Below are 144179 nucleotides of genomic sequence, written 5' to 3' on the forward strand. Positions count from 1 at the left end.
TTCATACTTGCTTGGGGTCAAGCATACATACATACATACGCTAGTGATAGCACTTTTGGATTCAAACTTTTGTTTACATACTTACGCAATTTATAGCAACTGTGTTTTTCAACTTATATTATGTCGCAAGTTATTTCATTTATACTTTATGGTTTTGTAAACTAAACTTGCAAGTCTTGTGCCTTTCAAATGAATGCGACATAATTTTGGTCAAACGAGTCTCATATAGGGACTACGACCACGCAACGGGACCTAAGTTAACGGCGCCGTCAATAACGGTTTTGGTCGGGTCGCTACAGATCCCAACTGTTTCCAAAATCAATAACACATGCTCGTAGCATGTCTTCAAGCGTTTGTATCGTCCTTTCGCTCTGTCCATCAGTTTGTGGATGATAGGCAGTACTCATGTCTAGACGAGTTCCTAATGCTTGCTGTAATGTCTGCCAGAATCTTAAAATAAATCTGCCATCCCTATCAGAGATAATAGAGATTGGTATTCCATGTCTGGAGACGACTTCCTTCAAATACAGTCGTGCTAACTTCTCCATCTTGTCATCTTCTCTTATTGGCAGGAAGTGTGCTGATTTGGTGAGACGATCAACTATTACCCAAATAGTATCAAAACCACTTGCAGTCCTTGGCAATTTAGTGATGAAATCCATGGTAATGTTTTCCCATTTCCATTCCGGGATTTCGGGTTGTTGAAGTAGACCTGATGGTTTCTGATGCTCAGCTTTGACCTTAGAACACGTCAAACATTCTCCTACGTATTTAGGAACATCGGCTTTCATACCCGGCCACCAAAAATGTTTCTTGAGATCCTTGTACATCTTCCCCTTTCCAGGATGTATTGAGTATCTGGTTTTATGAGCTTCTCTAAGTACCATTTCTCTCATATCTCTAAATTTTGGTACCCAAATCCTTTCAGCCCTATACCGGGTTCCGTCTTCCCGAATATTAAGATGCTTCTCCGATCCTTTGGGTATTTCATCCTTTAAATTTCCCTCTTTTAAAACTCCTTGTTGCGCCTCCTTTATTTGAGTAGTAAGGTTATTACGAATCATTATATTCATAGATTTTACTCGAATGGGTTCTCTGTCCTTCCTGCTTAAGGCATCAGCTACCACATTTGCCTTCCCCGGGTGGTAACGAATCTCAAAGTCGTAATCATTCAATAATTCAATCCACCTACGCTGCCTCATATTCAGTTGTTTCTGATTAAATATGTGTTGAAGACTTTTGTGGTCGGTATATATAATACTTTTGACCCCATATAAGTAGTGCCTCCAAGTCTTTAATGCAAAAACAACTGCGCCTAATTCCAAATCATGCGTCGTATAATTTTGTTCGTGAATCTTCAATTGTCTAGACGCATAAGCAATCACCTTCGTTCGTTGCATTAATACACAACCGAGACCTTGCTTTGATGCATCACAATAAATCACAAAATCATCATTCCCTTCAGGCAATGACAATATAGGTGCCGTAGTTAGCTTTTTCTTCAATAACTGAAACGCTTTCTCTTGTTCATCATTCCATTCAAATTTCTTCCCTTTATGCGTTAATGCAGTCAAGGGTTTTGCTATTCTGGAAAAGTCTTGGATGAACCTTCTGTAGTAACCAGCTAGTCCTAAAAACTGGCGTATGTGTTTCGGAGTTTTCGGGGTTTCCCACTTTTCAACAGTTTCTATCTTTTTCGAATCCACCTTAATACCTTCTTTGTTCACTATGTGTCCGAGGAATTGAACTTCTTCCAACCAAAATGCACACTTTGAAAACTTAGCGTACAATTCTTCCTTCCTCAATACTTCTAACACCTTTCTCAAATATTCATCGTGTTCTTGGTCATTCTTTGAGTAAATAAGTATGTCATCAATGAAAATAATGACAAACTTGTCAAGGTATGGTCCACACACTCGGTTCATAAGGTCCATGAACATAGCTGGTGCATTAGTTAAACCAAACGTCATGACCATAAACTCGTAATGACCGTAACGTGTTCTGAAAGCAGTCTTTGGAATATCATCTTCTTTCACCCGCATTTGATGATACCCGGAACGTAAGTCAATCTTTGAATAAACAGACGAGCCTTGTAGTTGATCAAATAAGTCGTCGATTCTCGGTAGTGGGTAGCGGTTCTTGATGGTAAGTTTGTTTAACTCTCGGTAGTCGATACACAACCTGAATGTACCATCTTTCTTCTTGACAAACAAAACAGGAGCTCCCCACGGTGATGTGCTTGGTCGAATGAAACCATGCTCTAAAAGTTCTTGTAATTGGCTTTGCAGTTCTTTCATCTCGCTGGGTGCGAGTCTGTAAGGAGCACGAGCTATTGGTACAGCTCCTGGTACAAGATCTATTTGAAATTCAACGGATCGATGTGGGGGTAATCCCGATAATTCTTTCGGAAATACACCGGGAAATTCTTTTGCAATGGGAACATCATTGATGCTCTTTTCTTCAGTTTGTACTTTCTCGACGTGTGCTAGAACAGCATAGCAACCTTTTCTTATTAGTTTTTGTGCCTTCAAATTACTAATAAGATGTAGCTTCGTGTTGCCCTTTTCTCCGTACACCATTAAGGGTTTTCCTTTTTCTCGTATAATGCGAATTGCAATTTTGTAACAAACGATCTCTGCTTTCACTTCTTTCAACCAGTCCATACCGATTATCACATCAAAACTCCCTAACTCTACTGGTATCAAATCAATCTTAAATGTTTCGCTAACCAGTTTAATTTCTCGATTCCGACATATATTATCTGCTGAAATTAATTTACCATTTGCTAATTCGAGTAAAAATTTACTATCCAAAGGCGTCAATGGACAACTTAATTTAGCACAAAAATCTCTACTCATATAGCTTCTATCCACACCCAAATCAAATAAAACGTAAGCAGATTTATTGTCAATAAGAAACGTACAAGCTCCGGGTCTTCATGTGCCTCTGCCGCATTAATATTGAAAACTCTTCCGCGGCTTTGACCATTTGTGTTCTCCTGGTTCGCACAATTTCTAATAATGTGGCCCAGTTTTCCACATTTATAACAAACTACATTGGCATAACTTGCTCCGACACTACTTGCTCTGCCATTACTCGTTCCGACACCATTTATTCCTTTCGTTCTATTAACCCCTGGTCCGTAGACCTCACACTTCGCCGCGCTATGACCATTTCTTTTACACTTGTTGCAAAATTTGGTGCAGAACCCCGAGTGATACTTTTCATACCTTTGGCATAGCTGCTTCTGATTGTTGTTGTTGTTGCGGTTATTATTGTTGTTGGGATGATTGTTGTAGTTGCTGTTGTTGTTGTTGTTGTTGTTGTTGTTGGGCCGTTTGTTGTAGTTGCGATTGTTGGGATAATTGTTGCGATTATTGTTGTAATTGCTGTTGTTGTTGTATTGGTGATTCTTATCACCGTTTTCCTCCCACTTTCTTTTGACTTGCTTCACATTTGCCTCTTCGGCAGTCTGTTCTTTAATTCTTTCTTCAATCTGGTTCACTAGTTTGTGAGCCATTCTACATGCCTGTTGTATGGAGGTGGGCTCGTGTGAACTTATATCTTCTTGGATTCTTTCCGGTAATCCTTTCACAAACGCGTCGATCTTCTCTTCCTCATCTTCGAATGCTCCCGGACACAATAGGCACAATTCTGTGAATCGTCTTTCGTACGTGGTAATATCAAATCCTTGGGTTCGTAACCCTCTAAGTTCTGTCTTGAGCTTATTGACCTCGGTTCTGGGACGGTACTTCTCGTTCATCAAGTGCTTGAATGCTGACCACGGTAGTGCGTACGCATCGTCTTGTCCCACTTGCTCTAGATAGGTATTCCACCATGTTAACGCAGAACCTGTGAAGGTATGCGTAGCGTACTTCACTTTGTCCTCTTCAGTACACTTACTTATGGCAAACACCGATTCGACCTTCTCGGTCCACCGTTTCAATCCAATCGGTCCTTCGGTTCCATCAAATTTCAAAGGTTTGCAGGCAGTGAATTCTTTGTAGGTGCATCCTACACGATTTCCTGTACTGCTAGATCCAAGGTTATTGTTGGTATGTAGCGCAGCCTGTACTGCGGCTATGTTTGAAGCTAGAAAAGTACGGAATTCCTCTTCATTCATATTCACGGTGTGTCGAGTAGTCGGTGCCATTTCCTTCAAAATAGTCAAATGGAACAAGTTAATCATACAGAATATTAAAAGCAGTTAATAGTATTTCGTAGCATAATATGAACTCATTTATAAAAACTTTTTCTTCATATTAGCGTTTTATAAGTTTAAATTCGGGTAGTACCTACCCATTAAGTTCATACTTAGTAGCTAATATACAATTCAACTACTACAATTCTATATGAAAAACTGATTATAATAATATTTCGCGTTCAAACTTTTACACACTATTTTACAAACTTACAATACCGCTTATTTTACATATAGCATGAAATATAGCACACAATAAATTTGATACAAGATGGTTGTGAAGATAATTCTAGCTAGTACACAAGTCGTTCAGCAAAGACAATAAAGACACGTAATTCATACGTCCAGAAACAAGTCATGCATTCTGGTTTTACTAGGATTACTTCCCATCCTTGGTCTTGTGGAACATAACCGTTATGGCCATTGATAAGACAGCGTGTTGTAACGTCGTCAAAGGGACGAGGGTTACGTAATGTCCAACAGTCCCGTAACAATCTAAAAACCTCATTTCTTACCCCAATTACCGACTCCGTCACTTGTGGGAACGTTTTGTTTAATAGTTGTAGCCCGATGTTCTTGTTCTCACTTTGGTGAGAAGCGAACATTACTAATCCATAAGCATAACATGCTTCTTTATGTTGCATGTTAGCCGCTTTTTCTAAATCACGAAGTCCAATATTCGGATATATTGAGTGAAAATAATTTCTTTACCCATTGCGTAAAATAGCATTTGGGTTCCCCGCAATATATGCGTTAAAGTAAACACATCGTAACTTATGGATTTCCCAATGTGATATCCCCCATCTTTCGAACGAAAGCCTTTTATAAACCAAGGCATTCTTGGAACGTTCTTCGAATGTCTTACAAACTGATCTCGCCTTAAATAGTTGTGCCGAAGAATTCTGACCGACTCTAGACAAGATTTCATCAATCATGTCTCCGGGTAGGTCTCTTAAAATATTGGGTTGTCTATCCATTTTGTGTTTTTATACTGTAAAATAGACAAGAGTTAGATTCATAAAAAAAAATACTTATTAATACAAGCAATTTTTACATATATCTTAAAGCATAAGCACACTATATTACATATATTACACTACACGAATACAACTATCTTATTCCGACTCGCTTGTTTCTTCTTCTTCGGTTTTGGTTCGTTTTGCCAAGTTTCTAGGGATATATGATGTTCCCCTAATACGAGCCGTCGTTTTCCACATTGGTTTAGAAAAACCTGGTGGTTTAGAGGTTCCCGGGTCATTGTTACAACTTAAGGACTTCGGGGGTTGACGATACATATAAAGTTCATCGGGGTTGGAATTAGATTTCTCTATTTTTATGCCCTTTCCCTTATTATTTTCTTTTGCCTTTTTAAATTCAGTTGGGGTAATTTCTATAACATCATCGGAATTCTCGTCGGAATCCGATTCATCGGAGAATTGGTAATCCTCCCAATATTTTGCTTCCTTGGCGGAAACACCATTGACCATAATTAACCTTGCTCGGTTGGTTGAGGATTTTCTTTTACTTAACTGTTTTATTATTTCCCCCACCAGTTCAATTTCTTCATCCGGTTCCGATTCTTCTTCCGGTTCCGATTCTTCTTCCGGTTCCGACTCTTCTTCCGGTTCCTCTTCGGGAACTTGTGAATCAGTCCACGAATCATTCCAATTTACATTTGACTCTTCATTATTATTAGGTGAGTCAATGGGACTTGTTCTAGAGGTAGACATCTATCACATAATATCAAACGCGTTAAGAGATTAATATATCACATAATATTCACATGTTAAAAATATATAGTTTCCAACAAAATTTGTTAAGCAATCATTTTTCAAGTAAACACGATCGAAGTCCAGACTCACTAATGCATCCTAACAAACTCGATAAGACACACTAATGCAAAATTCTGGTTCTCTAAGACCAACGCTCTGATACCAACTGAAATGTCCCGTTCTTATTGATTAAAAACGTTCCATATTAATTGATTTCGTTGCGAGGTTTTGACCTCTATATGAGACGTTTTTCAAAGACTGCATTCATTTTAAAACAAACCATAACCTTTATTTCATCAATAAAGGTTTAAAAAGCTTTACGTAGATTATCAAATAATGATAATCTAAAATATCCTGTTTACACACGACCATTACATAATGGTTTACAATACAAATATGTTACAACAAAATAAGTTTCTTGAATGCAGTTTTTACACAATATCATACAAGCATGGACTCCAAATCTCGTCCTTATTTAAGTATGCGACAGCAGAAGCTCTTAATAATCACCTGAGAATAAACATGCTTAAAACGTCAACAAAAATGTTGGTGAGTTATAGGTTTAACCTATATATATCAAATCATAATAATAGACCACAAGATTTCATATTTCAATACACATCCCATACATAGAGATAAAAATCATTCATATGGTGAATACCTGGTAACCGACATTAACAAGATGCATATATAAGAATATCCCCATAATTCCGGGACACCCTTCGGATATGATATAAATTTCGAAGTACTAAAGCATCCGGTACTTTGGATGGGGTTTGTTAGGCCCAATAGATCTATCTTTAGGATTCGCGTCAATTAGGGTGTCTGTTCCCTAATTCTTAGATTACCAGACTTAATAAAAAGGGGCATATTCGATTTCGATAATTCAACCATAGAATGTAGTTTCACGTACTTGTGTCTATTTTGTAAATCATTTATTAAACCTGCATGTATTCTCATCCCAAAAATATTAGATTTTAAAAGTGGGCCTATAACTCACTTTCACAGATTTTTACTTCGTCGGGAAGTAAGACTTGGCCACTGGTTGATTCACGAACCTATAACAATATATACATATATATCAAAGTATGTTCAAAATATATTTACAACACTTTTAATATATTTTGATGTTTTAAGTTTATTAAGTCAGCTGTCCTCGTTAGTAACCTACAACTAGTTGTCCACAGTTAGATGTACAGAAATAAATCAATAAATATTATCTTGAATCAATCCACGACCCAGTGTATACGTATCTCAGTATTGATCACAACTCAAACTATATATATTTTGGAATCAACCTCAACCCTGTATAGCTAACTCCAACATTCACATATAGAGTGTCTATGGTTGTTCCGAAATATATATAGATGTGTCGACATGATAGGTCGAAACATTGTATACGTGTCTATGGTATCTCAAGATTACATAATATACAATACAAGTTGATTAAGTTATGGTTGGAATAGATTTGTTACCAATTTTCACGTAGCTAAAATGAGAAAAATTATCCAATCTTGTTTTACCCATAACTTCTTCATTTTAAATCCGTTTTGAGTGAATCAAATTGCTATAGTTTCATATTGAACTCTATTTTATGAATCTAAACAGAAAAAGTATAGGTTTATAGTCGGAAAAATAAGTTACAAGTCATTTTTGTAAAGGTAGTCATTTCAGTCGAAAGAACGACGTCTAGATGACCATTTTAGAAAACATACTTCCACTTTGAGTTTAACCATAATTTTTGGATATAGTTTCATGTTCATAATAAAAATCATTTTCTCAGAATAACAACTTTTAAATCAAAGTTTATCATAGTTTTTAATTAACTAACCCAAAACAGCCCGCGGTGTTACTACGACGGCGTAAATCCGGTTTTACGGTGTTTTTCGTGTTTCCAGGTTTTAAATCATTAAGTTAGCATATCATATAGATATAGAACATGTGTTTAGTTGATTTTAAAATTCAAGTTAGAAGGATTAACTTTTGTTTGCGAACAAGTTTAGAATTAACTAAACTATGTTCTAGTGATTACAAGTTTAAACCTTCGAATAAGATAGCTTTATATATATGAATCGAATGATGTTATGAACATCATTACTACCTTAAGTTCCTTGGATAAACCTACTGGAAAAGAGAAAAATAGATCTAGCTTTAACGGATCCTTGGATGGCTCGAAGTTCTTGAAGCAGAATCATGACACGAAAACAAGTTCAAGTAAGATCATCACTTGAAATAAGATTGTTATAGTTATAGAAATTGAACCAAAGTTTGAATATGATTATTACATTGTATTAGAATGATAACCTACTATAAGAAACAAAGATTTCTTGAGGTTGGATGATCACCTTACAAGATTGGAAGTGAGCTAGCAAACTTGAAAGTATTCTTGATTTTATGTAACTAGAACTTGTAGAATATATGAAGAACACTTAGAACTTGAAGATAGAACTTGAGAGAGATCAATTAGATGAAGAAAATTGAAGAATGAAAGTGTTTGTAGGTGTTTTTGGTCGTTGGTGTATGGATTAGATATAAAGGATATGTAATTTTGTTTTCATGTAAATAAGTCATGAATGATTACTCATATTTTTGTAATTTTATGAGATATTTCATGCTAGTTGCCAAATGATGGTTCCCACATGTGTTAGGTGACTCACATGGGCTGCTAAGAGCTGATCATTGGAGTGTATATACCAATAGTACATACATCTAAAAGCTGTGTATTGTACGAGTACGAATACGGGTGCATACGAGTAGAATTGTTGATGAAACTGAACGAGGATGTAATTGTAAGCATTTTTGTTAAGTAGAAGTATTTTGATAAGTGTATTGAAGTCTTTCAAAAGTGTATAAATACATATTAAAACACTACATGTATATACATTTTAACTGAGTCGTTAAGTCATCGTTAGTCGTTACATGTAAGTGTTGTTTTGAAACCTTTAGGTTAACGATCTTGTTAAATGTTGTTAACCCAATGTTTATAATATCAAATGAGATTTTAAATTATTATATTATCATGATATTATCATGTATGAATATCTCTTAATATGATATATATACATTAAATGTCTTTACAACGATAATCGTTACATATATGTCTCGTTTAAAAATCATTAAGTTAGTAGTCTTGTTTTTACATATGTAGTTCATTATTAATATACTTAATGATATGTTTACTTATCATAGTATCATGTTAACTATATATATATCCATATATATGTCATCATATAGTTTTTACAAGTTTTAACGTTCGTGAATCACCGGTCAACTTGGGTGGTCAATTGTCTATATGAAACATATTTCAATTAATCAAGTCTTAACAAGTTTGATTGCTTAACATGTTGGAAACATTTAATCATGTAAATATCAATCTCAATTAATATATATAAACATGGAAAAGTTCGGGTCACTACACCTCAAGGCAAGGCCTCGGTTGTGTATTAATGCAACTAATGAAGGTAATTGCTTATGCATCTAGACAATTAAAGATTCACGAGCAAAATTATACGACACATGATTTGGAATTAGGCGCGGTTATTTTTGCATTAAAGACTTAGAGACACTACTTATATGGGGTAAAAAGTATCATATATACCGACCACAAAAGTCTCCAACATATATTTGATCAGAAACAGCTGAACATGAGGCAGCGTAGATGGATTGAACTCTTGAACGATTACGACTTTGAGATTCGATATCACCCGGGGAAGGCGAATGTGGTAGCTGACGCTTTGAGTAGAAAGGATAGAGAACCTATGCGGGTAAAAGCTATGAATATAATTATTCGTACTAATCTTACTACTCAAATAAAGGAGGCGCGGTAGGGAGTTTTAAAAGAAGGAAATTTGAAGAATGAAATACCCAAAGGATCAGAAAAACATCTTAATATTCGGGAAGACGGAACTAGATATAGGGCTGAAAGAATTTGGGTACCAAAGTTTGGAGATGTGAGAGAAATGGTACTTAAGGAAGCACATAAAACCAGATATTCAATACATCATGGAGCGGGGAAGATGTACAAAGACCTCAAGAAACACTTTTGGTGGTCGGGTATGAAAGCCGATATTGCTAAATATGTAGGAGAATGTTTGACGTGTTCTAAGGTCAAAGCTGAACATCAGAAACCATCAGATCTACTTCAACAACCTGAAATTCTGGAATGGAAATGGGAAAACATTACCATGGATTTAATTACTAAATTGCCAAGGACTGCAAGTGGTTATGATACTATTTGGGTAATAGTCGATCGTCTCACCAAATCAGCACACTTTTTGCCAATGAGAGAAGATGATAAAATGGAGAAGTTGGCACATTTATACTTGAAGAAAGTCATCTCCAGACATGGAATACCCGTCTCTATTATCTCTGATAGGGATGGCAGATTTGTTTCAAGATTCTGGCAGACGTTACAACAAGCATTGGGGACTCGTCTAGACATGAGTACTGCCTATCACCCACAAACTGATGGGCAAAGTGAAAGGACGATACAGACCCTTGAAGACATGCTACGAGCATGTGTCATTGATTTCGGACACAGTTGGGATCGACATCTACCGTTAGCAGAATTTTCCTACAATAACAGTTACCATTCGAGTATTGAGATGGCGCCGTTTGAGGCACTTTATGGTAGAAAGTGCAGGTCTCTGATTTGTTGGAGTGAATTGGGGGATAGACAGATTACGGGTCCAGAAATTCTCCAAGAAACTACAGAGAAAATCATTCCAATTCAACAACGGTTGAAAACCGCCCAAAGTCGACAAAAGAGCTACGCGGACATTAAGAGAAAAGATATAGAATTTGAGATTGGAGAAATGGTCATGCTTAAGGTTTCACCTTGGAAGGGCGTTGTTCGATTTGGTAAATGGGGGAAACTAAACCCAAGGTACATTGGGCCATTTAAGATTATCGATCGTGTCGGACCAGTAGCTTACCGACTTGACTTACCTCAACAACTCGTCGGGGTACATAATACTTTTCATGTCTTGAATCTGAAGAAATGTTTTGCTAAAGAAGATCTCACTATTCCGTTAGACAAAATCCAAATCAATGAAAAACTTCAATTCATTGAAGAACCCGTCGAAATAATGGATCGTGAGGTTAAAAGACTTAAGCAAAATAAGATACCAATTGTTAAGGTTTGATGGAATGCTCGTAGAGGACCCGAGTTCACCTGGGAGCATGAAGATCAGATGAAGAAGAAATACCCACACCTATTTCCAGAAGATGCGTCAACACCTTCAACAGCCTAAAATTTCGGGATGAAATTTATTTAACGGGTAGGTACTGACGTACTGTAGTGACCCGAACTTTTCCATGATTATATATTAAATGAAAACTATATTTACATGATTAAATGTTTCCAACATGTTAAGAAATCAAACTTGTTAAGACTTGATTAATTGAAACGGATTTTGTGTTAACATTTGACCACCCAGTTTGTCCGATGATTCACGAACGTTATAACTTGTATATGACATGATATTATATATATGAACATATATATATGTTTAACATGATGAAATGATAAGTAAGTATCTTATTATGTATATTAACAATGAACCTTATACATAAAACAAGACTACTAACCTAAGAAATTCAAAACGATATCTATACGTAACGATTATCGTTGTAATAACGTCTTAATATTTATATATCATATTAAGATATATTAGTACATCATGTTATCATAATAATGTAATAATTTAACATTTCATTAGATATAATAACAATGGGATTAATTACATCTAACAAAATCGTTAACTTATAGGTTCCGAAACAACATGTACATGTAACGACTAACGATGACTTAACGACTCAGTTAAAATGTATATACATTATTAAAATGTATATACATGTAATGTATTAAGATGTATTGTTACACTTTTGAAAGACTTCAAGACACATATCAATGTACTTCTACTTAACAAAAATGCTTACAATTGCATTCTCATTCATGTTCATCAACAATTCTACTCGTATGCACCCGTATTCGTACTCGTACAATGCACATCTTCTATATGTACTTACTGTTGGTATATACACTCTAATGATCAGATCTTAGTAGCCCTTGTGAGTCACCAAGACATGTGGGAACCATCATTTGGCAACTAGCATGAAATATCTCACAAAATTACAAAAGTATTATAAATCATTCATGAATTATTTACAAGAAAATAAACTTGCACATCCTTTATATCTAATCCATATACCAACGACCAAAAACACATATAAACACTTTCATTCTTCAATTTTATTCATCTAATTAATCTCTCTCAAGTTCTATCTTCAAGTTCTAAGTGTTCTTCATAAATTCTATAAGTTCTAGTTTCATAAAATCAAGAATACTTTCAAGTTAGCAAGTCTACCTCCAAGCTTTCAAATCCATTCCGAGTAATCATCTAAGATCAAGAAACCTTTGTTATTTACAGTAGGTTATCTTTATTATTCAAGGTAATACTCATATTCAAACTTTGATTCAATTTCTATAACTATAAACTATCTTAATTCGAGTAAAAATCTTACTTGAACTTGTTTTCGTGTCATGATTCTACTTCAAGAACTTTCAAGCCATCCAAGATCCTTTGAAGCTAGATCATTTCTTATCACTTTTAGTAGGTTTACCTACTAAACTTGAGGTAGTAATGCTGTTCATAACATCATTCGATTCATATATACATAACTATCTTATTCGATGATTTAAACTTGTAATCACTAGAACATAGTTTAGTTAATTCTAAACTTGTTCGCAAATAAAGTTAATCCTTCTAACTTGACTTTTAAAATTAGCTAAACACATGTTCTATATCTATATTATATACTAACTTAATGATTTAAAACTTGGAAACACGAAGAACACCGTAAAACCGGACATACGCCGTCGTAGTGAAACCGGGGGCTGTTTTGGGTTAGATAATTAAAAATTATGATAAACTTTGATTTAAAAGTTATTCTTCTGGGAAAATGATTTTTCTTATGAACATGAAACTATATCCAAAAATCATGGTTAAACTCAAAGTGGAAGTATGTTTTTCAAAATGGTCATCAAGATATCGTTCTTTCGACTGAAATGACTACCTCTTACAATATTGACTTGTAACCTGTATTTCCGACTATAAACTTATACTTTTTCTGTTTAGTTTCATAAATTTCAGTTCATTATGAAACCATAGCAACTTGAATCACTCAAAACAGATTTAAAACGAAGAAGTTATGGGTAAAACAAGATTGGATAATTTTACTTATTGTAGCTACGTGAAATTTGTAACAAATCTACACAAATCATAACCTAACTAACTTATATTGTATTATACATGTATTATAACATATATTATGTAATCTTGGGATACCATAGACACGTATACAATGTTTTGACATATCATATCGACCCATCTATATATATATTTCGGAACAACCATAGACACTCTATATGTAGTAATGCTTGAGTTAGCTATACAGGGTTGAAGTTGATTCCAAAATATTATATATAATTTGAGTTATGATCTAGCCTGAGACTTGTATACACTGGGTCGTGGATTGATTCGCGATAATTTGTATTGATTTATTTCTGTACATCTAACTGTGGACAACTAGTTGTAGATTACTAACGTTGGACTGCTAACTTAACAAACTTAAATCGTTAAAACGTAATAAAAATGTTGTGAATATATTTCGATCATACTTTGATATATATGTATATATTTGTTATAGGTTCGTGAATCGATCAGTGGCCAAGTCTTATTTTCCGACGAAGTGAAAATACGTGAAAGTGAGTTATGTCCCACTTTTAAAATCTAATATTTTTGGGATGAGAATACATGCAGCTTTATAAATGTTTTACAAAATAGACATAAGTATGCGAAACTACATTCTATGGTTGGATTATTAAACCGAATATTGCCCCTTCAAGTCTGGTAGCCTAAGAATTAGGGAAATGGCCCCTAATTGACGCGAATCCTAAAGATAGATCTATTGGGCCTAACAACCCCCATTCAAGTTATGAATGGCTTTAGTACTTCAATTTATATGGTGATTGTGATTGCCAATTTATGACATACTTGCGAGTATGCGGGAAATATTCTATATGCATTAAAGTTAATGTCAGTTACCAGGTGTTCATCATATGAATGATTTTTATACACTTGCGAGTGTAAGATTATTGAATAAATGAAATCTTGTGGTCTATTATTACGATTTGATAAATATATAGGTTAAACCTATAACTCACCAACATTTTGTTGACGTTTTAAGCATGTTTATTCTCAGGTGATTATTAAGAGCTTCTGATGTTGCATGCTAAATAAAGACAGGATTGGAGTCTGCATGCTTGTATAATATTATTTAAAAATTGCAATCGAAGACTTAAGTTGTTGTGTAATACTATTGTAAACCATTATGTAATGGTCGTGTGAGAGTGCTATAATTTAGATTATCATTATTTGATAATCTTCGTAATGTTTTTAAACCTTTATCGATAAAATAAAGGTTATGGTTTGTTTTTAAAAATCGAATGCAGTCTTTGAAAAACGTCTCATATAGAGGTCAAAACTTCGCAATGAAATCAATTAATATGAAACGTTTATAATCGATATGAACGGGACATTTCACAATTTCCTTCAAATACAAACGAGTAAGCTTCTCCATCGAATCTTTTTTCTTAATCGGCAAAAAGTGAGCTGACTTAGTGAGTCAATCTACAATCACCCAAATGGTATCATAGCCACCCACAACTCTAGATAACTTCGTAATAAAATCCATTGTAATACCTTCCTATTTCCACTCGGGAATCTCAGGTTGCACCAATAGTCCTGACAGTTTTTGATGTTCAGCTTTAACCTTAGCACAAGTCAAATACTTAGCCACATAAGTAGCCACATCAGCCTTCAAATTAGGCCACCAATACAGCTCCTTAAGATCATGATACATCTTTCCTGAACCAGGATGAATAGAGTACCTAGACTTATGAGCCTCATCTAGAACAAGTTGTCGCAGATCACCATACTTCGGAACCCAAAGATGTCCCGTAAAATATCTTGTACCATCTGCTCGTACCTCAAACTTCTTAGCCATGCCTCTGACATTCTCGTTCACAAAATTCTCCTCCTTTAAGGCTTCTTGTTGTGCCTCAAGAATCTGCCTTGCGAGGTTAGTTCGAATCGTCATATTCAAATCTCTAAATCTGCGGGGTTCAACCCTTTCTTTACGACTTAACGCATCAGCCACAACATTGGCCTTCCCAGGATGATATAAAAGTTCACAATCATAATCATTCAATGTCTCAACCCACCTACGTTATCTCATATTCATCTATTTCTGGTCGAGGATATGTTGAAGACTTTTGCGATCCGTGTACGCCGTACTTTTGGCCCCATAAAGATAATGTCTCCAAATCTTAAGCGCAAACACAACAGCTCCCAACTCTAAATCATGGGTTGTATAATTCTGTTCGTGGATCTTCAACTGACGTGACACGTACGCAATAACTTTCTTTCGCTGCATCAAAACACAACCAAAGCCCTGACGCGAAGCATCACAATAAAGGACAAAATCATCATTACCCTCAGGTAGTGACAATATCGGAGAGGTAGTCAACTTCTTCTTCAAGGTTTAAAAAGCAGTCTCTTGTTCATCCTTCCACTCATACTTTTTCCCCTTGTGCGTTAAAGCAGTGATTGGTTTCGCTATACGAGAGAAATCTTGAATGAACCTTCGATAATAACCTGCCAACCCTAGAAACTGACGAACCTGAGTAGGAGTCTTCGGGATTTCCCACTTCTCAATTGCCTCTATCTTGGCAGGATCAACTTGTATTCCCTGTTTACTAACAATGTGTCCAAGGAATTGAACTTCTCTTAACCAAGCACACTTAGAGAACTTAGCGTACAACTCTTCTTTCTTCAGTAAATCAAGCACCAACTTCAAATGTTCTTCGTGCTCTTCATCACTCTTGGAATAAATAAGGATGTAGTCGATGAATACAATAATGAATTTATCCAGATAGGGTCTGCACACACGGTTCATGAGGTCCATGAACACATCAGGTGCATTTGTCAATCCGAATGGCATAACAAGGAATTCGTAGTGACCACAACGGGTGCGAAAAGCGGTTTTCAGAACATCAGATTCTTTAACACGCAGTTGATGATAACCGGAACGAAGATCGATCTTAGAATAAACAGACGAACCTTGAAGCTGATCGAACAGATCATCAATTCTTGGAAGAGGGTAATGGTTTTTAATGGTAAGCTTGTTCAATTCACGATAATCAATGCACAAACGAAACGAAACATCTTTCTTCTTAACAAACAGGACAGGAGCTCCCCAAGGGGACGAACTAGGATGAATAAAACCTTTGTCTAACAACTCACGGAGTTGACTCGACAATTCTTGAAGTTCGGAAGGCGCAAGTCGGTAAGGAGCACGTGCTACAGGAGCAGCACCGGGAACAAGATCGATTTGAAATTCTACCGCGCGCTGCGGCAGAAGGCCAGGTAAATCTTCGGGAAATACCTCGGGAAAATCTCTAACAATATGAACATCACCAACGCTCTTCTCTTCTCTATCAGAATCAACAACATGGGCTAGAATAGCATGACAGCCTTTGCAAAGATGTTTATGAACTTTCAAATAGCTAATAAGATTTAACTGTCTGCATTTCTTATCCCCAAAAACCATCAGCGGCTCTCCAACCACATTAGTAACACGAACAGCTTTCTCATAACACACAATCTCAGCATAATTCGCAGACAATCAATCCATACCAATAACAATGTCGAAACTGCCTAGGTTAATCGGTATTAAATCTATCTCAAAATCTCTACCAGCCAAATTAATGTTACATTTATGATACACAGTCTTAGCAGTAAGCACTTTACAATTAGCTATCTCTACAACATAAGTATTGTCTAGAGGAGTTAACGGAGTTTTGATTTTTGGCCTCAATTTATTCGACACAAAACTCAAATCAGCCCCTGAATCATATAGTACATAAACTGATAAATCGTTGACCGAGAACGTACCCGTAACAAGTTTAGGATCTTCCTCAGCATCCTTGGCATTAATGTTGAATGCTCTTCCACGTGCATTCTCAGTAGTCTTCTTGTTAGGGCAGGCATCACGAAAATGCCCCGGCTTACCGTATTCATAACAAACTCTCTAATTACCACCATTTCTCAGCTTCCCATTACCATTACCATTACCACTACTATTACCAATATTATTACTACCACCTGCAGCAGGAGTAGAAGAACCCGGCATAAGCACCGTACAATCTTTAGCAATGTGTCCCTGCTTGGAACACCTCTTACAAGTAACCGTACGATAACCATCATGAGCCTTATAACATCGGGGACACACACGCTGATTACGATTATTAGCACCAGATGTATCTTGTTTCTTCTGCTGACCTTGGTTCTGGTTGCGGTTATTATCCCACTCCCTTTTCCCGTTATCAGCCTTTTTAACAACTTCATCACTGGCATCGGTCACAGCAGCCTTACTTCTCCTCAAAATCTTATCATTAAGCTTATGCGCCATAGACATAGTAGCTTCAATAGTCTGGGGCTCACTAGACTCAACCCCATGCTCAATTTTCTCAGATAACCCATCAATATAAGCTTCAATCTTAAGATTCTCATCAGCATAAATATTAGGACACAACAAGGTCAACTCAAAGAACCTTTGTTCATAGGCATCTAATTCGGTGCCCTTCATTTTTCAAGTTCTTAAGCTCAGCTTCTAACTTCTTAAGTTCACCCCTAGGACAATAAGGGTGATCATCCTCTCTTTAAAATTATTCCAAGTCAAACCATACGCCACATCATTACCCAAACTACTAACCAAGTTGTTCCACCAAGTTAATGCACTATCCTTAAGGGTGCAACTTGCAAAACTAACCTTATCCTCATCACGGACTCGGCTAACCCTGAAAATAGACTCAATCTTCTCAAACCAATGAGTAAGTCCAATGGGTCCTTCGATGCCACTAAATTCTTGTGGACGACTTGCCATGAACGTTTTGTGGGAGCATCCCACCTGGTTGTTGTTATTAGCATTCACATTAGCATTAGCTGCCATAGCAGCTGCTATTCCTTCGGAGATAAGTCGTTGCATACTGGCTTCGTTGGACTAGCAGGGAGGCATGATCTTCAAAACAGAATAACCCAACCGTTAGTACTAAGAATAATACCAGTGTTATACAAGAATAGATCGAACACGAAAAGATTAACCATTAAAATAATAGTCAATAAACATTATGGGTAATAACATGACAGTTATGATAGTTATAGAAATAGCCACCACATGCATACATACTTTATGATAGAAATCATACAACATAGATAGCACCTAACATACATGAACTATATTACGCATAATATAATATGCCAAGAGTCACAACATCAGAAATAAAATATGATAATGATAATAGATGTCATAAAGAAACAACCATCCATACATAATGAAAACTATCCCATAACAAAATCCTTAATAAAATCCTCGGCAAAACGTCATACATCACCGAAAAATGACTGTATAAAAGGACATTAAGTTTTGTGAAATAAATAATCAATCATGAATCATCATATCACATCTGCTTGGAGCGGGTGTGATAAGCTGGGCCGGTATGAGGCTCAGTAGGAGTCTCATACTTCCTCAACTTTCCTTTCACCTCCTCCAACTCTGACTTCAGACCACGAACTATGCTCTCAAGAGCCTAGAACTTAGCGTCCACCTCACGGTTATGCTTCCTATTCTCGAACCCAACATTATGCTTGAAACTGATAAACGAATCCATACTAGCTCTAATCTCGTCCATCACCTCGTTATGCGGCAAAATCCGCATACAGTCGCTGAGAGCATTAATACGCATCTCATTCGAGTATGCTCTAGTCATGTGAGTTATGGTAGCCATGTAGTGGTTAACAGGATCATCGATCAAAGGCTGATCAGCACAGTGTCTAGCAGCGGACGAAGGAGCAGGAACGGAATTGTTGCTCGAAGTCGACATCTGTAAATAGCAAAACCACATACCACATACAACATAGAAGTAACATAAGTAATAACTTATAATTATTCCTAATACGAAATGAAATGCATAATAATGCTATAACAAGAAAGGTAGGGCTGTAGACTAGACTCTAATGCACCCTAAAAACCACGGGTTGACCACATTATGACCGCCTAATTCCCTACAACCAGAGTTCTGATACCAACTGTCATGGCCCCATCAAAACACTTAACGGCTCCGTCACTTGGTCCCACAGCTTGATTGGACTTAAATGAATTTAATAAATAACGTTGCATTCTTTTATGCCAAAAGTTTTCCAAAAAGGAAACATACCAAAATATGTAGTTTAAACAACCCAACATATTAATACCCAAAGTTGACATTAAAACGTTGTCAACAATACCCACAAGTTTAAATTATTCAAAAATAGAATGCAAGTTCAAAGTTTCATAATTGTTTAACAAAATCTGCCCAAATGCATGCAGACGCTTCTAACATAGCGGAAGCATCAAACAAACTCAAGTACCTATGAAAACATGCGAGTAAACTGTCAACAAAAATGTTGAGTGAATTATAGGTTTAAATAAATGAATAAGCTTTAGACCACAAGATTTAAAATGTTAGAAAACATAAAACATTATTCCATTATCAATGAGCCACCTGGTAACTACTTAACCCTTTATTTACCCTTGCCAAACACAATAATAATATACACTGAACATGTGTATCTTCAACTAAATACGAAGTACTAAACATTTCGATTATAAATTGCTAGCTCGACTAGCTCGAAATGGGGTTGTCAAACCCGATAGATCTATCCGTAGGATTCGCGTTCACCAGTAGAAACCAGTGATTACAGTTACCAGACTAGAGATTATTTTTGTTCAACTCATAACGAATAATTTAAATTTAATTATCACTTGTGTCTAAACGTAAAATAAAAATTCACGTAATCACATCCCAAAAATATACTTTGAAAAGTATATAAACACGGGACTATAACTCACCTTAATAGTGAAATGTCCCGTTCTTATTGATTAAAAACGTTCCATATTAATTGATTTCGTTGCGAGGTTTTGACCTCTATATGAGACGTTTTTCAAAGACTGCATTCATTTTAAAACAAACCATAACCTTTATTTCATCAATAAAGGTTTAAAAAGCTTTACGTAGATTATCAAATAATGATAATCTAAAATATCCTGTTTACACACGACCATTACATAATGGTTTACAATACAAATATGTTACATCGAAATCAGTTTCTTGAATGCAGTTTTTAAACAATATCATACAAACATGGACTCCAAATCTTGTCCTTATTTTATTATGCAACAGCGGAAGCTCTTAGTATTCACCTGAGAATAAACATGCTTTAAACGTCAACAAAAATGTTGGTGAGTTATAGGTTTAACCTATATATATCAAATCGTAACAATAGACCACAAGATTTCATATTTCAATACACATCCCATACATAGAGATAAAAATCATTCATATGGTGAACACCTGGTAACCGACATTAACAAGATGCATATATAAGAATATCCCCATCATTCCGGGACACCCTTCGGATATGATATAAATTTCGAAGTACTAAAGCATCCGGTACTTTGGATGGGGTTTGTTAGGCCCAATAGATCTATCTTTAGGATTCGCGTCAATTAGTAGATCGGTTTACTAATTCTTAGGCTACCAAACAAAAAGAGGCATATTCGGCTTCTATCATTCAAACATATAATGTAGTTTTGATTACTTGTGTCTATTTCGTAAAACAGTTATAAAAGCGCATGTATTCTCAGTCCCAAAAATATATATTGCAAAAACATTTAAAAAGGGAGCAAATGAAACTCACTTTCACAGATTTTTACTTCGTCGGGAAGTAAGACTTGGCCACTGGTTGATTCACGAACCTATAACAATATATACATATATATCAAAGTATGTTCAAAATATATTTACAACACTTTTAATATATTTTGATGTTTTAAGTTTATTAAGTCAGCTGTCCTCGTTAGTAACCTACAACTAGTTGTCCACAGTTAGATGTACAGAAATAAATTGATAAATATTATCTTGAATCAATCCACGACCCAGTGTATACGTATCTCAGTATTGATCACAACTCAAACTATATATATTTTGGAATCAACCTCAACCCTGTATAGCTAACTCCAACATTCACATATAGAGTGTCTATGGTTGTTCCGAAATATATATAGATGTGTCGACATGATAGGTCGAAACATTGTATACGTGTCTATGGTATCTCAAGATTACATAATATACAATACAAGTTGATTAAGTTATGGTTGGAATAGATTTGTTACCAATTTTCACGTAGCTAAAATGAGAAAAATTATCCAATCTTGTTTTACCCATAACTTCTTCATTTTAAATCCGTTTTGAGTGAATCAAATTGCTATGGTTTCATATTGAACTCTATTTTATGAATCTAAACAGAAAAAGTATAGGTTTATAGTCAGAAACATAAGTTACAAGTCGTTTTTGTAAAGGTAGTCATTTCAGTCGAAAGAACGACGTCTAGATGACCATTTTAGAAAACATACTTCCACTTTGAGTTTAACCATAATTTTTGGATATAGTTTCATGTTCATAATAAAAATCATTTTCCCAGAATAACAACTTTTAAATCAAAGTTTATCATAGTTTTTAATTAACTAACCTAAAACAGCCCGCGGTGTTACTACGACGGCGTAAATCCGGTTTTACGGTGCTTTTTGTGTTTCCAGGTTTTAAATTATTAAGGTAGCATATCATATAGATATAGAACATGTGTTTAGTTGATTTTAAAAGTCAAGTTAGAAGGATTAACTTTTATTTGCGAACAAGTTTAGAATTAACTAAACTATGTTCTAGTGATTACAAGTTTAAACCTTCGAATAAGATAGCTTTATATGTATGAATAGAATGATGTTATGAACATCATTACTACCTCAAATTCCTTGGATAAACCTACTGGAAATGAAAAAAATAGATCTAGCTTCAAAGGATCCTTGGATGGCTTGAAAGTTCTTGAAGCAGAATCATGACACGAAAACAATTTCAAGTAAGATTTCCACTCGAAATAAGATTGTTATAGTTATAGAAATTGAATTAATGTTTGAATATGATTATTACCTTGTATTATAAAGATAACCTACTGTATGTAACAAAGGTTTCTTGATCTTGGATGATTACTTGGAATGGATTTAAAAAACTTGGAAGTAAACTTGCAATCTTGGAAGTATTCTTGATTTTATGAAACTAGAACTTTTGGAATTTATGAAGAACACTTAGAACTTGAAGATAGAACTTGAGAGAGATCAATTAGATGAAGAAAATTGAAGAATTAAAGTGTTTGTAGGTGTTTTTGGTCGTTGGTGTATGGATTAGATATAAAGGATATGTAATTTTGTTTTCATGTAAATAATTCATGAATGATTACTCATATTTTTGTAATTTTATGAGATATTTCATGCTAGTTGCCAAATGATGGTTTCCACATGTGTTAGGTGACTCACATGGGCTGCTAAGAGCTGATCATTGGAGTGTATATACCAATAGTACATACATCTAAAAGCTGTGTATTGTACGAGTACGAATACGGGTGCATACGAGTAGAATTGTTGATGAAACTGAACGAGGATGTAATTGTAAGCATTTTTGTTAAGTAGAAGTATTTTGATAAGTGTCTTGAAGTCTTTCAAAAGTTTATGAATACATATTAAAACACTACATGTATATACATTTTAACTTAGTCGTTAAGTCATCGTTAGTCGTTACATGTAAATGTTGTTTTGAAACCTTTAGGTTAACGATCTTGTTGAATGTTGTTAACCCATTGTTTATTATAACAAATGAGATGTTAAATTGTTATATTATCATGATATTATGATATATAATATATCTTAGTATGATATATATACAGTTAAATGTCGTTACAACGATAATCGTTACATATATGTCTCGTTTCGAAATCATTAAGTTAGTAGTCTTATATTTACATATGTATTTCATTGTTAATACACTTTATAATATATTTACTTATCATTTAACATAATTAACCAAGTGTATCAATATCTTAATATGATTCATATGTACCTAGTAAGACGTTGTTATAATGATAATCGTTATATATATCGTTTTCGAGTTTCTTAAATGAATAGTCTCATTTTTATGTATATAACTCATTGTTAAAATACCTAATGAGATACATACTTATAATAAAATCATGTTAACTATATATATAACCATATATATGTCATCGTATAGTTTTTACAAGTTTTAACGTTCGTGAATCACCGGTCAACTTGGGTGGTCAATTGTCTATATGAAACCTATTTCAATTAATCAAGTCTTAACAAGTTTGATTGCTTAACATGTTGGAAACACTTAATCATGTAAATAACAATTTCATTTAATATATATATAAACATGGAAAAGTTCGGGTCACTACAGTACCTACCCGTTAAATAAATTTCGTCCCGAAATTTTAAGTAGTTGGAGGTGTTGACGTATCTTCTGGAAATAAATGCGGGTATTTCTTCTTCATCTGATCTTCTCATTCCCAGGTGAACTCGAGTCCTCTACGAGCATTCCATCGAACCTTATGTGACGACCCGGAAATTTCCGACCAAATTTAAACTTGATCTTTATATGATTTTGACACGATAAGCAAAGAACTGTAATGTTGAGTCTCAAAAATTTTTGAACTGTTTATATGAATTCAGTTAACTTTCGACCATTCTCGACGATTCACGAACGATTACGTGTAGATAGATATGTATATATTTAAATATATATATATATATATATATATATATATATATATATATATATATATATATATATATATATATATATATATATATATATATATATATATATATAGATATAATAATTTAAAACATAAATTGAAATCTTTATATGATTTAATTGTAAAAACTAAAATCTAAAATAATAAACGATATAATAAAGTTGTTATTTAAAATAAATATATATACATACAAAAATATGTAAAGTATACTAAAAATAAATATTAAATGATTGTATTACTCATTTGATATTAGACTATAAATTCTATGTAGTACATTTTGGGTAGTACGTTTTCTTAAACCAAATGTATAAGTATTTTAGGCATGGGTACACTTTTTACCACACGTTTCTCCTAAGTCATAATTAAAATAAATATTTTAACCTTTTCCTTAAAATATGGAAAATTTTATATAAACAAGTAAAAATATGAGGCGCTAGTTCTTTCCGTTAATCTTCTTGTTTTATAAAGTCTTCTCTTTAAAATAAGCACCCGTTAAAGTTATTTGAAAGTATATTTTGTATCGATTTATTAGTTTAAATAAAATATAACATAGTGCCTTATTCTATTTGAGGGTATTGCTTTATTTTTAAATCGACACACAATAATTTGAAGTACTATTTGGATTATGTAATATTCCACTAAATATTGAATCTCCACAATTTGGCTGGTCAGATTCTTTCAATAATTAGTTAACATACAGTTAACTCTATATAATGGGATAATAATGTCGACATATAACCAAATCATTGGTGGTGGCTTTTCTGTACATAAGTTCAACATGTGATTAACTTTATATTAATTATAATTATAATATTATCAGTATATTATTTATATTTCTATATCTATATATATTATATGAATATAGAGTTCTTCCATTTTTCAAACAAAGACTAGCACCACACATGCAAAGTTTTTGAATAATTGCTACTGCTGTACAGCCACTGTTACTTCGAGAACCGCCACTAGAACCACCACTCGACCACCATCGTTGCCATATTCAAACATCCACATCACCACCATCTCGTTTCACTTCGGTTTTGCTCAATCAAAACGCCACATAAACACCATCACAAACCCAACATCCCTTTTGTGTTCTATTCGTTGAACCACACCCGACCACTACCATCATTTGAAACCGCCACTTTCCTCCACCATTCACAGCCACCATCGATCACCCCACAGTCGTGAATAATCCATCTCTCTCACTCCCTTTCTTCAATTCATTACAACCGCCACTTCAACCACTCGTCACCATCAGGGAGCCTTCACCATCGCCACCCTCCTTCACTCCTTTAGCCACCGACTTCCACAGCAACCACCACGCCATCCTAGAATAACCAACCACAGCCATCTTCATCACCTCTCTCTTTCTCTCTATCACTCTCTCTATATAAATAATATATATGACATATACATACATGATAAATGGAACCCAGATGTTTGTTTCATCCTCAACAACAAGACATCACCATGACACCATCCTCCACCCTGCATCATCGTACACCATCACCATACGAACTTTTCTCTTTATATATATCTTTTTCCCTCTCTTCATTGTTAAACCACTAGAACACCACCTTACAACCGTCATTAACGTCATAAAAACAGTTCTTCTGCAGCTTTTATTCGAATTCCTAACTGTTGCATCTGCTACGATCAACCAAACCACTTGGAAATGTCGCCATAAACCCACAACATGCAACTGATCGAGCTTTTGGTTGATTAATTTATAAGGGGCTGTTAAAGGAATTAATTAAATCAAGTGGACAATATAGTGGACAGCTTATTATTATTGGTTAGGTGAAAAGTGCCACATGGGGAAACAAATGGAAATTTTTGGCCGATAAAATGGGTTTGATTATGGAGTTATTATATATATTTTTATTTTTATTTTTTTTTAGCCGTGAACTTGTTTATTAACTTGGACCAACCACAATTTTTAATTAGACTTATATCATTTTGGGCTTCATCTTTTTATTTAATTAAAAGATTGATGGGTGATGATGTTTTAAATGATGTTTCAGAGATGATGAATGAAGAAAAAGAACGAATAGATAAAGTGGATATATAATTTCTAATTTCTAATCTGTATTAATACAGAAAAGTAAGGAGCAGAGGAATGGTTAGGGGTGTTATTAGGGGAACAAGAGATCGTGGGTTCGAGTCCTAACCGTACCGTGGCGCTTATTTTTTTTAAAAAAGGCTTATTACTATAAGGTAGCCATTCTATTATTTTATTTTTATTATTGATATTGTTATTATTATTATTATTATTATTATTATTATTATTATTATTATTATTATTATTATTATTATTATTATTATTATTATTTTCATTATTATTATGATTATTATTATTATTATCATTAAGAGTATCAGAAAAATTATCATATTATGAAAAGTATCTTATTATCAAAAATTATCTTTTTATTAAAATTATCACATTTATTAAAAATTATTGTTATTATTATTATCATTATTAGTATTATCATTATTTTTACTATTATAAGTATTATTATTTTTAATATTATTACTAATATCATTATTATCATAACGAATAAACATTTCTATGAATATATATATATTATAAGATATCAATAAAACTATGTATGAAAACATTAACACATTGTAGTATATAATATATAAAAATAAATATATTCAAATTAGTAATTAATATAACTTAAAATTTAGTTGTTCGATTATAAGTGTGTGTTAATATATATATACTTGATATAGGTTCGTGAATCTGAGGCCAACCCTATACTTGTTCAATGTCGTCATATGTATTTTTACTACAAAATACAGTATAGTGAGTTTCATTACTCCCTTTTTATATATTTTTGGGCTGAGAATACATGCGCTGTTTTATAAATGTTTTACGAAATAGGCACAAGTACTAAAACTAATTCTACGTGGGTTTAAAACAGAAATATACCCTTAGCTTGGTAACATTAAACTACTTGTCTATGTACGGTAGGCGCGAATCCTAAAGATAGATCTATTGGGTCTGACAAACCCCATTCTGACTATGGGATGCTTTAGTACTTCGAGGATATTTTAAACACACCTGATCTGGTGTACTTCAGAGGGTAAAACATGAATGTTAAGGCTTGTTACCGGGTGCCTACAACTTATAGAATACTTTTATACACTTGCGAGTGTACATATATTTATAAACGGAAATCTCGTGGTCTATTAATATATTGAAATGATTGTTATGATAAACCTATGAACTCACCAACCTTTTGGTTGACACTTTAAAGCATGTTTATTCTCAGGTACGAATTAAGTCTTCCGCTGTGCATTAGCTCATTTTAAGGACATTACTTGGAGTCGATCATCGCAATGGGACCAAATGTTGATGAATTCGTCCAGGTGGATAAGGACGGGTCCTCACAGGTGGTATCAGAGCGGTGGTCGTAGCGAACCAGGTCTTATATTAGTGTGTCTAACTAATAGTTGTTTAGATGCATTAGTAAGTCTGGACTTCGACCGTGTCTGCATGTCAAAAGTTTTGCTTATCATTTTGTGTCAAAAATTACCTGTTTATCATTCTTAGGGAATCACTTGCTTATCACTCTTACTCTAGACACATCTTACTGCATTGATTGCATGAATAGTGTATAGACAAAAGTTCATATCTTAGCGTATCTGTTACTGTAGACTTTTCCTGAGAGTTTCTGTAGATTCCTCCGTAACTTATGGGATTTTAGTATTATATATACATATGTAAATTATGTATTGCAGGGTACTAATCTACATCCTATATTCTATTTCTTATCGAAAATCCTTCATCTGATCGTACGAGATGAATCCCTCAACCAGTTCGAGTCCCTCAGATTTCGATAGCTATTCCAACATGGATATTCACCTAAGCTCCGAAAGCGGTGTCACCAGAATGAATCAATCAATCAGCCATCCCCAATTCATCTGATGGGTTCGTAGACAACTTAACCAATGGAGACGTGAAGAAAGCGATCCTTTCCATCCACCACATTCCCCTCTTGGCGAAGAACCTGAAGCATTTACCGGCGAACATATTTGAAACACCATTTCCACACTCATTTTCAGAGTATCTCGCCACGATTATAATCTATCTAAAATTATAAACCTTATTCACTCGCTCGTTTCGATCGACAATCATCCCAAAATGATAGAAGAAGTCAACGAACTTCGCGCTTGAGTAATCAATTTGGAGAATATGGTGCAAAATTTACCAGCTTCAGCAACAACACCGGCACCAACAGTACCATCAATAACAGCACCAGTACCATCAACACTACACGCCACCATATAACAATCTATACCCCAAGCATGATCTTCGTTCTACGTATCGTTCTACATCATTTATCTTCGTTCTACATGGCGATTATGTAATTTATAATGTTTTAGAGATTATGTATTCTAGTTCTAATCGAAAATCAAATGAGTTTAATATCATGTTAACTCATTAAATCCATGATTACATCTGAATAAAATATATATGCAAGTATATTTTCATAAAGATTGTAATTAAAAATTCTTCTTATGCAAACTGTTAATGGTGAAAATATTTTAACGGGTAGGTAATACCCTAGGAATATTTAGATTTCACATTAATAAGTTACATTGTTCATTCTTTGAATCTGATTCAACAGTCATTTACTATCCTACTCACATCCACAGCTATACGAATCCGTTCACCATAGAATAACCATTTTCATTAAAATTTCATATTTGGATTTTGACCTATCAGAATCCGACAAGTGGCATAATGAAGAAAACATTGGACATGATAAAATTTGTTAGAAACAAACAAATTAATTATAAAGAATTTTGTTAAGAATCCACGCTAACTGTTTCTAGCTAACTGTTCCCAGCTAACTGTTAATTCCGTATTACATTTTATTTATCGCAATTTACATTCTCGCAATTTTATTTATCATCATTTAATTTCTGTTATTTACTTTTACGCACTTTAAATAACAGGACACGTATACAAGGTTTCGACCTATCATATCGACCCATCTATATATATATTTCGGAACAACCATAGACACTCTATATGTGAATGTTGGAGTTGGCTATACAGGGTTGAGGTTGATTCCAAAATATATATATGGTTTGAGTTGTGATCAATACTGAGACCGGTACACGGGTCACGATACGTATTAATTAATTCGAATATTATATATTAAATTATATATGAATATATTGGATTATTGGACAATTGGACTATTGGACTGCTAACTTTGGGCAATTAAAATCAATTAAAATACTGATTATAACATATGAAACTAAATAATTCTTCAAGTTTGCCACTTGATTTCATCTTAAACCTCATTCGTATCTTGACGATTACAATCTGCGTTCAAACCTTTCACGATTCTTGAAAACACCTCGATCGAGAGGATGAACCAGCCGCACTTCATCTATGGAAGAAAAGATTGATGCATATAGTTATACACCTGAAAAACCCTCGAAAACTGAGTAAACGTTTAACACGTAGCTGTACTAATTCCTTTAGTGTTATTATTACCCAAAATGATTTGGTAATCCCTTTCAAAGTAGCAAATTTTATCACAGCTCCAGCAAGTCAACTCTAACTTTTCATTCGAAATAACCTTATTATAACCTTGATATATATGTGTACTCTTTATTGTTACTGGAGAATCTTTTATATTCCACCATATTACCATCAGCGTTTAATCATCTAAAAATACAATTCTCCTGAAACCACCTCAGTTTGATAACCGATGACCCAGATCCGTTAACTTTGAAAATGCTGACGAAGTAGCATGTTGTAGATGGTCTTAATGGCCAATAGTTGATGATAAAGAAGGAAGTGTTAGGAACGCTCGATAGAAAATTTGGTACTGAAAATCGGATTGAGTACACCGTGAAGGAAACAAAGAACAAATACAAGTACCAAACCCTATATTCAAAGAATCCAGGTAATTCTGGATCCGATGAAATCTTTAGAGAATATCTTGCTCCAAAGTCATGTTAAAATGAAAATCTTTCTTCATTCACCTTCGAACTTAGAAATTTCAAAATATCATCATAAATATCTTCGATATTTCTGAGGATATTTACATAAATATTCTTGTCCGAAATTATCTACCTCTTCGTGTTTCCGTATTCCATTATATTGGAAACTTCTGTAAAGCCTAAGAATAAATTATGAATGAATTATGGAGAAGTGTTGGGAATTGAATCATGAGTTAGTATAATATAATGATGCCCGGCCAACGTGATTATATTACAGTAAGTCGTGCTGAGTTTCTAATGAAACGTGATGATGGTTCACAGTAGATCATACCATTATCATGTGCCATGTTACATAACTCTTTCATTCTACTTAACTTCTGAACATATCAAGAAAATGTATTCTTGATGGTTCTATCTTCCGTGATGATTGATAAATTTGAAAATCAAATCGTGCTATTACGTTCCTTCTTGCTTAGAACATTATAATCATTCGAAACTTAATATCTACGAAATTCTGGACCATTATTCGCTTGACTTGAAGTCGAGAAGAGAAAACAAAAGCACAGAGCTTCGAAATATAAGGGAGAATATAAAGTCCGATAACAACACATAAATTACAAACCGTGTATATCAATGTTTATCGCAGCATAAAGACACGGGAGGATTAAAAAACACTATAACCCCAAGGGCGAAGTAGAAGAAAGCAGATTCCTCCGGTGGAAGTTGGAAAAGGAGAATGATTATTGCAATAGTAAGGATAAGGACAAGGATTAGAACTGGATTAAGCATTTTCACAATGTTTTGGATGTATGAACTAATAAAGAAAGTATAGGAATGGTGAGAATAATAGGACGGAAGAGTTTAATTTATAATGGGAATATCAGACAGAGTAATCAAGGTAGATCACCGCATTTAACTAAAGAGATCATAATTTTCTTAAATCCCGAAGAATCAGATCTTTTAGATTTCGAAGATTTTATTCCTTGAATTCCGAAAATGCACCGTGACTACATCAAAGGTTAAATCTCTATCTCAATATTTGTGACAGCTTCACTTGAACGCTCCACATAATCGAATCATTTTATCTATATTTATCAATGATGATAAAACCCTATTTATCAACTCATATTCATCATAAAAACATTTTTTATTGTTAGCCATGACAACCTCACTCAAATTTCGGGACGAAATTTCTTTAACGGGTAGGTACTGTGACGACCCGGAAATTTCCGACCAAATTTAAACTTGATCTTTATATGATTTTGACACGATAAGCAAAGAACTGTAATGTTGAGTCTCAAAAATTTTTGAACTGTTTATATGAATTCAGTTAACTTTCGACCGTTCTCGACGATTCACGAACGATTACGTGTAGATAGATATGTATATATTTAAATATATATATATATATATATATATATATATATATATATATATATATATATATATATATATATATATATATATATATATATATATATATATATATATATATATAGATATAATAATTTAAAACATAAATTGAAATCTTTATATGATTTAATTGTAAAAACTAAAATCTAAAATAATAAACGATATAATAAAGTTGTTATTTAAAATAAATATATATACATACAAAAATATGTAAAGTATACTAAAAATAAATATTAAATGATTTTATTACTCATTTGATATTAGACTATAAATACTATGTAGTACATTTTGGGTAGTACGTTTTCTTAAAACAAATGTATAAGTATTTTAGGCATGGGTACACTTTTTACCACACGTTTCTCCTAAGTCATAATTAAAATAAATATTTTAACCTTTTCCTTAAAATGTGGAAAATTTTATATAAACAAGTAAAAATATGAGGCGCTAGTTCTTTCCGTTAATCTTCCTGTTTTATAAAGTCTTCTCTTTATAATAAGCACCCGTTAAAGTTATTTGAAAGTATATTTTGTATCGATTTATTAGTTTAAATAAAATATAACATAGTGCCTTATTCTATTTGAGGGTATTGCTTTATTTTTGAATCGACACACAATAATTTGAAGTACTATTTGGATTATGTAATATTCCACTAAATATTGAATCTCCACAATTTGGCTGGTCAGATTCTTTCAATAATTAGTTAACATACAGTTAACTCTATATAATGGGATAATAATGTCGACATATAACCAAATCATTGGTGGTGGCTTTTCTGTACATAAGTTCAACATGTGATTAACTTTATATTAATTATAATTATAATATTATCAGTATATTATTTATATTTCTATATCTATATATATATATATATATATATATATATATATATATATATATATATATATATATATTATGAATATAGAGTTCTTCCATTTTTCAAACAAAGACTAGCACCACACATGCAAAGTTTTTGAATAATTGCTACGGCTGTACAGCCACTGTTGCTGCGAGAACCGCCACTAGAACCACCACTCGACCACCATCGTTGCCATATTCAAACATCCACATCACCACCATCTCGTTTCACTTCGGTTTTGCTCAATCAAAACGCCACATAAACACCATCACAAACCCAACATCCCTTTTGTGTTCTATTCGTTGCACCACACCCGACCACTACCATCATTTGAAACCGCCACTTTCCTCCACCATTCACAGCCACCATCGATCACCCCACAGTCGTGAATAATCCATCTCTCTCACTCCCTTTCTTCAATTCATTACAACCGCCACTTCAACCACTCGTCACCATCAGGGAGCCTTCACCATCGCCACCCTCCTTCACTCCTTTAGCCACCGACTTCCACAGCAACCACCACGCCATCCTAGAATAACCAACCACAGCCATCTTCATCACCTCTCTCTTTCTCTCTATCACTCTCTCTATATAAATAATATATATGACATATACATACATGATAAACGGAACCCAGATGTTTGTTTCATCCTCAACAACAAGACATCACCATGACACCATCCTCCACCCTGCATCATCGTACACCATCACCATACGAACTTCTCTCTTTATATATATCTTTTTCCCTCTCTTCGTTGTTAAACCACTAGAACACCACCTTACAACCGTCATTAACGTCATAAAAACAGTTCTTCTGCAGCTTTTATTCGAATTCCTAACTGTTGCATCTGCTACGATCAACCAAACCACTTGGAAATGTCGCCATAAACCCACAACATGCAACTGATCGAGCTTTTGGTTGATTAATTTATAAGGGGCTGTTAAAGGAATTAATTAAATCAAGTGGACAATATAGTGGATAGCTTATTATTATTGGTTAGGTGAAAAGTGCCACATGGGGAAACAAGTGGAAATTTTTGGCCGATAAAATGGGTTTGATTATGGAGTAATTATATATATTTTTATTTTTATTTTTTTTTAGCCGTGAACTTGTTTATTAACTTGGACCAACCACAATTTTTAATTAGACTTATATCATTTTGGGCTTCATCTTTTTATTTAATTAAAAGATTGATGGGTGATGATGTTTTAAATGATGTTTCGGAGATGATGAATGAAGAAAAAGAACGAATAGATAAAGTGGATATATAATTTCTAATCTGTATTAATACAGAAAAGTAAGGAGCAGAGGAATGATTAGGGGTGTTATTAGGGGAACAAGAGATCGTGGGTTCGAGTCCTAACCGTACCGTGGCGCTTATTTTTTTTTAAAAAGGCTTATTACTATAAGGTAGCCATTCTATTATTTTATTTTTATTATTGATATTGTTATTATTATTATTATTATTATTATTATTATTATTATTATTATTATTATTATTATTATTATTATTATTATTATTATTATTATTATTATTATTATTATTATTATTTTCATTATTATTATGATTACTATTATTATTATCATTAAGAGTATCAGAAAAATTATCATATTATGAAAAGTATCTTATTATCAAAAATTATCTTTTTATTAAAATTATCACATTTATTAAAAATTATTGTTATTATTATTATCATTATTAGTATTATCATTATTTTTACTATTATAAGTATTATTATTTTTATTATTATTACTAATATCATTATTATCATAACGAATAAACATTTCTATGAATATATATATTATAAGATATCAATATAACTATGTATGAAAACATTAATACATTGTAGTATATAATATATAAAAATAAATATATTCAAATTAGTAATTAATATAACTTAAAATTTAGTTGTTCGATTATAAGTGTGTGTTAATATATATATACTTGATATAGGTTCGTGAATCCGAGGCCAACCCTATACTTGTTCAATGTCGTCATATGTATTTTTACTACAAAATACAGTATAGTGAGTTTCATTACTCCCTTTTTATATATTTTTGGGCTGAGAATACATGCGCTGTTTTATAAATGTTTTACGAAATAGGCACAAGTACTAAAACTAATTCTATGTGGGTTTAAACTAGAAATATACCCTTAGCTTGGTAACATTAAACTACTTGTCTATGTACGGTAGGCGCGAATCCTAAAGATAGATCTATTGGGCCTGATAAACCCCATCCTGACTATGGGATGCTTTAGTACTTCGAGGTTATTTTAAACACACCTGATCTGGTGTACTTCAGAGGGTAAAACATGAACGTTAAGGCTTGTTACCGGGTGCCTACAACTTATAGAATACTATATATTTATAAACGGAAATCTTGTGGTCTATTAATATATTGAAATGATTGTTATGATAAACCTATGAACTCACCAACCTTTTGGTTGACACTTTAAAGCATGTTTATTCTCAGGTACGAATTAAGTCTTTCGCTGTGCATTAGCTCATTTTAAGGACATTACTTGGAGTCGATCATCGCAATGGGACCAAATGTTGATGAATTCGTCCAGGTGGATAAGGACGGGTCCTCACACCTTAACAATCGGTATCTTGTTTTGTTTAAGTCTCTTAACCTCACGATCCATTATTTCAACGGGTTCTTCAATGAATTGAAGTTTTTCATTGATTTGGATTTCGTCCAATGGAATAGTGAGATCTTCTGTAGCAAAACATTTCTTCAAATTCGAGACGTGGAAAGTGTTATGTATAGCCGCGAGTTGTTGAGGTAACTCAAGTCGGTAAGCTACTGGTCCGACACGATCAATAATCTTGAATGGTCCAATATACCTTGGATTTAATTTCCCTCGTTTACCAAATCGAACAACACCTTTCCAAGGTGCAACCTTAAGCATGACCATCTCTCCAATTTCAAATTCTATATCTTTTCTTTTAATGTCGGCGTAGCTCTTTTGTCGACTTTAGGCGGTTTTCAACCGTTGTTGAATTTGGATGATCTTCTCAGTAGTTTCTTTTATTATCTCCGGACCCGTAATCTGTCTATCCCCCACTTCACTCCAACAAATCGGAGACCTGCACTTTCTACCATAAAGTGCTTCAAACGGAGCCATCTCAATGCTTGAGTGGTAGCTATTGTTGTAGGAAAATTCTGCTAACGGTAGATGTCGATCCCAACTGTTTCCGAAATCAATAACACATGCTCGTAGCATGTCTTCAAGCATTTGTATCGTCCTTTCACTCTGCCCATCAGTTTGTGGATGATAGGCAGTACTCATGTCTAGACGAGTTCCTAATGCTTGCTGTAATGTCTGCCAGAATCTTGAAATAAATCTGCCATCCCTATCAGAGATAATAGAGATTGGTATTCCATGTCTGGAGACGACTTCCTTCAAATACAGTCGTGCTAACTTCTCCATCTTGTCATCTTCTCTTATTGGCAGGAAGTGTGCTGACTTGGTGAGACGATCAACTATTACCCAAATAGTATCATAACCACTTGCAGTCCTTGGCAATTTAGTAATGAAATCCATGGTAATGTTTTCCCATTTCCATTCCGGGATTTCGGGTTGTTGTAGTAGACCTGATGGTTTCTGATGTTCAGCTTTGACCTTAGAACACGTCAAACATTCTCCTACATATTTAGCAATATCGACTTTCATACCTGGCCACCAAAAATGTTTCTTAAGATCCTTGTACATCTTCCCCGTTCCAGGATGTATTGAGTATCTGGTTTTATGAGCTTCTCTAAGTACCATTTCTCTCATATCTCCAAATTTTGGTACCCAAATTTTTTCAGCCCTATACCGGGTTCCGTCTTTCCGAATATTAAGATGCTTCTCCGATCCTTTGGGTATTTCATCCTTTAAATTTCCCTCTTTTAAAACTCCTTGTTGCGCCTCCTTTATTTGAGTAGTAAGGTTAGTGTGAATCATTATATTCATAGATTTTACTCGAATGGGTTCTCTGTCCTTTCTGCTCAAGGCGTCGGCTACCACATTTGCCTTCCCAGGGTGGTAACGAATCTCAAAGTCGTAATCATTCAACAATTCAATCCACCTACGCTGCCTCATATTCAGTTGTTTCTGATTAAATATGTGTTGAAGACTTTTGTGGTCGGTATATATAATACTTTTGACCCCATATAAGTAGTGCCTCCAAGTCTTTAATGCAAAAACAACCGCGCCTAATTCCAAAAATTGCGTCGTATAATTTTGCTCGTGAATCTTCAATTGTCTAGACGCATAAGCAATCACCTTCGTCCGTTGCATTAATACACAACCGAGACCTTGCTTTGATGCGTCACAATAAATCACAAAATCATCATTCCCTTCAGGCAATGACAATATAGGTGCCGTAGTTAGCTTTTTCTTCAATAATTAAAACGCCGTCTCTTGTTCATCCTTCCATTCAAATTTCTTCCCTTTATGCGTTAATGCAGTCAAGGGTTTTGCTATTTTGGAGAAATCTTGGATGAATCTTCTGTAGTAACCAGCCAATCCTAAAAATTGACGTATATGCTTCGGAGTTTTTGGGGTTTCCCACTTTTCAACGGTTTCGATCTTTACCGGGTCCACCTGGATACCTTCTTTGTTCACTATGTGACCGAGGAATTGAACTTCTTCCAACCAAAATGCACACTTTGAAAACTTAGCGTACAGTTTTTCTTTCCTCAATACTTCTTGCACTTTTCTCAAATGTTCTTCGTGCTCTTGATCATTCTTTGAGTAAATAAGTATGTCATCGATGAAAACAATGACAAACTTGTTAAGATATGGCCCACACACTCGGTTCATAAGGTCCATGAACACAGCTGTTGCGTTAGTCAATCCAAACGGCATAACCATAAACTCGTAATGACCATAACGCGTCCTAAAAGCAGTTTTTGGAATATCATCCTCATTTACTCACATTTGATGATATCCAGAACGTAAATTGATCTTCGAATAAACCGACGAGCCTTGTAGTTGATCAAATAAGTCTTCAATTTTCGGCAGTGGATAACGGTTTTTGATGGTAAGTTTGTTCAACTCTCTGTAGTCAATACACAACCTAAATGTACCATCCTTATAATTGACAAACAAAACAGGAGCTCCCCATGGTGATGTGCTTGGTCGAATGAAACCACGTTCTAATAGTTCTTGCAGTTGGCTTTACAGTTCTTTCATCTCGCTGGGTGCGAGTCTATAAGGAGCACGAGCTATTGGTGCAGCTCCTGGTACAAGATCTATTTGAAATTCAACAGATCGATGTGGAGGTAGTCCCGGTAATTCTTTCGAAAATACATCGGGAAATTCTTTTGCGACGGGAACATCATTGATGCTCTTTTCTTCAGTTTGTACTTTCTCGACGTGTGCTAGAACAGCATAGCAACCTTTTCTTATTAGTTTTTGTGCCTTCACATTACTAATAAGATGTAGCTTCATGTTGCCCTTTTCTCCGTACACCATTAAGGGTTCTCCTTCTTCTCGTACAATGCGAATTGCATTTTTATAACATACGATCTCTGCTTTCACCTTCTTCAGCCAGTCCATGCCAACTATTACATCAAAACTCCCTAACTCTACTGGTATCAAATCAATCTTAAATATTTCGCTACCCAGTTTAATTTCTCGATTCCGGCATATATTATCTGCTGAAATTAATTTACCGTTTGCTAATTCGAGTAAAAATTTACTATCCAACGGCGTCAATGGACAACTTAATTTAGCACAAAAATCTCTACTCATATAGCTTCTATCCGCACCCGAATCAAATAAAACGTAAGCAGATTTATTGTCAATAAGAAACATACCCGTAACAAGCTCCGGGTCTTCCTGTGCCTCTGCTGCATTAATATTGAAAACGCTTCCGCGGCCTTGTCCATTCGTGTTCTCCTGGTTCGGGCAATTTCTAATAATATGGCCCGGTTTTCCACATTTATAACAAACTACATTGGCATAACTTGCTCCGACACTACTTGCTCCGCCATTACTCGTTCCGACACCATTTGTTCCTTTTGTTCTGTTAACCCCTGGTCCGTAGACCTCACACTTCGCCGCGCTATGACCATTTCTTTTACACTTGTTGTAAAATTTGGCGCAGAACCCCGAGTGATACTTTTCACACCTTTGGTATAGCTGCTTCTGATTGTTGTTGTTGTTGCGGTTGTTATTATTGTTGGGATGATTGTTGTAGTTGCTGTTGTTGTTGTTATTGTTGTTGTTGTTGTTGTTGTTGTTGTTGTTGGGCCATTTGTTGTAGTTGCGATTGATATTGCGATTGTTGGGATAATTGTTGCGATTATTATTGTAATTGTTGTTGTTGTTGTATTGGTGATTCTTATCACCGTTTTCCTCCCACTTTCTTTTGACTTGCTTCACATTGGCCTCTTCAGCCGTCTGTTCTTTAATTCTTTCCTTAATCTGGTTCACTAGTTTGTGAGCCATTCTACATGCCTGTTGTATGGAGGCGGGCTCGTGTGAACTTATATCTTCTTGGATTCTTTCCGGTAATCTTTTCACAAACGCGTCGATCTTCTCTTCCTCATCTTCGAACGCTCTCGGACACAATAGGCACAATTCTGTGAATCGTCTTTCGTACGTGGTAATATCAAATCCTTGGGTTCGTAACCCTCTAAGTTCTGTCTTGAGCTTATTGACCTCGGTTCTGGGACGGTACTTCTCGTTCATCAAGTGCTTGAATGCTGACCACGGTAGTGCGTACGCATCATCTTGTCCCACTTGCTCTAGATAGGTATTCCACCATGTTAACGCAGAACCTGTGAAGGTATGCGTAGCGTACTTCACTTTGTCCTCTTCAGTACACTTACTTATGGCAAACACCGATTCGACCTTCTCGGTCCACCGTTTCAATCCGATCGGTCCTTCGGTTCCATCAAATTCCAAAGGTTTGCAGGCAGTGAATTCTTTGTAGGTGCATCCTACACGATTTCCTGTACTGCTAGATCCAAGGTTATTGTTGGTATGTAGCGCAGCCTGTACTGCGGCTATGTTTGAAGCTAGAAAAGTACGGAATTCCTCTTCATTCATATTCACGGTGTGTCGAGTAGTCGGTGCCATTTCCTTCAAAATAGTCAAATGAAACAAGTTAATCATACAGAATATTAAGAGTAGTTAATAGTATTTCGTAGCATAATATGAACTCATTTATAAAAGCTTTTTCTTCATATTAGCGTTTTATAAGTTTAAATTCGGGTAGTACCTACCCGTTAAGTTCATACTTAGTAGCTAATATACAATTCAACTACTACAATTATATATGAAAAACTGATTATAATAATATTTCGCGTTCAAACTTTTATACAATATTTTACAACTTACAATACCGCTTATTTTACATAAAGCATGAAATATAGCACACAATAACTTTGATACAACATAGTTGTGAAGATAATTCTAGCTAGTACACAAGTCGTTCAGCAAAGGCAATAAAGACACGTAATTCATACATCCAGAAACAAGTCATGCATTCTGGTTTTACTAGGACTACTTCCCATCCTTGGTCTTGTGGAACATAACCGTTATGGCCGTTGATAAGACAGCGTGTTGTAACGTCGTCAAAGGGACGAGGGTTACGTAATGACCAACAGTCTCGTAATAACCTAAAAACCTCATTTCTTACCCCAATTACCGACTCCGTCACTTGTGGGTACGTTTTGTTTAATAGTTGTAGCCCGATGTTCTTTTTCTCACTTTGGTGAGAAGCGAACATTACTAACCCGTAAGCATAGCATGCTTCTTTATGTTGCATGTTAGCCGCTTTTTCTAAATCATGAAGTCCTATATTCGGATACATTGAGTCAAAATAATTTCTTAACCCGTTGCGTAAAATAGCATTTGGGTTCCCCGCAATATATGCGTCAAAGTAAACACATCGTAACTTATGGGTTTCCCAATGTGATATCCCCCATCTTTCAAACGAAAGTCTCTTATAAACCAAGACATTCATGGAACGTTCTTCGAATGTCTTACAAACTAATTTCGCCGTAAATAGTTGTGCCGAAGAATTCTGACCGACTCTAGACAAGATTTCATCAATCATGTCTCCGGGTAGGTCTCTTAAAATATTGGGTTGTCTATCCATTTTGTGTTTTTATACTGTAAAATAGACAAGAGTTAGATTCATAAAAAAAAATACTTATTAATACAAGCAATTTTTACATATATCATAAAGCATAAGCACACTATATTACATATATTATACCACACGAATACAACTATCTTATTCCGACTCGCTCGTTTCTTCTTCTTCAATTTTGGTTCGTTTTGCCAAGTTTCTAGGGATATATGATGTTCCCCTAATACGAGCTGTCGTTTTCCACAACGGTTTAGAAAAACCTGGTGGTTTAGAGGTTCCCGGGTCATTGTTACAACTTAAGGGCTTCGGGGGTTGACGATACATATAAAGTTCATCGGGGTTGGAATTAGATTTCTCTATTTTTATGCCCTTTCCCTTATTATTTTCTTTTGCCTTTTTAAATTCAGTTGGGGTAATTTCTATAACATCATCGGAATTCTCATTGGAATCCGATTCATCGGAGAATTGGTAATCCTCCCAATATTTTGCTTCCTTGGCGGAAACACCATTGACCATAATTAACCTTGGCCGATTGGTTGAGGATTTTCTTTTACTTAACCGTTTTATTATTTCCCCCACCGGTTCTATTTCCTCCTCCGGTTCCTCCTCTTCCGGTTCTGATTCTTCTTCCGATTCTGATTCTTCTTCCGGTTCTTCTTCGGGAACTTGTGAATCAGTCCAATATATATTCGACTCTTCGTTATTATTAGGTGAGTCAATGGGATTTGTGCTAGAGGTAGACATATATCACACAATATCAAACATGTTAAGAGATTAATATATCACATAATATATACATGTTAATAATATATAGTTTCCAACAAAAATGTTAAGCAATCATTTTTAAAGAAAACACGGTCGAAGTCCAGACTCACTAATGCATCCTAACAAACTCGATAAGACACACTAATGCAAATTTCTGGTTCTCTAAGACCAATGCTCGGATACCAACTGAAATGTCCCGTTCTTATTGATTAAAAACGTTCCATATTAATTGATTTCGTTGCGAGGTTTTGACCTCTATATGAGACGTTTTCAAAGACTGCATTCATTTTTTAAAACAAACCATAACCTTTATTTCATAAATAAAGGTTTAAAAAGCTTTACGTAGATTATCAAATAATGATAATCTAAAATATCCTGTTTACACACGACCATTACATAACGGTTTACAATACAAATATGTTACATCGAAATCAGTTTCTTGAATGCAGTTTTTACACAATATCATACAAACATGGACTCCAAATCTTGTCCTTATTTTAGTATGCAACAGCGGAAGCTCTTAGTATTCACCTGAGAATAAACATGCTTTAAACGTCAACAAAAATGTTGGTGAGTTATATGTTTAACCTATATATATCAAATCGTAACAATAGACCACAAGATTTCATATTTCAATACACATCCCATACATAGAGATAAAAATCATTCATATGGTGAACACCTGGTAACCGACATTAACAAGATGCATATATAAAAATATCCCCATCATTCCGGGACACCCTTCGGATATGATATAAATTTCGAAGTACTAAAGCATCCGGTACTTTGGATGGGGTTTGTTAGGCCCAATAGATCTATCTTTAGGATTCAGGTCAATTAGTAGATCGGTTTACTAATTCTTAGGCTACCAAGCAAAAAGGGGCATATTCGGCTTCGATCATTCAACCATATAATGTAGTTTTGATTACTTGTGTCTATTTCGTAAAACAGTTATAAAAGCGCATGTATTCTCAGTCCCAAAAATATATATTGCAAAAACATTTAAAAAGGGAGCAAATGAAACTCACTTTCACAGATTTTTACTTCGTCGGGAAGTAAGACTTGGCCACTGGTTGATTCACGAACCTATAACAATATATACATATATATCAAAGTATGTTCAAAATATATTTACAACACTTTTAATATATTTTGATGTTTTAAGTTTATTAAGTCAGTTGTCCTCGTTAGTAACCTACAACTAGTTGTCCACAGTTAGATGTACAGAAATAAATCGATAAATATTATCTTGAATCAATCCACGATCCAGTGTATACGTATCTCAGTATTGATCACAACTCAAACTATATATATTTTGGAATCAACCTCAACCCTGTATAGCTAACTCCAACATTCACATATAGAATGTCTATGGTTGTTCCGAAATATATATAGATGTGTCGACATGATAGGTCGAAACATTGTATACGTGTCTATGGTATCTCAAGATTACATAATATACAATACAAGTTTATTAAGTTATGGTTGGAATAGATTTGTTACCAATTTTCACGTAGCTAAAATGAGAAAAATTATCCAATCTTGTTTTACCCATAACTTCTTCATTTTAAATCCGTTTTGAGTGAATCAAATTGCTATGGTTTCATATTGAACTCTATTTTATGAATATAAATAGAAAAAGTATAGGTTTATAGTCGGAAAAATAAGTTACAAGTCGTTTTTGTAAAGGTAGTCATTTCAGTCGAAAGAACGACGTCTAGATGACCATTTTAGAAAACATACTTCCACTTTGAGTTTAACCATAATTTTTGGATATAGTTTCATGTTCATAATAAAAATCATTTTCCCAGAATAACATCTTTTAAATCAAAGTTTATCATAGTTTTTAATTAACTAACCCAAAACAGCCCGCGGTGTTACTACGACGGCGTAAATCCGGTTTTACGGTGTTTTTCGTGTTTCCAGGTTTTAAATCATTAAGTTAGCATATCATATAGATATAGAACATGTGTTTAGTTGATTTTAAAAGTCAAGTTAGAAGGATTAACTTTTATTTGCGAACAAGTTTAGAATTAACTAAACTATGTTCTAGTGATTACAAGTTTAAACCTTCGAATAAGATAGCTTTATATGTATGAATAGAATGATGTTATGAACATCATTACTACCTCAAATTCCTTGGATAAACCTACTGGAAATGTGAAAATTAGATCTAGCTTTAAAGGATCCTTGGATGGCTTGAAAGTTCTTGAAGCAGAATCATGACACGAAAACAATTTCAAGTAAGATTTCCACTCGAAATAAGATTGTTATAGTTATAGAAATTGAATTAAAGTTTGAATATGATTATTACCTTGTATTAGAAAGATAACCTACTGTAAGTAACAAAGGTTTCTTGATCTTGGATGATTACTTGGAATGGATTTAGAAAACTTGGAAGTAAACTTGCAATCTTGGAAGTATTCTTGATTTTATGAAACTAGAACTTTTGGAATTTATGAAGAACACTTAGAACTTGAAGATAGAACTTAAAGATAGAACTTGAGAGAGATCAATTAGATGAAGAAAATTGAAGAATGAAAGTGTTTATAGGTGTTTTTGGTCGTTGGTGTATGGATTAGATATAAAGGATATGTAATTTTGTTTTCATGTAAATAATTCATGAATGATTACTCATATTTTTGTAATTTTATAAGAAATTTCATGATAGTTGCCAAATGATGGTTCCCACATGTGTTAGGTGACTCACATGGGCTGCTAAGAGCTGATCATTGGAGTGTATATACCAATAGTACATACATCTAAAAGCTGTGTATTGTACGAGTACGAATACAGGTGCATACGAGTAGAATTGTTGATGAAACTGAACGAGGATGTAATTGTAAGCATTTTTGTTAAGTAGAAGTATTTTAATAAGTGTCTTGAAGTCTTTCAAAAGTGTATGAATACATATTAAAACACTACATGTATATACATTTTAACTTAGTCGTTAAGTCATCGTTAGTCGTTACATGTAAATGTTGTTTTGAAACCTTTAGGTTAACGATCTTGTTGAATGTTGTTAACCCATTGTTTATTATAACAAATGAGATGTTAAATTGTTATATTATCATGATATTATGATATATAATATATCTTGGTATGATATATATACAGTTAAATGTCGTTACAACGATAATCGTTACATATATGTCTCGTTTCGAAATCATTAAGTTAGTAGTCTTATTTTTACATATGTATTTCATTGTTAATACACTTAATAATATATTTACTTATCATTTAACATAATTAACCAAGTGTATCAATATCTTAATATGATTCATATGTACCTAGTAAAACGTTGTTATAACGATAATCGTTATATATATCGTTTTCGAGTTTCTTAAATGAATAGTCTCATTTTTATGTATATAACTCATTGTTAAAATACCTAATGAGATACATACTTATAATAAAATCATGTTAACTATATATATAACCATATATATGTCATCGTATAGTTTTTACAAGTTTTAACGTTCGTGAATCACCGGTCAACTTGGGTGGTCAATTGTCTATATGAAACCTATTTCAATTAATCAAGTCTTAAAAAGTTTGATTGCTTAACATGTTGGAAACACTTAATCATGTAAATAAAAATTTCATTTAATATATATATAAACATGGAAAAGTTCGGGTCACTACAAATAGCAACCGAAGTAACCACACAAATATGTGAATAGCAAACGAAGTAAAGTGATGAAGAATGATCACAATGCTGACCTATAAATAAAGCAGGTTGATATAAATAACTAACTTAGGTCAAGTCTTAGTATGATAGCTATTGTACATGTTGCAAGTAGACATAAAACAACACTCAACATGCATCGGTTTGATCGGAACAGCGTACGGACACACACTTTCTATTTTTAGAAAGTTTCTATTTTTAGCGGGTTTCCATTTTTGGAAAGTTTCTATTTTAGAAAAGTTTCTATTTTTGGAAAGTTTATATTTTTGGAAAGTTCCCTTAATTAGAAAGTCAACAAAAGTCAACTGAAAGTCAAAGTCAACCGAAAATCAACTCAAAAGTCAACCTTGGTCAAACATAGTCAACATTGAATTTTAATGTGTAAGTTATATTAATAATGTAAGTTATAATGTTAACTAAAGTCAAATGTGTATAATTATGTCATAACATAAGTTTAATTAAATTAAAATGAATTATTAAAGTTAACATAAGTTTAAATGATATAATTAGTATAACATAAATATTTAATTAATTAATTAAATATTAATCATAATATAAGTATTATTAATTAATAATAAATTTTAATCATATCATAAGTATTATTAATTAATAATGAATTCTTAATCATGTCATAAGTTTCTAATTATAATCATTAAATCATAAGTATTTAATAATTAAATTATAATTAAATAATAACTAAGCCTTATAATAATTAAATGATTAATTAATCCATATTATAAGTCTTATTATAATAATCTCATAATATAAGTTTAATACTTACCATAAGTATTTTTCATTAGAAATAAAAGTATTATTAATCATAAGTTTAATTAAATGTTTAATTAAGTCATAAGTAATTAATAAATGATATAATATATATATATATATATATATATATATATATATATATATATATATATATATATATATATATATATATATATATATATATATATATATATATATATATATATATATATATATATATATCATAAGTCTTAAATTAAATTAATTACTTTTTATATCATAAGTAATTTATTAATAATGAAATTCATTATTTATATCATAAGTCATAATTAATAACCATAAGTTTTAATTAAAGTTCATCGGGTCATAACTTGAGCCCCGGAAATCAGTTTTCGGCGAGTCTTATATATATCTTCGCCTAACCAACCCACCCAACACCTTAGTGTGCTCAAGAACATCCCAAGAACAGCCACCAAGTCGTGACTTACAGCCATTAATCAGTTTGAATCTTTAATCCGCTCAAAAACGTGTTTTAGTCATAACGGGTGATCCGTGGCTCGGATTTCGATGACCCGAACATGAAAGTTGATCTCATCATCAATCCTAACACACTAGTACACCCTAAAGACTCTAAAAATGGTCACAAAGTTAGACCATACCTGTACCAATTCGTTTTCATATTTCAATTTCAATTAAACACCATTTTGATCATAACTTAGGTTTCGGAAATCGAAATAACATGAATCCGGAGTCTAAAATTAATGTTTTAATGAGAGGAACTCATCTAAATACTTTAATTCCATTTTTATAACAGTTATATTTACAGAAAGCAACAATCAAACCGCTGTCCCAAAACAATCAAACAGAAAACATGAATTAACGAGCATTCCTACGCATACTATCAACAATACAATAACATATAATCATCATAATATTAATACAACATATAAAATCAGTAAAATAAATGAAAAATTAAAAATCTAGGGTAAGGGTTTATACCCTAATCAAGAATTGATTAATATGAGCGCGTAGAGAACGGAATGAGGAATCTGATTGTGTAAACGATTTAATGATCCAAGTAATATTTTGTTGAAGGATGATGATGATGGTGTGATGGTTAGCGACGGCCAAGGGATAAGGGAGAGGGAGAAAGAGAGCAAAAATTAGAAATTAGGTTTTGGAAAATAAAGTGTAGTGTAAAAAAAATGAAAGGAGAAAAGGCACTCGCCCCCCCTAGGGGTTCGGCCGATTGGGATGGGGTGGGCCCCACTTGTGGGCCAATTTGATAATGTGATAAAATCCTTGTGGCCCGAACGCCCGATCGAAACCCGAAACGCGAAAACACGACTACGCGATTAAATAATCGGATTGGTATTAACTACGCGACGAAAAAATATATATAAACACTATAAATAAATATATGACATTAAAATATCATATTTAAAATAATTAGGATTTAAAAATCCCAAAAGCTCTACCGTTGGTTTGAAAACCGAAAAGATTCGCCGGATAGAAATCCACGACACGTAGAAACGTAGAACTTAAAATACGAATACAAATATTCATTTAACACATAATAATTAATATATTATTACTAAAATAATAATATAGGTCATAGAAATGGCGTGGCACGAATAACAGTTAACGGTCGTTAAATAATTAACGGTAAAAGATAACGGAAAAAGTAGGGTCGTTACACCCATCCACTTGAACATCTTTAAAACAATTTTAGATCGCAACCCCCTCCTCATCATCATTAAACTTATCCCGTAAACGGAATGGAACCCCCTTACCTTTGTTACCCTTACGTGTTTTGAAAATTTAGTACCTCCTTTTAAGGAAGAAATCTTAGCCACTGACACTTGATAATACTTGTTTCCAATCCTACAATCACCAATACAAACTGACTTTGAACAAACACAAGTATTGCATTCCGAACAACAAACCTAGCCGATGTAGCATCTCTCTCACCAGGAACACTAGAGTCCACACCTCGAAGTTGAGAAAGAACCGGCCCCGATTCTACAAACTCGATCTCGTTCAACTTTCTCTTTTTATTACCAAAGCCATGAGCCGCAAGAGCATCATCAATCTCCACTAAATGCGCACTGTAGGCAACAGATTTAACCCGAGGAACATCACCAATAACATCATCATCATCAGCTTTATCTGTGACAGACTCAATTGGATTTGAGGCATCCATGTCCGAAACAAACTTCTGCCCACAACCATTACCCCCAACCAACATCTCTTGATCGACCAAATCAGTTTTAGAAAGACCAACAGCAACATCTCCAAGAGCATCAACGGCAGCCACATTTGACTCTCCTAACACACAATCATTCGATTGAATCAAAAGTCCCGATTCAAAGAAGAAATCCACTCCAAAGAAAACCCATCGTTAAGCATCTGGTTCAACATCACAAGATCGTTCATCTCGTTAACCCAAACATTGGTTTTAAGGCAAATGTTCGATTCAACCAAAGCAACCTCAATTAACTCGTGGATATGCTTCACCGATCGTGATTCAATTAAAGCATAAAGAGACCCAACATTTCTGATATTTGCCGAACAGTTGTTGACAAATAACACCTCTCCAAAATGATTAGTTATAGTCGAAGTATTTTTCTCTGACATAAATGCGACCGGGACACCGCGAATTTCAATCCAGACGTACCTAAAAAATTCTCTAGCTTTGTCCGCAAGAGAGGCAGTCAAAACAAAGTCTAACCCACCAGCAGTATCAAGCAGTCTACCAAAACACACACTATCATGGCATTGAACTATTCAACCAAACATCCCTAATTTGCAAGCAGATGAAACTAAAATCTTATGTTTAAAGAGAAAACTCTTCAGCTTCGACTCCTCAAATGGTAATTTATCAACAAGAACCATACAACGATCAAGTCCATTAACTACTGAAAGATTGGGTTCTAGGTTAAAATAGATGCGTTTTTGAGTACCTGTTGACTTGTTAGGAGAAGCAAACCGAGATTTCGACCACCCAACGTATATTGCTTTACCGAAAAAAGCTGACCCATTCAGCTTAGAAACTGCATCACGAGCGCACTCAGGCTTGACATAGGTCACAAAATCATACCTCCTTGCACTCCAAAATTTAACTTCGCTAATCTCTCCCACGTTCCCGAACATGGTACAGAGCATATCACGAGTGCATTTTTCAAGCCTTCCAACGAACACCGTACACCCAAGAGCAGACGAATCGGTGGGTGTAGAAGAAAGCATAGCAGGATTAACGAAATTCTGCCCCGAAGGTTGGTTACCCGTAGGACCACCATGGATAGAGTCACAGGTGCTGACATCATCAGACAAAAAACCATCTCCTAAAATAGGAGGAAAAATAGTGAGAGAAGGGTTGTTGGAAACACCAAGTTTAAAAGTGGAATTAGGAGGGTTAGGAGGAATTGGGTTTATATTCGGAGAAAGAAAAGGAGAGTTAAAAGCCAATAAAAGAATTAAAAAGGAAAGAGATTGGGTAAAAAGGAAATAAAAGGAAATAAAAGGGTAATTGAAGGAGTAAAAAAACAGAAGAGGAACACAAATTGGGTGGTTGAGGGTGGTAAACGACGGTTGAGGGAGGAGAGTTAGGGTTTTCGGTGGAAAAGCACAAAGTGCCGTTGGGTGGCACTCCCTAGGCTGAGAGCATTTTGAAAAAACCCAATTCTGTAAAGGGTGTTGAAAAAAATTATTATTTTTTTTATTTTTTTCTGAATTTTAAATATATAAAATAATAAATGGGTATTTGGAGATAAGGATATGGGTTATGTCCTTTGACCAAACTTGTCCAAACTAATGTGGGCCCCTATAATTCACTCATTAAATAATCAAGTTATAGGATAGAGTGTGAATACCAAGGCTACTACTCTATTCTCCACCCATTTCAACTCATCGATGACAGTTCAAATAAACTTTTTCTCTCTCCACAAATATTAACCCATCTCCTCTATTCATCTCTGCTAAAATTCCAAAGCACCATAATATATGTACATACACCCATTTTTGATAAACACTTAGATGAAAAGGTAAGGATTTTAATGAGAATGAAATCGAAAAAAGAAAGTAATTAAAAAAAGAGGAGAACATTAGTCCGCCACCACTACGAACCACCATCAATCATCACCATACGCCACCACCTTCAGGCGCATCTTTAAAAACCCTCAAATATGGGTGAGAGAAAAAAGCATAAAAACCTTCTAATCTGGTTGACGACCAGTTATAAACGAACAAAAAAACATAAAAGTGGTCGGGATAACTTAAAGAGTTACCGGAAAATGCGAAAAATCCGACGATGTCCTCGGTGGCGCGTGACTTTTCCATTGACGAATATTTTTGTTGGAAAAGGATCATAGAGTAATTTCTGGTTGGACGGAAGCGAAGGTGTCTCAAAATAAACAAAGATTAGAGGAAGTATATTGAAAAATAAGTTTTAGGTTGTTTTTTAGGTTATGAAGATGGAGTTAGGAGAGAAATATGGATGAGAGAGAACATATTTATGGGAAAGTGGACTGTTACGTGTGGAGTGTTTTTTTAATTACTGTATAGTATGGTCTATCTCTTAATCCAAAAACTTAAAAAAAATCAATTATTATTTAATTATAACCTATAAAAATATTGATTTTGGTCCAAAGAAAAATAAAAATGGTCAAAATACATAAAGCCTAAGAATATATATATATATATATATATATATATATGATAGATGATAGGTGATGATGAAAGTGTATTTGTTTCACTGAAGTGAAGTACAGTATCATCAATATGATGAAATACTCGGTATATAGAATATAGATGATGATGAAAGTGAAGTGAAGAGTACAGAAAAAGACAAAAAAATCCCTCACGTGTTTTTCATGTGTAAACGCCCAGTTAAATCTGGGATCAACATGTATTATTCTTAGATTGTGGGACAAATCATGATCGATTTAAATTTTTGATCCCAATCTGATTTTTGATACAAAGTTTGTGGACCAATCATGAAATTTTTTCTTTCTTTTTTAGGTAAAAGTTGGTTTGTTTTGTTAGTACATATTTTTGGTGCCGTTAAATATAAGCCTTCTTTTTATTTGTATGGAAAAATGATTTTTTAACCTACAAAATCAACCTACAAAATTAACCTACCAAATCAAAAAATAAAAAGTGTACTAGTCTTTTGAATTAATTTAATCATCTTTAACTTTTTAATACATAGACTTGTCATTTTTTGATTTACAATAATATGTTTTTAATGCTAGTACACTTGTCATTTTTTGATTTAATAGGTTTTTAATGCTAGTACACTTTTCATTTTTTGATTTAATAGGTTGATTTTGTATGGTTTTTAATTTTAAAGTACTCAATCAATTTAATGTAATGCAGGGACTTGTAAACACTGTTGCAGGCTTTGTCGGAGGTCAAGCAGAAAACATTTACGTGTTTTTAAAAAGTGTTGTCGTCTGTGGTTTTTTATTCATCGCAGTAGCAGTAGTGGTTTTAAGCCTTGATGTCTCTAAAATCAAGCAAATCAAAATGGAAAATGAGACGGTGGATTATGAGATTCACAATGACAGCATATCTTTCGCAACAAGGTTCAAACTACACATAAGTTATCATCAAAATACGTGGTTTTTGACCCCATACCTCGAGGATGGTGTTCTGAAATTGATGGTAGATCCGTCAAAAGAAAGGCCCCTTTCTAATAGAGACATGTTTAATACCAAGTATGTAAATGGTACCACATTTAATACCGTGTATTATACAACGTATCACGGGGATGAATAGATAATCGATATCGAGTTAGTGAAACGGGAATTGAAACACAATATTACCGAAATCGATGATCGAGTGTGGTCGATCGGGGTGGAGGGATATATACCAATATACCTCAATCCTATAAAATCGTCCGGTTTCCCGCATATTCATTATCAACATCCAATTTTTGTGCAACTTCATCGACGATATCGGTCAGCATCGCACTATAAGTAAAACTTGTCAACCCTTATTTCAATAATAAGCCGTTCCTTTTTTTTATTATTAAATCTTGTATTTTTTTCGTTTATATATATATATATATATATATATATATATATATATATATATATATATATATATATATATATATATATATATATATATATATATATATATATATATATATATATATATATATATATATTTTTGTAAGTTGAATAAAATATATATTGTGTTATAAGTTGAATGAAATAATAAAATATATTGTATTTATGGTAATTATTGTTATTTGTGTATCTAAGTTCGTTAAATTCTGAATTGATTAGTTAACCACTGAATTCATTTATATATAGTGAAATATTTTTTTTTGTAATAATATAATATAATATTTATCTATCTTATATAACTTATATTAAAATTCTAAAATGCTGATGTTATCATTTCACTAATTATATAACTCTTTCATTCTTCTTAATCTTTAAACATATCAAGAGAATATTATCTTGATAGTTCAATCTTTTCCGTGAATTCTGGTAATTTAACAAATCAGATCGTGTTATTTCTTGCTTCGAACATTAGTTAGGTTCATTTGAAACTTCACACCTATGAATTATGGACCATTACTTGCTTTACATAAAGTCGAGAAGAGAAAAAAAAGCATAGAGCTCTGAAATATAAGAGAAAATATAAAGCCTGATAACAACACAGAAATTACAAACCGTGTATATCAATACGTATAGCAACATAAAGATACAGGAAAATTAAAAAACACTATAACCCCAAGGTAATAGTAGAAGTAAACAGATTTCTCCGGTGGTAGATGAAAAAGAAGAATGACAGAAGCGATAGTCAGAAAAATATCCAGGATAAGAACTGGATGGAGCATTTTCACAATCTTTGAAAGTATGAATTGAGGAATAAAGTATAGGAATGGTGAAAATAATGGAACAGAGGAGGTCAATTTATAGCGAAATATCAGACATAGAAATCGAGGCATATTACCGCATTAAATCAACGAGGATCGTAATTTCCTTAACTACCGAAGAATCAAATCTTATATAGATTACGAAGATTTCCTTTAAATTCCTTGAATATCAAAAATCAATCATGACTACGTCAAAAGTTAAGATGAATCTTTATTTTCTTTATTTCGCTCTTTTGCGATAGCTTCACTCTTATTCTTCACGTAATAGAGTTGTTTTATTCATGGTGATAAAACTCTAATTTTCAACTCATATTCATCAAGAAAATATTCTTGTTGTCAACTATGACTATCTCTGTCAAATTTCAGGACGAAATTTCTTTAACGGGTAGGTACTGTAATGACCCGGAAAATTTCGACTTATTTTTAAGTCAAATATTTAAATAAGTTAATAATTCTGACACGATAAGCAAAGCCTGTTATCCTGAGTCTCAAATGAACTATTTTCATGAGTTCAGTTAACCTTTGACCATTTCCGATGATTCACGAACATTCTATTGTAAATAAATGTGTGTGTGTGTGTGTGTGTGTATATATATATATATATATATATAATAACTTGAAATAATAATATACGATTTAATCGTTAGAATTAAATATGTAAAATAATTTACGACATAATAAACCCTATTATTATATTAGAATAAGGATTTTTTTTTCTAATTTTTGAACGGTGTAAATCCGACTACCATAGAGACCGTTAGCGTTTCTTGTTTTTGTATCCATTAATCGTTAGGCTAAATATTGTTATCTTGATTTTATGTACGAAGTTATTTTAGGAGGATGTTGTAATATTCCAATATAATAATCTATCATACTTATCGATAATAATAAGATTATGATTTTATTTCACGTTCAAGTTGCAAAAAAATAATTTATGTTTGAAATTCGTTAACGATAAAGACATTAACTTGTGCCAACTTTTTGTGAGTCATTATAAACTAGTCAAACACTATTAGTGGATTTGTATGAAAAAGATATTTTAATAAATAGATATGATCAACTACAATTGTGATATGCTGACAAGATACTGATTCAGATTATTAAATTATGTGATGGAAAGTCTTACAAATCATGCTCTGTGAATTTTAATTTAATATAAACTTAAAAGGAGACAGCTTGCTTTTGAAAATAAAACGTGTGCTTTTAATTTAATCATAGAAGGTGATTGTTTTTGTCTTATTTTATATGTACATATTCAAATCCCTGAATACTATTACGTGACATATAATATATATACATATACATATATATATACATATATATATATATATACATATACATATATATATACATATATATATATATATATACATATACATATATATATACATATACATATATACATATACATATATATATACATATATATATATATATATATATATATATATATATATATATATATATATATATATATATATATATATATATATATCCACTTGAAACTATCATGCTTGACTCACCTATTTCTATTTCAATTCTTTACCAAACACCCATGAGCTACTGCATGCTATTGATTTTTGGTTAATAATCGATCACTTTTTACTTGCTGCTATTTTGGGCCGAAGCAACCCACCATCATAGATAAACTCACTATATCACCATAACCTCACAACTCTACAAATCAATCACCACCACACTTTAAGCTGTTGTTTCGCTATTGCTTTTAACCTGCTAAAGAACCGACATCAAACCACCATTTAACCATCATCACCTGCTGCTATGAACCCTTCTTGTTTTTGTTGTCAACAAAAGCCAAATCCACACAAAACCACCACCATCATCGACTTTTAGTCGAATCCAACACCACCATCGACAACCACACTATCATCACCACCTAAACCCATCAAAAAGCTGCTCGAACTTACTTACTGTTTCTGTTTCAAACCGTAACACACCACACACAACTGCTGCACCTGCTGTTCCGATTTTCTAGTTCGAACCACCGCCACCACCATTCACTATCGCCTCGCTGCCATGTTTCTGACTAGTTCCCTGCTACGGCTTAAGTTATTTTCCTGGTTTAATTACGAGGAAGATGATGAACAGTGAATGATGATAATGATGATGATGGTGATGTACAGTTAGGAATGATGAAGATGACAGACAGAATTAAAGGTTAAAATGAATTAACCTGTGAGTAATTTCAGAAACAACGAAATATATTAGATGGTTAGGGGTGTGGTATGGGAACGAGAGGTCACGGGTTCGAGCCCGGGTAGTGCTATTTTCTTTAGGAAGCTTATTCTTTAAAGGTAGTTATTTTATTATTATTATTGTTGTTATTATTATTATTATTATTATTATTATTATTATTATTATTATTATTATTATTATTATTATTATTACAAGTATTTTAGTATTATGATTATTATTAAAAATTAACATTAGTAAAATTATTATTATTATAGTTATTATTATTATTATCATTAAAATTATTATTATTTTTATCATTAATATTATCATTATCATTATTACTAAAATTATCATTTTTATCAAAAATTATCATTATTATTAAAATTATTATTAATATTAAAATATTCATTTTTATTAAAATTATTTTTTTATAAACAAATATTATTATTATTACTAATTTATCATTATTGTTACTATTATTATGATTATTAAATCTAATTATTATTATTAACATTATTTTAGTATTATTATAATTATTACGTTAACAAAAGATATTTATATGAAAATATATTTAATACATATAACATCTATATTGATATTTTTATAATAAATATTAAGTATTTATTTAGAATATATAAAATAAATATAGTTAATTAATTAATGAAACATATAAATCATTAATATAATAATTATAATAAAATATGAAAATTTGCTCGATTACAATTATATGTGTTAATATATATATAAATGATATAGGTACGTGAATCCGATGCTAACACTGTATTGTTCAGTACCGTCGTATGCATATTTTACTACAAATATCGTATAGTGAGTTTTCATAGCTCCCTTTTTAATTGCTTTTGCGATCTATATTTTTGGACTGAGAATACATGCACTGTTTTATAAATGTTTTACAAAATGGACACAAGTACTACAACTAATTCTACGTGGGTTTGAATCAAAAATCCCCTCGCTTGGTAACTTTAACTATTGGTTTATGAACTGGTAGGCGCGAATCCTAAAGGTAGATCTATCGGGTTTAACATCCGCACCCAGGATGCTGCACTAGACATTAGAGCTAGTGGGCGGGTGTTTAGTACTTTGAAGTTATTATCGCACTTGATTCGGTGCACGTTATTTATATCAGGGGTGCTCATAATTATTGTTAAGGCTTGTTACCGGGTGCCCACCACTTATAGAATGCTTTTTATACACTGCGGAGTATGTATATTTATGGAAACTGAAATTTTGTGGTCTATTACTATTACTGAAATCATTATTTATGATAAACCTATGAACTCACCAACCTTTTGGTTGACCATTTTTAGCATGTTTATCCTCAGGTATTAAAAGTGCTTCCACTGTGTATTTGCTAATTGAAAAAGGACATTACATGGAGTCATTCATGGCATATTTTCAAAAGACGTTGCATTCAAAATCATTACCGTGTTTCATACAGATGTCAATACCTCGCAATGGGAATAGAGATAACGTATTGCGTCGATGGTGATTTTGGTAGGTCGTTATAGTTGGTATCAGAGCGTTGGTCTTAGCGAACCAGAACGTGCATTAGTGTGTCTAACTGGTCTTTGTTAGGATACATTAGTGAGTCTGGACTCTGACCGTGTCTGCATGTTAAAAGTTTTGCTTATAATTCCTTATCGGAAATTACTTGCTTAATATTTTTAGTCTCGACATGTCTTACTGCAATTATTGCATAGATGATGTACATACAAATTCATATCCTATCATATTTATCACATTAGACTTTGTCTGACACTTTTCCTAAATTTCCTCTGTAAATTACAGAATCTTTTTGCTATATATACGTATTCGAAGAGACGAAGATATCATTCAATATTCAACACCCATCTCATATCGAAAACCCTTTATCCGATCATATAATATGGATTTCTCACTTGATTCCTCGAGTTCCTCAAGCTTCACAGGCATCGTAACTGGAATGAACTAACCAATTAGTCATCATCAATTCTGGATGAATTGGGGATGGTTTCGTAGTCGACTTAATCAATGGAGACGAGAAGAATGAGATCTGTAACAACCCAAACCAACCCCTTAACAAACACGCGAAAAATATGAAATAAAAAAAAATTTGTTGTGACTGCCATCTGCGCGGCGCGCCAGGTGGGTGCGCGGCGCGCCAAACCACCTGGACAGCCCGCTGTCCGGTTTTGCCAAAAACACAAAAATGTTTGACCCTTTCCCGACGTTTTTAGATGAAATACTTTCAACCACATATTCATGTATGTAAAACTAACACGTTCCATTAATAAAATAAGTTTTATGAACCCGGGCCCACATACGCCCAAATTACCCTTCAAGTACAAAATACAAATTCGACCACAAAAGTTTAAGTTCCAACAAAACTACGAGCATGATGTTGGGGATAAACTACCCAATCCTAGGTCGAATACAAAAGTAATCCATGCAAGCATCAAAAGGGAAAATCATCTAAATCCCGAGCATACCCTTGCCAAAACCGCTTCCGTACCTAAAAATGAAAACAACGAGAGGGTAAGCTAATGCTTAGTGAATGAAATACTTATACATATACATATGTAATTTACCTACACGCATCCACTTACAATACCATGCATACAATATATAAACGAGATAGCAAACAAACACACGACTAGCAACAACGTTAGAATATAAATTATCGCAATTATAAACTAAACATAAAAGGCATAGACACGCTAACCGTTCACCGCTTTGCTACTACCGACTTGTAGCCGACCAAGATCATCGAGTCTCACTCGTACTATGTCACCGACTTGTGACTCGTCATTTGGTGTCACCGACTCGTGAATCACCACTAATACTTATGGGTCACTGACTTGTGAACGCCATGTGGCATCACCGACTTGTGAAGTACCACCAAGTGTCACCGACTTGTGAAGAACTATAAGGTGTCACCGACTTGTGAAACACCCGTCAATACATATGAGGTCACCGACTTGCGAACCTCCAAGAGGTGTCACCGACTTGTGAAACACCACTAAGTGCCACCGACTTGTGAACACTATGAAGTGTTACCGACTCGTAAATCACTTCTCCAACTTATGGTGCCACCGACTTGTGAAACACCAACCAACTACTAAGGGTCACCGCCTCGTAGACCACCGTGAGGTGTCACCGACTCGTGAGTCTCCTAACGAGACATTACCTACACGTAATCCTCTTCACCCATAACCCCGATAAGTCACCGTCTTGTGACACAACGCCCAATACTCACGATGTGGCACCAAAGGCCCACATCACGTACGAGTAAATAAACCACATACATACATGTATAAATATTCCACTCACCTCGATTACTTGAAGAAGTGCAACTCGCAAACTTGAACTCCTTCCACCGACTTCACGTATATCACCTACGCAAATCATACATGCAAATAAGCTACAACTTAAGCCTATTCGACTTAACACATCACAAGTGTAATTTCGACTATATACACTTGACCAACTTTGACTAAGTCAAATCTCACCCGAACCACTCATAATCACAATCGAATAGTAATTATGTCCCACTAATACATTTTGCACAAGGTTTGATCAACCAATCCCCCATTTGGACTCACGACCCGCCCAAATGGACATAAAGTGCAATCTACGCCTTTTTGCACTTTTAACGATACTCGAAAGTCCAAAACTAACGAGACCATTTCCCGCGTTCCCGAAATACCTAAATATACCTCTTTTAGGCTTTAAATGCATTTTAGACCAACAATTACACAAAAACCCATTTTGACCTAAAACTAGTCAAAACACCCAATTTGTGAACTTACACCCCAAATCACTAACAATCCAAGTTAGCTAATGATTTCATCAACAAAATTAGTTTACAAACTAACAATATCATCATCCAATCCTAAACCCACCAACCTCAACAATAACTAGTTACAATTACCCATTTCACCTCCTAAAAGAGTTTTATAACTAACTAGTTCAAAACCCTAAACTTGAATATCAAATTACAAAGATGAAGTTCGGAGTTTGAACTTACCAATACCGCCAAAATGATGCCGTTGACGAGTAGAACAACTTTAATACCCGAGGTTTGACCTAAAACACCCTTCTTCTTCTCCAATTGGAGCTCTCTCTCTCTAAAACTCTCCTCTCACTCTAGGGTTTGAAGATGAGAGTGTTTGATGAGTGAAAATGAGCTCCAATGGAGTTCTAGATCAGTTTTGGTGACCCTAAACCGACCCTAAATGAAAAGACCAAAGTACCCCTCATTTAAACCTTTTAAAAAGGCTGAAAATTGCATCAGATGGGTTCGGCGCGCCGCGCCGAAAGGTGGAGCGCCGCTCTAACCTACAGGTCAGTTTTCATAAACTTGTTTTGGCCATAACTTTTTGACCGTAGCTCCGTTTTCGATGAATCAAATATCATTGGAAACGTAATAAGATATTCTTTCCAATGGTAAGGCTTTGAAACATCAACTCAAAATTTATTTGGGGTTGAAAAGATACGTACCCACCTTGTACCTCAAACAACGTCCAGTTTTCTTCGACATTCGAGCAAGCAACACATACATGCTTCGTACACTTCATATACGCATCGTACACCATGAATACATTATGTTCAATAAATATTTGGGTCTTACAACTCTCCCCCACTTAAATTGGATCGCATCCTCGCGATCAAAACCTCATCGCGAACAAAAACAACACACTTTCCTCAAGTCTTTGAGTTCTCACACAATCTCGGACCCCTTTGATGCCGCCATTGCATCCTATCGATCATGCCTTACCACCATGCAACGTTCCAAATGCACAACTATCCTTCAGAAATTCCTTGGCGTACTCCAACTCACGACTTAGAGTTCTAACGCCCACCGCCAATACTCTAGAGAGTTCATTCCCGAACGCACTCTACACTAACACGCCCCTACATGAGACAGTCCAAACTAACACTCTACGTCCCTAGTTGGCTCCCCAAACGAGACAACTTTCGGCAACTGGCTCAAACACGCCTACCAAACTGAAGAAACATCGTACCCACCGGGTACATACTCCCCCACTTAGGGTTTTAACCCTACCTTATCACCGTCAAGACGATAATATCTTGTGAAATTTCAACATTCCACACACACATGACCGGCACCAACGTTGGTCATACTCAAAATTTTCCGCGAACTTACCACAAGATACTCGGACCTAGTCCTTTCGAATCGGTTAAACGTCACCGCCCGCTAATCACCACAATAAACCATCATTGTACCTTTGGGTTTCTCGTCGTTACCCAAGTACAAATAATCACACCACCGAAGTGAAGCATTCCACTTGCAGGTATACGGAGGGCACCTGACGTAGTGTTATGCAACTCCCATTATCACCATCGAGTCTCAAAAGCTCGACCCATATGGGGTCTATTCTCGGTGTCATATGTCACTTGACTACTCGAGGTAACACGATTTCAACAAACAATACGGCTCAACGCCCACAACCTTCTAGTGACACCCGCTCGTCACCATTCACCTAGGCCACACAACCAGCCTATTTACCTTTTAACCTAAGGAGATGCTTGAGACACCAAGACTTACACCCTAACATGCACCGTCTCAACCGTTAACACGGTCACTTAAACACACCCAAGATAGTCAACAATCGTGACTCTTCTCGCACGCATACATGGTCAACGTAAATGCCTCTCGAACGGCATACCATTTCTACGCTAACCCTTACGGAGAACAATACAAGTAACCCTCTAATCATCCCACGGTTACACCCGACTTGGTTAAGCTTCCAACACCAACCCAATTAACCCGACTCGGTCAAGTCAAATACACTATGTCGACCCGCCTCGGTCAAAACCTAACAATAATTGATTAACCCGACCTGATTAGTCAAACCGCAATGGACTAACTCGACCTAGCTAGTCACTACAACACATGGATAAACTCAATCATTACCCAAATCACCCGCACATAGATAGTACTAAAATCGAATAGTACCTGAATCAAGCGTCGCCATATTTTCGCGCCCCGTCACTATTCTACTCGGGACATTCTGACTTCTGGTGTCCCTCCTTCCGGCACTTAAAACATGTGACCTGGCCCGACGGACAATCACGAGACTTATGCCCCGTTTGTCCACAATTATAACACGCGAATTTAGAACCACCCGTGTCACTCATCTTTACGCTTCCGACACCTTCGGTAGCGCTTTTACTCTTCTTGTTCGAAAACGCTGTCGCTTCGAACTTCCGTTTACTAACATCGGACACACTTGGCTTCGACACCTCCGGTTCAAAACCCCGAGCCAACTCAAACAACTCTTCAAAAGACTTAGCCATTCCCCGACTAATCTTACCCTTAAATTCGTCATTCAGTGTACGGTAGAAATCTTTCATCAACTTGTGATCGTCACCAACGCACTCCGGACAAAAACGGGTCTTTGCTAAAAAGGTAGACTTGAGAGTAAGCAAGTCCATCGAACCTTGTCGCAAATTGTGTAACTCGTCCCGGATTCTATCAAGATCGGAAGAAGTTCGGTATTCACCAAAGAACTCCTTTTTGAACTCATCCCATGACAAGCTCATACATTGTTCCTCGCCATACAATTGAATCTTGTCATCCCACCACAACTTGGCCACTTCACGTAACATACTAGAACCGTACCTCATTTTCTTTTCGGGAGGACATTCACTAGTACGGTAAGCCCCCTCGATGTCGGAAACCCAACATGTACTCTTCAACGGATCCCTTACCCCATTAAACATAGGAGGTTGTGCATCCTTGAAGTTTTTGTAATGGAAGTCCCGCCTCCCATTTCCTTTACTCCCTTCGCCTCGGGGATAAATATTTCTAGCATCAAGCGCTTCCTCGATTGCGACCTTCACCCTTTCATCAATTAGATCGGTTATTTGCCCATTAACCGATTCCCGGAAAACCTTTCTAACATCCTCGAGAAACTCCGCTTTTTGACGTTTAAAGATGGCCTCAACCTTAGCCGTGAACTCAACGTCTTCGTCTTGATCTTCGTTGGCTTGTTTGCTCCTTGTCGTCATTCTAAGAAATGAAATCAGTTAGGAACACAACATGAATAACTTACACACACCACCACGATCAGTCGTTCACAAACATATAATATGCCACCGTTCGTACATCCCATCTAGTTCAACACTTGTTGTACATCACTTGCATGACTTGGCTTACAACCGTAATAATGGTCGCGAAGCATTATTACGCTCACACGCCATGCCGAACTCATGAATACAACAATCATCTTGCTAGATGTTCAACACAACACAACATGATTAGTAACACATAATCAACACGTAGTTAAAGCACCTCTTCTCAAAGGCACTAACTAGAAACCCGAATCGACCCGTAATCCTACAAGTCCCGCATAATAGTCCACACAAAAAGTCTAAGTCTAGGCGCCTATCTCAAGTCACCTAAATCCCTTAGACCATGCTCTGATATCACTTGTAACAACCCAACCCAACCCCCGAACAAACACGCGAAAAATATGAAATAAAAAAAAAATTTGTTGTGACTGCCAACTGCGCGGTGCGCCAGGTGGGTGCGCGGCGCGCCAAACCACCTAGACAGCCCATTGTCCGATTTTGCCAAAAACACGAAAATGTTTGACCCTTTCCTGACGTTTTTAGACGAAACGCTTTCAACCACATATTCATGTATGTAAAACTAACACGTTCCATTAATAAAATAAGTTTTACGAACCCGGGCCCACATACGCCCAAATTACCCTTCAAGTACAAAATACAAATTCGACCACAAAAGTTTAAGTTCCAACAAAACTACGAGCATGATGTTGGGGATAAACTACCCAATCCTAGGTCGAATACAAAAGTAATCCATGCAAGCATCAAAAGGGAAAATCATCTAAATCCCGAGCATACCCTTGCCAAAACCGCTTCCGTACCTAAAAATGAAAACAACAAGAGGGTAAGCTAATGCTTAGTGAATGCAATACTTATACATATACATATGTAATTTACCTACACGCATCCACTTACAATACCATGCATACAATATATAAACGAGCTAGCATCAACAAACACACGACTAGCAACAACGTTAGAATATAAATTACCGCAATTATAAACTAAACATAAAAGGCATAGACACGCTAACCGTTCACCGCTTTGCTACTACCGACTTGTAGCCGACCAAGATCATCGAGTCTCACTCGTACTATGTCACCAACTTGTGACTCGTCATTTGGTGTCACCGACTCGTGAATTACCACTAATACTTATGGGTCACCGACTTGTGAACGCCATGTGGCATCACCGACTTGTGAAGTACCACCAAGTGTCACCGACTTGTGAAGCACTATAAGGTGTCACCGACTTGTGAAACACCCGTCAATACATATAAGGTCACCAACTTGCGAACCTCCAAGAGGTGTCACCGACTTGTGAAACACCACTAAGTGCCACCGACTTGTGAACACTATGAAGTGTTACCGACTCGTAAATCACTTCTCCAACTTATGGTGCCACCGACTTGTGAAACACCAACCAACTACTAAGGGTCACCGCCTCGTGAACCACCGTGAGGTGTCATCGACTCGTGAGTCTCCTAACGAGACATTACCTACACGTAATCCTCTTCAACCATAACCCCGATAAGTCACCGTCTTGTGACACAACGCCCAATACTCACGATGTGGCACCAAAGGCCCACATCGCATACGAGTAAATAAACCACATACATACATGTATAAATATTCCACTCACCTCGATTACTTGAAGAAGTGCAACTCGCAAACTTGAACTCCTTCCACCGACTTCACGTATATCACCTACGCAAATCATACATGCAAATAAGCTACAACTTAAGCCTATTCGACTTAACACATCACAAGTGTAATTTCGACTATATACACTTGACCAACTTTGACTAAGTCAAATCTCACCCGAACCACTCATAATCACAATCGAATAGTGATTATGTCCCACTAATACATTTTGCACAAGGTTTGATCAACCAATCTCCCATTTGGACTCACGACCCGCCCAAATGGACATAAAGTGCAATCTACGCCTTTTTGCACTTTTAACGATACTCGAAAGTCCAAAACTAACGAGACCATTTCCCGCGTTCCCGAAATACCTAAATACACCTCTTTTAGGCTTTAAATGCATTTTAGACCAACATTTACACAAAAACTCATTTTGACCTAAAACTAGTCAAAACACCCAATTTGTGAACTTACACCCCAAATCACTAACAATCCAAGTTAGCTAATGATTTCATCAACAAAATTAGTTTACAAACTAACAATATCATCATCCAGTCCTAAACCCACCAACCTCAACAATAACTAGTTACAATTACCCATTTCACCTCCTAAAAGAGTTTTATAACTAACTAGTTCAAAACCCTAAACTTGAATATCAAATTACAAAGATGAAGTTCGGAGTTTCAACTTACCAATACCGCAAAAATGATGCCGTTGACGAGTAGAACAACTTTAATACCCGAGGTTTGACCCAAAACACCCTTCTTCTTCTCCAATTGGAGCTCTCTCTCTCTCTAAAACTCTCCTCTCACTCTAGGGTTTGAAGATGAGAGTGTTTGATGAGTGAAAATGAGCTCCAATGGAGTTCTAGATCAGTTTTGGTGACCAAAACCGACCCTAAATGAAAAGACCAAAGTACCCCTCATTTAAACCTTTTAAAAAGGCTGAAAATTGCATCAGACGGGTTCAGCGCGCCGCGCCAAAAGGTGGAGCGCCGCTCCAACCTACAGGTCAGTTTTCAGAAACTTGTTTTGGCCATAACTTTTTGACCGTAGCTCTGTTTTTGATGAATCAAATATCGTTGGAAACATAATAAGATATTCTTTCCAATGGTAAGGCTTTGAAACATCGACTAAAACTTTATTTGGGGTTGAAAAGATACGTACACACCTTGTACCTCAAACAACGTCCAGTTTTCTTCGACATTCGAGCAACCAACACGTACATGCTTCGTACACTTCATATACGCATCGTACACCATGAATACATTATGTACAATAAATATTTGGGTCTTACAAGATCCCTTCCACTAACCAAATTACCCTATTGGTGAAGAACCTGGAGCGCTTACCGGCGAACCAGTTCGAAACACCATTTTCTCTCTTCTTTCCAGGATATCTCGCCACGATTATATAATATCTAGAATTCTAGATCTTATTCATCCCCTTGTTCCAACCGCCAATCATCCCGGAATAATGAAAGAAGTCAACGAGCTTCGTGCTCGAGTAGTGGCTTTGGAGAATATGATGCAAAATTTATGAGCACCAGCAGCATCACCAGCACCGACAGCACCACCAGTATTAGCAACAGCAACACCACCAGCAGTACCGCCAACATCACCAACACCGCAAGCACTGTAAGCACCAGCAGCATCACAAGCTCCGCAAACTCTGCAACCACTGTAGATATCAACACCACAATCACCAATGAGTATATTGTAATAACGAGTTATGAAGTATTAACTCATTCTTTCGAAGAATTTATATGTATATTTTATATATATAAATTTTGTACCCATAATATATCTTTTCGTACTAAGCTATTATGTGTGAATTTTTAAAGGGTAAATACTACTTGGTTAATTCACATTACTAATATGCTATAATGTACATCCTTCGTTAACGACTTAACAGTCATTTAACTATAATCTCTTATTCACCAAAATTCCATTTCATAATAAACCAAGTGTATTATTCAAATACATGTTTGATTTTACACTTTCATTTTCGATGTACTCGAAACTTTCTAGAAAACATCATTCGTGCCTTGCAAAGTTCACAAGAATTCCACGAGCATCAACATCATTCACCGAGGAAATATCAATAAAAATGAATAATGAAGTATTAATTCATAACTTCATTAGAGAAATATTCCGCGACGATTATGTAATTTCTAAAGTTTTGGAGATTATTTATTCTCGTTCCAATCGTAAATCAAATGAGTTTAATTTAATATTAACTCATTAAATCTATATTACATCTGAAGAAAATATACATTCATATATTTTCATAAAGGTTGTAATAAAAATTCTTTTGTACAAACTGTTAATTGTGAAAATATTTTAACGGGTAGGTAATACCCGAAAAATATTTAAATTTCACATTAATATGTTACGCTGTACATTATTCAATTTTGATTCAATAATCATTAACTATACTCACTACTTTTACAACGATATACATTTTTTCATAAAAATCAATACAACTTTTCCATACAAATTCGATTACATATTCTGATTTTGACAAATCAGAATCCAGGTAAAGATTTAACATGTGTTATCCCTCTAAAATTTCTACATCCTTTGAAACTATAGTCTGTATCCGAACTTTACAGAAAACCACCTTGATTCATACAAAAATTGGAAAATGTTATTCATATCTTTCCGGATTCACGATGTTTCCACCTCAACCATCATATATATTGACGGTTACATCCTGCGTTCAACACTCAAATTCAAATTTTTTGAAAACACCTCAGATTGTTAATCAATGATTCGGATTCATTGACCTTGAAGATACTGTTGAACCAGCAAAAAATGTAGATGGTCTTAATTGTAATGACCCGACTTTTTCGACTTGCTTTTGTGCCTTCTATTTTAGCGAAACTGCGTATCTGTGCATACTGTGTTACTTTATACTCTGGAATCTTGATATACGTGGTTTACTTCCAATTATATGTTAAAACGTGCCTTAGAGTACGTAGGATACTTAACTTGATCATTGGAAGCCTTTATAACCGTTAGTGTTACTTAACGTTTCGAATAAACTGCGGACTGCGCACACGTTTAACTTTTGTCATAATCGGAATATTATGACTGCGAAATAATAATTATTATTTTATAATAATAATTACATGGGTTTTTAGATGTTTAATTTTAATTAATTATTTACTAGATCACAATAGTTAGTCTTGTTGGACTTTCTACCTTATTGGACCTTAGCCCACCCTACACTAGCTAGTGGCCCAATTAATTAGCCCAAGTATTATTTACTAGTGACCCATAATAAATAAAATAAATGCCCATTTAATTAGATGAGTCATACTAGCATTTGGATAAGGATTATCCATAATGTTACATGGGATCCTAGCATAAGTACATACTTTAGACAACTACTAACCAAAAAGAAAAATGATGTCTCCCCCCTCCCCCTTTGAAAATCACGGCCATGAGTCCATCCACCTCATCAATCCATGTCAAAATTTGCCTATAAATACTAGCCATATTCCTCTCATTTTACACATGCTCTCATTTGAATTTCACACACACTTACTCTCTTACTTCCTTTCTAGCATTTCTCACTTGTAAGTTTTTGATCTTTTTCTTCTTCTTTCCCTTTCTAATTCGTGTATCATCATCATTCTTAAAGATCAAGCTTTTTAGCTTTGATCTTGATTATATCTTGTTGATTCAAGCATGAATCCTTCAAGAACATGGAAGATTCAAGCTTTCTAGCTTTGAATCTTCACTAACTTTGTAGATCTAGATTATTTTAGCTTTAATCATGTTGTTTTGTTAAAAAAATTCAAACTTTTGTTTGTTATCTTCATATATTTTAAAGATCCAAGCTTTATGCTTCAAGATCAATCAAGATGCAAGCTCTCTAGCTTGAATTTCCCTATCTTCTTGTTAGATCTAAGTTTTTTAACTTATGATCTTGTTATTTTGTTAAAAAGATTCAAACTTGTGTTTGTTATCTTCATATATCTTAAAGATCCAAGATTTATGCTTCAAGATCTTCAAGAACATCAAAGGTTTAAGCTTTCTAGCTTTGTAACTTTGTAACTTGGGTGAAAAGGATCCAAGCTCTCTAGCTTAGGGTTCCATCACCTCATTTGACTTAGATTGTGTTTATACTTGGTTGATTGATGTAACGTTTGTAGCTTTAGTTGTAAATGTGACTTGTAATTGTGTTAAGACTAAGGATATGATGTAACCTTGGTTCATCATCCATCTAAGACTCTTAAATGAGTTATGTTCTTACTTGGTCTTAAGATATTGTGTGTTGATGGTAGAATCCTAGTCAAAGTGATGCTAACCCATCAACGAGTTGTACACTTGAAGCTACACGCATCAAGGATGAGAACCGTGATGAGCATCAAGCACTAAGAACCCCACCGGAGCACCTTGCTTACTGTTTTTCATATCTGATCAGACCACCTGTGTAGTGACCCGAACTTTTCCATGTTTTTATATATTAAATGAAATTGTTATTTACATGATTAAGTGTTTCCAACATGTTAAGCAATCAAACTTGTTAACACTTGATTAATTGAAATAGGTTTCATATAGACAATTGACCACCCAAGTTAACCGGTGATTCACGAACGTTAAAACTTGTAAAAACTATATGATGACATATATATGGTTATATATATAGTTAACATGATATTATGATAAGTAAACATATCATTAAGTATATTAACAATGAACTATATATGTAAAAACAAGACTACTAACTTAATGATTTTGAAAACGATTATCGTTGTAACGACATTTAATGTATATATATCATATTAAGAGATATTTGTACATCATAATATCATAATAATATAATAATTTAAAATCTCATTTGATATTATAAACATTGGGTTAACAACATTTAACAAGATCGTTAACCTAAAGGTTTCAAAACAACACTTACATGTAACGACTAACGATGACTTACGACTCAGTTAAAATGTATATACATGTAGTGTTTTAATATGTATTCATACACTTTTGAAAGACTTCAAGACACTTATCAAAATACTTCTACTTAACAAAAATTCTTACAATTACATCCTCGTTCAGTTTCATCAACAATTCTACTCGTATGCACCAGTATTCGTACTCGTACAATATACAGCTTTTAGATGTATGTACTATTGGTATATACACTCCAATGATCAGCTCTTAGCAGCCCATGTGAGTCACCTAACACATGTAGGAACCATCATTTGGCAACTAGCATGAAATATCTCATAAAATTACAAAAATATGAGTAATCATTCATGACTTATTTACATGAAAACAAAATTACATATCCATTATATCTAATCCATACACCAACGACCAAAAACACCTACAAACACTTTCATTCTTCAATTTTATTTATCTAATTGATCTCTTTCAAGTTCTATCTTCAAGTTCTAAGTGTTCTTCATAAATTCTACAAGTTCTAGTTTCATAAAATCAAGAATACTTCCAAGTTTGCTAGCTTACTTCCAATCTTGTAGATTGATCATCCAACCTCAAGAAATCTTTCTTATTTACAATAATATATCTTTCTAATACAAGGTAATACTCATATTCAAACTTTGATTCAATTTCTATAACTATAATAATCTTATTTCGAGTGGAAATCTTACTTGAACTTGTTTTCGTGTCATGATTCTGCTTCAAGAACTTTCAAGCCATCCAAGGATCCTTTGAAGCTAGATTCATTTTTCTCATTTCTAGTAGCTTTATCCATAAAACTTGAGGTAGTAATGATGTTCATAATATCATTCGATTCATACATATAAAGCTATCTTATTCGAAGGTTTAAACTTGTAATCACTAGAACATAGTTTAGTTAATTCTAAACTTGTTCGCAAACAAAAGTTAATCCTTCTAACTTGACTTTTAAAATCAATTAAACACATGTTCTATATCTATATGATATGCTAACTTAATGATTTAAAACCTGGAAACACGAAGAACACTGTAAAACCGGACATACGCCGTCGTAGTAACACCGCGGGCTGTTTTGGGTTAGTTAATTAAAAACTATGATAAACTTTGATTTAAAAGTTGTTCTTCTGGGAAAATGATTTTTCTTATGAAAATGAAACTATATCCAAAAATCATGGTTAAACTCAAAGTGAAAGTATGTTTTCTAAAATGGTCATCTAGACGTCGTTCTTTCGCCTGAAATGACTACCTTTACAAAAACGACTTGTAACTTATATTTCCGACTATAAACCTATAATTTTTCTATTTATATTCATAAAATAGAGTTCAATATGAAACCATAGCAATTTGATTCACTCAAAACGGATTTAAAATGAAGAAGTTATGGGTAAAACAAGATTGGATATTTTTTTGATTTTTGTAGCTATGGGAAATATTAACAATTCTATACAAATCATATCCTAGCTAACTTATATTGTATTATACATGTATTCTAATATATTATGTAATCTTGGGATACCATAGACACGTATGCAAATGTTTTGACATATCATATCGACCCATGTGTATATATTATTTAGAACAACCATAGACACTCTATATGCAGTAATGTGGGAGTTAGCTATACAGGGTTGAGGTTGATTCCAAAAATATATATACTTTGAGTTGTGATCTAGCCTGAGACGTGTATACACTGGGTCATGGATTGATTCAAGATAATATATATCAATTTTTTTTCTGTACATCTAACGTTGGACAACTAGTTGTAGGTTACTAACGAGGACAGCTGACTTAATAAACTTAAAACATCAAAATGTATTAAAAGTGTTGTAAATATACTTTGATATATATGTACATATTTGTTATAGGTTCGTGAATCGACCAGTGGCCAAGTCTTACTTCCCGACGAAGTAAAAATCTGTGAAAGTGAGTTATATTCCTACTTTTAAAATCTAATATTTTTGGGATGAGAATACATGCAGGTTTTATAAATGATTTACAAAATAGACACAAGTACGTGAAACTACATTCTATGGTTGAATTATCAAAATCGAATATGCCCCTTTTTATTAAGTCTGGTAATCTAAGAATTAGGGAACATACACCCTAATTGACGCGAATCCTAAAGATAGATCTATTGGGCCTAACAAACTCCATCCAAAGTACCGGATGCTTTAGTACTTCGAAATTTATATCATATCCGAAGGGTGTCCCAGAATGATGGGGATATTCTTATATATGCATCTTGTTAATGTCGGTTACCAGGTGTTCACCATATGAATGATTTTTATCTCTATGTATGGGATGTATATTGAAATATAAAATCTTGTGGTCTATTGTTACGATTTGATATATATAGGTTAAACCTATAACTCACCAATATTTTTGTTGACGTTTAAAGCATGTTTATTCTCAGGTAAATACTAAGAGCTTCCGCTGTTGCATACTAAAATAAGGACAAGATTTGGAGTCCATGTTTGTATGATATTGTGTAAAAACTGCATTCAAGAAACATATGTCGATGTAATATATTTCTATTGTAACCATTATGTAATGGTCGTGTGTAAACAGTATATTTTAGATTATCATTATTTGATAATCTACGTAATGTTTTTGAAACCTTTATTGATAAAATAAAGGTTATGGGTGTTTTAAAAATGAATGCAGTCTTTGAAAAACGTCTCATATAGAGGTCAAAACCTCGCAACGAAATCAATTAATATGGAACGTTTATAATCAATATGAACGGGACATTTCAGTTGGTATCAGAGTGTTGGTCTTAGAGAACCAAAATTTTGCATTAGTGTGTCTTATCGAATTTGTTAGGATGCATTAGTGAGTCTGGACTTCGACCGTGTTTACTTGAAAAATGATTGCTTAACAAATTTTGTTGGAAACTATATATTTTTAACATGTGAATATTATATGATATATTAATCTCTTAACGTGTTTGATATTATGTGATAGATATCTACCTCTAGAACAAGTCCCATTGACTCACCTAATAATAATGAAGAGTCAAATGTAAATTGGAATGATTCGTGGACTGATTCACAAGTTCTCGAAGAGGAACCGGAAGAAGAATCGGAACCGAAAGAAGAATCGGAACCGGAAGAAGAAATAAAACCAGTGGGGAAAATAATAAAACGGTTAAGTAGAAGAAAATCCTCAACCAACCGACCAAAGTTAATTATGGTCAATGGTGTTTTCGCCAAGAAAGCAAAGTATTGGGAGGATTACCAATTCTCCGATGAATCGGATCCCGACAAGGATTTCGATGATGTTATAGAAATTACCCGAACACAATTTAATAAGGCAAAAGAGAACAATAAGGGAAAGGGCATAAAAATAGAGAAATTATATTCCAAACCCGATGAACTTTATATGTATCGTCAACACCCGTATTTCTTAAGTTGTGACAATAACCCGGGAACCTCTAAACCACCAGGTTTTTCTAAACCCATGTAGAAAACGACGGATCGTATTAGGAGAACATCATATATCCCTAGAAACTTGGCAAAACGAACCAAAACCGAAGAAGAAGAAACGAGCGAGTCGAAATAAGATAGTTGTATTCGTATGGTGTAATATATGTAATATAGTGTGCTTATGCTTTATGATATATGTAAAAATTGCTTGTATTAATAAGTATTTTTTTATGAATCTAACTCTTGTCTATTTTACAGTATAAAAACACAAAATGGATAGACAACTCAATATTTTAAGAGACCTACCCGGAGACATGATTGATGAAATCTTGTCTAGAGTCGGTCAGAATTCCTCGGCACAACTAATTAAGGCGAGATCAGTTTGTAAGACATTCGAAGAACGTTCCAAGAATGCCTTGGTTTATAAAAGGCTTTCGTTCGAAAGATGGGGGATATCACATTGGGAAATCCATAAGTTACGATGTGTTTACTTTGACGCATATATTGCGGGGAACCCAAATGCTATTTTACGCAACGGGTTAAGAAATTATTTTGACTCAATATATCCGAATATAGGACTTCGTGATTTAGAAAAAGCAGCTAACATGCAACATAAAGAAGCATGTTATGCTTACGGGTTAGTAATGTTCGCTTCTCACCAAAGTGAGAATAAGAACATCGGGCTACAACTATTAAACAAAATGTTCCTACAAGTGACGAAGTCGGTAATTGGGGTAAGAAATGAGGTTTTTAGGTTATTACGAGACTGTTGGTCATTACGTAACCTTCATCCTTTTGACGACATTACAACACATTGTCTTACTATCAGTCACAACGGTTATGTTCCACAAAACCAAGGATGGGAAGTGGTATTAGTAAAATCAGAATGCATGACTTGTTTCTGGACGTATGAATTACGTGTCTTTATTGCCTTTGCTGAACGCCTTATTTATTAACTAGAATTATCTTCGCAACTACTTTGTATCAAAGTTTTATGTGCTATATTTCATGCTATATGTAAAAATAGCGGTATTGTAAGTTTGCAAGTTATTGTATAAAGGTTTGAATATGATATTTTTTATTTTTTGTTTAGTTTTTCATATAGAATTGTAGTAGTTGAAATGGTATGTTAGCTACTAAGTATGAACTTAACGGGTAGGTACTACCCGAATTAAAGAGTATAAAACGCTAATATGAAGAAAGAGCTTTTATAAATAAGTTCATATTACGCTACGAAATACTATTGACTACTCTTGATATTCTATATGATTAACTCGTTTCATTTGACTATTTTGAAGGAAATGGCACCGACTACTCGACACACCTTAAATATGAGCGAAGAGGAATTTCGTGCCTTTCTTGATTCAAACATAGCCGCAGTACAGGCCGCGCTACATACCAACAATAACTCTGAATCTAGCAATACAGCTAACGGCGCAAGAAATCGTGTAGGATGCTCCTACAAGGAATTCACTGCCCGCAAACCTTCAGAATTTGATGGGACCGAAGGACCAATCGGATTGAAACGGTGGACCGAGAAAGTTGAATCGGTCTTTGCCATAAGTAAGTGTGCTGAAGGAGACAAAGTGAAGTACGCTATGCATACCTTCACAGGTAATGCGTTAACATGGTGGAATACCTATCTAGAGCAAGTGGGACAAGATACTGCTTACGCGCTACCGTGGTCAGCATTCAAGCACTTGATGAACGAGAAGTACCGTCCTAGAACCGAGGTCAATAAGCTCAAGTCAGAACTTAGAGGTTTACGAACACAGGGATTCAATATTACTTCGTACGAAAGACGATTCACAGAATTATGCCTATTGTGTCCGAGAGCATTCGAAGATGAGGAAAAGAAGGTCGACGCGTTTGTGAAAGGGTTACCAGAGAGAATCCAAGAAGATATAAGTTCACACGAGCCTGCCTCCATACAAAAGGCATGTAGAATGGCTCACAAACTAGTGAACCAGATTGAGGGAAGAATTAAAGAACAGGCGGTCGAAGAGGCTAACGTGAAGCTAGTCAAAAGAAAGTGGGAGGAAAACGGTGATAAGAGTCACCAAAATAACAACAACTATCCCAACAATCGTAACATCAATCACAACTACAACAAACGGCAAAACAACAATAACAACTACAACAACTACAACAATCATTCCAACAACAATAACAACCGCAACAACAACAACAACAATCAGAAGCAGCTATGCCAAAGGTGTGAAAAGTATCACTCGAGGTTCTGCAACAAATTTTGCAACAAATGTAAAAGAAATGGTCATAGCGCGGTGAAGTGTGAGGTCTACGGACAAGGGGTTAACAGAACGAAAGGAACAAATGGTGTCGGAACGAGTAATGGCGGAGCAAGTAGTGTCAGAGCAAGTTATGCCAATGTAGTTTGTTATAAATGTGGAAAACCGGGCCACATTATTAGAAATTGCCCGAACCAGGAGAACACGAATGGACAAGGCCGCGGAAGAGTTTTCAATATTAATGCGGCAGAGGCACAGGAAGACCCGGAGCTTGTTACGGGTACGTTTCTTATTGACAATAAATCGGCTTATGTTTTATTTGATTCGGGTGCGTATAGAAGCTATATGAGTAGAGATTTTTGTGCTAAATTAAGTTATCCATTGACGCCTTTGGATAGTAAATTTTTACTCGAATTAGCAAATGGTAAATTAATTTCAGCAGATAATATATGTCGGAATCGAGAAATTAAACTGGTTAGCGAAACATTTAACATTGACTTGATACCAGTAGAGTTAGGGAGTTTTGATGTGATAATCGGTATAGACTGGTTGAAAGAAGTGAAAGCAGAGATCGTTTGTTACAAAAATGCAATTCGCATTATACGAGAAAAAGGAAAACCCTTAATGGTGTAAGGAGAAAAGGGCAACACGAAGCTACATCTTATTAGTAATTTGAAGGCACAAAAACTAATAAGAAAAGGTTGCTATGCTGTTCTAGCACACGTCGAGAAAGTACAAACTGAAGAAAAGAGCATCAATGATGTTCCCGTCGCAAAAGAATTTCCGATGTATTTCCGAAAGAATTACCAGGATTACCCTCACATCGATCTGTTGAATTTCAAATAGATCTTGTACCAGGAGCTGCACCAATAGCTCGTGCTCCTTACAGACTCGCACCCAGCGAGATGAAAGAATTGCAAAGCCAATTACAAGAACTTTTAGAGCGTGGTTTCATTCGACCAAGCACATCACCGTGGGGAGCTCCTGTTTTGTTTGTCAAGAAGAAAGATGGTACATTCAGGTTGTGTATCGACTACCGAGAGTTGAACAAACTTACCATCAAGAACCGCTACCCACTACCGAAAAATTGACGACTTATTTGATCAACTACAAGGCTCGTCTGTTTATTCAAAGATTGACTTACGTTCCGGGTATCATCAAATGCGGGTGAAAGAAGATGATATTCCAAAGACTGCTTTCAGAAAATGTTACGGTCATTACGAGTTTAATGTCATGCCGTTTGGTTTATCTAATGCACCAGCTGTGTTCATGGACCTTATGAACCGAGTGTGTGGACCATACCTTGACAAGTTTGTCATTGTTTTCATTGATGACATACTTATTTACTCAAAGAATGACCAAGAACACGGTGAACATTTGAGAAAGGTGTTAGAAGTATTGAGGAAGGAAGAATTGTATGCTAAGTTTTCAAAGTGTGCATTTTGGTTGGAAGAAGTTCAATTCCTCGGTCACATAGTGAACAAAGAAGGTATTAAGGTGGATCCGGCAAAGATAGAAACTGTTAAAAAGTGGGAAACCCCGAAAACTCCGAAACACATACGCCAGTTTTTAGGACTAGATGGTTACTACAGAAGGTTCATCCAAGACTTTTCCAGAATAGTAAAACCCTTGACTGCATTAACGCATAAAGGGAAGAAATTTGAATGGAAGGATGAACAAGAGAAAGCGTTTCAGTTATTGAAGAAAAAGATAACTACGGCACCTATATTGTCATTGCCTGAAGGGAATGATGATTTTGTGATTTATTGTGACGCATCAAAGCAAGGTCTCGGTTGTGTATTAATGCAACGAACGAAGGTGATTGCTTATGCGTCTAGACAATTGAAGATTCACGAACAAAATTATACTACGCACGATTTGGAATTAGGCGCAGTTGTTTTTGCATTAAAGACTTGGAGGCACTACTTATATGGGGTTAAAGTATTATATATACCGACCACAAAAGTCTTCAACACATATTTAATCAGAAACAACTGAATATGAGGCAGCGTAGGTGGATTGAATTGTTACATGATTACGACTTTGAGATTCGTTACCACCCGGGGAAGGCAAATGTGGTAGCCGACGCCTTGAGCAGGAAGGACAGAGAACCCATTCGAGTAAAATCTATGAATATAATGATTCACAATAACCTTACTACTCAAATAAAGGAGGCGCAACAAGGAGTTTTAAAAGAGGGAAATTTAAAGGATGAAATACCCAAAGGATCGGAGAAGCATCTTAATATTCGGGAAGACGGAACCCGGTATAGGGCTGAAAGGATTTGGGTACCAAAATTTGGAGATATGAGAGAAATGGTACTTAGAGAAGCTCATAAAACCAGATACTCAATACATCCTGGAACGGGGAAGATGTACAAGGATCTCAAGAAACATTTTTGGTGGCCGGGTATGAAAGCCGATGTTGCTAAATACGTAGGATAATGTTTGACGTGTTCTAAGGTCAAAGCTGAGCATCAGAAACCATCAGGTCTACTTCAACAACCCGAAATCCCGGAATGGAAATGGGAAAACATTATCATGGATTTCATTACTAAATTGCCAAGGACAACAAGTGGTTTTGATACTATTTGGGTAATAGTTGATCGTCTCACCAAATCAGCACACTTCCTGCCAATAAGAGAAGATGACAAGATGGAGAAGTTAGCACGACTGTATTTGAAGGAAGTCGTCTCCAAACATGGAATACCAATCTCTATTATCTCTGATAGGGATGGCAGATTTATTTCAAGATTCTGGCAGACATTACAGCAAGCATTAGAAACTCGTCTAGACATGAGTACTGCCTATCATCCACAAACTGATGGGCAGAGCAAAAGGACGATACAAACGCTTGAAGACATGCTACGAGCATGTGTTATTGATTTCAGAAATAGTTGAGATCGACATCTACCGTTAGCAGAATTTTCCTACAACAACAGCTACCATTCAAGCATTGAGATGGCGCCGTTTGAAGCACTTTATGGTAGAAAGTGCAGGTCTCTGATTTGTTGGAGTGAAGTGGGGGATAGACAGATTTCGGGTCCGAAGATAATACAAGAAACTACCGAGAAGATCATCCAAATTCAACAACGGTTGAAAACCGCCCAAAGTCGACAAAAGAGCTACGCTGACATTAAAAGAAAAGATATAGAATTTGAAATTAGAGAGATGGTCATGCTTAAGGTTGCACCTTGGAAAGGTGTTGTTTTATTTGGTAAACGAGGGAAATTAAAACCAAGGTATATTGGACCAATCAAGATTATTGATCGTGTCGGACCAGTAGCTTACCGACTTGAGTTACCTCAACAACTTGCGAATGTACATAACACTTTCCACGTCTCGAATTTGAAGAAATGTTTTGCTAAAGAAGATCTCACTATTCCGTTGGACGAAATCCAAATCAATGAAAAACTTTAATTCATTGAAGAACCCGTCGAAATAATGGATCGTGAGGTTAAGAGACTTAAACAAAATAAGATACCGATTGTTAAGGTTCGATGGAATGCTCGTAGAGGACCCGAGTTCACCTGGGAGCGTGAAGATCAGATGAAGAAGAAATACCCGCATCTATTTCCAGAAGATTCGTCAACACTTTCAACAGCTTAAAATTTCGGGACGAAATTTATTTAACGGGTAGGTACTGTAGTGACCCGAAATTTTCCATATTTTTATATATTAAATGAAATTTTTATTTACATGATTAAGTGTTTCCAACATGTTAAGCAATCAAACTTGTTAAGACTTGATTAATTGAAATAGGTTTCATATAGACAATTGACCACCCAAGTTGACCGGTAATTCACGAACGTTAAAACTTGTAAAAACTATATGATGAAATATATATGGTTATATATATAGTTAACATGATATTATGATAAGTAAACATATCATTAAGTATATTAATAATGAACTACATATGTAAAAACAAGACTACTAACTTAATGATTTTGAAACGAGACATATATGTAACGATTATCGTTGTAACGACATTTAATGTATATATATCATATTAAGAGATATTTTTTACATCATAATATCATAATAATATAATAATTTAAAATCTCATTTGATATTATAAACACTGGGTTAACAACATTTAACAAGATCGTTAACCTAAAGGTTTCAAAACAACACTTACATGTAACGACTAACGATGACTTAACGACTCAGTTAAAATGTATATACATGTAGTGTTTTAATATGTATTCATACACTTTTGAAAGACTTCAAGACACTTATCAAAATACTTCTACTTAACAAAAATGCTTACAATTACATCCTCGTTCAGTTTCATCAACAATTCTACTCGTATGCACCCGTATTCGTACTCGTACAATACACAGCTTTTAGATGTATGTACTATTGGTATATACACTCTAATGATCAGCTCTTAGCAGCCCACGTGAGTCACCTAACACATGTGGGAACCATCATTTGGCAACTAGCATGAAATATCTCATAAAATTACAAAAATATGAGTAATCATTCATGACTTATTTACATGAAAACAAAATTACATATCCTTTATATCTAATCCATACACCAACGACCAAAAACACCTACAAACACTATCATTCTTCAATTTTCTTCATCTAATTGATCTCTCTCAAGTTCTATCTTCAAGTTCTAAGTGTTCTTCATAAATTCTACAAGTTCTAGTTTCATAAAATCAAGAATACTTCCAAGTTTGCTAGCTTACTTCCAATCTTGTAGATTGATCATCCAACCTCAAGAAATCTTTCTTATTTATAGTAAGATATCTTTCTAATACAAGGTAATACTCATATTCAAACTTTGATTCAATTTCTATAACTATAACAATCTTATTTCGAGTGAAAATCTTACTTGAACTTGTTTTCGTGTCATGATTCTGCTTCAAGAACTTTCAAGCCATCCAAGGATCCTTTGAAGCTAGATCCATTTTTATCATTTCCAGTAGCTTTATCCAGAAAACTTGAGGTAGTAATGATGTTCATAACATCATTCAATTCATACATATAAAGCTATCTTATTCGAAGGTTTAAACTTGTAATCACTAGAACATAGTTTAGTTAATTCTAAACTTGTTCGCAAACAAAAGTTAATCCTTCTAACTTGACTTTTAAAATCAATTAAACACATGTTCTATATCTATATGATATGCTAACTTAATAATTTAAAACCTGGAAACATGAAGAACACTGTAAAACCGGACATACGCCGTCGTAGTAACACCGGGGGCTGTTTTGGGTTAGTTAATTAAAAACTATGATAAACTTTGATTTAAAAGTTGTTCTTCTGGTAAAATGATTTTTCTTATGAACATGAAACTATATCCAAAAATCATGGTTAAACTCAAAGTGGAAGTATATTTTCTAAAATGGTCATCTAGACGTCGTTCTTTCGACTGAAATGACTACCTTTACAAAAATGACTTGTAACTTATATTTACGATTATAAACCTATAATTTTTCTATTTAGATTCATAAAATATAGTTTAATATGAAACCATAACAATTTGATTCACTCAAAACGGATTTAAAATGAAGAAGTTATGGGTAAAACAAGATTGGATATTTTTTTGATTTTTGTAGCTACGGGAAATATTAACAATTCTATACAAATAATATCCTAGCTAACTTATATTGTATTATACATGTATTCTAATATATTATGTAATCTTGAGATACCATAGACACGTATGCAAATGTTTTGACATATCATATCGACCCATGTGTATATATTATTTGGAACAACCATAGACACTCTATATGCAGTAATGTGGGAGTTAGCTATACAGGGTTGAGGTTGATTCCAAAAATATATATACTTTGAGTTGTGATCTAGCCTGAGACGTGTATACACTGGGTCGTGGATTGATTCAAGATAATATATATCAATTTTTTTTCTGTACATCTAACGTTGGACAACTAGTTGTAGGTTACTAACGAGGACAGCTGACTTAATAAAATTAAAACATCAAAATGTATTAAAAGTGTTGTAAATATATTTTGAATATACTTTGATATATATGTACATATTTGTTATAGGTTCGTGAATCGACCAGTGGCCAAGTCTTACTTCCCGACGAATCTGTGAAAGTGAGTTATATTCCTACTTTTAAAATCTAATATTTTTGAGATGAGAATACATGCAGGTTTTATAAATAATTTACAAAATAGACACAAGTACGTGAAACTACATTCTATGGTTGAATTATCGAAATTAAATATGCCCCTTTTTATTAAGTCTGGTAATCTAAGAATTAGGGAACAGACACCATAATTGACGCAAATCCTAAAGATAGATCTATTGGGCCTAACAAACCCCATCCAAAGTACCGGATGCTTTAGTACTTCGAAATTTATATCATATTCGAAGGGTGTCCCGGAATGATGGGGATATTCTTATAAATGCATCTTGTTAATGTCCGTTACCAGGTGTTCACCATATGAATAATTTTTATCTCTATGTATGGGATGTATATTGAAATATAAAATCTTGTGGTCTATTGTTACGATTTGATATATATAGGTTAAACCTATAACTCACCAACATTTTTGTTGACGTTTAAAGCATGTTTATTCTCAGGTGAATACTAAGAGCTTCCGCTGTTGCATACTAAAATAAGGACAAGATTTGGAGTCCATGTTTGTATGATATTGTGTAAAAACTGCATTCCAGAAACATATGTCGATGTAATATATTTCTATTGTAAACCATTATGCAATGGTCGTGTGTAAACAGTATATTTTAGATTATCATTATTTGATAATCTACATAATGTTTTTGAAACCTTTATTGATAAAATAAAGGTTATGGTTGTTTTAAAAATGAATGCAGTCTTTGAAAAACGTCTCATATAGAGGTCAAAACCTCGCAACAAAATCAATTAATATGGAACGTTTATAATCAATATGAACGGGACATTTCAACCTGGGCTACTGGAAATTTGATTTTCAGTTAGTTCGGTTCGAGTAGATAATTTTCCGTTTAGGCCTCATCTTAATCCGAGTTACGGTTTAGGATTTATGGCCCTCCGAGAGTCACTACACCCTATTAACGTTGTGCAGAAATTTCTGACTTACTCGCACTTAAACCGTTGCCACGGTCAAACGAAGACGAGTTAGGTTCTGAAAATTGGTCAGCTGTTAGGGAACTCATATACGGAGCCATAGCAACTGGCTATGCATCTTTTCGATTTACGTAGGGGTCGTATTAGCTGACCGAAGTCAGCCTATTATTTCAATCTCTATTCTTGTCGAACTTACTTAGCTATTATGATGATGAATGATGATGATGATGATGATGATGACACTCAAACATATTTTATGCACTATTAGAACTTATAAGGACAACCTACTAACCTAGTAACCTTTGATTTAGGTTGACGACCTTTCGGACCGACTTACTACTTGCGTACTTTCATTACCGACTTTACCGCTTTTATCACTGTGAGTTATAGCATTCCTTTTTACTTTAATTATTTTGGGACTGAGAATACATGCGCTTTTTACGTTTTACATACTAGGCACGAGTACTTAAACTTTATATGTGTGTGGGTTATACAACGGCATAAACATTTCCTTTAGTATGGTAACGTTTAGTCATTGGTTTTTGAACTGGTGAACGCGAATCTTAGATATGGATCCATAGGGTTTGACATCTCCACTCGGGCTAGTTGCGCTAGCATTTAACAGGTGTTTAATTCTTCGTGAACATATGCACTCGCCAAGTGTACTTTCAGGGGGTTATAAACATTAAGTCTAATTACCGGGTGCCCACGGTTATACATATACTTTTCATACTGTTTTGTTACACTGAAATCTCTTGGCCTACCTTACGTTACTGTTACAACTTTAACTATAGCTCACCAACATTCGTGTTGACTTTTAAGCGTGTATTTTCTCAGGTGCTTAGAGGTTTGTTGCTTCCGCTGTTAGATTTGCTGTCTTGCTGTTAAGGACATGCCGTATTAGTTATCCACTGCATTACTAGAGATGTCTCATTCATGTAACTTTTCTTTTGCATTCGTAGTTTATGTTAATTTCAAACAATGGCTTTGTAACGACCTTAGGGTCAAATACTTATATTTATGCTCCATTTCGTAGGATGCACGTTATCTTTTGTAAAACGCTATCTTTTTATGAATGCAAACTGGTTTTCAAACAGCATATAGTGTTTGACCGTGTGAAGATCCTGTTGTTGACGAATCGTACACGATGGTTTTGTACGGGGCGTCACATTTGGTATCAGAGCGTTGGTTGTAGGGAATTAGGTTGTATTAGTGAGTCTAGACCGAACCTAAGTAGGATTCACTAATAGGACTAATCTACAACTTGCTAGTTTACTTGTTTCTGCGAAATTTACTGCATGCTATTGCTTATCTTTACTGCCATGCGAACTTGTTGTATGCTTATTTCCGCTAATGCATGATTACTATCTGTTTTCACATGTTATTTCTGTTTAGCACTGTTATTATTACTGCCATGCTAGGTTGCTGTAGTGCCTAATACGTGCTTGCTCTATGACTTACTGACACGGAAAAGTTATTTTTCCTTGTTCAGATGTCGGATATTCCACCTGTCATCATTTTGGGCAGCGATTCAGACTCGTCAGCCACCTCACCTACTGCTACTACCGACACACAGGTCCCGTTAACCAGTGACCCCGGCGCTTCATCCGCCAGAACCAGCAGCCATACGCCTGCCCCAGTGGTTACCTCAGACGAAGCCCAGGACCCCCTGGAGATTCCAGCTCTACTTGCCCCAGGACCCTCGGAGCCACAGCCCCGCTCCAGTGGTGTTGTGATTTTCGGGGAATACGGGGACGTTCCGTTCCATAATGAGCATAACCATTGGTGTTGATGCCTTCCTGATGGACGTGTCATACCGATCCCACCTTTCAGATACCGGATCATGACTACCGGCCGTCGAGCGCCGCCACCTCCAGCTGTTTTCGACGATTCATCATCTGACGACTCATCCACAGACGACTCTAGTGACGATGACTCTGACGAGGAGGACCCTGATGATGCACCTGTACAGCCACCCTCCACCCCAACGAAGAAGCGGTACCATTTCGACGGCACCGTTATTCCGGGGATCAACGGAGGTCGAGCATTCACTGACGCACATGGTCAGTGTCGTAGGGTTACCGCCCGCAAGCGGGTTGTGCCTTACCCTGCTAATCCTTTCGTGCGTAAGCCTTACCACTATGCAGCATCTGCTTCTGGAGCTGGACCATCTGCACCACCGGCACCACCTGCACCAGCAGCACCGCCTGCCCCACCATCTCCCTCAGTCGAGGAACTGACTAGGGAGGTGGAGATCCTACGTGCTCGGGTAACTGAGCTCGAGGACCAGATGTCCCACGTAATGGAAATCCTTTACCCACCGTCACCATAGGGCTTTGTAGTAGATTTCATTATGTAATCTCGTTTGTAGTTCATGTTTTACTTATGTATTGCACGAACCTATGCGGATGTATGCAACTCTTTATTAATGAATGGAACTTTGTATTATTTAATTCTTGCACAGTGTTCTATTTACATTACTGTATGTTGGTTTTGCGGTATTTGTACCTGTTGCGTTACTTAATTGGCATGCATTGTGTTGTTCCCCTGTTTACCATATACTGTATTATTATATATTAAATGCTGGATTTTGACTTTAAGTCAAAATTTCTGTTTAGAAGAGCAATGGCAAACAGACGAGCAGCACCCACAGCAGCCCAAATTGAGGAAATGATTGCGGAACGAATAGCTGCAGCCATGGCAAATGTCATTCCCCCAGCCCCACCGGTTAACCAAAATGTTTAGAACGGTTGCACTTACAAAGAGTTTCAAAGCTGCAAGCCCCAAAACTTTAGTGGCACTGAGGGGCCAGTTGGTTTGACTAGGTGGTTTGAGAAATTAGAAGCTGTCTTCCTCGTCAGCAACTGCTCAGAGGTGAACAAAACTAAGTATGCCTCATGTACGCTGTCAGACGGCGCCCTAACCTGGTGGAACACACTGGCTCAAGCTAAGGGTATTGATGTGGCTTATGCCATTCCGTGGGAAGAATTCAAGGGGGCCATGATCGAAGAGTACTGCCCCAGGACAGAGATACAGAAGATGGAGGCTGAGTTCTGGGAGTTAAAGGTTGTGGGCAACGATCTTGATGGTTACAACCATAGGTATCTGGAATTAGCGTTGATGTATCCCACGATGGTCACCCCATAATTTAAGAGAATGGAACGCTACTTGTGGGGACTTCCCAAGTCCATTCAAGGAAATGTCACCTCTTCTAATCCACCCAACGTCCTGGCAGCTATGCGCATGGCGCATACCCTTATGAACCAAATTATCAGCAAAGAACTGGAAAAGGGTAAATCCGAATCGGGATCCAGTGGTGAGAAGCGTAAGTGGGACTACAACAACAAGGGGAGAACCAATGATCAAACCCCCGCTAAGAGGCATAACGACGGAAGGAACCCCAACCCGAACCCTAGCTCGAACCCCAACTACAAGGGTACTCTACCGCAGTGCAAGAGGTGCTACAAGCACCATACCGGGTACTATAATGTGGTCTGTGAAAAGTGCAAAAGGACCGGGCATATTGGCAAGGACTGCAAGATTCCCATCCCAGCTGTGAGGACCAACCCCAATGGACCAAGAAAGTGTTATGAGTGTGGACAACAAGGCCACTTCAGGAATGAGTGTCCCAACAAGCGAAAGGATGGCAGACCCCTGCGTGGAAGAGCTTTCAATGTAAACGCAAGGGATGCCCGTGAGAACCCCAACTTGGTTACAGGTATATTCACTATCAACAAACTATTAGCCTCTGTCCTATTCGATACTGGTGCCGATAGAAGCTATGTCTGTAGAAACTTTTGCTCTAAGATATATTGGTCATTAGTGCCTTTAGAGGAGAATATTCTAGTTGAGGTAGCCAATGGGAAACTTGAAAAAGTTGACCAAATTGGCTGAGGAGCTATTATTAACATAGCTGGCGTGGATTTCGAAATTGACCTGATACCCATCAAATTGGGAAGCTTTGACGTGATTGTCTGCATGGACTGGTTGACTAAAGTAAGGGCTGATATTATCTGTGGATATAAAGCTCTTCGTATACCACAAGGAGACGGTGAGCCATTGATTATTTACGGAGAGAGATGTAGTTCGAAGCTGGACCTCATTAGTTGTTTGAAAGCACAAAAGATCATGAAGAAAGGACGTCTTGCTGTTTTAGCACACGTGAAGGCTTTAGAAACAGAAGAGAAGAGCGTGAATGATGTGCGAATTGTGAATGAATTCCCCGACGTCTTTCCGGAAGAACTGCCTGGATTACCGCCACCGAGAGCCGTGGAATTCCAGATCGATCTAGTGCCGGGAGCTGCACCCATAGCTCGCACACCTTATCAACTAGCACCTTCCGAACTGCAAGAATTGCAGAGTCAACTTCAGGAATTGCACGATCGAGGGTTTATCTAACCGAGCTCGTCGCCTTGGGGCGCACCTGTTTTATTCGTGAAGAAGAAGGATGGATCCTTCCGCATATGTATCGACTACCGTGAACTCAACAAATTGACGATCAAGAATCGATATCCTCTTCCCCGAATTGACGATCTTTTTGATCAGCTACAAGGATCAAGCGTGTACCCTAAGATCGATTTGCGATCCGGTTATCACCAATTGAGGGTGAAGAAGAGTGATGTGATGAAGACTGCGTTTAGAACCCGCTATGGTCATTACGAGTTACTCGTGATGCCGTTCGGATTAACCAACGCACCAGCCGTGTTCATGGACCTCATGAATCGTGTCTGCAAGTCTTATCTGGATAAATTCGTTATTGTCTTCATAGATGATATCCTCATCTACTCCAAGAGCGAAGAAGAATATGAGCAACATATTCGGTTAGTGCTTGAACTCTTGAGATGAGAGCAGCTTTATGCCAAATTCTCCAAGTGTGAATTTTGGCTGAAGGAAGTCCAATTTCTGGGTCATATTGTGAGTGATCAAGGTATCAAAATTGACCCCGCCAAGATTGAAGCTATCAGCAAGTGGGAGACACCCACTACTCCGACTCACATTCGCCAATTTCTAGGTCTTGCCGGTTACTACAGAAGGTTTATTGAAGGTTTTTCGTTGATTGCGCGTCCTTTGACCGCACTGACTCACAAAGGAAAGAAGTTCATTTGGGAAAAAGAACATGAATCAGAATTTCAAGACTTGAAGCAGAAGTTAACCACCGCACCTATCATGTCGCTTCCTGAAGGCAGTGACGACTTCGTTGTGTATTGCGATGCTTCAAAGAATGGTTTTGGTTGTGTATTGATGCAAAGAACGAAGGTCATTGCTTATGCATCTCATCAGCTGAAGATTCATGAGCGAAACTACACTACTCATGATCTCGAACTTGGAGCCGTTGTCTTCGCTTTGAAGTTGTGGAGACACTATCTTTATGGGACAAAGAGTACCATACTCACCGATCCCAAAAGTCTCCAACACATCTTTAACCAGAAACACCTGAACATGAGACAACGACGATGGATTGAGACGCTGAACGACTATAATTATGAACTTCGTTACCATCCTGGTAAAGCCAGTGTTGTAGCCAACGCTCTGAGTCGGAAGGAGAGGATGGTACCTCTTCATGTTCGGGCTCTGAACATCATCATTCATTCGAACCTCCATAGCTAGATCCGAGTAGCCCAAGAAGAGGTTCTCATGGAGGAGAACATATCTAGTGAATACCTGAACATCCTGGTCTCTAAATTCGAGGTTAAGGAGTCTGGAGTCCGATGTTATGCCGGAAGAATTTGGGTACCTCGTTATGGAGATTTACGAAGCCTTTTACTTGATGAAGCCCACGAGTCGAGATATTCTATTCATCCAGGAGCCGGAAAAATATACCACGATCTTAAGGAACAGTATTGGTGGCCAAATCTTAAGAAGGATGTTGCAACTTATGTTGGGAGGTGTTTGACTTGTTCGAAGGTTAAGGCTGAACATCAGAGACCATCTGGATTACTTCAACAACCGGAAATCCCACAATGGAAATAGGAAGCAATTACAATGGATTTCATCACAAAGCTACCAAAGACGGTGGGCGGATACGATACAATCTGGGTTATCGTTGACCGTCTTACCAAATCTGCTCATTTCCTAGCAATGAAGGAAATAGATACAATGGAGAGACTTGCTCAACTGTACATCAAAGAAGTGGTGTCTCGTCATGGTGTACCCCTATCAATTATCTCAGATCGCGATCCCCGTTTTGCTTCCAGATTCTGGCGTTCCTTGCAAGAAGCCTTGGGAACTCGTCTCGACATGAGCACCGCGTATCACCCCCAGACTGACGGTCAGAGTGAACGAATGATTCAGACTTTAGAGGACATGTTACGTGCCTGTGTTATTGACTTCGGAAAGTCTTGGGAAAGGCATCTGCCGCTAGCCGAATTCTCTTACAACAACAGTTATCATTTGAGTATTAAAGTCGCGCCTTTTAAAGCGTTATATGGCCGCAAGTGCCGTTCTCCTATTTTTTGGGCCGAGTTAGGTGAAGTGCAAATCACTGGACTCGAGATAGTCCATGAAACGACGGAGAAGATTTCTCAGATTCAGGCAAGACTTAAGACGGCCCGTGATCGCCAAAAGAGTTATGCTGATCTTAAACGTAAGGACTTCGAATTCAACGTGGGTGACCGTGTGATGTTGAAAGTCGCACCTTGGAAAGGTGTAATCCGCTTTGGAAAGCGCAGAAAGTTAAACCCGCGATACATTGGTCCTTTTGAAATTTTGGAACGTGTTGGACCCGTTGCTTATCGTCTGGATCTTCCGAATCAGTTGAGTGCTGTTCATCCTACCTTTCATGTATCAAATTTAAAGAAGTGTCTTGCTCCACTGGAACTTATCATACCATTGGAAGAACTTACGATTGATGACAAACTCCACTTCGTGAAAGAGCCTGTCGAAATCATGGACCGTGAGGTCAAAACCTTGAAACGCAATAAGATTCCAATTGTCCGAGTTTGATGGAATGCCAAGCGTGGACCTGAGTTTACCTGGGAGTGAGAGGATCAAATGAAGCAGAAGTATCCTCACCTTTTTCCGACTCCATCACCATCAGCTTAAATTTCGGGACGAAATTTCCAATAACAGGTGGGTAATGTAACGACCTGACTTTTTCGACTTGCTTTTGTGCCTTGTATTTTAGCAAAACTGCGTATCTGTGCGTACTGTGTTACTTTATACTCTGGAATCTTGATATACGTGGTTTACTTCCAATTATATGTTAAAACGTACCTTAGAGTACGTAGGATACTTAACTTGATCATTGGAAGCCTTTATAACCGTTAGTGTTACTTAACGTTTCGAATAAACTGCGGACTGCGCACATGTTTAACTTTTGTCGTAATCGGAATATTATGACTGCGAAATATTAATTATTATTTTATAATAATAATTACATGGGTTTTTGGATGCTTAATTTTAATTAATTATTTACTAGATCACAATAGTTAGTCTTGTTGGACTTTCTACCTTATTGGACCTTAGCCCACCCTACACTAGCTAGTGGCCCAATTAATTAGCCCAAGTATTATTTACTAGTGACCCATAATAAATAAAATAAATGCCCATTTAATTAGATGAGTCATACTAGCATTTGGGTAAGGATTATCCATAATGTTACATGGGATCCTAGCATAAGTACATACTTTAGACAACCACTAACCAAAAAGAAAAATGGTGTCTCCCCCCTCCCCCTTTGAAAATCATGGCCATGAGGCCATCCACCTCATCAATCCATGTCAAAATTTGCCTATAAATACTAGCCATATTCCTCTCATTTTACACATGCTCTCATTTGAATTTCACACACACTTACTCTCTTACTTCCTTTCTAGCATTTCTCACTTGTAAGTTTTTGATCTTTTTCTTCTTCTTTCCCTTTCTAATTCGTGTATCATCATCATTCTTAAAGATCAAGTTTTTTAGCTTTGATCTTGATTATATCTTGTTGATTCAAGCATGAATCCTTCAAGAACATGGAAGATTCAAGCTTTCTAGCTTTGAATCTTCACCAACTTTGTAGATCTAGATTATTTTAGCTTTAATCATGTTGTTTTGTTAAAAAGATTCAAACTTTTGTTATATCTTAAAGATCCAAGATTTATGCTTCAAGATCTTCAAGAACATCAAAGGTTCAAGCTTTCTAGCTTTGTAACTTTGTAACTTGGGTGAAAAGGATCCAAGCTCTCTAGCTTAGGGTTCCATCACCTCATTTGACTTAGATTGTGTTTATACTTGGTTGATTGATGTAAAGTTTGTAGCTTTAGTTGTAAATGTGACTTGTAATTGTATTAAGACTAAGGATATGATGTAACCTTGGTTCATCATCCATCTAAGACTCTTAAATGAGTTGTGTTCTTACTTGGTTTTAACATATTGTGTGTTGATGGTAGAATCCTAGTCAAAGTGATGCTAATCCATCAACGAGTTGTACACTTGAAGCTACACGCATCAAGGATGAGAACCGTGATGAGCATCAAGCACTAAGAACCCCACTAGAGCACCTTGCTTACTGTTTTTCGTATCTGATCAGACCACCTGGCTACTGGAAATTTGATTTTCAGTTATTTCGGTTCTAGTAGATAATTTTCCGTTTAGGCCTCGTCTTAATCCGAGTTACGGTTTAGGATTTATGGCCCTCCGAGAGTCACTACACCCTATTAACGTTGTGCTGAAATTTCTGACTTACTCGCACTTAAACCGTCGCCACGGTCAAATGAAGACGAGTTAGGTTCTGAAAATTTTTCAGCTGTTAGGGAACTCATATACGGAGCCATAGCCACTGACTATGCATATTTTCGATTTACGTAGAGGTCGTATCAGCTAGCCGAAGTCAGCCTATTATTTCGATCTCTATTCTTGTCAAACTTACATAGCTATTATGATGATGAATGATGATGATGATGATGACACTCAAACATATTTTATGCACTATTAGAACTTATAAGGACAATCTACTGACCTAGTAACCTTTAATTTAGGTTGACGACCTTTCGAACCTACTTACTACTTGCGTACTTTCATTACCGACTTTACCGCTTTTATCACTGTGAGTTATAGCATTCCTTTTTACTTTAATTATTTTGGGACTGAGAATACATGCGCTTTTTACATTTTACATACTAGGCACGAGTACTTAAACTTTATATGTGTGTGGGTTATACAACGGCATAAACATTCCCTTTAGCACGGTAACATTTAGTCATTTGTTTTTGAACCGGTGAACGCGAATCTTAGATATGGATCCATAGGGTTTGACATCCCCACTCGGGCTAGTCGTGCTAGCATTTAACGGGTGTTTAATAGTTCGTGAACATATGCACTCGCCAAGTGTACTTTCAGGGGGTTATAAACGTTATGTCTAGTTACCGGGTGCTCACGGTTATACATATACTTTTCATACTGTTTTGTTACACTAAAATCTCGTGGCCTACCTTGCGTTACTGTTACAACTTAAACTATAGCTCACCAACATTCGTGTTGAATTTTAAGCGTGTATTTTCTCAGGTGCTTAGAGGTTTGTTGCTTCCGCTGTTAGATTTGTTGTCTTGCTGTTAAGGACCTGCCGTATTAGTTATCCGTTGCATTACTAGAGATGTCTCATTCATGGAACTTTTCTTTTGCATTCGTAGTTTATGTTAATTTCAAACAATGGCTTTGTAACGACCTTAGGGTCAAATACTTATGTTTATGCTCCTATTCATAGGATGCACGTTATCTTTTGTAAAATGCTATCTTTTTATGAATGCAAACTGGTTTTCAAACAGCATATAGTGTTTGACCGTGTGAAGATCCTGTTGTTGATAAATCGTACACGATGGTTTTGTACGGGGCGTCACATTAATGGCCAAAAGTTTGATAATAACGAATGGTATGTTGGAAAAGCTCAAAAGAAAATTTTGAAACTGAAAAATGGATTGAGCAAACCATGAAGGAGGCTGTTGACAAATCACAAAGATTAAACCTATACCTAAAGAATCTAGATGATTCAATATCTGATGGAAATCACGGAAGATATGTAATCTCTTTACGCATTCTAAATCCTTACAGAAGAGTTTTCCTCATTATCCTTCTATGTTAAATATTTTTAGAAATTCTAACGTATCATTGTATCTTTCATTATAAATATCCTCGATATTTCTGAAGATATCTTCATAACTATTCTTGTCCGAGATTATTTATCTTTCGCGCTATCTGCGTTACATCATAAAGGAAACTGTTTTAGTTTCAAAATCTCTAAAAAAATCGAGTTTAAATTATGAATGTTTTTGAAGTAATGTTGGGAATTGAAGCATGAGTTAGTATAATATAATGACGCCTGACCAACGCGGTTATATTACAGTGAGTCATGCTGAAATTTATAATGAAACGTGATGATTCACATACCTGATCCTCATCATGTGCCATGTTACATTACTCTTTCATTCTACTTAATCTCTAAACATATCAAGAGAATATTATTTTGATAGTTCCATCTTTTCCGTAAATTCTGGTAATTTAACAAATCAGATCGTGCTATTTCTTGCTTTGAACATTAGTTAGGTTCATTTGAAACTTCATACCTACGAATTATGGGCCATTACTTGCTTTACTTAAAGTCGAGAAGAGAAAACAAAAGCATGGAGCTCCGAAATATAAGGAAAAATATAAAGCCCGATAACAACACAGAAATTACAAACCGTGTATATCAATACGTATAGCAACATAAAGACACAGGAAAATTAAAAAATACTATAACCCCAAGGTAATAGTAGAAGTAAACAGATTCCTCCAGTGGTAGATGAAAAAGAAGAATGACATAAGCGATAGTCAGAAAAATATCCATATTAAGTATAGATATTTTTACCTATAATGATAAAATATTAATAATATTAATATTAATAATACTTATTTTAATAATAATAATGATATTAATGATAATAATAATAATACTTAATAATAACTATTAATCATAATAATTATAATGATATTGTAAATATTAATACTTATCTGACATCAAATTACTTGCGAATCTTTAAGGATTAAAAGTACACTTCGAGCGACATGAGACCGTTTGTAACAATTCCCTTTAAGCTATTCTTCATTTAGCCAATTTGATGGCTAGAGATAAAGCATAACCAAATCAACGCATTCATACCTAAATGGGTCAAAAATTGCTACCTATATTGGATCCTTAAACAAATATTATTGTCTATCGAAAACTGTGTGAAGCTTAAAGATGATTTGTTGAACCTGAGTAACATTTGTTCGGTCAAGGCATATATATATTTATTAGTGATATCATTTTATATTAATAACTTGTATGTTTCATAAATGTATTCATTTTATGTACTTTACATAAATAAAAATATAGCTATATTATATGTATTAAGTATAGCTTTATATAACTAATAGTTATTTGATGAAATAATATTAATAATAAAAAATAAAAAGTTGTATCTTTTTATGATTATAATAATTAGACTAATAATAATAATTATAATAATAATAATAATAATAACAATACTAATAAAAATAATGTTAAAAATAATAATAATAATAATAATAATAATAATAATAATAATAATAATAATAATAATAATAATAATAATAATAATAATAATAATAATAATAATAATAAAAATAATAATAAAAACGCTATTTTTAATAATAATGATAATTCTAACAAAAATGATAATTTAAATAAAAATTTTATTTTTAATAATAATGATAATAATAATAGTAGTAATAATAATAATAACTATGATAACTATAATAATAAAATTTTTACCTATAATGATAAAATATTAATAATATTAATATTAATAATACTTATTTTAATAATAATAATGATATTAATGATAATAATAATAATACTTAATAATAACTATATATCAGAGCAGAAAGGAGTAATTCGTTCCACGCTCACATAATTTTGAATAGCTATTAATGATAATAATAATAATACTTAATAATAACTATTAATCATAATAATTAATAGTTATCATAACACCAAGTTATTTGAAAGGGAATACCAAGTTATTTTGGGTAATAATAACACCAAAGGAATTAACACAACTACGTGTTAAACATTTACTCAGGTTCCGGGAGTTTTCAGGTGCATAATTATATGCATCAATCTTTTCTTCCGTAGATGAAGTGCGGTTGATTCATCCTCTCGATTGAGGTGTTTTCAAGAATCATGAAAGGTTTGAACGCAGATTGTAATCATCAAGATACAAATGAGGTATATATATATATACATATATATATATATATGTATGTATATATATATATATATATATACATATATAACAGTAAAACACACACATCATAAAAAGTACAAGTACAAAACTAGTGCATATATCATATCACCTTCAAATCATTTAATTCCCCCATGCAACGTTCAATTTCTTCAACCAAAAGTGTCTACCGCAAAATGGTTTAGAAATTTAATAGAAATTAACAATCTTAAAAGAGAAATTCAATTTATTAAAAAGAATAATATATCCTTAGAAACTAGAATAATAAATCTAGAAAAAGGAAAAGAAATTTCTAAACAAGATTTTAGTTGTTTCATCCAGAAACGTTTATTTTAGGCTGTTATCTATTTGATCACGTTTCTTTTTCAATTCTATAATCATTTATATTATATTATTATTAATTATAACTGTATGTGTTTTGTTCTTCTCTATCTAGTTTTATCTATATATACTTACATATACATACGTGAACAATATCAAAACACATACCATCAATCTCCATGATCTCATCCGCTACCATGGTACACCACTACCACCACATCACCACCACCCTCAACCTCACTCTATCTCTCTCTTCTATCTCTCTCCAAATATGGCTAAAACAAGTCTTTGAAACGAATTAAAGCAATGTTCTCAAAATCAAATACTAATAATAATAACAGTATAATTAATAATAATTGTTAATAATAATGTTAATAATAATGATATTAATGATATTATTAATAAATTATATTACTTTTATAATAATAATATTGATAATCTATAATAATAATGATGATAATATCTAATAATACTAATATTAATCATAATAACTAAAATTATAATTTTACTACTAGTTATAATAATAATGATATTAGTAATGATAATAATAATATTAATAATAATAATAATTTATGCTTATCGAATTTCATATATTCATGCTTTTAATGATACAGTTATTATAATAAAATAATGTTAATAATATTAATATAGAAATTTTTATTTTTAACTTGTATCACATATAATATATTTACTTTACACTATATTATATAATAACGTTTATATATATGTAAATATTAATACGGATGGAGCATTTTCACAATCTTTAGAAGTATGAATTGAGGAAGAAAGTATAGGAATGGTGAAAATAATGGAACAGAGGAGGTCAATTTATAGTGAAATATCATACATAGAAATCGAGGCAGATTACCGCATTAAATCAAAGAGGATCGTAATTTCCTTAATTATCGAAGAATCAAATCTTATATAGATTACGAAGATTTCCTTTAGATTCCTTGAATATCGAAAATCAATCATGACTACGTCAGAAGTTAAGACGAATCTTTATTTTCTTCATTTCGCTCTTTTGCGATATCTTCACTCGTATTCTTCACGTAACCGAGTTGTTTTATCCATGGTGATAAAACTCTAATTTTCAACTCATATTCATCATGAAAATATTCTTGTTGTCAACTATGACTATCTCTGTCAAATTTCGGGACGAAATTTCTTTAACGGGTAGGTACTGTAACGACCCAAAAAATTTTGACTTATTTTTAAGTCAAATATTTAAATAAGTTAATAATTCTGACACGATAAGCAAAGCCTGTTATCCTGAGTCTCAAATGAACTATTTTCATGAATTCAGTTAACCTTTGACCATTTCTGACGATTCATGAACATTTAATTGTAAATAAATGTGTGTGTGTGTGTGTGTATATATATATATATATATACATATTTGTATATATATATATATATATACATATTTGTATATATATATATATATATATATATATATATATATATATATATATATATATATATATATATATATTTGTATATATAACAACTTGAAATAATAATATATGATTTAATCATTAGAATTAAATATGTAAAATAATTTACGACAAAATAAACCCTATTATTATATTAGAATAAGAATTTTTATTCTAATTTTTGAACGGTGTAAATCCGACTACCATAGAGACCGTTATCGTTTCTTGTTTTTGTATCCATTAATCGTTAGGCTAAATATTGTTATCTTGATTTTATGTACGAAGTTATTTTAGGAGGATGTTGTAATATCTCAATATAATAATCTATCATACTTATCGATAATAATAAGATTATGATTTCATTTCACGTTCAAGTTGCAAAATAAAGAATTTATGTTTGAAATTCATTAACGATAAAGACATGAACTTGTGCCAACTTTTTGTGAGTCATTATACACTAGTCAAACACTATTAGTGGATTTGTATGAAAAAGATATTTTAATAAATGGATATGATCAACTACAATTGTGGTATGCTGACAAGGTAATGATTCAGATTATTAAATTATGTGATGGAAAGTCTTACAAATCATGCTTTGTGAATTTTTATTTAATATAAACTTAAAAGGAGACAACTTGCTTTTGAAAATAAAACGTGTGCTTTTAATTTAATCATAGAAGGTGACTGTTTTTGTCTTATTTTATATGTACATATTCATATCCCTGAATACTATTACGTGACATAATATATATATATATATATATATATATATATATATATATATATATATATATATATATATATATATATATATATATATATATATATATGTATCCACTTGAAACTATCATGCTTGACTCACCTGTTTCTATTTCAAGTCTTTACCAAACACCCATGAGCTACTGCATGCTATTGATTTTTGGTTGATAATCGATCACTTTTTACTTGCTGCTATTTTGGGCCGAAACAACCCACCATCATAGATAAACTCACTATATCACCATAACCTCACCACTCTACAAATCAATCACCACCTCACTTTAAGCTGCTGTTTCGCTATTACTTTTAACCGGCCAAAGAACCGAAACCAAACCACCATTTAACCATCATCACCTGCTGCTATGAACCCTTCTTGTTTTTGTTGTCAACGAAAGCCAAATACACACAAAACCACCACCATCATCGACTTTTAGTCGAGTCCAACACCACCATCGACAATCACACTATCATCACCACCTAAACCCATCAAAAAGCTGCTCAAACTTGCTTACTATTTCTGTTTAAAACCGTAACACACCACACACCACTGTTGTACCTGTTGTTTTCTAGTTCGAACCACCGCCACTACCACTCACTGTCGCCTCGCTTCCATGTTTCTGACTGGTTCCCTGCTACGGCTTAAGTTATTTTCCTAGTTTAATCACGAGGAAGATGATGAACAGTGAATGATGATAATGATGATAATGATGATGATGATGGTGATGTACAGTTAGGAATGATGATGATGACAGACAGAATTAAAGGTTTAAATGAATTAACCTGTGAGTAATTTCAGAAAAACGAAACAGCTTAGATGGTTAGGGGTGTGGTAGGGGAACGAGAGGTCACGGGTTTGAGCCCGGGCAGTGACTATTTTTTTTAGGAAGCTTATTCTTTGAAGGTAGTTATTTTATTATTATTATTATTATTATTATTATTATTATTATTATTATTATTATTATTATTATTATTATTATTATTATTATTATTATTATTATTATTATTATTACAAGTATTTTAGTATTATGATTATTATTATTAAAAATTATCATTACTATCATTAGTAAAATTATTATTATAGTTATTATTATCATTTTCATTAAAATTATTATTTTTTTTATCATTAATATTATCATTATCAATATTACTAAAATAATCATTTTTATCAAAAATTATCATTATTATTAAAATTATTATTATTATTAAAATTTTCATTTTTATTAAAATTATTTTTTTATAAAAAAATATTATTATTATTATCATTATTATTACTAATTTATCACTATTGTTATTATTATTATGATTATTAAATCTAATTATTATTATTATTATTAACATTATTTTAGTATTATCAAAATTATTATGTTAACAAAAGATATTTATATGAAAATATATTTAATACATATAACATCTATATTGATATTTTTATAATAAATATTAGCTATTTATTTAAGATATATAAAATAAATATAGTTAATTAATTAATGAAACATATAAATCATTAATATAATAATTATAATAAAATATGAAAATTTGTTCGATTACAATTATATATGTCTATATATATATATATATATATATATATATATATATATATATATATATATATATATATATATATATATATATATATATATATAAATGATATGGGTTCGTGAATCCGAGTCCAACACTGTATTGTTCAGTACCGTCGTATGCATATTACTACAAATATCGTATCGTGAGTTTTCATAGCTCCCTTTTTAATTGCTATTGCGATCTATATTTTTGGGCTGAGAATACATGCACTGTTTTATAAATGTTTTACGAAATGGACATAAGTACTACAACTAATTCTACGTGGGTTTGAATCAAAAATCCCCTAGCTTGGTAACTTTAACTATTGGTTTATGAACCGGTAGGCACGAATCCTAAAGGTAGATCTATCGGGTTTAACATCCCCACCCAGGATGTTTGTAAGACCCGATTATTTATTTTACAGAAGTGTATTAGAGTGCATGAAGTGTGGGGAAAATTGTGTGAGTAAACCGAAGACAGAACCTGTTCAGCCCTTCGTGCGCGCCGCGCAGGGGTGATGGTGCGCGCCGCGCACTGTCCCTGCGACAGAACCCCAGTTTTTCTGTTTTGAGTTTAATGAAGGGTATTATGGTCTTTTCACTTGAGGGTCGGTTTTAGGCCACAAAGCAGATTGGTGGACTCTTTCAAGTCCATAATCTTATCTTCATCTCTTCCACACACTCTCAAACCCTAGAGTGAGAAATAGAGCTTAGAGAGAGAAAGCTTCATTTGGGGAAGAAGGAGCTTGAATCAAACGAAGTTGCAAGTGTTAAAGTTGTTCACCTTGTTCACGGCTACGTTGTGGTGGTATTGGTATGCTCTAACTCCGAGTTTTCATAGTTTGATTTAGTGTTCATAATTGGGGTTTTGAAATGGGTGTTCTTGAAATAAACCCATTAGTTGTTAATTGGATGTTTGAGCTAGTAAATGGTGTTAATAACCATTGTTGGTTGGTCTGGGTTTGTTAATGAAGATGATTAGTTGTTAATCATGTTTGGTTGTTGGAATCACCAGTTAATTAAGATTATAAGTGATTAGAAGTGTAAACTTGCAAATGGGTGTTGACTTGAGTTTGGGTCAAAATGGATTTTTGTGTCCTAATGATGCAAGTAAGTGTTTTGATGTTGAACCTTGAGCATAAGGGGGTGTTTGAACATAATCATTAGTTAATTTTGATTATGGGTGTTTTGGGCGAGTTTTGACTTAGTCAAAGTGATGCATGTGCAAATGGGTCGATATTACACTTATGGTGTTTTGTGTATAAGCTAGTGTATTTAGCTTATTCGGTTGTAAATTACTTAGGTGATTTGCATCGGACGATTAGGAGCTCAAGCGGAAGTTGCCTTACTTGAAATCAAGGTGAGTGGAATATTTATACATGTATGTATGTGGTTTATTTACTCGTACGCGATGTGGGCCTTTGGCGCCACATCATGAGTGTTGGGCGTTATGTCACAAGTTGGTGGCTTATTTGGTATTCGGGTGAAGAGAACTACGGGTCGGTAGTATCTCGCTAGGTGTCTCACGAGTCGGTGACACCTCTTGGAGGTTTACAAGTCGGTGACCTCATATGTATTGATGGGTGGTGCACTAGTCAGTGACACCCCATAGTGTTCACAAGTCGGTGACACTTGGTGGTACTTCACAAGTCGATGATGCCACATGGCGTTCACGAGGCGGTGACCCATAAGTAATAGTGGTGATTCACAAGTCGGTGACACCTTATGATGAGTCACAAGTCGGTGACATTTCTTAGTGATCACAAGTCTGTGACACTAGGTGGGGCTTCACAAGTCGGTGATGCTACATGGTGATTCACAAGTCGGTGACACCATATGACGAGTCACAAGTCGGTGACATGGTACGAGTGAGACTCGATGATCTTGGTCGGCTACAAGTCGGTAGTAGTAAGCGGTGAACGGTTAGCGTGTTTATGCCCTTTTATGTTTAGTATATTATCGTGTTGAATTATATACTAACGTTGTTGCTAGTCGTGTGTTTGTTGATGCTAACTCGTTTGTTCGTTGTATGTAATGGTTTTGTAGGTGGATGCGTGTAGGTAAATTACATATGTATATGTATAAGTATTGCATTCACTAAGCATTAGCTTACCCTCTCGTTGTTTACCATTTTATAGGTTCCGGCGTGGATAAGGGTAAGGGCATTCGTTCGGACTAGAGATCCCGCTTGATGCTAGGGGACGCTTTTGGCTTTAGTAGCTTTTGGAGTTTGACCGATAGTTAGGTAGTTTAATCCCAAACGCCATGCTCATTGTGTAGTTTGGAACTTAAACTTTTTGGTGGTCGAAACTCTAAACTTGTATTAAACTTGTATTTTGGGTCGTGTGGGCCCCGCTTGTAAAACATCGTTTTATGTTTGATTCGTGTTAGTTTTACATATATAAGTTTGCCGTGAAAAGCGTTCGGTCTAAATATGTCGGGAAGTGGTCCATCTTTTTACGAGTTAAAAACAGTTTGATCAGAGCCTGGAACGCCTTGTGCGCGCCGCGCACTTTCAGTGGAGCGCGCCGCGCACCACACCTGAGAAGCAGTTTAAATTTTTTTGGGACTGTTTTTGGTCGATTATCGGAGGCGGGTTGTTACAAGTGGTATCAGAGCTTGGTCTAAGGGATTTAGGTGACTTGAGATAGGCGCCTAGACTTAGACTTTTGTGTGTGCTATTATGCGGGACTTGTAGGATTGCGGGTCGGTTCGGGATTTAGTTAGTGCCTTAGAGAATGGGTGAACTAGCTATGTATTGATTATGTTGTTATTAATCGTGTTGTTTGCGTTGAATATCTAGTGAGATAGTTGTTGTATTCATGAGCTCGGCATGGCGTGTGAGCGTAATAATGCTTCGCGACCATTATTACGGTTGCAAGCCAAGTCATGCAAGTGATGTACAACAAGTGTGAACTAGATGGGATGTACGAACTGTGGCATATTATATGTTTGTGAACGATTGATCGTGGTGGCGTGTGTAAGTTATTCATGTTGTGTTCCTAACCGAGTTCATTTCTTAGAATGACTACAAGGAGCAAACAAGCCAACGAAGATCAAGACGAAGACGTTGAGTTCACGGCTAAGGTTGAGGCCATCTTTAAATGTCAAAAAGCGGAGTTTCTCAAGGATGTTAGAAAAGTTTTTCGGGAATCGGTTGATGGGCAATTAACCGATCTAATTGATGAAAGGGTGAAGGTCGAAATCGAGGAAGCGCTTGATGCTAGAAATATTTATCCCCGAGGCGAAGGGAGTGAAGGAAATGGGAGGCGGGACTTCCATTACAAAAACTTCAAGGATGCACAACCTCCTATGTTTAATGGGGTAAGGGATCCGTTGAAGAGTACATGTTGGGTTTCAGACATCGAGGGGGCTTTCCGTACTAGTGAATGTCCTCCCGAGAAGAAAATGAGGTACGGTTCTAGTATGTTACGTGAAGAAGCCAAGTTGTGGTGGGATGACAAGATTCAATTGTATGGCGAGGAACAATGTATGAGCTTGTCATGGGATGAGTTCAAAAAGGAGTTCTTTGATGAATACCGAACTTCTTCCGACCTTGATAGAATCCGGGACGAGTTACACAATTTGCGACAAGGTTCGATGGACTTGGTTACTCTCAAGTCTACCTTCTTGGCAAAGACTCGTTTTTGTCCGGAGTATGTTGGTGAAGATCACAAGTTGATGAAAGATTTCTACGTACCATGAATGACGAGTTGAAGGGTAAGATTAGTCAGGGAATGGCTAAGTCTTTTGAAGAGCTGTTTGAGTTGGCGCAGGGTTTCGAACCGGAGGTGTCAAAGCTAAGTGTGTCCGATGTTAGTAAACGGAAGTTCGAAGCGGCGACATTTTCGAACAAGAAGAGTAAAAGCGCTACCGAAGGTGTCAGAAGCGTAAAGATGAATGACACGGGTGGTTCTAAATTCGCGTGTTATAATTGTGGGCAAACGGAGCATAAGTCTCGTGATTGTCCGTCGGGTAAGGTCACATGTTTTAACTGCCGGAAGGAGGGACACCGGAAGTCGGAATATCCCGAGTGGAATAGTGACGGAGCGCGAAAATCTAGCGACGCTTGATTCAGGTACTATTCGATTTTAGTACTATCTTTATGCGGGTGATTTTGGATAATGATTGAGTTTATCCATGTGTTGTAGTGACTAGCTAGGTCGAGTTAGTCCATTGCGGTTTGATTAGCCATGTCGGGTTATTCAATTGGATGTCGGATGTTGACCGAGGCTGGTTAACCAAGTGAGTTTGACTAACCGGGTCGGGTTAATCAATTAAATGATAAGTGTTGACCGAGTCGGGTTGACCTAGTGTGTTTGACTTAACCAAGTCTGGTTAATCAATTGTTGTTAGGCGTTGACCGGGGCGGGTTGACTAAGGGTATTTGACTAACCGAGCCGGGTTAATCAAATTGTTTTTAGGGGATTAACCAAGTCGGGTTGACCGAGATAGTTTGACTAACCAAGTCGGGTTAATCAATAAGTTGTTGGGAGTGTTGACCAAGTCGGGTTGACCAAGTGAGTTCGACTTAACCGAGTCGGGTTAATCAATTTGGTGATAAGTGTTGATCGAGGCGGGTTGACCGAGCGTATTTGACTAACCGGGTCGGGTTAATTAATTCTTGTTAAGGGTTGGCCGAGGTAGGTTGACCGGGCGAGTTGGAGGCCTAACCGAGTCGGGTGAAACCGTAATTTGATTAGAGGGTTACTTGTATTACGCTCCATAAGGTTAGCGTAGTAATGGTATGCCGTTCGAGAGGCGTTCACGTTGACTTTGTATGTGTGCGAGTATAGTCATGGTGGTTGACTATCTTTGTTTGTGTGTAAGTGACCGCGTTAACGGTCGAGACGGTACGGGTAGGGTATAAGTCTTGGTGGCACCAAGCATCGCCTTTGTAAATGAAAGTTTGCTAGGCCTGCTTTGTGTCCTAGGTAGATCTCGACTAGCAGTTGATTGCTAGGGAGTTGTGGCGTTGAGCCGTAATGTTCATTGGGTTTGGGTGACTTCGAATAGTCAAGTGTCATATAACGCCGAGGATGGACCCCGAAAGGGGCAAGTGAATGAGACTAGGTGGTAGTAATGGGAGTTGCATAACACTACGTCAGGTGCCCTCCATATACCTGCAAGTGGAATGCTTCACTCCGGTGGTGTGATTACTTTGTACTTGGGTACCGGTGAGGAAACCCGAAGGTACGATCATGGTTTATTGCGACGACTAGCGGGCGTTGACGTTTAGCCGATTCGGAAAGACTAGGTTCGAGTATCTTGTGGTAAGTCCGCTGAAAATTTTGAGTATGACCGACGTTGGTACCGGTCATGTATGTTGTGGAATGTTGAAATTTTGCAAGGTATTATCATCTTGACGATGATAAGGTAGGGTTAAAACCCTAAGTGGGGGAGTATGTACCCGGAGGGTACGATGCTTCTTTGGTTTGGTAGGCGTGTTTGAGCCATTTGCCGTAAGTTATCTCGTTTTGAGAGCCAACTAGAGACGTAGAGTGTTAGTTTGGACTGTCTCATGTAGGGGCGTGTTAGGATAGAGTGCGTTCGGGAACGAACTCTCTAGAGTATTGGCGATGGGCGTTAGAACTCTAAGTCGTGAGTTGGAGTATGCCAAGGAAATCATGAAGGTTAATTGTGCAATTGGAACGTTGCATGGTGGTAAAGTGTGATCGATAGGATGCACGGTGGCCTCAAAGGTTCCGAGATTGTGTGAGAACTCGAAGACTTGTGGAAAATGAGTTGTTTTCGTTCGCGATGAGGTTTATATTGCGAGGACGCGATCCAATTTAAGTGGGGGAGAGTTATAAGACCCGATTATTTATTTTACAGAAGTGTATTAGAGTGCATGAAGTGTGGGGAAAATTGTGTGAGTAAACCGAAGACAGAACCTGTTCAGCCCTTCGTGCGTGCCGCGCAGGGGTGATGGTGCGCGCCGCGTACTGTCCCTGCGACAGAACCCCAGTTTTTCTATTTTGAGTTTAATGAAGGGCATTATGGTCTTTTCACTTGAGGGTCGGTTTTAGGCCACAAAGGCAGATTGGTGGACTCTTTCAAGTCCACAATCTTATCTTCATCTCTTCCACACACTCTCAAACCCTAGAGTGAGAAATAGAGCTTAGAGAGAGAAAGCTTCATTTGGGGAAGAAGGATCTTGAATCAAACGAAGTTGCAAGTGTTAAAGTTGTTCACCTTGTTCACGGCTACGTTGTGGTGGTATTGGTAAGCTCTAACTCCGAGTTTTCATAGTTTGATTTAGTGTTCATAATTGGGGTTTTGAAATGGGTGTTCTTGAAATAAACCCATTAGTTGTTAATTGGATGTTTGAGCTAGTAAATGGTGTTAATAACCATTGTTGGTTGGTTTGGGTTTGTTAATGAAGATGATTAGTTGTTAATCATGTTTGGTTGTTGGAATCACTAGTTAATTAAGATTATAAGTGATTAGAAGTGTAAACTTGCAAATGGGTGTTGACTTGAGTTTGGGTCAAAATGGATTTTTGTGTCCTAATGATGCAAGTAAGTGTTTTGATGTTGAACCTTGAGCATAAGGGGGTGTTTGAACATAATCATTAGTTAATTTTGATTATGGGTGTTTTGGGCGAGTTTTGACTTAGTCAAAGTGATGCATGTGCAAATGGGTCGAAATTGCACTTATGGTGTTTTGTGTATAAGCTAGTGTATTTAGCTTATTCGGTTGTAAATTACTTAGGTGATTTGCATCGGACGATTAGGAGCTCAAGCGGAAGTTGCCTTACTTGAAATCAAGGTGAGTGGAATATTTATACATGTATGTATGTGGTTTATTTACTCGTACGCGATGTGGGCCTTTGGCGCCACATCGTGAGTGTTGGGCGTTATGTCACAAGTTGGTGGCTTATTTGGTATTCGGGTGAAGAGAACTACGGGTCGGTAGTATCTCGCTAGGTGTCTCACGAGTCGGTGACACCTCTTGGAGGTTTACAAGTCGGTGACCTCATATGTATTGACGGGTGGTGCGCTAGTCGGTGACACCCCATAGTGTTCACAAGTCGGTGACACTTGGTGGTACTTCACAAGTCGGTGATGCCACATGGCGTTCACGAGGCGGTGACCCATAAGTAATAGTGGTGATTCACAAGTCGGTGACACCTTATGATGAGTCACAAGTCGGTGACATTTCTTAGTGATCACAAGTCGGTGACACTAGGTGGGGCTTCACAAGTCGGTGATGCTACATGGTGATTCACAAGTCGGTGACACCATATGACGAGTCACAAGTCGGTGACATGGTACGAGTGAGACTCGATGATCTTGGTCGGCTACAAGTCGGTAGTAGTAAGCGGTGAACGGTTAGCGTGTTTATGCCCTTTTATGTTTAGTATATTATCGTGTTGAATTATATACTAACGTTGTTGCTAGTCGTGTGTTTGTTGATGCTAACTCGTTTGTTCGTTGTATGTAATGGTTTTGTAGGTGGATGCGTGTAGGTAAATTACATATGTATATGTATAAGTATTGCATTCACTAAGCATTAGCTTACCCTCTCGTTGTTTACCATTTTATAGGTTCCGGCGTGGATAAGGGTAAGGGCATTTGTTCAGACTAGAGATCCCGCTTGATGCTAGGGGACGCTTTTGGCTTTAGTAGCTCTTGGAGTTTGACCGATAGTTGGGTAGTTTAATCCCAAACGCCATGCTCATTGTGTAGTTTGGAACTTAAACTTTTTGGTGGTCGAAACTCTAAACTTGTATTAAACTTGTATTTTGGGTCGTGTGGGCCCCGCTTGTAAAACATCGTTTTATGTTTGATTCGTGTTAGTTTTACATATATAAGTTTTCCGTGAAAAGCGTTCGGTCTAAATATGTCGGGAAGTGGTCCATCTTTTTACGAGTTAAAAACAGTTTGATCAGAGCCTGGAACGCCTTGTGCTCTCCGCGCACTTTCAGTGGAGCGCACCGCGCACCACACCTGAGCAGCAGTTTAAATTTTTTTTTGGGACTGTTTTTGGTCGGTTATCGGAGGCGAGTTGTTACAAGTGGTATCAGAGCATGGTCTAAGGGATTTAGGTGACTTGAGATAGGCGCCTAGACTTAGACTTTTGTGTGTGCTATTATGCGGGACTTGTAGGATTGCGGGTCGGTTCGGGATTTAGTTAGTGCCTTAGAGAATGGGTGAACTAGCTATGTATTGATTATGTAGTTATTAATCGTGTTGTTTGCGTTGAATATCTAGCGAGATAGTTGTTGTATTCATGAGCTCGGCATGGCGTGTGAGCGTAATAATGCTTCGCGACCATTATTACGGTTGCAAGCCAAGTCATGCAAGTGATGTACAACAAGTGTTGAACTAGATGGGATGTACGAACTGTGGCATATTATATGTTTGTGAACGATTGATCGTGGTGGTGTGTGTAAGTTATTCATGTTGTGTTCCTAACCGAGTTCATTTCTTAGAATGACTACAAGGAGCAAACAAGCCAACGAAGATCAAGACGAAGACGTTGAGTTCACGGCTAAGGTTGAGGCCATCTTTAAACGTCAAAAAGCGGAGTTTCTCGAGGATGTTAGAAACGTTTTTCGAGAATCGGTTGATGGGCAATTAACCGATCTAATTGATGAAAGGGTGAAGGTCGCAATCGAGGAAGCGCTTGATGCTAGAAATATTTATCCCCGAGGCGAAGGGAGTGAAGGAAATGGGAGGCGGGACTTTCATTACAAAAACTTCAAGGATGCACAACCTCCTATGTTTAATGGGGTAAGGGATCCGTTGAAGAGTACATGTTGGGTTTCAGACATCGAGGGGGCTTTCCGTACTAGTGAATGTCCTCCCGAGAAGAAAACGAGGTACGGTTCTAGTATGTTACGTGAAGAAGCCAAGTTGTGGTGGGATGACAAGATTCAATTTTATGGCGAGGAACAATGTATGAGCTTGTCATGAGATGAGTTCAAAAAGGAGTTCTTTGATGAATACCGAACTTCTTTCGACCTTGATAGTAGCCGGGACGAGTTACACAATTTGCGACAAGGTTTGATGGACTTGGTTACTCTCAAGTCTACCTTCTTGGCAAAGACTCGTTTTTGTCCGGAGTATGTTGGTGACGATTACAAGTTGATGAAAGATTTCTACCGTACCATGAATGACGAGTTGAAGGGTAAGATTAGTCGGGGAATGGCTAAGTCTTTTGAAGAGCTGTTTGAGTTGGCGCAGGGTTTCGAACCGGAGGTGTCAAAGCCAAGTGTGTCCGATGTTAGTAAACGGAAGTTCGAAGCGGCGACGTTTTCGAACAAGAAGAGTAAAAGCGCTACTGAAGGTGTCAGAAGCGTAAAGATGAATGACACGGGTGGTTCTAAATTCGCGTGTTATAATTGTGGGCAAACGGGGCATAAGTCTCGTGATTGTCCGTCGGGTAAGGTCACATGTTTTAAGTGCCGGAAGGAGGGACACCGGAATTCGGAATGTCCCGAGTGGAATAGTGACGGAGCGCGAAAATCTAGCAACGCTTGATTCAGGTACTATTCGATTTTAGTACTATCTTTATGCGGGTGATTTTGGATAATGATTGAGTTTATCCATGTGTTGTAGTGACTAGCTAGGTCGAGTTAGTCCATTGCGGTTTGATTAGCCATGTCGGGTTAATCAATTGGATGTCGGATGTTGACCGAGGCGGGTTAACCAAGTGAGTTTGACTAACCGGGTCGGATTAATCAATTAAATGATAAGTGTTGACCGAGTCGGGTTTACCTAGTGTGTTTGACTTAACCAAGTCTGGTTAATCAATTGTTGTTAGGCGTTGACCGGGGCGGGTTGACTAAGGGTATTTGACTAACCGAGCCGGGTTAATCAAATTGTTTTTAGGGGATTAACCAAGTCGGGTTGACCGAGATAGTTTGACTAACCAAGTCGGGTTAATCAATAAGTTGTTGGGAGTGTTGACCAAGTCGGGTTGACCAAGTGAGTTCGACTTAACCGAGTCGGGTTAATCAATTTGGTGATAAGTGTTGATCGAGGCGGGTTGACCGAGCGTATTTGACTAACCGGGTCGGGTTAATTAATTCTTGTTAAGGGTTGGCCGAGGTAGGTTGACCGGGCGAGTTGGAGGCCTAACCGAGTCGGGTGAAACCGTGATTTGATTAGAGGGTTACTTGTATTGCGCTCCATAAGGTTTAGCGTAGTAATGGTATGCCGTTCGAGAGGCGTTCACGTTGACTTTGTATGTGTGCGAGTATAGTCATGGTGGTTGACTATCTTTGTTTGTGTGTAAGTGACCGCGTTAACGGTCGAGACGGTACGGGTAGGGTATAAGTCTTGGTGGCACCAAGCATCGCCTTTGTAAATGAAAGTTTCCTAGGCCTGCTTTGTGTCCTAGGTAGATCTCGACTAGCAGTTGATTGCTAGGGAGTTGTGGCGTTGAGCCGTAATGTTCATTGGGTTTGGGTGACTTCGAATAGTCAAGTGTCATATAACGCCGAGGATGGACCCCGAAAGGGGCAAGTGAATGAGACTCGGTGGTAGTAATGGGAGTTGCATAACACTACGTCAGGTGCCCTCCATATACCTGCAAGTGGAATGCTTCACTCCGGTGGTGTGATTACTTTGTACTTGGGTACCGGTGAGGAAACCCGAAGGTACGATCATGGTTTATTGCGACGACTAGCGGGCATTGACGTTTAGCCGATTCGGAAAGACTAGGTTCGAGTATCTTGTGGTAAGTCCGCGAAAAATTTTGAGTATGACCGACGTTGGTACCGGTCATGTATGTTGTGGAATGTTGAAATTTCGCAAGGTCTTATCATCTTGATGATGATAAGGTACGGTTAAAACCCTAAGTGGGGGAGTATGTACCCGGAGGGTACGATGCTTCTTTGGTTTGGTAGGCGTGTTTGAGCCATTTGCCGTAAGTTATCTCGTTTTGAGAGCCAACTAGAGACGTAGAGTGTTAGTTTGGACTGTCTCATGTAGGGGCGTGTTAGGATAGAGTGCGTTCGGGAACGAACTCTCTAGAGTATTGGCGATGGGCGTTAGAACTCTAAGTCGTGAGTTGGAGTATGCCAAGGAAATCATGAAGGTTAATTGTGCAATTGGAACATTGCATGGTGGTAAAGTGTGATCGATAGGATGCACGGTGGCCTCAAAGGTTCCGAGATTGTGTGAGAACTCGAAGACTTGTGGAAAATGAGTTGTTTTCGTTCGCGATGAGGTTTATATCGCGAGGACGCTATCCAATTTAAGTGGGGGAGAGTTGTAAGACCCGATTATTTATTTTACAGAAGTGTATTAGAGTGCATGAAGTGTGGGGAAAATTGTGTGAGTAAACCGAAGACAGAACCTGTTCAGCCCTTCGTGCGCGCCGCACAGGGGTGATGGTGCGCGCCGCGCACTGTTCCTGCGACAGAACCCCAGTTTTTCTGTTTTGAGTTTAATGAAGGGCATTATGGTCTTTTCACTTGAGGGTCGGTTTTAGGCCACAAAGGCAGATTGGTGGACTCTTTCAAGTCCACAATCTTATCTTCATCTCTTCCACACACTCTCAAACCCTAGAGTGAGAAATAGAGCTTAGAGAGAGAAAGCTTCATTTGGGGAAGAAGGATCTTGAATCAAACGAAGTTGCAAGTGTTAAAGTTGTTCACCTTGTTCACGGCTACGTTGTGGTGGTATTGGTAAGCTCTAACTCCGAGTTTTCATAGTTTGATTTAGTGTTCATAATTGGGGTTTTGAAATGGGTGTTCTTGAAATAAACCCATTAGTTGTTAATTGGATGTTTGAGCTAGTAAATGGTGTTAATAACCATTGTTGGTTGGTTTGGGTTTGTTAATGAAGATGATTAGTTGTTAATCATGTTTGGTTGTTGGAATCACTAGTTAATTAAGATTATAAGTGATTAGAAGTGTAAACTTGCAAATGGGTGTTGACTTGAGTTTGGGTCAAAATGGATTTTTGTGTCCTAATGATGCAAGTAAGTGTTTTGATGTTGAACCTTGAGCATAAGGGGGTGTTTGAACATAATCATTAGTTAATTTTGATTATGGGTGTTTTGGGCGAGTTTTGACTTAGTCAAAGTGATGCATGTGCAAATGGGTCGAAATTGCACTTATGGTGTTTTGTGTATAAGCTAGTGTATTTAGCTTATTCGGCTGTAAATTACTTAGGTGATTTGCATCGGACGATTAGGAGCTCAAGCGGAAGTTGCCTTACTTGAAATCAAGGTGAGTGGAATATTTATACATGTATGTATGTGGTTTATTTACTCGTACGCGATGTGGGCCTTTGGCGCCACATCATGAGTGTTGGGCGTTATGTCACAAGTTGGTGGCTTATTTGGTATTCGGGTGAAGAGAACTACGGGTCAGTAGTATCTCGCTAGGTGTCTCACGAGTCGGTGACACCTCTTGGAGGTTTACAAGTCGGTGACCTCATATGTATTGACGGGTGGTGCGCTAGTCGGTGACACCCCATAGTGTTCACAAGTCGGTGACACTTGGTGGTACTTCACAAGTCGGTGATGCCACATGGCGTTCACGAGGCGGTGACCCATAAGTAATAGTGGTGATTCACAAGTCGGTGACACCTTATGATGAGTCACAAGTCGGTGACATTTCTTAGTGATCACAAGTCGGTGACACTAGGTGGGGCTTCACAAGTCGGTGATGCTACATGGTGATTCACAAGTCGGTGACACCATATGACGAGTCACAAGTCGGTGACATGGTACGAGTGAGACTCGATGATCTTGGTCGGCTACAAGTCGGTAGTAGTAAGCGGTGAACGGTTAGCGTGTTTATGCCCTTTTATGTTTAGTATATTATCGTGTTGAATTATATACTAACGTTGTTGCTAGTCGTGTGTTTGTTGATGCTAACTCGTTTGTTCGTTGTATGTAATGGTTTTGTAGGTGGATGCGTGTAGGTAAATTACATATGTATATGTATAAGTATTGCATTCACTAAGCATTAGCTTACCCTCTCGTTGTTTACCATTTTATAGGTTCCGGCGTGGATAAGGGTAAGGGCATTCGTTCGGACTAGAGATCCCGCTTGATGCTAGGGGACGCTTTTGGCTTTAGTAGCTCTTGGAGTTTGACCGATAGTTGGGTAGTTTAATCCCAAACGCCATGCTCATTGTGTAGTTTGGAACTTAAACTTTTTGGTGGTCGAAACTCTAAACTTGTATTAAACTTGTATTTTGGGTCGTGTGGGCCCCACTTGTAAAACATCGTTTTATGTTTGATTCGTGTTAGTTTTACATATATAAGTTTGCCGTGAAAAGCGTTCGGTCTAAATATGTCGGGAAGTGGTCCATCTTTTTAAGAGTTAAAAACTGTTTGATCAGAGCCTGGAACGCCTTGTGCGCGCCGCGCACTTTCTGTGGAGCGCGCCGCGCACCACACCTGAGCAGCAGTTTAATTTTTTTTTTTGGGACTGTTTTTGGTCGGTTATCGGAGGCGGGTTGTTACAATGTTGCACTAGACATTAGAGCTAGTGGGCGGGTGTTTAGTACTTCGAGGTTATTATCGCACTTGATTCGGTGCACGTTATTTATATCAGGGGTGCTCATTATTATTGTTAAGGCTTGTTACCGGGTGCCCACCACTTATAGAATGCTTTTTATACACTACGGTGTATGTATATTTCTGAAAACTGAAATCTTGTGGTCTATTACTATTACTGAAATCATTATTTATGATAAACCTATGAACTCACCAACCTTTTGGTTGACAATTTTTGGCATGTTTATTCTTAGGTATTAAAAGTGCTTCCGCTGTGTATTTGCTAATTGAAAAAGACATTACATGGAGTCATTCATGGCATATTTTCAAAAGACGTTGTATTCAAAATCATTACCGTGTATCATATAGATGTCAATACCTCGCAATTAGACCAGAGATAACGTATCACGTCAATGGCGATTTTGGCGGGTCGTTATAACAAAAGCATAGATCTTCAAATAGCATTTGCACAAGTTCACTTAAATCATATGCCCTAACACAAAAAGGCAAAAGAAGATTATTGTTAGCAGTAAATAACATATAATAGACATGAAAAAAACACAGATTTTTTTTCAAAAACATATTAGCACGGTTAGATTCATGTTGCAATGATTTAAAACAAAGAACAAAAACTGCTACTAATCATTTTCATCGTTTGTTGTTGTTACCGGTAATTCAAAATCTTTGTCAAATCTTCATACGAATATTAAGTAATATATACACAAAAAATTTAAAATTAACAATACCGTTGGAATGATAAGGTCCAGGACTTCCTAACATGTTTTTGGATTCATGTTTTTGGATTCATATTCTCTTGTTGATAGCTTAGTCATTTACGGCTCTATTGAGTCGACAGCAATCATCGATTTATTGGCGACTTGATTGACTCTTAGAGCCTAAATTAAATTCCATGCAGGATTTAAAACCCATGAAAATTTGTTTCTCCCATTTTCATGGCGTCTATTATTATTTTTATTTTAGAATTTTTATTTTATTTTTTTCAAAAAAAAATTTTCCTATTTAAAGGCCGGAGGTCCTCTCGAAAGCAATCTCTTTATCTGTCGAATAAAGAGATAGATGACTTTCTCTAATCTTGAGAGTGTTTCACTTTGGGTGGAGAAATATGAAAGGACCCGTCCTAATCCATCCGGACGAAGTCCGTATTGATTATAAACGATTCACAATAGTTGATTATATTGCGAGGTACTTGACCTCTATATGATACATTTTACAAACATTGCATTCGTTTTTGAAAAGACAATATTTCATTACATCGAAAGTTGACGGCATGCATGCCATTTCATAATATATCTAACTATAATTGACTTAATATTAATCTTGATGAACTCAACGACTCGAATGCAACGTCTTTTGAAATACGTCATGAATGACTCCAAGTAATATCCCTAAAATGAGCAAATTGCACAGCGGAAGACTTCTTTCATACCTGAGAATAAACATGCTTTAATGAACTCACCAACCTTTTGGTTGACACTTTAAAGCATGTTTATTCTCAGGTATGAAAGAAGTCTTTCGCTGTGCAATTTGCTCATTTTAGGGATATTACTTGGAGTCATTCATGACGTATTTCAAAAGACGTTGCATTCGAGTCGTTGAGTTCATCAAGATTAATATTAAGTCAATTATAGTTAGATATATTATGAAATGGTATGCATGCCATCAACTTTCGATGTAATGAAATATTGTCTTTTCAAAAACGAATGCAATGTTTGTAAAATGTATCATATAGAGGTCAAGTACCTCGCAATGTAATCAACTATTGTGAATCGTTTAGAATCAATACGAACTTCATCCTGATGGATTAGGACGGGTCCTTTCAAAATAACTTGTCTTTATTCTCGGATAGGGAAAGGATTGTCCACATATCACCTCCCCATACACCACTCGTGTGGTATTGGGTTTTGTTCTTGTTGTTGTTGTTGTAGTCATACACTCCCTTCAATTATAAAATTTACAACAAAATAAGGGGTTGGGTTCTCAAATGAAAACTGTAGTTAATAAGTTAAAGTTGTCTTTTTGCCCGTTATTTGCATTAGACCACTCCCAATCATGACGCACTTCCTTCCCAGGACACAGTGCCACATCAGTGCCACATCAGCTTTCTCTCTCCATTTATTTTTCACTTCCTCTCCATCACACACCACTATCAACCATGACATCCTCCCTCCTAGGGATGGCAATGGATCTAAAAAAATTCGAGATTTGCGGGTACCCGCACCAATGATGGGCAGATATAATCAAAAAGCTTTACCCACGGGTGGGCGATGGATGCAATCTTGTACCCGCTGACGGATCGCGGGGGGTGATGGACGTAATAGATCCGTTGAGGGTAAAATTCGATCCGAAAATTCGTAATACCATTTGAATAATCCATGGATATACTCGTTCTAATTCCGTGGAAATTGCCACATTGAATAAATGGCCAATAGATAATAATTTACTCAGTATAAGTTTCTACATTCCTCACATCATTTTGGTATCAAACTTTTAGTAACTAGAGTATCCCACAACTACACATTACATGTATTATATAATCAAAGAATGTTGTTATTTGTTTCGTTTATTATACTATCTTAATAAATCTAATTTTTTGGCTATCACTTTAGTAATTCGTCAACCTACTGTGTGATTAGTTTTAGCCACCAAATTTTAATTTTTAATTTTAAACATCGCTGCTTCGCATATATTAGCAAAAAAAAAGTATAAACAATTTATGTTTTCTCATTTATCATAAACACGGGTATATGATTAGATGATATTTTTAATGTCACTTTGAATTTTGTGATATTTATTTTTGATTTTTGAATACTTTAATTTACACATCATAAGATTCGTGGGTAAACCCGCGGCCCGCGAATATCCGTGGGTACAGGCATGGATCTAAAAATAAATCCGTTAACTAAGATGCGCAAGCTAATGGATCATCAAAAAATTCGTGGGTGCGGGTGATGGATGTAGTGGATCTGCGCCCACGACCCGTGGGTGCCATCCCTACTCCCTCCCCATCCCACATATTATTATTATTATTATTATTATTATTATTATTATTATTATTATTATTATTATTTGGAATATAATTATTAAAATCTTTTTTTTAATATATTTTTTTGAACAACACTTTTATTAAATAACATTAATACGGTTACATTTATTTAGAAAAAAATAATCAAAAGTTACATTAACTAAACATAAATTAAAAACTATGAAACTATGCGTCATCTTCGTCCAAGTCCACGTCTTCATTTTCATTTTCATCCACGCTTTCATCCTCGATTTCGTCCTCGTTTTCTTCAACATCTTCGACGGTGTTGGAAGTTCCAGCTTCTGGAGCGGCTCGGGAATGTGGAACGTGACGAACACGAAAATTAGCTGGAAGATTCTAAATGTGTTCGATGAGCTTTGTCGTAGTAGATGATGAATGGACGAATCTCGCAATTCTTTATTAATGTGCATGTGCGCTTGAACCCTTTCCTCGATTGAGCGATTTGGACGACGAGTTGGCTTGTAATTCTCTTCAAGTGAACACATTGCACGTCCATTGTCTTCGGTGATCATATTATGCAATATAACACAAGCGTGCATAATTCTTCAGATTCTTTCAACATAGAATTGTCGGCACGGGTTTTTAATTATTTGCCATCGACCTTGAAGCACACCGAATGCCCGTTCAATATCTTTCCGAGCAGATTATTGATACTTTTTAAATTTTGCTGATTGACGGTTATGTGGACTTTTGAAAGACTTAACTAATGTCGCCCAATCAGGATATATCCCATCGGTTAAGAAGTAACCTTTACCGAAGTTACACCCACTAACCGAAAAATTACACGATGGAGCCGTGTCTTAAAGTAACTCATTAAATAAATCAGATTGATTAAGGACATTGATGTCGTTGTTTGAACCAACGGGTTCAAAGTAGGCGTGCCAAATCGATAAATCATGAGATGTCACAGCTTCTAACATGATTGTTGGATAGCCATGATCGCCTCTAGTATAATGACCTTTATATTTATAGGGGCAATTTTTCCATGCCCAATGCATACAATCTAGACTACCCAACATTCCCGAAAAACAATGTAATTCCGCATGTGCGGATACAAGACGTTCTACGTCTTGTAGAGTCGGTTTTCTCATATACTCCGAACCGTACAAGTGAATCACTCTTTTACAAAAATTATTCAAACAGTCGTATGATGTTTGTTGGCCCATATGTAAGTACTCGTCAAAAGCATCTTGTGCGGTACCGTATGCTAATTGGGGTATCGCGGATGTACATTTTTGGAAAACATTAAAACCCAACAACCCGGTAGCATCCCGCTTTTGATGAAAATATAAAAAATAATCGGGAATAGGTTCTTGAGAGTAATTCATTATAACTTGGCATATGCGTATAAACAATGGTCGACTCATCCTATAACAGCGACGAAAATAATCTCCGGGGAAAGTGGGATTCTCGGAAAAATAATTATTCCATAAACGCATCGCGGTTCCCTCTCGGTCTCTATGAATAAATCTTCTAGGCACCCTTGGAATTGGTTAACGATTTCTTCCTCTTCATCTTTATCTATCTTACCAAGTAGATCAAGTGCGAAGATATTGAAATCCGAACTTGCAATTGACAACGCATCTTTCATAAGATTATCCATAATTTTTTTAGGCATTTTTTAATGAAATAGAATAAAAATTGGTAGAGATTTTATGAAGTGATTAGGGATGGCAAAATGACCCGTACCCGATGGGGAAACCTGAAACCCGATATTTTTGGGCCGGATTTGTGTCGGCTTTGCGGGTCCGTGGGCCGGGTATGGGGATGGTTTTTAAAAATTTTCCGGGTTTGGGTTTAGGGACAGTTTTAAACACAAACTCGGTTACCCGGCCCGTATACCCGATAAAAGACCCGAACTTGTATACCCCACCAGTTTAAATTTTTATAATCATATATTATTTATTTATAAATATAAATTGACAAAAATAAAGTTTGATACTCATTATTTATTGCTACTAGCCTAGTACAATCCATCATTTCTACTTGACAAAAACAATTTTGTAACTATAATTGTAATCACTAAGTAGTAATGTGTTGATCAGTTGTCATAGAATCCTTATATGAAGTCGTTATAGTAATCCTCATAGAATCCTTATAAGTGTAACTACTAGTGTAACAATTTTCTTCTATATTGTAACGACCCAAACCAATAACCAACCAAATACGCGAAACAAATTTTTTATTTTTTTTTATAACAGTGGAGTGCGCCACGCGCACCACCTCAGGGTGCGCGGCGCGCTCAGGTCAGTTTTCAGTTCTGTCCGGTTATGCAATTTTTCAAATAAAGATCTCCCACTTCCCGACATAATTAGACGAAATGCTTTTCACAACGTGTCATAATAGTTAAAACTCACACGATTCAATAATAAAATAAGTTTTATAAAACGGGGCCCACATCGGCCGTTTTTCGAGTTTCATACAAAACACGAGTTTCGACCACATTAGTTTAAATTCCAAACGACACTAAGAGCATGGTGTTTGGGGTTAAACTACCCAAATCTCGGTCAAACTCCAAAAGCTATCACATCCAAAAGCGTCCCCTATCAAACAAGCGGGAATCTCTAATCCAACCGTACGCCCTTACCCTTGTCAACGCCCGAGCCTATAAAAAGATAAACAACGAGAGGGTAAGCTAAAGCTTAGTGAATGCAATAATTATATATATATATATATATATATATATATATATATATATATATATATATATATATATATATATATATATATATATATATATATATATATATATATATATATATATATATATATATAACTTACTTACTTGCACACACTTACAACAAATCCGTATACCTACTAGCAACATAATTAGCATACCATTATAATGTATAACGCTAAGTCCTCGATAACACAAGCTAGTATAACAATATCATATAACGCAATAATACAATATGCTACAACACAATACATAAGCATTGATGTTCACAACATCCATTAGTATTCGAATCCCAAGGCTAGCTCAACGAATGGTATCGTCAACATCGAACTTAATTCCCATTCGTCCCAATAAATGTGGTATCGTCAACATCGAACTTAAACCCATATATGAGGTATCGTCAACATCGAACTTAAAACCCTCATCGAATTTCACTACAATAGCGGTATGGCTTCGTCAACATCGAACTTTAAATCCATATATGAGGTATCGTCAACATCGAACTTAAACCCTCATCAAAAACGTACCAACAATATACTCTAGGATATGGTATCGTCAACATCGAACTTTAACCCATACCCCACAAGCAAATAAATCATATACATACATATATAATTATTCCACTCACCTCAACGATTTGGTGATGATTTTATACTTCCGAATGCTTCAAAGCCGTATACCTAATAAAATAAGTACTCAATCAATAAACAAACTTGTTGGGCTAAACACCAACAATTCACTCAAGTGCATTTAATGACTTGAATGCATTAAATGCCCCATTTTCACCAAAACCGCCCCTTAAGGGTTAAGACCATCGTCAATAACTTAAAAGCTAGTGATTAAGGTCTATCAACACTAACTATAACACAATTAGGGTAATTCATACCCATAATCCCCAACTAGGTCAATCATTAACCCCTTTGACTCATTTAAAATCAACACACCCGTTTCGGGTTATCCACTAACCCAACTAACACCCATTTACCAATTAGCTAGGTGTGCTAGTAATTAACTAACCAATTAGGACTCATAAACCTCAATTAACACTTTGAAACCCTAGGTTAGTTATCGTTGAGTCTTCATGACTTCATCTTACCCGAGAACACCCAAAATCAATAAATAAGGGTTTTATCTTCTTCGTTTACCCAAACCCTAACCCTACACAAAATCAAAGTAAGGAAAACAAGATTAGAGCTTACCACTACAACCACAACGTAGCTAGCGAGTAGATGAACGACTTTAATACCCGCACTTTGGCCCGAGAACAACTTCTTCCTCTTGGATTTAAGCTTTCTCACTCACAAAATCACACTCTCTATTCCAAAATTAAAGTGAAGAAGATAAGGTTGTTGAAAATGGAGTGAATGATACCCCAAGATCTGACCTACTGGCCTCTAACTCGTCCACAAGTGAAATTACCAAAATGCCCATCAAAATATCTGGATAAAACAAACAGAACCCAGCTACAGTGAGGAGTGCTCCAGGCGCACCCCTAAGTGTGTGCTGAGCGCACCCTGCTCAGTTCACCCTCTGACCTCTGTTTTAATATACAAGGTCACCCACACTTCATGTACCATAATTACACTGTTGTACAATTATTATTAGGGTCTTACATATATATATGACTTTGTTTGTTTAAAGGAGTAGTTAGTAAGAGTCTGGACAAGAAGTTTAGTAATATACATGGATCCGATACTTCAAATATATCTATTTTTATTATAAATGGAAACTCGAATACACATGAGAAAACATGTTTACTCGATAGTTGTGACGACCCGAAAATTTCCGACCAAATTTAAACTTAATCTTATAATGATTTCGACACGATAAGCAAAGTCTGTAATGTTGGGTCACAAAATGTTTGAACTGTTTACATGGATTTATTTAACCTTTGACTATTCCCGACGATTCACGAACAATTGTTGTAAGTAAATAAATATATATAAAAATAAATGTAAGTATTGGAAATGATAAAATGCTATTGAAATCATTAGAATCAAATATGTAAAATGATATACCAGATAAATTATTATTAAAACAAATTTATGTATAGATATCTATATATATGAATATGAATTCTATATAATTAATGATTATATGAATATTGTATGATATAAAGATATATAAATATTAAATATTAAATGTATGTTATTATATAAATATTAAATATTACATAATTAATAAATTATAATATTAATAAATTTAACCACAAGTTAAGAAAAATGTTATATAAATACTATTATTATTATTACTTTCATTAATATTAATATTTATATTATCATTATTATTGTTTGTAATATAAAAATATAGATATGAAATTTGATACATATAACTTGTTATATCTTAATTAATAATTGTATAAATATCAGATGTTATTATTACTTTTATCATTAAAAATCATTATTATTAATATTGCTAGAAAATAATACAATTTATTATTTGTATCATTAAGAATATTATTATCATTCTTATAAATTATATTAATAAACTTATCATTGTAGTTATTATTAATATCCTCATATTATTTTCATTTTTTTTATTGTTATCAGTATTTTACTAATGATATTTAATACAAATATTAGTAATTAGTATTAATATTATTATTGATGTATTTATTATTTATTAAAAATTAATTATATAAACTATATATAACGGTCTAGATTGTTGAATCAATTTCTAACTTGTATATTTTTTTTTTTACGAAACAGGCTGCTGTGCAGCATCTTTTTATTTTTATTTTTTATTTTTGTTTATTAAATCAATAAAGTATCGTTACGTTTCAATTTGGATTTTAAAACACAAAAGTATAAATTGTTGTTATAAATGTCCCTCTGGTCGACTATGGATTAAGAGGAAGAAGAAGATATATGATACGTAAATAAATCGGGTTATTTAGATTTGAAATAGATTATAATCAGAAAAACAGATTTGGTTAAGTGGTGATGGGTTTTTGAGGGTGAGCGGGAGGTCATGTGTTCGAGTCCCGTCTGCAACACTTCTTTTTTTACAGCGGCTTTTAAAGGGTATAACCTCTTTATATTTTTTTTATTATTATTATTAATTTCATTTTTATTATTATTATGATTACTATTACTATCGTTATGTTATTATTATTATTAGTATTATTATTACTATTATTGATTTGTTATTGTTATTACTATTATTGTTATTGTTATTATTGTAATTGTTATTATTGTTAATATTAAAGTTATAAATATTATTATTATTATCATAACTATAATTATTATTAAAATCATTAGTATTAACATTAAGATTACTATTATTTTTAATACTAATATTATTATAAGTATTATTATTATCATTTAGGATCAGTATTAGTATCGTTATCGAAATTATTATTATTATAAGATTATTAATGTTTACCATCGCTATTACTATTATAAGTATTATTACGAATAGGATTACTTTTATTATTGTTGGTATGAAAGTAATACAAACTATTATAATTATCATTAACATTAGTATTAGTATCATTTTAGGATTTTTATTATTATTATTATTATTATTAACAAAGGTATTATTAGTAAGTATTAGGTATTATTATCAAAATTATTATTTTCATTACCATTACTATTAAATTATTTATTTTATTATAAACTACTGTTATTATCATTATTATGAGATTCATTATAAAACTATCATTAATAATATCATTTATAGAATTATTAACATTATTATCACTAATATTAATATTATCATCATAATCAAATACAACTTTTATTTACTATTATTAATATTATATATTATTATGTATATAAAAATATACTTATAAGTATATTACATATAAGTATAAATTAATTAGATTATCAATCTTTATATAAATATTCATATATAACAAATTAAGTATTTTTATTATATACATATATATATATATATATATATATATATATATATATATATATATATATATATATATATATATATATATATATATAATAATCATTTTCAAATATATATACAAATTAATTACATAATATATAAAGTTATAATTGTTCGAATACAAGAATATGCATTAATGAATATACAAATGATATAGGTTCGTGAATCCGAGGTCAACCCTGCATTGTTCAATGCCGTCATATGTATTTTTACTACAAAATACAGTACTGTGAGTTTCATTTGCTCCCTTTTTAAATGCTTTTGCAATATATATTTTTGGGACTGAGAATACATGCGCTACTTTTATAAATGTTTTACAAAATAGACACAAGTAATCGAAACTACATTATATGGTTGAATGATCGAAGCCGAATATGCCCCTTTTACTTGGTAACCTAAGAATTAGTAAACCAGTCTACTAATTGACGCGAATCCTAAAGAAAGATCTATTGGGCCTAACGAACCCCATCCAAAGTACCGGATGCTTTAGTACTTCGATGTTATTTTTATCATGTCCGAAGGATTTCCCAGATGATAGGGGAAATTCTTATATGCATCTTGTTAATGTCGGTTACCAGGTGTTCAATCCATATGAATGATTATTTTTGTCTCTATGCATGGGACGTATATTTATGAGAAATGAAAATCTTGTGGTCTATTAAAATGATAGAAATGATTATTTATGTTAAACTAATGAACTCACCAACCTTTTGGTTGACACTTGAAAGCATGTTTATTCTCAGGTACGAAAGAAATCTTTCGCTGTGCATTTGCTCATCTTAGAGATATTATTTGGAGTCATTCATGAAATATTTCAAAAGACGTTGCATTCGAGTCATCGAGTTCATCAAGAATATTATCAAGTCATTTGTAGTTTAGATATATTGTGAAATGGTATGCATGCCCATCAACTTTCGATGAAATGAAAGTTTGTCTTTTAAAAACGAATGCAATGTTTGTAAAATGTTTCATATAGAGGTCAAGTACCTCGCGATGTAATCATATGTTATTGTATTTGTTCTTATAGATTAGGACGGGTCTTTACATGTGGCATCAGAGCTGGTATAACGCCATCCATGTGTGGCGGGTTAGTCGTAAAGGAGGTTCTCACAGTGTTACCTGTGACGAAGCATTGGCTCTTACTCCTTGCGATCCCTTACGAGGGTTGGCAATTTCCAAGAGGCAGGCCCTAAAATCAGTATCTGAGGTACACTCAGTGGTCACCAGGCGGTTAGCTGGGAAGGTACTGGGTGGGACGGTGGTTGTCTGTAGTGACCCGAACTTTTCCATGTTTATATATATTAATTGAGATTGATATTTACATGATTAAATGTTTCCAACATGTTAAGCAATCAAACTTGTCAAAACTTGATTAATTGAAATATGTTTCATATAGACAATTGACCACCCAAGTGGACCGGTGATTCACGAACGTTAAAACTTGTAAAAACTATATGATGACATATATATGGATATATATATAGTTAACATGATACTATGATAAGTAAACATATAATTAAGTATATTAACAATGAACTACATATGTAAAAATAAGACTACTAACTTAATGATTTTTAAACGAGACATATATGTAACGATTATCGTTGTAAAGATATTTAATGTATATATATCATATTAAGAGATATTCATACATGATAATATTATGATAATATAATAATTTAAAATCTCATTTGATATTATAAACATTGGGTTAACAACATTTAACAAGATCGTTAACCTAAAGGTTTCAAAACAACACTTACATGTAACGACTAACGATGACTTAACGACTCAGTTAAAATGTATATACATGTAGTGTTTTAATATGTATTAATACACTTTTGAAAGACTTCAATACACTTATCAAAATACTTCTACCTAACAAAAATGCTTACAATTACATCCTCGTTCAGTTTCATCAACAATTCTACTCGTATGCACCCGTATTCGTACTCGTACAATACACAGCTTTTAGATGTATGTACTATTGGTATATACACTTCAATGATCAGCTCTTAGCAGCCCATGTGAGTCACCTAACACATGTGGGAACCATCATTTGGCAACTAGCATGAAATATCTCATAAAATTACAAAAATATGAGTAATCATTCATGTCTTATTTACATGAAAACAAAATTACATATCCTTTATATCTAATCCATACACCAACGACCAAAACCACCTACAAACACTTTCATTCTTCAATTTTATTCATCTAATTGATCTCTCTCAAGTTCTATCTTCAAGTTCTAAGTGTTCTTCATAAATTCTACAAGTTCTAGTTACATAAAATCAAGAATACTTTCAAGTTTGCTAGCTCACTTCCAATCTTGTAAGGTGATCATCCAACCTCAAGAAATCTTTGTTTCTTATAGTAGGTTATCATTCTAATACTAGGTAATAATCATATTCAAACTTTGGTTCAATTTCTATAACTATAACAATCTTATTTCAAGTGATGATCTTACTTGAACTTGTTTTCGTGTCATGATTCTGCTTCAAGAACTTCGAGCCATCCAAGGATCCGTTGAAGCTAGATCCATTTTTCTATTTTTCAGTAGGTTTATCCAAGGAACTTAAGGTAGTAATGATGTTCATAACATCATTCGATTCATACATATAAAGCTATCTTATTCGAAGGTTTAAACTTGTAATCACTAGAACATAGTTTAGTTAATTCTAAACTTGTTCGCAAACAAAAGTTAATCCTTCTAACTTGACTTTTAAAATCAACTAAACACATGTTCTATATCTATATGATATGCTAACTTAATGATTTAAAACCTGGAAACACGAAAAACACCGTAAAACCGGATTTACGCCGTCGTAGTAACACCGCGGGCTGTTTTGGGTTAGTTAATTAAAAACTATGATAAACTTTGATTTAAAAGTTATTATTCTGGGAAAATGATTTTTATTATGAACGTGAAACTATATCCAAAAATTATGGTTAAACTCAAAGTGGAAGTATGTTTTCTAAAATGGTCATCTAGACGTCGTTCTTTCGACTGAAATGACTACCTTTACAAAAATGACTTGTAACTTATTTTTCTGACTTTAAACCTATACTTTTTCTGTTTATATTCATAAAATAGAGTTCAATATGAAACCATAGCAATTTGATTCACTCAAAACGGATTTAAAATGAAGAAGTTATGGGTAAAACAAGATTGGATAATTTTTCTCATTTTAGCTACGTGAAAATTGGTAACAAATCTATTCCAACCATAACTTAATCAACTTGTATTGTATATTATGTAATCTTGAGATACCATAGACACGTATACAATGTTTCGACCTATCATGTCGACACATCTATATATATTTCGGAACAACCATAGACACTCTATATGTGAATGTTGGAGTTAGCTATACAGGGTTGAGGTTGATTCCAAAATATATATAGTTTGAGTTGTTATCAATACTGAGATACGTATACACTGGGTCGTGGATTGATTCAAGATAATATTTATCGATTTATTTCTGTACATCTAACTGTGGACAACTAGTTGTAGGTTACTAACGAGGACAGCTGACTTAATAAACTTAAAACATCAAAATATATTAAAAGTGTTGTAAATATATTTTGAACATACTTTGATATATATGTATATATTGTTATAGGTTCATGAATCAACCAGTGGCCAAGTCTTACTTCCCGACGAAGTAAAAATCGGTGAAAGTGAGTTATAGTCCCACTTTTAAAATCTAATATTTTTGGGATGAGAATACATGCAGGTTTTATAAATGATTTACAAAATAGACACAAGTACGTGAAACTACATTCTATGGTTGAATTATCGAAATCGAATATGCCCCTTTTTATTAAGTCTGGTAATCTAAGAATTAGGGAACAGACACCCTAATTGACGTGAATCCTAAAGATAGATCTATTGGGCCTAACAAACCCCATCCAAAGTACCGGATGCTTTAGTACTTCGAAATTTATATCATATCCGAAGGGTGTCCCAGAATGATGGGGATATTCTTATATATGCATCTTGTTAATGTCGGTTACCAGGTGTTCACCATATGAATGATTTTTATCTCTATGTATGGGATGTGTATTGAAATATGAAATCTTGTGGTCTATTATTATGATTTGATATATATAGGTTAAACCTATAACTCACCAACATTTTTGTTGACGTATTAAGCATGTTTATTCTCAGGTGATTATTAAGAGCTTCTGCTGTCGCATACTTAAATAAGGACGAGATTTGGTGTCCATGCTTGTATGATATTATGTAAAAACTGCATTCAAGAAACTTATTTTGTTGTAACATATTTGTATTGTAAACTATTATGTAATGGTCGTGTGTAAACAGGATATTTTAGATTATCATTATTTGATAATCTACGTAAAGCTTTTTAAACCTTTATTGATGAAATAAAGGTTATGGTTTGTTTTAAAATGAATGCAGTCTTTGAAAAACATCTCATATAGAGGTCAAAACCTCGCAACGAAATCAATTAATATGGAACGTTTTTAATCAATAAGAACGGGACATTTCAGTTGGTATCCGAGCGTTGGTCTTAGAGAACCAGAATTTTGCATTAATGTATCTTATCGAGTTTGTTAGGATGCATTAGTGAGTCTGGACTTCGACCGTGTTTACTTGAAAAATGATTGCTTAACAAATTTTGTTGGAAACTATATATTTTTAACATGTGAATATTATGTGATATATTAATCTCTTAACGCGTTTGATATTATGTGATAGATGTCTACCTCTAGAACAAGTCCCATTGACTCACCTAATAATAATGAAGAGTCAAATGTAAATTGGAATGATTCGTGGACTGATTCACAAGTTCCCGAAGAGGAACCGGAAGAAGAGTCGGAACCGGAAGAAGAATCGGAACCAGAAGAAGAATCGGAACCGGATGAAGAAATAGAACCGGTGGGGGAAATAATAAAACGGTTAAGTAAAATAAAATCCTCAACCAACCGACCAAGGTTAATTATGGTCAATGGTGTTTCCGCCAAGGAAGCAAAATATTGGGAGGATTACCAATTCTCCGATGAATCGGATTCCGACGAGAATTCCGATGATGTTATAGAAATTACCCCAACTGAATTTAAAAAGGCAAAAGAAAATAATAAGGGAAAGGGCATAAAAATAGAGAAATCTAATTCCAACCCCGATGAACTTTATATGTATCGTCAACCCCCGAAGTCCTTAAGTTGTAACAATGACCCGGGAACCTCTAAACCACCAGGTTTTTCTAAACCAATGTGGAAAATGACGGCTCGTATTAGGGGAACATCATATATCCCTAGAAACTTGGCAAAACGAACCAAAACCGAAGAAGAAGAAACAAGCGAGTCGGAATAAGATAGTTGTATTCGTGTGGTGTAATCTATGTAATATAGTGTGCTTATGCTTTATGATATATGTAAAAATTGCTTGTATTAATAAGTATTTTTTTTATGAATCTAACTCTTGTCTATTTTACAGTATAAAAACACAAAATGGATAGACAACCCAATATTTTAAGAGACCTACCCGGAGACATGATTGATGAAATCTTGTCTAGAGTCGGTCAGAATTCTTCGGCACAACTATTTAAGGCGAGAGCAGTTTGTAAGACATTCGAAGAACGTTCCAAGAATGCCTTGGTTTATAAAAGGCTTTCGTTCAAAAGATGGGGGATATCACATTGGGAAATCCATAAGTTACGATGTGTTTACTTTGATGCATATATTGCGGGGAACCCAAATGATATTTTACGCAATGGGTTAAGAAATTATTTTGACTCAATATATCCGAATATTGGACTTCGTGATTTAGAAAAAGCGGCTAACATGCAACATAAAGAAGCATGTTATGCTTACGGATTAGTAATGTTCGCTTCTCACCAAAGTGAGAACAAGAACATCGGGCTACAACTATTAAACAAAACGTTCCCACAAGGACGGAGTCGGTAATTGGGGTAAGAAATGAGGTTTTTAGATTGTTACGGGACTGTTGGATATTACGTAACCCTCGTCCCTTTGACGACGTTACAACACGCTGTCTTATCAACGGCCATAACGGTTATGTTCCACAAGACCAAGGATGGGAAGTAATCCTAGTAAAACCAGAATGCATGACTTGTTTCTGGACGTATGAATTACGTGTCTTTAATGCCTTTGCTGAACGACTTGTGTACTAGCTAGAATTATCTTCACAACCATCTTGTATCAAATTTATTGTGTGCTATATTTCATGCTATATGTAAAATAAGCGGTATTGTAAGTTTGTAAAATATTGTGTAAAAGTTTGAACGCGAAATATTATTATAATCAGTTTTTCATATAGAATTGTAGTAGTTGAATTGTATATTAGCTACTAAGTATGAACTTAACGGGTAGGTACTACCCGAATTTAAACTTATAAAACGCTAATATGAAGAAAAAGCTTTTATAAATGAGTTCATATTATGCTACGAAATACTATTAACTACTCTTAATATTCTGTATGATTAACTTGTTCCATTTGATTATTTTGAAGGAAATGGCACCGACTACTCGACACACCGTGAATATGAATGAAGAGGAATTCCGTACTTTTCTAGCTTCAAACATAGCCGCAGTACAGGCTGCGCTACATACCAACAATAACCTTGGATCTAGCAGTACAGGAAATCGTGTAGGATGCACCTACAAAGAATTCACTGCCTGCAAACCTTTGGAATTTGATGGAACCGAAGGACCGATCGGATTGAAACGGTGGACCGAGAAGGTCGAATCAGTGTTTGCCATAAGTAAGTGTACTGAAGAGGACAAAGTGAAGTACGCTACGCATACCTTCACAGGTTCTGCGTTAACATGGTGGAATACCTATCTAGAGCAAGTGGGACAAGACGATGCGTACGCACTACCGTGGTCAGCATTCAAGCACTTGATGAACGAGAAGTACCGTCCCAGAACCGAGGTCAATAAGCTCAAGACAGAACTTAGAGGTTTACGAACCCAAGGATTTGATATTACCACGTACGAAAGACGATTCACAGAATTGTGCCTATAGTGTCCGGGAGCATTCGAAGATGAGGAAGAGAAGATCGACGCGTTTGTGAAAGGATTACCGGAAAGAATCCAAGAAGATATAAGTTCACACGAGCCCGCCTCCATACAACAGGCATGTAGAATGGCTCACAAACTAGTGAACCAGATTGAAGAAAGAATTAAAGAACAGACTGCTGAAGAGGCCAATGTGAAGCAAGTCAAAAGAAAGTGGGAGGAAAACGGTGATAAGAATCACCAATACAACAACAACAGCAATTACAACAATAATCGCAACAATTATCCCAACAATCACAACATCAATCGCAACTACAACAAACGGCCCAACAACAACAACAACAACAGCAACTACAACAATCATCCCAACAACAATAATAACCGCAACAACAACAACAACAACAACAACAATCAGAAGCAGCTATGCCAAAGGTGTGAAAAGTATCACTCGGGGTTCTGCACCAAATTTTGCAACAAGTGTAAAAGAAATGGTCATAGCGCGGCGAAGTGTGAGGTCTACGGACCAGGGGTTAATAGAACGAAAGGAACAAATGGTGTCGGAACGAGTAATGGCGGAGCAAGTAGTGTCGGAGCAAGTTATGCCAATGTAGTTTGTTATAAATGTGGAAAACCGGGCCACATTATTAGAAATTGCCCGAACCAGGAGAACACGAATGGACAAGGCCGCGGAAGAGTTTTCAATATTAATGCGGCAGAGGCACAGGAAGACCCGGAGCTTGTTACGGGTACGTTTCTTATTGACAATAAATCTGCTTACGTTTTATTTGATTCGGGTGCGGATAGAAGCTATATGAGTAGAGATTTTTATGCTAAATTAAATTGTCCATTAATGCCTTTGGATAGTAAATTTTTACTCGAATTAGCAAATGGTAAATTAATTTCAGCAGATAATATATGTCAGAATCGAGAAATTAAACTGGTTAGCGAAACATTTAAGATTGATTTGATACCAGTAGAGTTAGGGAGTTTTGATGTGATAATCGGTATGGACTGGTTGAAAGAAGTGAAAGCAGAGATCGTTTGTTACAAAAATGCAATTCGCATTATACGAGAAAAAGGAAAACCCTTAATGGTGTACGGAGAAAAGGGCAACACGAAGCTACATCTTATTAGTAATTTGAAGGCACAAAAACTAATAAGAAAAGGTTGCTATGCTGTTCTAGCACACGTCGAGAAAGTAAAAACTGAAGAAAAGAGCATCAATGATGTTCCCATTGCAAAAGAATTTCCCGATGTATTTTCGAAAGAATTACCGGAATTACCCCTACATCGATCCGTTGAATTTCAAATAGATTTTGTACCAGGAGCTGCACCAATAGCTCGTGCTCCTTACAGACTCGCACCCAGCGAGATGAAAGAACTGCAAAGCCAATTACAAGAACTTTTAAAGCGTGGTTTCATTCGACCAAGCACATCACCGTGGGGAGCTCCTGTTTTGTTTGTCAAGAAGAAAGATGGTACATTCAGGTTGTGTATCGACTACCGAGAGTTGAACAAACTTACCATCAAGAACCGCTACCCACTACCGAGAATCGACGACTTATTTGATCAACTACAAGGCTCGTCTGTTTATTCAAAAATTGACTTACGTTCCGGGTATCATCAAATGCGGGTGAAAGAAGATGATATTCCAAAGACTGCTTTCAGAACACGTTACGGTCATTACGAGTTTATGGTCATGCCGTTTGGTATAACTAATGCACCAGCTGTGTTCATGGACCTTATGAACCGAGTGTGTGGACCATACCTTGACAAGTTTGTCATTGTTTTCATTGATGACATACTTATTTACTCAAAGAATGACCAAGAACACGGTGAACATTTGAGAAAGGTGTTAGAAGTATTGAGGAAGGAAGAATTGTACACTAAGTTTTCAAAGTGTGCATTTTGGTTGGAAGAAGTTCAATTCCTCGGTCACATAGTGAACAAAGAAGGTATTAAGGTGGATCCGGCAAAGATAGAAACTGTTGAAAAGTGGGAAACCCCGAAAACTCCGAAACACATACGCCAGTTTTTAGGACTAGCTGGTTACTACAGAAGGTTCATCCAAGACTTTTCCAGAATAGCAAAACCCTTGACTGCATTAACGCATAAAGGGAAGAAATTTGAATGGAATGATGAACAAGAGAAAGCGTTTCAGTTATTGAAGAAAAAGCTAACTACGGCACCTATATTGTCATTGCCTGAAGGGAATGATGATTTTGTTATTTATTGTGACGCATCAAAGCAAGGTCTCGGTTGTGTATTAATGCAACGAACGAAGGTGATTGCTTATGCGTCTAGACAATTGAAGATTCACGAACAAAATTATATGACGCATGATTTGGAATTAGGCGCGGTTGTTTTTGCATTAAAGACTTGGAGGCACTACTTATATGGGGTCAAAAGTATTATATATACCGACCACAAAAGTCTTCAACACATATTTAATCAGAAACAACTGAATATGAGGCAGCATAGGTGGATTGAATTATTGAATGATTACGACTTTGAGATTTGTTACCACCCGGGGAAGGCAAATGTCGTAGCCGATGCCTTGAGCAGGAAGGACAGAGAACCCATTCGAGTAAAATCTATGAATATAATGATTCATAATAACCTTACTACTCAAATAAAGGAGGCGCAACAAGGAATTTTAAAAGAGAGAAATTTAAAGGATGAAATACCCAAAGGATCGGAGAAGCATCTTAATATTCGGGAAGACGGAACCCGGTATAGGGCTGAAAGGATTTGGGTACCAAAATTTGGAGATATGAGAGAAATGGTACTTAGAGAAGCTCATAAAACCAGATACTCAATACATCCTGGAACGGGGAAGATGTACAAGGATCTCAAGAAACATTTTTGGTGGCCGGGTATGAAAGCCGATGTTGCTAAATACGTAGGAGAATGTTTGACGTGTTCTAAGGTCAAAGCTGAGCATCAGAAACCATCAGGTCTACTTCAACAACCCGAAATCCCGAAATGGAAATGGGAAAACATTACCATGGATTTCATCACTAAATTGCCAAGGACTGCAAGTGGTTTTGATACTATTTGGGTAATAGTTGATCGTCTCACCAAATCAGCACACTTCCTGCCAATAAGAGAAGATGACAAGATGGAGAAGTTAGCACGACTGTATTTGAAGGAAGTCGTCTCCAGACATGGAATACCAATCTCTATTATCTCTGATAGGGATGGCAGATTTATTTCAAGATTCTGGCAGACATTACAGCAAGCATTAGGAACTCGTCTAGACATGAGTACTGCCTATCATCCACAAACTGATGGGCAGAGCGAAAGGACGATACAAACGCTTGAAGACATGCTACGAGCATGTGTTATTAATTTCAGAAACAGTTGGGATCGACATCTACCGTTAGCAGAATTTTCCTACAACAACAGCTACCATTCAAGCATTGAGATGGCGCCGTTTGAAGCACTTTATGGTAGAAAGTGCAGGTCTCCGATTTGTTGGAGTGAAGTGGGGGATAGACAGATTACGGGTCCGGAGATAATACAAGAAACTACCGAGAAGATCATCCAAATTCAACAACGGTTGAAAACCGCCCAAAGTCGACAAAAGAACTACGCTGACATTAAAAGAAAAGATATAGAATTTGAAATTAGAGAGATGGTCATGTTTAAAGTTGCACCTTGGAAAGGCGTTGTTCGATTTGGTAAACGAGGGAAATTAAATCCAAGGTATATTGGACCATTCAAGATTATTAGCCGTGTCGGACCAGTAGCTTACCGACTTGAATTACCTCAACAACTCGCAGCTGTACATAACACTTTCCACGTCTCAAATTTGAAGAAATGTTTTGCTAAAGAAGATCTCACTATTCCGTTGGACGAAATCCAAATCAATGAAAAACTTCAATTCATTGAAGAACCCGTTGAAATAATGGATCGTGAGGTTAAGAGACTTAAACAAAATAAGATACCGATTGTTAAGGTTCGATGGAATGCTCGTAGAGGACCCGAGTTCACCTGGGAGCGTGAAGATCAGATGAAGAAGAAATACTCGCATCTATTTCCAGAAGATTCGTCAACACCTTCAACAGCTTAAAATTTCGGGACGAAATTTATTTAACGGGTAGGTACTGTAGTGACCCGAACTTTTCCATGTTTATATATATTAACTGAGATTGATATTTACATGATTAAATGTTTCCAACATGTTAAGCAATCAAACTTTTTAAGACTTGATTAATTGAAATATGTTTCATATAGACAATTGACCACCCAAGTTGACCGGTGATTCACGAACGTTAAAACTTGTAAAAACTATATGATGACATATATATGGATATATATAGTTAACATGATACTATGATAAGTAAACATATCATTAAGTATATTAACAATGAACTACATATGTAAAAATAAGACTACTAACTTAATGATTTTTAAACGAGACATATATGTAACGATTATCGTTGTAAAGACATTTAATGTATATATATCATATTAAGAGATATTCATACATGATAATATCATGATAATATAATAATTTAAAATCTCATTTGATATTATAAACATTGGGTTAACAACATTTAACAAGATCGTTAACCTAAAGGTTTCAAAACAACACTTACATGTAACGACTAACGATGACTTAACGACTCAGTTAAAATGTATATACATGTAGTATTTTAATATGTATTTATACACTTTTTAAAGACTTCAATACACTTATCAAAATACTTCTACTTAACAAAAATGCTTACAATTACATCCTCGAGCAGTTTCATCAACAATTCTACTCGTATGCACCCGTATTCGTACTCGTACAATACACAGCTTTTAGATGTATGTACTATTGGTATATACACTCCAATGATCAGCTCTTAGCAGCCCATGTGAGTCACCTAACACATGTGGGAACCATCATTTGGCAACTAGCATGAAATATCTCATAAAATTACAAAAATATGAGTAATCATTCATGACTTATTTACATGAAAACAAAATTACATATCCTTTATATCTAATCCATGCACCAACGACCAAAAACACCTACAAACACTTTCATTCTTCAATTTTCTTCATCTAATTGATCTCTCTCAAGTTCTATCTTCAATTTCTAAGTGTTCTTCATAAATTCTACAAGTTCTAGTTACATAAAATCAAGAATACTTTCAAGTTTGCTAGCTCACTTCCAATCTTGTAAGGTGATCATCCAACCTCAAGAAATTTTTGTTTCTTATAGTAGGTTATCATTATAATACAAGGTAATAATCATATTCAAACTTTGGTTCAATTTCTATAACTATAACAATCTTATTTCAAGTGATGATCTTACTTGAACTTGTTTTCGTGTCATGATTCTGCTTCAAGAACTTCGAGCCATCCAAGGATCCGTTGAAGCTAGATCCATTTTTCTCTTTTTCAGTAGGTTTATCCAAGGAACTTAAGGTAGTAATGATGTTCATAACATCATTCAATTCATACATATAAAGCTATCTTATTCGAAGGTTTAAACTTGTAATCACTAGAACATAGTTTAGTTAATTCTAAACTTGTTCGCAAACAAAAGTTAATCCTTCTAACTTGACTTTTAAAATCAACTAAACACACGTTCTATATCTATATGATATGCTAACTTAATGATTTAAAACCTGGAAACACGAAAAACACCGTAAAACCGGATTTACGCCGTCGTAGTAACACCGCGGGCTGTTTTGGGTTAGTTAATTAAAAACTATGATAAACTTTGATTTAAAAGTTGTTATTCTGGGAAAATGATTTTTATTATGAACATGAAACTATATCCAAAAATTATGGTTAAACTCAAAGTGGAAGTATGTTTTCTAAAATGGTCATCTAGACGTCGTTCTTTCGACTGAAATGACTACCTTTACAAAAATGACTTGTAACTTATTTTTCCGACTATAAACCTATACTTTTTCTGTTTAGATTCATAAAATAGAGTTCAATATGAAACCATAGCAATTTGATTCACTCAAAACGGATTTAAAATGAAGAAGTTATGGGTAAAACAAGATTGGATAATTTTTCTCATTTTAGCTACGTGAAAATTGGTAACAAATCTATTCCAACCATAACTTAATCAACTTGTATTGTATATTATGTAATCTTGAGATACCATAGACACGTATACAATGTTTCGACCTATCATGTCGACACATCTATATATATTTCGGAACAACCATAGACACTCTATATGTGAATGTTGGAGTTAGCTATACAGGGTTGAGGTTGATTCCAAAATATATATAGTTTGAGTTGTGATCAATACTGAGATACGTATACACTGGGTTGTGGATTGATTCAAGATAATATTTATCGATTTATTTCTGTACATCTAACTGTGGATAACTAGTTGTAGGTTACTAACGAGGACAGCTGACTTAATAAACTTAAAACATCAAAATATATTAAAAGTGTTGTAAATATATTTTGAACATACTTTGATATATATGTATATATTGTTATAGGTTCGTGAATCAACCAGTGGCCAAGTCTTACTTCCCGACGAAGTAAAAATCTGTGAAAGTGAGTTATAGTCCCACTTTTAAAATCTAATATTTTTGGGATGAGAATACATACAGGTTTTATAAATGATTTACAAAATAGACACAAGTACGTGAAACTACATTCTATGGTTGAATTATCGAAATCGAATATGCCCCTTTTTATTAAGTCTGGTAATCTAAGAATTAGGGAACAGAGACCCTAATTGACGTGAATCCTAAAGATAGATCTATTGGGCCTAACAAACCCCATCCAAAGTACCGGATGCTTTAGTACTTCGAAATTTATATCATATCCGAAGGGTGTCCCGGAATGATGGGGATATTCTTATATATGCATCTTGTTAATGTCGGTTACCAGGTGTTCACCATATGAATGATTTTTATCTCTATGTATGGGATGTGTATTGAAATATGAAATCTTGTAGTCTATTATTATGATTTGATATATATAGGTTAAACCTATAACTCACCAACATTTTTGTTGACGTTTTAAGCATGTTTATTCTCAAGTGATTATTAAGAGCTTCCGCTGTCGCATACTTAAATAAGGACGAGATTTGTAGTCCATGCTTGTATGATATTGTGTAAAAACTGCATTCAAGAAACTTATTTTGTTGTAACATATTTGTATTGTAAACCATTATGTAATGGTCGTGTGTAAACAGGATATTTTAGATTATCATTATTTGATAATCTACGTAAAGCTTTTTAAACCTTTATTAATGAAATAAAGGTTATGGTTTGTTTTAAAATGAATGCAGTCTTTGAAAAACGTCTCATATAGAGGTCAAAACCTCGCAACGAAATCAATTAATATGGTACGTTTTTAATCAATAAGAACGGGACATTTCATTGTCCCCACTGTATTTACATGTGGTATCAGAGCGGTGGTCTTAGTGAACCAGGTCTTGCATTAGTGTGTCTAACTAATAGTTGTTTAGATGCATTAGTGGGTCTGGACTTCCACCGTGTCTGCATGTCAAAAGTTTTGCTTATCATTTCGTGTCAAAAATTATTTACTTATCATCCTTAAAGTCTAGACACGTCTTACTACCTCTATTGCATAGACAGTGTATAGATAAATTCATATCTTAGCGTATCTGTTATTGTTACCTTTGCCTGACAGCTTCCGTAGATTCCTCCGTAACTTATGGGATTTTAGTATTATATATGCATATGTAAATTATGTATTGCAGGGTACTAATCTACATCCGATAATCTATTTCTTATCAAAAATCCTTCATCTGATCGTACGAGATGAATCCCTCAACCAGTTCGAGTCCCTCAGATTCTGATAGTTATTCCGATAGTTATTCCGACAGCTATTCCGACATGGATATTCACCTAAGCTCCGAAAGCAATGTCACCAGAATGAATCAACCAATCAGCCATCCCCAATTCATCTGATGGATTCGTAGTCGACTTAATAAATGGACACGCGAAGAAGGCGATCCCTTCCACCAACCAAATTCTCCTCTTGGTGAAGAACCTGAAGCACTTACCGGCGAACCTGTCCGAAACACCATATTCACCCTCATTGCCAGGATATCCCACAACGATTATATGATATCCCGAATTCTGAACCTTATTCATCCGCTTGTTCCAACCGTCAATCATTCCGGGGTAATAGAAGAAGTCAACTAACTTCGCGCCCGAGTTGTAGCCTTAGAAAATATAATGCAAAATTTACCAGCTTCAGCAACATCACCAGCACCAACTGTACCACTAACAACTCAAGTTTCAACATCACATGCCTCAACATCTCATTCTGTACAGCGAGTATAATCACCGTTCTACGTATCGTTCTACATCAATTATCTTCGTTCTTCATGGCGATTATGTAATCTCTAAAGTCTTAGAGATTATTTATTCTAGCTCAAACTGAAAATCAAATGAGATTAATATCATATTAACTCATTAAATCCATGATTACATCTGAGGAAAAATATATATGTAAGTATATTTTCATAAAGATTGTAATTCTTTTGTACAAACTGTTAATGGTGAAAATATTTTAACGGGTAGGTAATACCCGAGGAATATTTAGATTTCACATTAATAAGTTACACTGTACATTCTTCAAATCTGATTCAACATTTATTTACTATCCTACTTACATCTACAGAGATACGAATCCGTTCACCGCAGTATAACCATTTTCATTCAATTTCATATTTGGATTTTGACCTATCAGAATCCAACGAGTGGCATAATGAAGAAAACATTTGACAAAATAAAATTTGTTAGAAACAAACAAATTAACTGTGAGAAAATTTGTTAAGAAACCACGCTAACGAAATCCTAGCTAACTGTTTCTAGCTAACTGTTTCTAGCTAACTGTTAATTCCGTATTACATTTTATTTATCGCAATTTAATTCTCGCAATTTTATTTATCGTCATTTAATTTCTGTTATTTACTTTACGCACTTTATTTATCGTCATTTAATTTCTGTTATTTATTTAACGCACTTTAAATATCGGGACACGTATACAAGGTTTTGACATATCATATCGACGCATCTATATATATTATTTGGAATAACCATAGACACTCTATATGCAGTAATGATCGAGTTCTCTATACAGGGTTGAGGTTGATTCTATAATAATATATATAGTTTGAGTTGTGATCGAGTCTGAGACATGTACACGGGTCACGATACGTATTAATTAATTCGAATATTATATATTAAACTATATATGAATTATTGGACTGTTAACTGTGGACTATCGACTGTGGACTAATAACATTGGACAATTAAAATGAATTAAAATATTGATTATAATATATGAAACTAAACATTTCTTTAAGTTTGCCACTTGATTTCATCTTAAACCTCATTTGTATCTCGACGATTACAATCTGTGTTCAAACCTTTCATAATTCTTGAAAACACCTCAATCGAGAGGATGAACCAACCGCACTTCATCTACGTAAGAAGAGATTGATGCATATAGTTATGCACTTGAAAACTTCTAGAACCTGAGTAACCGTTTAACACGTATCTGTGCTAATTCCTTTAGTATTATTATTACCCAAAATAACTTGGTAATTCCTTTTAAAGTAGCAAATTTTGTCACAGCTCCAGCAAGTCAACTTCGACTTTTCGTTCGAAACAACCTTATTATCACCTTGATTTATATGCATGCTCTTTTATTGTTACCAGAGAACCTTTTATATTCCACCATATTACCAGCAGATGTACCAGCAACCTCGTCGCTCCTTGGTTTAAATCCCTCCGACAAATCACTATATTTATCTATTGAAGTCTCATCATGTACTCATCCGCATCTTGTAACAAGAATTGCCATACCAATTACCGGAAATCAGTAAATCTGTATTGTGAGTCTCGCATAGTTTCCACATCAACAGTTATATGTATCCATATAACATTTATCTCCTAGAACTATGATCTTCCATTCTGAAATTCTGAAAAGTACACAGTCTGCGAATTAATACTCTGAATTTTGAAAAGTTGAATGAAGCAACAAAAACTGTAAACGACCTCAACAGCCAAAAGTTGATGATAAAGAATTGTATGTTGGCAAAGCTCAGAAAATGTTTGAAACTAAAAAACTGATTGAGCAAACTACGAAGGAGTCTCTGAACAAAACACAAGGACTAAACTTGTACATTAAGAATCCTGATGATTCTGTTTCTGATGAAATCTTTAGCGAATACCTTGCTTTTGACTCCAAACATTTACGAACAAATTTTCTTCACCATCCTTCGATATTAGAAATTCCAAGATATCATCGTATCTTTCATTATAAATATCCTCCATATTTCTGAAGATATTTTCATAACTATTCTTATCTGAAATCATTAATCTCTTCGTGCTATCAATGTTACATCATATAGAAACTGTTAGTTTCTATATTCTGTAAACTTTCGAGCTTAAAATATGAATGTTATTGAAGTAATGTTAGGAACTGAAGCATGAGTTAGTATAATATAATGACACTTGATCAACGTGATTATATTACAGTAAGTCATGCTGAGTTTCTAATGGAACGTGATGATTTACATATCATAACGTCATCATGTGCCATGTTACATAACTCTTTCATTCTGCTAAATTTCCGAACATATCAAGAAAATATATTCTTGATAGTTCTATTCTCAGTGATTCTGGTAAGTTGACAAATCAAATCGTGCTATTACGTTCTTTCTTGTTTAGAACATTAAGTTCATTCGAAACTCCATACTTACGAATTCTGAATCATTACTAGTTCTACTAGAGGTTGAGAAGATAATAAAAAGGCAAAGAGCTTCAAAATATAAGAGAAAACATAATGCCAAACAACAACACGGAGATTACAAACCGTGGATATTAATACGAATAGCAATATAAAGACACGGTAGAATTAAGAATAGTATCATCCCAAGGTAATAGTAGAAGTAACCAAATCTTTCTGGTAGAAGATTGAAAAGAAGGATGACAGAAATGATAATTTCGAAAATATCAAGGATTAGAATGGGATTAAGCATTTTTACGATCTTTTGGATGTATGAACTAAGAAAGAAAGTATAGGAATGGTGAGAATAATGGAACGGAAGAATTTAATTTATAATGGAAATATCAGACAGAGTAATCGAGGCAGATCATCGTATTTAATTATAGAGATCTTAATTTTCTTACTCGCCGAAGAATCAAATCTTTTAGATTTCATAGATTTTCTTTAAATCCCTTGAATTCCGGAATTCAACCCTAACTCCGCCAAAAGTTAAGATGAATCATTACTTTTCCTATTTCAATCTTTTGTGATAGCTTCATTCGTACTCTTCGAATAATCGAATTTTTTTTTATCCACATTACTCAATGATGATAAAAATCTAGTTATAAACTCATTTTCGTCATGAAAACATTTTTATTGTTAGCCATGACGACCTCACTCAAATTTCAGGACGAAATTTCTTTAACGGGTAGGTAATGTGACGACTCGGAAATTTCTGACCAAATTTAAACTTAATCTTATAATGATTTCGACACGATAAGCAAAGTCTGTAATGTTGGGTCACAAAATGTTTGAACTGTTTACATAGATTTATTTAACCTTTGACTATTCCCGACGATTCACGAACAATTGTTGTAAGTAAATAAATATATATAAAAATAAATGTAAGTATTGGAAATGATAAAATGCTATTGAAATCATTAGAATCAAATATGTAAAATGATATACCAGATAAATTATTATTAAAACAAATTTATGTATAGATATCTATATATATGAATATGAATTCTATATAATTAATGATTATATGAATATTGTATGATATAAAGATATATAAATATTAAATATTAAATGTATGTTATTATATAAATATTAAATATTACATAATTAATAAATTATAATATTAATAAATTTAACCACAAGTTAAGAAAAATGTTATATAAATACTATTATTATTATTACTTTCATTAATATTAATATTTATATTATCATTATTATTGTTTGTAATATAAAAATATAGATATGAAATTTGATACATATAACTTGTTATATCTTAATTAATAATTGTATAAATATCAGATGTTATTATTACTTTTATCATTAAAAATCATTATTATTAATATTGCTAGAAAATAATACAATTTATTATTTGTATCATTAAGAATATTATTATCATTCTTATAAATTATTATTAATAAACTTATCATTGTAGTTATTATTAATATCCTCATATTATTATCATTATTTTTTTATTGTTATCAGTATTTTACTAATGATATTTAATACAAATATTAGTAATTAGTATTAATATTATTATTGATGTATTTATTATTTATTAAAAATTAATTATATAAACTATATATATTAAAAAAAAGGTACGATTCAGTTTAGGGTTACTTTCAACCTGTATATAATTGGTACTACATGTCTCTTATTATGTTGTACGTCCAAAATCATATCAGAATGCAAACAAAATCGGTTATAAATCTACATCTTCTTTATTTATTCCATTGTCTGATTAATAAAAGGTTGTCGAATACCTTCTTATAAATGAATTGAATTGTTGTGGATATTGGAAAAGTCTTTCAATTTACCATCGTCACTATCAATTAACAACATCACAGTCATTATCTGCTTGATTTTTACAGAAAGAAATGAAGAAAAAGTTCAAGAACCTCTGTTCTTGGATGATAAATTCAAAAGCTCGATTTTGAAACAATTTTCAAAATGTGTTAATATCATGATGTTAGGAATCTTTTAGCCAAACTATCTGTAAAATTACACGTTCCAATTCCCTCTATCGAGTTCTAATTTCGAAGTCAAAATCTTTGAAATAAAAAGTCAAACTTTTGTTCTTGGACGAATTCGATGTTGCTGTTATGAGTTAAGTTAAATTAACGATCCAGTAAGTTTCTAATAACTATTTTGAACGTTTTTCATGAAGAACTCGTGGTCTATAACGGTCTAGATTGTTGAATCAATTTCTAACTTGTATATATTTTTTTTTTACGAAACAGGCTGCTGTGCAGCATCTTTTTATTTTTATTTTTTATTTTTGTTTATTAAATCAATAAAGTATCGTTACGTTTCAATTTGGATTTTAAAACACAAAAGTATAAATTGTTGTTATAAATGTCCCTCTGGTCGACTATGGATTAAGAGGAAGAAGAAGATATATGATACGTAAATAAATCGGGTTATTTAGATTTGAAATAGATTATAATCAGAAAAACAGAATTGGTTAAGTGGTGATGGGTTTTTGAGGGTGAGCGGGAGGTCATGTGTTCGAGTCCCGTCTGCAACACTTCTTTTTTTACAGCGGCTTTTAAAGGGTATAACCTCTTTATATTTTTTTTATTATTATTATTAATTTCATTTTTATTATTATTATGATTACTATTACTATCGTTATGTTATTATTATTATTAGTATTATTATTACTATTATTGATTTGTTATTGTTATTACTATTATTGTTATTGTTATTATTGTTATTATTAAAGTTATAAATATTATTATTATTAGCATAACTATAATTATTATTAAAATCATTAGTATTAACATTAAGATTACTATTATTTTTAATAATAATATTATTATAAGTATTATTATTATCATTTAGGATCAATATTAGTATCATTATCGAAATTATTATTATTATAAGATTATTAATGTTTACCATCGCTATTACTATTATAAGTATTATTACGAATAGGATTACTTTTATTATTGTTGGTATGAAAGTAATACAAACTATTATAATTATCATTAACATTAGTATTAGTATCATTTTAGGATTTTTATTATTATTATTATTAACAAAGGTATTATTAGTAAGTATTAGGTATTATTATCAAAATTATTATTTTCATTACCATTACTATTAAATTATTTATTTTATTATAAACTACTATTATTATCATTATTATGAGATTCAATATAAAAACTATCATTAATAATATCATTTATAGAATTATTAACACTATTATCACTAATATTAATATTATCATCATAATCAAATACAACTTTTATTTACTATTATTAATATTATATATTATTATGTATATAAAAATATACTTATAAGTATATTACATATAAGTATAAATTAATTAGATTATCAATCTTTATATAAATATTCATATATAACAAATTAAGTATTTTTATTATTATTATTATTATTATATATATATATATATATATATATACATATATATATATATATACATATATATATATATATATATATATATATATATATATATATACATATATATATATATATATAACTATATAGATAATAATCATTTTCAAATATATATGCAAATTAATTACATAATATATAAAGTTATAATTGTTCGAATACTTATATGCATTAATGAATATACAAATGATATAGGTTCGTGAATCCGAGGTCAACCTTGCATTGTTCAATGTCGTCATATGTATTTTTACTACAAAATACAGTACTGTGAGTTTCATTTGCTCCCTTTTTAAATGCTTTTGCAATATATATTTTTGGAACTGAGAATACATGCGCTACTTTTATAAATGTTTTACGAAATAGACACAAGTAATCGAAACTACATTATATGGTTGAATGATCGAAGCCGAATATGCCCCTTTTACTTGGTAACCTAAGAATTAGTAAATCAGTCTACTAATTGACGCGAATCCTAAAGATAGATCTATTGGGCCTAACGAACCCCATCCAAAGTACCGGATGCTTTAGTACTTCAATGTTGTTTTTATCATGTCCGAAGAATTTTCCGGAATGATAGGGGATATTCTTATATGCATCTTGTTAATGTCGGTTACCAGGTGTTCAATCCATATGAATGATTATTTTTATCTCTATGCATGGGACGTATATTTATGAGAAATGAAAATCTTGTGGTCTATTAAAATGATGGAAATGATTATTTATGTTAAACTAATGAACTCACCAACCATTTGGTTGACACTTGAAAGCATGTTTATTCTCAGGTACGAAAGAAATCTTCTGCTGTGCATTTGCTCATCTTAGAGATATGATTTGGAGTCATTCATGAAATATTTCAAAAGACGTTGCATTCGAGTCGTCGAGTTCATCAAGAATATTATCAAGTCATTTGTAGTTTAGATATATTATGAAATGGTATTCATGCCCATCAACTTTCGATGAAATGAAGTTTGTCTTTTAAAAACGAATGCAATGTTTGTAAAATATTTCATATAGATGTTTCATATAGAGGTCAAATACCTCGCGATGTAATCATATGTTATTGTATTCGTTCTTATGGATTAGGACGGGTCTTTACAATAGTTAGTAAGTAAACGGGAACCCGAATACCCGTGGCGAAACCCGAAACCCGAAAACCGATGGTTAATAAATTAATGGGGACCCGCCGGGTATGGGACCGGGTTTGGGACTAGGTTTCTTAATCGGGTTTGGGACTGGCATTACCTAAATCCGGTACAAACCCGGCCTGATGCCATCCCTAGAAGTGATAGTATAATGGTATAGAGGTATATATAGTGGGGGTTGGAAAATAAAAATAAAAATAAGGTACCAACGGCTATATAGCCATTTGAAAATTAAATAGAAATCATTAAATTGTATTTAATCCCGTCCTCAAAATTTCATACACATGACATACACAAGCACGGACCGAGGTGAGAGAATTGAGGGCGGCCGAGGGCGGGATGAATGCCATCGGCGCCCTTTAGGGCGGAGGTGATGACATGGTGAGGGCGAGGCCCGTTGGGAATGGTCTTATGAATCAATTGATGGTTTGAGCTGTTTTCAGCTGTTTTCACAATATATGCTTAGTTGTTGTCAGTGAAATGTAATTGAAGGAATTTTTTATGATTCTTATCACATAGCCACACATTGTAGTTAAACTCACACATAGTGAAACATTGCTTCTTCCAAGTACTAAAGGAGGTTTCTACTATTAAGTTTTTATGCAGTTGTACTATTCTTTTAAGGGCCAATCTTTTCATTAAAGAGAACAAAAAAGAAATGTGACGTTTGGTTAAATATTTGCAACATTGAAGATCCCAAAACTGCTCGCCATACTCCTACATCTGTTCACACACCAAGTATGCATGCAAGTAGGGGCGATCCTAAGTGGGGACAAGGGGGTCGTCCGCCCCCAGTCGATGTCGATTTTGAATTTTTAGTGAAAAAATTTAAGACTTTTCGACTTGCCCCGGGTGGATTTTTTTTTCCCCAAAACCTATATATTTTGCTCCCAAACTTTTAAATTTTGCTCAAAAATCTAAAAATTTTGCCCCAAAACCTTCAAATTCTGCCCCAAAACCTTCAAATTTTGTCTAAAAACCTCAATATTTTGCCCAAAAAAATTTCTACAATTTTAAAAAAAAATTCGCCCCCAATGAAAAAAATCCTAGTTCCGCCACTGCATGCAAGAGTGTGTTAATCTTGCTATATTAGGTATATACTTTTTGATGGTGAAGAAAGCATGCAAAGAATTTCGTCATCTGGCCATCCTCAATTGTCTAATGTAGGCCCAGCTTCACCTACAGCTATGCAGACACTTGGCATCACACGTAGGGTATGTCAAATTCAACAATTTGCGTTTACGGAAGGGGAGATGATATATCCACCACCACTTTTACTCCTTCCACTTGAATGTTCAAAAATACCCTTAAATGATAACTTATACAAATTTTCTGTTATATATTATTGAGGGATATTTTGAAGAAAAAGACTCAAATGATGGTGGATGAAGTAAAAGTAGATGTGGATATATCATCTCCCTTAAGGAAGTTTCAGGAACTTGAAGGTGTTATTGTAAAAGAAAAATGGTAAAATGACTGTGAAGCACTACTTCAAAAAAGGAGTTTCCAAACCGGTTTTGTGGCTTTCCAAACCGGTTTTAAAACAGGTTTGCAAAGGGAGGGGTTTAGAAAGTTCAGACCGGTTTTAAAACAGGTTTGCAAAGTGGGGTTTCGGAACCGTTTTTTTAAAAAA

The 144179-nt window shown here is 34.9% G+C and overlaps 1 protein-coding gene across 1 annotated transcript; it reads right to left on the reverse strand.

The window, feature by feature from the left end:
• Positions 1 to 114453: 114453 nt before the first annotated feature.
• Positions 114454 to 114981, reverse strand: LOC139859024 (uncharacterized). Its single transcript, XM_071847843.1, has one exon. The coding sequence runs from the start codon at positions 114979 to 114981 to the stop codon at positions 114454 to 114456; it is 528 nt and encodes a 175-aa protein (XP_071703944.1).
• Positions 114982 to 144179: the final 29198 nt, after the last annotated feature.

Source organism: Rutidosis leptorrhynchoides, chromosome 7 (genome assembly GCF_046630445.1).
Source record: "Rutidosis leptorrhynchoides isolate AG116_Rl617_1_P2 chromosome 7, CSIRO_AGI_Rlap_v1, whole genome shotgun sequence".
NCBI classification, from domain to species: domain Eukaryota; kingdom Viridiplantae; phylum Streptophyta; class Magnoliopsida; order Asterales; family Asteraceae; genus Rutidosis; species Rutidosis leptorrhynchoides.

Coding starts and splice junctions, on each gene's coding strand:
- LOC139859024 (XM_071847843.1), bottom strand. CDS start 114,981: ATGAATTACTCTCAAGAACCTATTCCCGATTATTTTTTATATTTTCAT.